This window comes from Erinaceus europaeus, chromosome 13, assembly GCF_950295315.1.
Source record: "Erinaceus europaeus chromosome 13, mEriEur2.1, whole genome shotgun sequence".
In the NCBI taxonomy this organism is placed as follows: domain Eukaryota; kingdom Metazoa; phylum Chordata; class Mammalia; order Eulipotyphla; family Erinaceidae; genus Erinaceus; species Erinaceus europaeus.
Window position 1 is genome coordinate 59,472,873 of NC_080174.1, and position 142,815 is coordinate 59,615,687.

At 42.7% G+C, this 142,815-nt stretch overlaps 4 protein-coding genes and 1 long non-coding RNA gene across 24 annotated transcripts in view; 3 read left to right on the forward strand and 2 right to left on the reverse strand.

Annotated features, from left to right (window-relative positions):
- Nucleotides 1-7,809: 7,809 nt before the first annotated feature.
- On the reverse strand, nt 7,810-18,209 carry TEX38 (testis expressed 38). 2 transcript variants are annotated; one of them, XM_060206003.1, is made up of 2 exons: nt 18,078-18,209; nt 7,810-8,554 (listed from the first exon to the last, which is right to left on the reverse strand). In XM_060206003.1, the coding sequence occupies exon 2, from the start codon at nt 8,427-8,429 to the stop codon at nt 7,953-7,955; it is 477 nt and encodes a 158-aa protein (XP_060061986.1). In that variant the 5' UTR covers nt 8,430-8,554; nt 18,078-18,209; the 3' UTR covers nt 7,810-7,952. The 2 variants fall into 2 exon arrangements, with proteins under 2 accessions (XP_060061986.1, XP_007521454.1); XM_007521392.3 differs by lacking the exon at nt 18,078-18,209 and adding an exon at nt 11,069-11,295.
- Nucleotides 18,210-18,222: 13 nt separating this feature from the next.
- Nucleotides 18,223-70,113, forward strand: ATPAF1 (ATP synthase mitochondrial F1 complex assembly factor 1). Of its 6 annotated transcripts, none has more exons than XR_009553825.1 (10): nt 18,223-18,684; nt 24,296-24,404; nt 30,388-30,438; nt 31,781-31,843; nt 34,853-34,903; nt 37,120-37,167; nt 39,450-39,545; nt 42,308-42,415; nt 69,428-69,533; nt 69,794-70,113. XR_009553825.1 is itself a non-coding variant. In XM_060205995.1 (10 exons), the coding sequence occupies exons 1-9, from the start codon at nt 18,386-18,388 to the stop codon at nt 69,449-69,451; spliced, it is 849 nt and encodes a 282-aa protein (XP_060061978.1). In that variant the 5' UTR covers nt 18,223-18,385; the 3' UTR covers nt 69,452-69,498; nt 69,794-70,112. The 6 variants fall into 6 exon arrangements, 5 of the variants coding, with proteins under 5 accessions (XP_060061978.1, XP_060061977.1, XP_060061976.1 ...); XM_060205995.1 differs by having other exon boundaries at nt 69,428-69,498; nt 69,794-70,112; XM_060205994.1 differs by lacking the exon at nt 69,794-70,113 and having other exon boundaries at nt 69,428-69,680.
- On the reverse strand, nt 64,980-76,496 carry LOC132542861 (uncharacterized). Of its 4 annotated transcripts, none has more exons than XR_009553831.1 (4): nt 76,380-76,496; nt 75,078-75,383; nt 74,697-74,797; nt 64,980-66,919 (listed from the first exon to the last, which is right to left on the reverse strand). It is a non-coding gene; the product is annotated as an uncharacterized LOC132542861 (long non-coding RNA). The 4 variants fall into 4 exon arrangements; XR_009553830.1 differs by lacking the exon at nt 76,380-76,496 and adding an exon at nt 75,723-76,131; XR_009553829.1 differs by lacking the exon at nt 76,380-76,496 and having other exon boundaries at nt 66,436-66,919; nt 75,078-75,689.
- On the forward strand, nt 76,183-88,113 carry MOB3C (MOB kinase activator 3C). Of its 3 annotated transcripts, none has more exons than XM_007521393.3 (4): nt 76,183-76,317; nt 79,853-80,321; nt 85,649-85,851; nt 86,148-88,109. In XM_007521393.3, exons 2-4 carry the CDS (start codon nt 79,904-79,906, stop codon nt 86,175-86,177), a joined length of 651 nt encoding a protein of 216 aa, XP_007521455.2. In that variant the 5' UTR covers nt 76,183-76,317; nt 79,853-79,903; the 3' UTR covers nt 86,178-88,109. The 3 variants fall into 3 exon arrangements, with proteins under 3 accessions (XP_007521455.2, XP_060061985.1, XP_016042858.1); XM_060206002.1 differs by having other exon boundaries at nt 76,190-76,317; nt 79,858-80,321; nt 86,148-88,113; XM_016187372.2 differs by lacking the exon at nt 76,183-76,317 and adding an exon at nt 76,644-76,782 and having other exon boundaries at nt 86,148-88,112.
- A 7,530-nt stretch (nt 88,114-95,643) lies between these two features.
- The window catches only part of MKNK1 (MAPK interacting serine/threonine kinase 1), a 56,088-nt gene continuing 8,916 nt past the window's right edge, over nt 95,644-142,815 (forward strand). For 3 of the 9 annotated variants that reach the window (XM_060205984.1, XM_060205992.1, XM_060205991.1), the window contains exons 1-11: nt 95,644-95,664; nt 97,965-98,039; nt 102,978-103,032; nt 109,583-109,762; nt 116,825-116,928; nt 119,096-119,197; nt 122,752-122,849; nt 128,000-128,079; nt 130,755-130,828; nt 132,913-133,017; nt 139,049-139,104. In XM_060205984.1, coding sequence (XP_060061967.1) covers nt 116,913-116,928; nt 119,096-119,197; nt 122,752-122,849; nt 128,000-128,079; nt 130,755-130,828; nt 132,913-133,017; nt 139,049-139,104 — 531 coding nt within the window. In that variant the 5' untranslated portion in view covers nt 95,644-95,664; nt 97,965-98,039; nt 102,978-103,032; nt 109,583-109,762; nt 116,825-116,912. Of the gene's footprint in view, nt 95,665-97,964; nt 98,040-99,154; nt 99,329-99,727; nt 99,792-102,977; nt 103,033-108,542; nt 108,659-109,582; nt 109,763-116,824; nt 116,929-119,095; nt 119,198-122,751; nt 122,850-127,999; nt 128,080-130,754; nt 130,829-132,912; nt 133,018-139,048; nt 139,105-142,815 lie in introns of those variants that run through there. The other 6 variants (XM_060205989.1, XM_060205988.1, XM_060205985.1 and 3 more) reach the window with 6 other exon arrangements.

Consider the following 142,815-nt stretch of genomic DNA (forward strand, 5'->3'; position numbering starts at 1 on the left):
TTTCAACCCAGGAGACATCTCAAGGTTTTACCTAGGAGATAACTAAGAACCTCATATGTTTTCTCTGTAGGCTGGCTAGGCCCAAAAGGTGAAATGAACCACATGAAACTTTCTAGGTTTCAGCACACAAATAAGTAGAGGCTTTCTGTCAGAGAATGCCAAAGAATAAGTAGCAGGTAAATCTGGAGCACTGGGCTTCATATGATGATGGCACTTTTTTTCAACTCTCCTACAGCAAGTGCAATACATCTCCCTTTAAGTGTTTCTATAGGCCTGACAGCTGAAGCTTCCTCGACTGGAAGGAATTATACCTCCAGGTTATCTGTGTGTGCGCTATGTTGTTCTTAGAAGCAGTCTTTGGACAACACAAAAGGAGAAAACTTTGTAAGCATTAACTGTGCTATAGGCCAAGTCAGGAAAAAATTCAAAAAGCCTTGTGACACATGAGTTCATTTCCATCTTAACTTTGCCCAAGTTGCTCTGTTAGCTGTGAATACAATTGAACACCCTTAAACACTTAAGGACTATTTTTTCCCCTTTATATGATTTTCAGCTTGGTGATGGAAAAACCTCAATTTTTGTTTGTTTGGTTTTTTTCCTAGAAGAATTAAATCCTTTTAAAGCAAAGTATCTTTCCCCATGAATGTGTCTGCTTTCTTTGTTATGGCTTATGCTTCTCTCTATTAAAAGATTCCCTTGCTCATCTGAGCTGTTTTACTTCCTTGGAAAGATTAAAATGCAGTGTAAAATTAGCCTGGCACTTTATAACTTGAAAATAACTCTTGATCTTCTGGCTGTCCTTCAGTGCCCCTCTTTTTTTAATATATATGCCATTATCGATTTTGTAACAAGGAAATAAAATTCTAGCAATAAATTGAATTATACTACTCTGTTCGAATATTTTGTACCATAAATAGCATGCCTGTACCTGGAAGGTTTTTTTTTTTTTTTTTAAACTGATTTATGTGAAATATACTTGAGGGTAATGTAGCTTGTCCTTTTTAGTTTCAAATTCTTATTCATAGGCAGATACTTTGAGGCTACCTTAACTCTTTATTGTATGTACTTTTATATCAGCTGTTCATGGGAAAGTCAGTTTTGCTTTTTGAACTTATTCTGTGTTCTTCTCATCTTAAGTTTTCCAGGTAGCAGCAGTCCCAGAACTGACTATATAGTAAAACCTTCTGCTTCTCCAAGCTTGGCAAAGATTTTCATGGAGAGCTAAGCACACATAGTACGAAGTGCAAGGACCTGCGTAAGGATCCCAGTTCAAGGTCCCGGCTCCCCACATGCAAGGGGGTTGCTTCACAAGTGGTGAAGCACGTCTGCAGGTGTCTTTCACTCTCCTTCTCTATCTTCTCCTCCGCTCTCAGTTTCTCTCTATCTCCAAAAAAAAAAAAAAAGATTGAAAAAATGGTCAGAAAAGCAGTAGATTTATAGTGCCGGCACCGAGCCCCAGTGATAACCCTAGAGGCAAAAAAAAAAAAATTTTTTCATGGTATCCTCTTTGATCTGTGAGTGTCCTTGTCATACTGAGACAGTACCCTGTCTCCAGACAGATTCCTTGAATGTCATTGTCTTAGACTAAACAGACTCATTGGCTGACTAGCCCCATAAGCCTATTATTCACTGCAGATTGGGAGTTTATTGTGTAACTTGTCTTTTTCAACCTGTGACTTGAGCTGAACTCCACCTTCATCTGGCACCTCTCAGTTCTGAGAGGAAAGTTCAGTAGTGGAGAATTTGATTTGGGTTTCAAGTACTTAGGCCTTTCACTCTGGTGGCAGCTCCTGCTTCTTTCTAAAACTACCTAAAGCACTGTTTCTTTACCAAGGTCTCTTTTTTTTCTTTTCCCTTATACTATGTGGTATAATGTGTAAGAGCCTCCCCAAATGGCCTAGGACATGGCTCGATCGCTAGGAAGCTGGACTTAAAGGCATGAGGCCTAGTTCTGGGTGGTGGCATTTGAGCATACATTACAATACGTAAAGACCCAAGTTCAAGCCTCTGGTACCCCTCTGTTGGGAGAAAGCTTCACAAGCAGTGAAGCAGTGCTGTAGGTGTTTCTCTTCCCCTTCTCTCTCAATTTCCCTCCCCTCTACCCAATAATAAAAATATTTTGAAAAACTGAAAACAGTAAATGAAGGCTAGTTTACTAAAAAAAAAAAAAAAAAGTATGAGACCCTGAGTTCAATATCTGGCATCACATGTGCTAGAGTAATGGTCTGGTTCTCTTTCCTCTTGTTTAAGGAAATAAAAAATAAAGTCTTCTCTTGTAGTTTCCACTGGAGGGGGATGATGGCATGGAACTCTGTTGGTGGGAATAGTGTGGAATTACATCCCTATTATCTTATAATTTTGCAAATCACTAATACAAAAATGAAAGGAAACAAATTTTGAAATAATAAAATAAACCTCCCCATATATCAGAGACAATGAGTTATTATAAGGAGAACCAGGACTGGACAGTAGCACACCTGGCTAAGCACACACATTGCCATGCATAAGGGCCTGGGTTCGAGTGCCCACTCCCCACCTGCAGGGAGAAAACTTCAAGAGCAGTGAAACAAGTCTAGAGGTGTCTATCTCCCCTCCCCCTCTCTCAATTTCAATCTGTTCTTTAATTTAATGGAAAAAAAATAAGGAAAAATGCCTGCCTGGAGCAGTGGATTCCTAGTGCAGGCACCAAGCCCCATCCATAACCCTGGTGCCAATAAAAAAATTAAAAAGCTTAAGGTAGTGTCACCCTACAGGCAAAAAGAGGTCTGGCTCTTAAAAATGTCTCATGGCAAAACTAAAGAGTAGATACCCTTCACTTGCTGCTGGCTTCTGTTGACAACTCCCTTATGTTGACATCTCCCTCCTTGACAGTTCCTAGACAGCCCATCAGCCTCCCGCCCCCACCCCTTGTCTCTTGTCACAGTTGGAGATTTTGACCGTGATGAGTTCATACTTATAATGGCCTGCTATTGAGTTGTTTTTAGTGACAGCTTTTGTTTGCTGCACACCTCATTGGCTTGCTTGCCAACACAAGCTAGATATGGTCCCTCCTTTCATAAAACACATTTGGGTATTCCTGAGACTTTATTATAGAGAGTGTACTGTTTGTTAGATGAAGTTAGCCTCCCTTGCTGTATCCTCATATCAAATGTAAAATTGCTTTAGTGGAGCTGCTTTGGTAATGGATAAGCAATTTTGGTTCTGTTTGTTCAGGAGTAAAGCCAAGGCTTCCATGACTTGATCTGAGATTTGCTTATTTCCTATCAGTAGTACGGCCATTTTAATTTATCTAAATGAAACATGGTGTCTATGACTAAAGGCTCTCCCCTTGACCCTGATTACAGAGAAATTGAAATGTTTTAGTCCCTATTTTTTGAACTCCTTCCTCATTTTGAAAGCAAGGACTAACAGATGGTTGACTGAAAATAATGTTGAAAAATCTAAAGAGCTACCGAATTAGGCCTGAAGAAGTGAAAACTGCTTCTTCAGCATCGTGAGGAAAGAGTGAGTCTCGGCCCCTTCCTCAGCTAGAGAAATTCCTCGAGACCTATTGCACAATATTTTGAGATTCAGTAAGAGCATAGTTGCCGAGAATGTACCACTTTCATTAAAAACAGAAGCTTGGGGAGTCAGGTGGTAGCGCAGCGGGTTAAGCGCAGGTGACGCAAAGCACAAGGACCGGCATAAGGATCCCGGTTCGAGCCCCCGGCTCCCCACCTGCAGGGGAGTCGCTTCACAGGTGGTGAAGCAGGTCTGCAGGTGTCTGTCTTTCTCTCCCCGTCTCTGTCTTCCCCTCCTCTCTCCATTTCTCTCTGTCCTATCCAACAGTGACATCAATAACAGCAATAATAATAACTACAACAATAAACAACAAGGGCAACAAAAGGGAATAAATATTAAAAAAAAAAGATATATTCCTTCCACAAGTACATAGGGAAAATCACCAAGAAAATCTCAAAAAACTGAACCAAATTCCTCCCCAAAAAAAAAAAAAAAAAACAGAAGCTTGTTTTTTTGTTTTGTTTTGTTTTTTGCCTGGGCCTGAAATCTGATATGCAGGTGGATCCTAATTATTGTCTGGGGAGGTGATGTCATGGCTGGGAAAAGGACCAGAAAGCTGGATCAAGGAAGAGAGTAGTTCCCAAATGAGAAAGGTGTATAAATATTGTTGACTGTAAACCCCATCGATTTGTTATGATCTGGGGCCCATATTCAGCTTAGGAATTGTGTGAAGTTGTACCCCACTTATCCTATCGTTTAGTCAATGTTTCCTTTTTATAAATAAAAAAAAAAGCTCGACACCAACTCAAGAGAGAAGTCAGACAGTTACTCATGATTTTTCACACAAAAGAAAAATTAGCTATGGGGGTACACCTAGTTGAGGGCACATGTTACCGTGTGCAAGGATCCAGGTTCAAGCTCCCAGTCCCCACCTGCAAGAGGGAAGCTTCATGAGCAGTGAAATAGTGCTGCAGGTCTGTATGTCTTATCTTTCCTTTCCTCCCACCTTATCTCCCCTTTCCCTCTCAATTTCTCTCTGTCCTACCAAATTAAAAAATAACACTTAAGGGGGTAGGGCAGTAGTGCAGCGGGTTAAGCACACTTGGCACAAAGCGCAAGGACCAGCGTAAGGATCCCAGTTATAGCCCCCAGCTCCCCACCTGCAAGGAAATTGCTTCACAGGCAGTTAATCAGGTCTGCAGGTATCTTTCTCTCCCTACTCTGCCTTCCCCTCCTCTCTCCATTTCTCTCTGTCCTATCAAACAATGATGACATCAATAACAATGATAATAATAACCACAACAAGGGAAAAAAGGGAAAAAACAAAAGAAAAAAAAATAGATCTGTATGCTAAAGTCTAGGATTACATACAATAATCTGGGAAGACCTTCCCCCCAAGGAACACGACATAGAAACCTTAGGTCATTTGCAAATACTGTGAGATGATTTACAAAATGAAAGGGGAAAAACATCAGCTAGAGCTGTTGCTCATACTAAGACCAAATGGGAATGCATTGGTAGCTCAGCAGGTAGAGCTCAAGCATTCCATTTGTGAAGCTCTAGGTTTGATCCACATCACTGCACGAGGATACCTGGACAGTGACATGGATGGCAGAGCAGTGTTTTGGTTTCTCTATCATAAAAATATAAACAATTGGGGGCAGGCGGTGGCACATCTGGTTAAGCACACATAGTACTAAGTGCAAGGATCCAGGTTGGAACCCCACTCCTATCTGCAGGGGGGAAGGCTTCAAAAACAGTGTAGCAGATCTGCAGTTATCTGTCTTTCTCCTCTACCTTCCCCTCCCCCTCTCAATTCCTCTCTGTTCCATGGGATAAAAAGAATGACCACCAGGAGAAGTGGATTTGTAGTGCTGGCACTGAGCCCCAGTGGTAAGCCTATAGGCAAAAATAAGAAAAAGAGAAAAGAAAATTGGGCCAGAAGATCTTTACATGCCATACATCAGATAAGAGTTTAATAACCAATATATATATAAAGAGCTTGCTAGACTCAACAACAAGACAACAAATAACCCCATCCAAAAATGGGGGGAGGACTTCGACAGAATATTCAACACAGAAGAGATCCAAAAGGCCGAGAAACACATGAAAAAATGCTCCAAGTCTCTGATTGTCAGAGAAATGCAAATAAAGACAACAACGAGATATCACTTCACTTCTGTGAGAATGTCATACATCAGAAAAGATAACAGCAGCAAATGCTGGAGAGGGTGTGGGGTCAAAGGAACCCTCCTAACTGCTGGTGGGAATGTCAATTGGTCCAACCTCTATGGAGAACAGTCTGGAGAACTCTCAGAAGGCTAGAAATGGACCTACCCTATGACCCTGCAATTCCTCTCCTGGGGATATATCCTAAGGAACACAACACATCCATCCAAAAAGATCTGTGTACACATATGTTCTTGGCAGCACAATTTGTAATAGCCAAAACCTGGAAGCAACCCAGGTGTCCAACAACAGATGAGTGGCTGAGCAAGTTGTGGTATATATATACACAATGGAATACTACTCAGCTGTAAAAAATGGTGACCACCGTTTTCAGCCGATCTTGCATGAACCTTGAAAAAGTCTTGTTGAGTGAAATAAGTCAGAAACAGAAGGATGAATATGGGATGATCTCACTCTCAGGCAGAAGTTGAAAAACAAGATCAGAAAAGAAAACACAAGTAGAACCTGAAATGGAATTGGCGTATTTCACCAAAGTAAAAGACTCTGGGATACAGGTCCATGAAGGATGATAAATGACATAGTGGGGGTTGTATTGTTAAATGGGAAACTGGGGAATGTTATGCATGTACAAACTATTGTATTTACTGTTGAATGTAAAACATTAATTCCCCAATAAAGAAATAAATTTTTAAAAAAACTATGGAACACAATATCAAAAAAAAAAAGAAAAGAAAGAAAGAAAGTTGGGCCAGAAAGGTGGCTTGATGATAGAGGCATATGGAAAGACCTGGATTTGATCAATGGCAACATAATTAAAATAAAAAACTGGAAGCAAATAACTCATGTTCTTTTGCTTCTTTGCATTACTTTTAGAAGTACAAAAATTATATTCCTGTACAATCTTAACTTTTGGAGGGGTCATGAGTCCCTTTCAGATAAAATGTGTGTATAATCCTAGGTTCACTAACCAATCTTCCTCCCACAGCCAAAGTATGGATCAAATTAAACCCTGTACATACACAACTATTTGCCAACTGTTTTCTGGTAAGATGTGTATCATTAGGGAAGGCATACCATGTGTACAATAGGAAAATCAGAAACCTCAATACCAGGCAGTCAATTTGAGAGCAGGACCTCCCACATTAAAAAAATATGGAAAAGCCCTTGGAAGCTGTCTTTATCTTAGAAAAGGAATTCATTTGGCAGTGTTCTTATAATAAAAATGATGTAATTACATAATGCATCATAATACATCACAGATATGAACAAAGAGATGCAATTCCTCCAGTAGTGAAGTATGCCCTGTGGGTCTCTTTTATATGGTAATTAAAATCACCCTAGCAGGACCAGGGTTTGGTGCACCTGGTTAAGCGCACACATTACAGTGTGTAAGGACCCAGGTTTGACCCTCTGGCCCCTACCTACAGGGGGAAAGCTTCACAAGTGGTGAAGCAGGGCTGCAGGTATGTCTGTCTGGCTCTCTCTCTCTTTTCCTTCCCAGGGTTATTGCTGGGGCTTGGTATAAGCACTATAAATCCACTGCTCCTGGCAGACAATTTTTTTTTCATTTTATTGGCTAGGACAGAGATAAATTGAGAGAGGAGGGTGAGAAAGCGAGGGAGATAGACATCTGCAGACCTGCTTTGCTGTTTTTGAAGCATCGCCCTTCCAGGTGGGGAGCTGGGGGCTCGAACCCAGACCCTTGCATGGGTCCTTGTGTTTAGTACTATGTATGGTTAGCCAGGTGTGCCACCGCCTGGCCCCTCTGTCTCTTTCTATCTTCTCCTCTCCTCTTAATGTCTCTGTCTCTATCCAATAATAAATAAATTCAAAAAACAACAACAACAACAAAAAAGAATCCCCCTAGCTTGTTTTGTGGTATCTTTACTGAGTGTCCCATAGAATAGCAGTGCTTTAAGGTATCTAGGTTAGGATCTGGCACCCATTTTTAGTTTTAAGTCCTAGACACTGAGTCTGTCACAAATGCTGATTTGGTGTTATCTCCCCACAGCAACCACGCAGTCCCTGTTTATCTTAGTGCCACTGGTTACTTTCAATTTATTTAGCAAAGCAAACATTGGAAAGGAAGGGCACTGCCCTCCTAACACCAAAGGAGATACAAGAGAGCCTTGGATTTTTTTTTATTTTTCATAATGTAACATCCAGATGGGCCCTGGCCTCTTGTCAGTACCACCTCCCTAAAATAATTCCGTTTCCTTCTCTGCCTGATAGCTCCAGTTCCCACCCTCAGTGAGAAGAGGTTACAATTCTGAAGCATAGGTTTTCATATTGTGGTTGTTCCCATGAACCAGAGTAGGGAGGGAATGGAATTGGACGTTCCTTTCAGCACGTGTGGCCAAAGGGTATGAGACTGAGTGGTTCAGCATTGGGGGTAGGTTGCAAAGGGAGAGGGCAACAGGCACCTCCTGGAAGATGGGAATCTGGAGTGGGAAGCTGGCCTGGGGCAGAGGCACCGGGGAAGGTTGGGACCGCTGTGGGGCCAGCTGCAGGGCAGCTTGCAGAGGAACAGATACCTCCTGGGGGTTTCGGCCTTGGGCAGCATGGGCCCTGCTCTCAGGTATGTCCAGCTCCCACACAGGATCTGAATTCTGTGTCTCAGTCTCAGTCTTGGTGACAGTTGAAGGTGGGCCCATGTTGATGGCTGCATTTATGCCATAGTGTCGTCGCTTGTTAATCCAGTATAGCAGTGGGCTGTAGGTGAACGTGGCAGCTCTCATTGCCTGGACCCACTCCTGGGCACGCTCCTCTCGCCGCAGGTTCTTCCTCCAGTGCAGGAAGACAATGCAGCCACCAGTTATCACAGAACATAGCCCCAGAAATCCAAAGTACAGCGAGATCCACACTGAGACAATAATAAAGAGGCAGGCTGGTTGACAGATAGCTTTAGCAAGGGAACTGAATGTTTCTCACTCTCTAGCCCATTCACCCATCATTCCATTCTAGTCTCCTATTCATTGACTTGCTTCCTTATTCTTTTATTCAGTTAGAGCAGGATTTCCAGGAGGCTTAAGAAGCCACCTTTTCTACTTTGCAGATAAAATAAAAACTAGGTCTTGAGAGTATGATCTGCCCAGGCTTAGTCAAGCCAGTGCTTCCCAACTCTGAGTCCATCCAATCCATCAGATTTGAAGTCTCCTTAAGGCAAGGTCCATCAAGGAAGTAAATGTTTTGGTAAATACTTGACAAGGACTCCCAATTCCCTGCTCCACAAGCCTCAACCATTCATCTGTGATGATACTGGGTACCCTGTCTAGTTGGGAAAAGAGACATGGTCTCAGATAGGGGAGACATCATCAAGGTTATACCAACAGATTTTCATGCCTAAGGTTCTAAGCTCCCAGGTTGAATCTCCCACACCACAAGCCAGAGCTGAACAGTGCTCTGGTTAAAAGGAAAGAAAGAAAGAGAAAGAGAGAAAGAAAGAAAGAAAGAAAGAAAGAAAGAAAGAAAGAAAGAAAGAAAGAGGAAGGAAGGAAGGAAGGAAGGAAGGAAGGAAGGAAGGAAGGAAGGAAGGGGAAAGAAAGAACAAGCAAGAGACTTGGACTCTTCCCTCAATGTTTAGCTTTCTATTAAAAAAAACAACAACAGTAGGGCACCAAAGTAAAAACCCAGTGGTGAGAGGTAGACATGCAGCTTCCTGGGCCAGTGGGGGGTGGGAGTGGGTGGGAGGGATGGGTCACAGTCTTTTGGTGGTGGGAATGGTGTTTATGTACACTCCTAGCAAAATGTAGACATATAAATCAGTAGTTAATTAATATGAGAGGGGGAAAATCAATTGTATGTCTCAAAGTTTCTCAAAACACAAACTGAATCTTTTTAATATATAGGCTGTGTATTTGATATGCAGACTCTCTCAAAAGCCTAGACCAAGTAGATTAGAAGCATCCAATAGCACAGCTATATACAAGATACTGGATACTGTACAGCAAACCATAACAAAAGGACTTTTCAAAGTTAACCCAATTACCAAATAATGTGATGATAACATTAACTATCGATTGTCTTTTTGAACCCTAAGACAGCAGGAACCTCACATCTCCACTATAGAGCCCCTACTTCCCCCAGTCCTGGAACCCTTGGATAGGGCCCACTTTCCCATATGCATCTCCCAATCCAAACCAAATAATATTGCATCCGCCGATCACAACCTAACCAACGCGATGATTGCTACCTCAACATGCTTCACCTCAGACTGTGTCCAGAGACTTCAGGTGTGGAATGACAACCCTTCAGCTTCATTACTCGGGTGAGACCTTTCCTTTTATAGTACACTCTAATTTCATCTCAGGTAGTTCACTTTCTAACAAAGTCCCATAACCTAGATATACACCAGTTTCTGTGAGAGAGAGCTTATGTGCACACGTATCCATAAACTACTGCAAAATATATACCTGAAAGCAGAAGTACACTAGAGTTTGCAGTGAGTACCTCCCTAACACTTCCTCTCCACTATTCCAAGTTTGGGATCCATGATTGCTCAACAAATTGTTTGGCTTCGTATGTTAACTCTCTTTTCAATCACCAGGTTCCAGATGCCACCAAGATGCTAGCCAGGCTTCCCTGGATTGAAGACCCCACCAATGTGTCCTGGAGCTCAGCTTCCCCAGAGACACACCTTACTAGGGAAAGAGAGAGGCAGACTGGAAGTATGGACCGACCAGTCAACGCCCATGTTCAGCGGGGAAGCAATTACAGAAACCAGACCTTCTACCTTCTGCAACCCACAATGACCCTGGGTCCATGCTCCCAGAGGGATGGAAAATGGGAAAGCTATCAGGGGAGGGGGTGGGTTATGGAGATTGGGTGGTGGGAATTGTGTGGAGTTGTACCCCTCCTACCCTATGTTTTTGTTCATTAATCCTTTCTTAAATATAAATAAATAAATAAATAAATAAATAAATAAATAAATAAATAAAACAACTGGGGAGTCGGGCTGTAGCGCAGCGGGTTAAGCGCAGGTGGCGCAAAGCACAAGGACCGGCATAAGGATCCCAGTTCAAACCCCGGCTCCCCACCTGCAGGGGAGTCGTTTCACAGGCGGTGAAGCAGGTCTGCAGGTGTCTATCTTTCTCTCCTCCTCTCTGTCTTCCCCTCCTCTCTCCATTTCTCTCTGCTGCAGGGGAGTCGCTTCACAGGCGGTGAAGCAGGTCTGCAGGTGTTTATCTTTCTCTCCTCCTCTCTGTCTTCCCCTCCTCTCTCCAACAAGGGCAACAAAAGGGAATAAATAAAATAAATATTTAAAAAAAACCAACTATATCCTAACTGTGTAGCATTCCACAGGCAGCCAGCACCCCTGAGTAGCTGTCCACAGGCCCAGGGGTACAAAGCAAGTGAAAGAGAGTGGAGAGACATTTACCACCAGGGATGCTCATGTCCTCTCGCTGGGAATCCATAAGGTCAAACCTTGATTCCTGGTGATGGCTCTGAGGAGAGGGAGGTCACCTACCCATTTGTCCAGCCAATAGGAGTGTCTGGAATGCCCAAGCCTCACTGTTGCTTAAAAGGCCAGGTCGCTGGGTTCTAAGCATTGAACATTCCAGAGGCAGTGCTTGTGAAGTGCCTGAACTACTGGGGAGGACCTCCAATTAGTATCTCTCATGAGCATACTGTGTCTTTACTGCTTCCATTGACTTGTCTACTTCCCACTATCTTATGGCAAACCCACAGAACATGCCTCAGGAAAGGGCTCCAGGTCCCTCATAAGCTTATCCACATTGCTGGTCTTTTAAGGGGCAGTTGATAGGTAACTGTTCCCTGTGAAGAGTGAGGCAAGGAGTAGCCCAAGCTTTGGGAAGCCCTGCTCTCAAGAAGATTGACCAAATGGTCAGGTGAAAACCTGCTTGAGGGAACCAAAACAATCGTGGCCTCCTTCCTTGGCTCTTACAATCTCGTCTGTTTTGCCACTTGTCCTCAGTAAGTGTTGGTGTGTTTTCTTGCCATCAGGTCCTGTGGAAGTGCCCCATCTTCTAGTCCACATCTCTTTTCAGCTTTCCTGTCGTCCCCACCTATCACATACCTTCCCCTTCTGATCAAACTCCTTAACAGTGGCTGCTTATTCAAATCTCTAGAATTTTTTTTATTTTTTGTATTTTTATTATTTAGGTTTTTTAATTTTTTCCTTTATTGGGGGGTTTATGTTTTATATTTGGCAGTGAATACAACAGTTTGTACATGCGTAACATTTCTCAGTTTTCCACATAACAGTACAACCCCCACTAGGTCCTCTGTCATCCTTTTTCCAGGACCTGTACTTTCCCCTACCCACCCACCCCCAAATCTCTAGAATTTTGTTCATACTACTCTTCTTTCTAGAAGTGCCTTTCCCCATTTTTCCACCCACTGAAAGCCTGCTTAGCCTTCAAGACTTGGCTGTACTCTGACAAACAGTTGTTTTAGTTGGCTTCATAGAATCACATTATCATTCCAGTTTGAAGCAACTTTCAAGGGTTGTCCCATACAACTCCCATCAGAAGTTGAGTACTGGAGGTAGATCTTCTCTACCCAGCACCTATTCCCTAGGGACCCCTTTACCTTTAATTCAGGGGCTTGCTCATGTCTATAAAGGTACCTTGATCACCAGTTCAACTAGAAAGTCCATGGCCAATGAAGTCTAAGTCACTCTCCATTTCTAGACCTAGCTTGGCTTCTTGGCACCATTTAATCATTCCACTCTTTATAATTCCCTGCATATGACTTGCAGTATTATTTAGCACACATTTCTCTCTGGGTTCTGCTTACCCTTGCCTCTCCTACCTCACTGGTTCCTGCTTTTTCAGTCTTTGCTTGTTCTCTTCTTCTTTAAAATATTTATTCTCTTTTGTTGTCCTTGTTGTTTTATTGTTGTAGTTACTATTGTTGTTGTTAGATAGGACAGAAAGAAATGGAGAGGAGGGGAAGACAGAAGGGGAGAGAAAGACAGACACCTGCAGACCTGCTTCACTGCTTGTGAAGTGACTCTGCTGCAGGTGGGGAGCCAGGGCTCAAACCAGGATTCTTATGCTGGTCCTTGCACTTTGCACCACCTGTGCTTAACCCGCTGCACTACCGCCTGACTCCCTTCTTCACGATTTTCACAGTTCTTTATTTTTCGACCACTCCCATCACCAAAGGTCTGTGTCCCTACCTTCATAGATAACCACTGTAGAGCTTCCACATTCTTGAAAATAGGTTGACTTTTTTTTTTTTTTTTTTGCTTCCAGCGTTATCACTGGAATTCTGCTCCTGGAATCCATTTTTTCCTTTTTTTTTTTTTTTATAGGCCAGAGAAATTGACACCTGCAGGTGGGGAGCCTGAATGCAGATCCTTGTGCAAGTCCTTGCACTTAGTCCTATGTGCATGTAACCCAGTGCGCCACCACCCAGTCCCCACATTTTTTTTTCACATTTGTATACTCAGTTGTATATATTCTGCATGTGAGTGAAACCTCTCTATAGTTTCACCTCCTTACTTGCTTCACTGAGCATAATTTTCTCCAATTCTATCCACTTTATCCCAAAGGACACAATACCATACCTTTTGATTGCTGCATAATACTCTGTTGAGTATATGTCCCATAACTTTTATATCCAGTCATCTGTCTAAGGGCATTTTGGTTGTTTCCAGGTTTTTGCTATTGTGAATAAAGCCTATATAAATATAGGGATGCATATATTCCTTCAAATAAGTGTTATTTTATCTTTTGGGTAAATGCCTATAAGTGTAATTGCTGGATCATAAAGTATTTCCATTTGTATTTGTTTAAGGATTCTCCATACTGTTCTCCACAGTGGTTGTATAAGTTTACATTCCCATCAGCAATGTAGTAGAGTTCCTCTCTCTCTCCACATCCTTTCCAACACTCATCTTCCCTGATGGAGCCCATTCTCACAGGTGTGGTTTGGAATCTCAATGTGTGGTTTTGATTTGCATTTTTCTGAGGATAGGTGAATTAGAATAGCTTGTTTTTCCAGAGTAGGGTGGTAGCGCAGCAGGTTAAGCACATGTGGCGTAAAGCACAAGGACTGGTTAGGATCCCGGTTCAAGCGCCCGCCTCCCCACCTGTAGGGGAGTTGCTTCACAGGCGGTGAAGCAGGTCTGCAGGTGTCTCTCTGTCTCTCTTCCTCTCTGTCTCCCCCTTCTCTCTCAATTTCTCTGTCTGTATCCAATAACAACAACAACAAAAAAAAAAAACAAAAAGAAAAGCTTGTTTCTCTTCTTTTTTCTGCTCTAAATCAGTCCTAGTTCTTTAGGGCTCAGTCCATAATTCTTTGTCTACATTCATGGCTTCAGTTTGCCGTACTCACATGTGTATGTGTACGCATATATCCTGTATCACATACACATATATCTGATATCTCATATACAGATACACAGATATCAAGTATACATTGACAATTCACAACTTTCTTTTTTTAAAAGAATTTATTTATTTATTTATGTGAAAGCTAGGCAGAGAGAAAGAACCAGACATCACTCTGGTACATGTGCTGCCAGAGATTGAACTCAGGAACTCATGGTTGAGAATCCAATGCTTTATCCACTGCGCCACCTCCTGGACCACTCAACTCACAATTTTCTATTCCCAGCCAAGACCACTCCTCAGAACTTACACATTCTTAGACTTATACATTCATCAGCCTGCTTTATACCCCTACTTGCCAATCAATTAATTTATCTCAAATTAACATGTCCAAAACCAAACTCCTGCTCATCTTTAGTTAGGGGGTGTAGCTCAGTGGTTAAAGCACACACTTTGCATGTATGAGGTCCTAGGGTCATTCCCTCTCTGACACTGAAATCAAAAACAAGGCCTACTCTGCTTCCTATTCTTCATAACCAGCAACTCAGTCAGTTCAAGTCAAAACCCATACATCATCTTTGGCTCCTTTCATTCTCTCACACTAACATTCACTCCATTAATAAATATTTAGACATTGTGGGACTAGGTGGTGGCATACCTGGTAGAGTGCACATATTACCATGTGCAAAGACCTGAGTTCAAGGCCTCTAGCCCCCCATTTGTGGGGGGGAGCAAGGGCTGAAGCAGTACTGCAGGTGTCTCCTTTTCTCTGTGTATCTCTCTCTCCCCTATCTTTCCTATTTGTTTATTTATTTACTTATATTTTACCAGAGCACTGCTCAGCTCTGGTTTATGGTGGCTGTGGGGATTGAATTTGGGACTTTAGAGCCTCAGGAATGAGTCTCTTTGCATAACCATTATGTTATCTACCCCCCCCCCCCCGTCTTTCCTGCTCTATCTCATTTATTTATTTATTTTGCCACCAGGGTTATCACTTGGTGCCAGTTCTACAAATTCACTGTTCCAATTTCTTTTTTTTCTTTCTTCCTATGTTTTAATCAGTAGGACAGAGAGAAATTGAGAAGATAGAAAGAGAGGGAGTCAGGCAGTAGTGCATCCAGCTAAGCACACATAGTACTAAGCACAAGGACCCATGCAAGGATCCAAGTTTGAGCCCCTGGCTCCCCACTTGCAGGGGGGAAGCTTCAAAAGCAGCAAAGCAGGTCTGCAGGTTTCTATCTTTCTCTCTTCCTCTCCTCTCTCAATTTCTCTCTGTCCTATCCAATAAAATGGAAAAAAAAATGTCTACCAGGAGAAGTTGATTTGTAGTTCTGGCACTGAGCCCCAGCGATAACCCTGGAGGCAACAGAAAAAGAAAACAAAGAGAAAGGGAAAAGAGAGAGAAGGAGAGAGATAGACACCGATAGACCTGCTTCCTCCCTGCAGAGTGGAGAAAAGGGAGTCAAACCCAGGTCATTGTGCATGGTAGCATGTGCTGCGCTCAACTGGGTGCTCCACTATCTCTCCCTTCACTATCTCTGTCATCTTCTATCAAAGTAAAATGAAAACAGTGGTCAGCAGGAGAGGCAGAGCTGTGACGAAAGCACTGAGTCCCAGATACAACCCTAGTGACAATAAATATTAAAAATAAAATTAGACTATTTCCCTCAAAACAAACCCAGAATCTAACCATTTATTGGTTCTAACTTTATTTTCAATCTAACTTTACTGGTCTCCCTGTAGAGTAACTAACTGTCCTGGTTTGTCTGGGATTGGGGATGTTTCCAGGACATAGGACATTCAATACTAAAATTAAGGAATTCCTAAGTAAGCCAGAACAAATTGATCAGCCTTGATAGAGCTTCCATCATTGTTCCCACACTCGACATTCCACTTGCAATCAGAAAATGATCCTTTTTTCAAAAGCATATTGTGTTATCTCTCTGTTTAATGTCTATAGTGTTTTCCCATCTCACTCAAATTTAAAACCAAAGTCTCAAGGGACAAAGCCCTTCAAGACTCACTTGCCCCTCCCCACACAGCCCCTCACAGTATCTTCACACAATAACCTCCTCGCAGTTCCAGAAGGGCAAGCCTGCTCCCACCTCAGGATCTTTGTTTGCCCTTGCTGTTCTGTCTGGATGGCTCTTTCCCCAAACATCCAAACAGATTATTCCCTCATTCCCTCCAGGTATCTGCTCCACTGTCCCCTTTTCTCTGTCTCTCTTAGTCTGCTTTGTTTCTTCATAGCAAACATTCACTGTTATTTACTGTCTATATTACCCCTACTAAGTTGTGACCACCATGAATTAGTGTAAACAAGAAAATAAACACCTAAGAGTTTCAAATATTCATATAACTACCATGACAAGAATAAAATAAATTCATAGGATATAGACTATAAGGCAATGGAATGCATCAAGAGAAATCAGTGTGTGAACTGAACCCTAAAAATGGTGAGAATGCAACTACACGCAGAACAAAGCAGAGGCATCAGTCAGTGCAAAGATGCAGGCTGGAACCCCTGAAGGGACTTAGACTCCACCACACTGCTCTTGGCACATGCCACAGCCCAGGGCTGGAATGGACTGAGCAGAGCTGGACTGGAGGTTCTGCTCCTGCCCATGAGATCCATTATTCATAGGACCCAGGTAAGTGAGACCCAGTCAAGGAGCCTGTCCACAAAAGCAGTCTAATCAGTGTCATCACAGAGGCCCAACTTCAGGCCTGGCCCCTGTCCTAGGAGCAGCAGAGACACTCTTGTTAGAGGAGTTGTGATGTTGACATTACCATCCCTGACTACTGGAGCTCACAGTTGGTTCAGGGGGTGAAGACAATGGGTGGAGAAAGAAGAAAGAACTTTTCAATAAATAAATAATTCCTCAATATAAAGTTGTCAAGAAGGGAAGGGAGGTAGCATAATAGTTATGCAAAAATACTTCAGATGCCTGTGGCCCTGAGTCCCAGATTCAGTCCTTGACATCACCATAAGTCAGAGCCAAGCTGTGCTTTGGGGAGAGGGGGAGAAGGTAAGAATAGAAAAAAGAAGAGTAGGAGGGAGGAAGGCAGGCAGGTATAGGGAAGGAAGGAAGGAAGGAAGGAAGGGAGGGAGGGAGGGAGGAAGGAAGGAAGGAAGGAAGGAAGGAAGGAAGGAAGGAAGGAGAAAAGAGGGAATGGGGAAAGGAGAAGAGAAAAAGGGTGACTGGGTGGGGGCACACCAGGTTAAGCACACATAGTATGAAGTGCAAGGACCGGAGCAAGAATCCCGGTTCAAGCTCCTGGTTCCCCACCTGCAGGGAGGTCGCTTCACTATCAGTGAAGCAGGTCTGCAGGTGTCTACCTTTCTCTCCCCCGTCTTCATCTCCTCTCTCCATTTCTCTGTCCTATCCTATAAAAGATGGGGGGGGGGGGGAAATGGCCGCTAGAAGCAATGAATTCTTAGTGCTGGTACCGAGCCCCAGCGATAACTCTGGATGCAAAGAAAATTAGGAAGAAAGGAAGGAAGGAATAAAGAAAGAAAGACAGGAAGGAAGGAAGGAAGGAAGGAAGGAAAGAAAGAAGGAAGGAAGGAAGGAAGGAAGGCAGGCTGGGGGGTGGCGCACCTGGTTGAGCGCACATGTTACAGTGTTCAAGAACCTGGGTTCAAGCCCCAAGTCCCCACCTGCAGGGGGAAAGCTTTGCAAGTGGTGGAGCAGTGCTGCTTATGTCTCTCTCTCCCACCCTATCTCCCACCTTCCCTCTAGATCTCTGGTTGTCTCTATCCAATACAGAAAGATAATGAAATAAATAAAAAATAAGAACAGGAAAGGAAGAACGACTTGTCAAGGAAACTACATGTGTCTTCGGGAAGGACAGTAGTCGTGTGACAGGTGTTCACGGAGGACGTAGGGAAGCAGAGGGAGACAAATTTTTGGAGGAACTGGCTAAGTCTTAACGACTTAGCCTCAGTTTTTTCATCTATAAAATGAGGATAAAACCTGTCTCTCGGGGTAGGAAGCAGATAGTCTCCAGCACATGAGAGCGAGATGGTGCTCCTAGTAAAGAGAAGCGGCGGCTGTGACTGAGGTTGAGGATTTGGGCGCCTACCGCAGCGAGGGCCAAGCGAATTGAAAGGCTGCAAGCTTTGCAGAGACCTAGTGCCGGCGCGGTTTCCAAGCGCTGACTTGGCGCGCAGAGGCTGCCGGTCCCTAGCGAGAGGGAGGACGTGAATCCGGGCAGGCTGGGAGGAGGAGGCGGGTCGTGGTCCTCAGAGCCGCGGAGCGCGCGGAGCCCCACCGGAGCGGCGAGCCCGCTCCTCCTCCTGCCCAGCCCCGCCTCGCCCTTCCCAGGCGCCCGGAACTTTGGGCGCGCGGAACGTCGGTGCCGGAGCGCAGGCGCTGCGGACCGGGAAGGCGATGGAGCGGACGTGCGGGCCGCGGGCCGAGGTCGACGCGCCTGAAGAGGAGGCGGGGGCGGCCATGGTTGCGGCGGGCCCGGCCGTGCTGCAGGTGGCGGGCCTCTACCGGGGTCTGTGCGCCGTGCGCAGCCGGGCTCTGGGCCTAGGGCTCGTGTCAGCGGCGCAGCTGCGCGTGTTCCCGGTGCGCCCGAGCTCGGCTGGGCCCGTTGGGGGCGCCGGCGGCGGCGGGGCCGGCGCGGAGCTGGAGGCCAACCCCTTCTACGACCGCTACCGCGAGAAGATCCAGCAGCTGCGCAGGTGCGGGCGGCGGGGGTGGGGGGCGCGATGTCTGAGCTTCCGCGGTGGAGCTCTGAACTTTGAGCCCAGTCCTGCGGGCGGGCTCGTCCTCGTCCCCACTGTGGGTGCTGGGAGGAAGGCACAGGAACCCCGCGCTCCCGGTCTCACAGCCCAGTGTCTGTGCATTGCCCGGGCTCTTTCCCAGCTGCCTGTGTGCGCTGCCTCTCAGAAGGGAGCTCTGAATAGCCCTGGTGAGGCAGGCAGACCCGGAGACCCCTGTCCTCATTGTAGAAATAGGAAAATGCAACCTTTGCGAGACTTGGCTTGCCTTAGCTTGAGTTTACGCCATCAGCAAAGGTTGTTCTTACTGGGGTTCCCTGCTGCCTGGCTTAGGACCCTAGTCACAAGGAAAGGAGATGGATGGGCAGGTGGTGGCACACATGGTTGAGTGCACATGTTGCAATGCGCAAGGGCCTGGGTTCAAGCCCCTGATCCCCTCCTACTGGGAGTGGGGAGCTTTGCAAGTAGTGAAACAGTGCTGTAGGTGTCTCTCTGTCTCTATCACCCCTTCCCTCTCGGTTTCTGGCTGTCTCTATCTAGTAAATAAATGAAGAGAATTTTAAAAAAGAGAGATGGGGGGTCAGGAGCAGGGCTTCAAAGACTTACAGTGCCACTGCTGGATTGTCAGTCGCATTAAGAGAAGGAGATTGGTAAAAGTCACACAGCTGGGATTCACCTGACATCAGATCCCGGGTTCCTAACACTAGTCCTCAGCTTCCAAAAGAGGGTGTTTAGAGGTCCAGGGGGTGGTGGCACACTGGTTAGAGCACACATGTTACAATGTACAAGGACTGAAGTTCGAATCCCTGATCCCCACCTCGAGGAGGGGAAGCTTCACAAGAGGTGAAGTAGTGCTGCAGATATCTTTGTTTCTTCCTCGCTATCTCCCCTTGCCCTCCTCTGGACATAGGCATTGATATGATCCCCCCATACCCCCAGCCTGTTTCTATCTCTCCCTAGTGGGGTGGGGCTCTGGAGAGGTGAGGTGCTGGGATACATTGGTGAGGTCATCTGCCCAGGGAGTTCAGGATGGAATGTTAGTAGCATAGGCAACTTGGTGGCATAAAGGTAGTAAGATAGAAAGTGGGACAAGGGAGTCAGGTGGTAGCGCAGCAGGTTAAGCACTCGTGACACGAAGTGCAAGGACCGGCTTAAGGATCCCTGTTCAAGCCCCCAGCTCCCCACCTGCAGGGGAGTCGCTTCACAGGCGGTGAGGCAGGTCTGTAGGTGTCTTATCTTTCGCTCCCACTTTCTGTCTTCCCCTCCTCTCTCCATTTCTCTGTCTTATCTGACAACGACGGCATCAATTACTACAACAATAATAAAAACAAGGGCAACAAAAGGGAAAATAAATAATAAATATAAAAAAGTTTTTTAAAAAGTGGGACAAAATGTGAATAGGACAGATAAGAATAGGAACTTTAAGGAGAAGCTAAGAAGTCTGTTTTAGCTATGCTCCTAGGGGCCATGACTTTATTAAGTTTTGTTTGAACTTGATAGCTAACATGCAGATGGACTAAAAATATTGTCTGGGAAGATATAGTCTGAGTTGAGAATAGGGCTAGGAAGCTGGATTAAGGCAAAGAGTAGCTCCCAAACTTGAAGAAAGTATATAAATATCATTAACTTTACCCCATCGATCTGACCTAAAACCCATATATAATTCACATTTAGCACAGGAGTCTGTGTAATCTCAATTTGAATTCACAGTTCATGGTCACAGCCAAGAACATTATAGACTGCGTTCATTTCAGGACTAGATTTCCTCGAGTGGCAGAGTAGGTTGACCCAGCTCCCCTTTGCAGGGTGGGGTAGTCCCTGCCATTGCTGTTTTTCACTGAGGGAAAGGTCCTATAGAGGCCCACCAGAGGGCTTATGCTGACATTCCTGATGGAAGTGACCAGCGATGGTGTAGAGAGGGATCTATTAGAGGTCTAGGCCCATCATATCTATGTGAGAATCCAAGGATCCCCAGGCAGGAGAGAAAGACAGACACCTGCAAACCTGCTTCACTGGGACCCAGATGATAGGGTGGCCTGGTAGTGACTAAAAAGGCCATCTTTGAGTCAGTCTCTTACCCTTATCCAGCTTTTGTAGGCCTTTATCTAATGAGCTTAGACTTTCCTCCAGTTGTTAAAGCAATGAGTGTCATTTGTTGTATCCAAACCAGTATTAGGTTTGTGGGGTCTGGCCTCAAGTTCGGAAGGAAATACACCTAGGATTTTAGTGGAGTTTAAATTAACCTTAAGGTGTTTTGTTTTGTTTTGTTTTGTTTTGTTTTGTTTTGTTTTGTTTTAATAATGATCAACAAGACCGTAGGATAAGAGGGTTACAATTCCACACAGTCCCTACCACCAGAATCCTGTATCCCATCCCCTCCATTGGAAGCTTTTCTGTTCTTTATCCCTCTAGGAGCATGGGCCCAAGATCATTATGAAGTGCAGAAGGTGGAAGGTCTGGCTTCTGTAATTGTTTTTCCACTGGACATGATCATTGGCAGGTCGATCCATACCCCCAGCCTATTTCTGTCTTTCCCTGTTGGGGCAGGGCTCTGGAGAGGTGGGGTTCCAGGACACAGTGGTAAAGTTGTCTGCCCAGGGAAGTCAGGTTGGTAGCATCTGCAGCTTGGTGGGGCCAGCTCCATATCTCCTTTGTTCTTTTTAGCAATCCTTTGCTAGCTTGTAGATGGGTTATAGTGTTTCTCCACAGTTCCTCTTTGTCCCTTCCTGTGTAATTTCTCTCCTGCTGGCCTGGAAATCCTGCTCTCACTAGGAATTCCCAGATTTAAAGCAGCTCTTTTGCAGAGAGTATGCCGGGCCTTGTCTTCAAATCACCATCCTGACTCCATCAAACCTTAAGTTTTACTACATTTATTTGTTTGATGATTCTGATAAAGGTTGTCACAGGGACAGTAATTGTCCTTTAGTTGATATATATGTATATGTTTTATTTTTTTATTATCTTTATTTACTAGATAGAGACAGCCAGAAATCAAGAGGGTGATAGGGAGAGAGAGACAGAGAGACACCTGCAGCACTGCTTCACCACTCACAAAGCTTTCCCCCTACAGGTGGGGACCAGGGGCTTGAACCCAGGTCCTTGTGCACTGTTATAAGTGCGCTTAACCAGTTGCGCCACCACCTGGCCCTGATATATATATAGTCAGTGTATATCTCTTGGCCAATTGTATACAGTATTTCTTCTAAACATTATCTAGGGAATGATAACACTGGTGCTGTCAGAAGAAATTAGGAGATATCTCTTACTGACTTTCTTTTGTGTAGCCATTTGAGTAGTTAGAGTGATTAAGGGAAGTAAAGTAAGGGTTGTGAGAAGAGAATGTCTAGGCTTAAATAGTAAATACTGGATTAGACTACTTATGATACCTTCTTTAGGCCTTTCTACTTGCTTGCCAAGGTTTTTAGGTCTAAGCGTAATTACTGCAGACTAATGATCACTTTACTTTTCGGTATCTCGTTGCCCCTAACTTATGGATACAGTACCCTAGGCCCTAGCCTGTATCTAGGGTCTGTAACTTTGTTAGAGAGTGTGCCATTTGGAATAGAATTTGGTAGTCCCACCTATTAGGCAAGGTCTCACCAGATTATTGGAGTTGGAAGATTGACATCTCAGGCTTGGCGTCTCTGTATACAGTCTGAAGCAAGAAGGCAGTGGCAGTATAATGTGGTATGGTGGCACTGGTTACACTATTTTAGTTGAGATCAGCAGAGACAATAAAGCAGGGTAAGGGATCAAGAGAAGAGGATCAAGAAATACAAGCAAAGACCCAGAGGTTCCAGGACTGGGAGAAATAAGGATTTTAAGGAGAATGGGGAAGGTTTCTTGCAGTCTTAAGAGTTTAAGAAGGCAATAGTTAGGGCTTGGGCAGTGGCACACCTGGTTAAGGGTGCATATCACCATGCGCAGGGACCTTGGTTCAAGCCCATGTTCCCCACCTGCAGGGGGTATACTTCACAAGCAGTAAAGGAGGTCTTTGTGTGTCTGCCTTTTTCTCTCCCTCTCTATCTCCCCCAACCCTCTCAATTTCTCTCTGTCCTGTCAAATTAAAAAAAAAAATTGAAGGAAAAAAATGGCTGTCCAAGTTATGGATTTGTCATGTAGGCACTGAACCCCAGCATTAATGGTGGCAAAAAAGAAAAAATAAGATAAATAAATAAAAGAAGACAATAAATAATAATTATTATTATAACCAAGTTTCTTGGGAGTTTGGTTTATGTTGAAAATCCCATGGTTAGAATTTACTGTACTATACTTGATTGACTTAAGTCACTTAATGTTACCTAGAGGATACTGACAGGACCAGATTATGCTGTTCTATCTGGTCTAAGGTTGTAGGTAACTCAATATTTGGAAAAAAATAAATAAATAAAACCTTTTAGCAATTTAAAACCTTAAATTGCTTTAACAATTTAAGTCCAGTGGCAGAATTCAATCATTTTATAAATTTGAAACATCAAGTGCTTAGACTAAAGAAATATATACTTATAACTGAAATCTAGGCAGTTAACGAACTTGAGACATATCTAATCTATTTTTCCCCTGACATATTGAATAAGTAGTAATTTATAATGTTATAAGTTAACAGGGGTATAGTTTAACACCATTCCCACTACCCCCAGCCTTCTGAGAATCCACCCTCCCCCAGAGTCTTTTACTTTGGTGCAATACTCCAAACCCAGTCCAAGTTCTGCTTTGTGTTTCTTTCAGTTCTGATTTCTCAGCTTCTGTCTGTGAGTGGGATCATCCCATATTCTTCCTTCTCTTTCTGGCTTATTTCATTTAACTTGATTCCTTCAAACTCCATCTAAGATGAGGTGAAGAAGGTGAATGAAAGCATTATTCTTAATAGCTGAGAAAATTTTTTTTATTTATTTATGAGAATGAGTCATAGCATCACTCTGGCTCATGCAGTGTCATAACTTGAACAACACAGAACCTCAGGCTGAGAGTGTGAACAAGCCGGAGAGTATCCAGAGATCAGCAAAAAAAAAAAAAAAAAAAAGGTTACAGAAAGAAAGAAAAGATAAGGTTTCACAAATCACAAACAGAAAGAGAATTTAAAGGCTGAGGAAGAGATAGAGAGGTCCCACCAAAGGTCCCAGCTTCAGTCCCTAGCATCATCATAAACCAGAACTGAGCAGTGCTCTGATATTAAGAAAAAAAAAAAAAAAAAGCTGAGGAAATTTAACAAAGAAATTACATCTTGGGGGGGATGTTTGATAAAGTGTGATTTTTTTTTCAGCTACTCATATACAAAGAATTAGACAGTTTGTCTTGTTCTTGGGGGTGAAAATTAAAGAGCTAGATTAGACTTAGAGCAGTTTAATAGTAATAGATGCCAAAAGTATGAGTACATAGACTGCTGCCTAGACACTTAACCAGATATGCCACCACCAGGCCCCTTCTTTCTACTTTCTGAATTTGCATATATGCTCAGGCCTAACTGTAGTCTCTAAATTCTTGTCTTCTCTGTGGAATAGAACATGATGCACTGTTATTTCAAAACCCAAAAAGGCTCCATTGACTTAAACTTTGATTTACCTTTGATCAGGTCTGACCCAGCTGCTTTTGAATCCCGGTTGGAGAAGCGCAGCGAGTTTCGGAAGCAGCCATTGGGGCACTCCAAGCAAGGTGACTTTGTCAAATGTGTGGAACAGAACGTAAGACCTGCCTTTTTGTGTTGTTGGCTCACTGGTGCTCTACATCCCCACCCCCTGACTCTTATCTTGGGAGTTGGCTTATTGCTGGGTCTAGTAGGTGAACTGGACATAGCCCCTCTCTACTCAAGTCAGTCTCCTCCCATAAATGGTATTCCCTTCTTTCTGGCAAGATGTAGTGGTCATGGTGGAATATAGAGGGATGAAATGGACAGTTCCTCCTCCCAGCAGGTATAATCAAGTGGTCATGGCAAAGTACACAAGCACTGGACAGCGGGAGTGGAGGGAAATAAGTACTTATGTTTTAAATAGAACTGTGTAATGTCACCTGCTGTTTTCCTTAAATAAAACTAAAAGCTGAGGAAAAGTAGGCTGAAAGCCATGTATAGGGAGATTAATCAAGTGCAGTGTTTTTCAAACTTTTTTTGGTTCAGTCTTGTTAGGAAATACACACACACACATATTTAAAGACTGAGAGGCAGAGAGTTAAGGAGACCACAGCACTAAAGCTTTCTTCTGTGTGATGGGGGTTGGGCTCAAACCTAGGTCACACACTTAGCAAAGCATTATGCTATCCAAGTGAACTATTTTGCCAGCCCATAGGAAATAAATATTTTATACTGAAACTCAGTATATACATATGTATATATATTCAGCATTATAACTGAAATAGAAAATTAAAACTGCTTTTACTGTATACACTTTTTTCTTTATATTTTAGGAAAGTTTGACTGCCATCCACTAAACTGATTTTATAATTTATGATTTGAAAAGCACTAGTTTAGGATGGTACATAAAATAAATTGGAGTGTTAGAGATCAAAACTAGGGATAATATGCAGTTGTTTAGGAGTGGATTATATCTATCTGAAATAAAGTTATAGTGAATAATTGGAGTTATGTATTGCCCCAAAAAAGAGTTTTCACATACAAGGATTTCTGAATAGTCACTGAAAAGCTGTACAGGATGAGGGAAACTTCTTTATTATGTAGAACTCATCTGCAAACTTACATCTTATTTAACCTTCCTCTTCTTTTTTTTTTTAAATTTTTTATTATCTTTATTTGTTGGATAGAGAGCCAGAAATCAAGAGGGCTGGGGAGATAGAGGAGAGAGACAGAGAGACACCTGCAGCACTGCTTCACTGCTTGTGAAGTTTTTCCCCATGCAGGTGGGGACCTTGTGTACTATAACATGGGCACTTAATCAGGTGCATCACCACCTGGCCCCTTAACACTCCTCTTCTACCTGTAAACGCAAGTATCACCATCTGCTCCATTATTATGACTAAAAAAAGAAAAAAAAGAAATCACTCCATATAGGAGCCTGGGAGGTGGTTGAACAGGTAGAATGCATGATATATATATCATCATCAGGGAACCAATAAGGGAAGAACTATGGATGATACAGCAATTCCTCTCTCTTTCTCCCCTCTAAAATATGGACCAGGGGCAGTGGGGCAGTAGCGCAGAGGGTTAAGCACACGGGGCACAAAGCGCAAGGACCGGCTTAAAGATCCCGGTTCAAGCACAAGCGGTGAAGCAGGTCTGCAGGTGTCTATCTTTCTCTTCCCCTCTCTGTCTTCCCCTCCTCTCTCCATTTTTCTCTGTCCTGTCCAACAATGACAACATCAATAACAACAATAAAAAAAGACAACAAGGGCAACAAAAGGAAAATAAATAAATGAAATAAAAAAAAAAAAGGACCAGGGAGGCAGCTTAATTGTATAGTGTATGTACATAACCCTGGGTTAATTTCCAGCACTGGAAAAAATATATATCCCCATAGTAAAAACATAGTACTTACCCTTAAATCTTGTGTTGAGTGATCTGCTGATGAGACTTTTTGACAGATACAGCTATTATTTTAATTATTTATTTTTTCCAGAGCATTTCTACACCCACACACACACACACTTAATTACCTTATTTGTTTGATTCTGAAGTTCACACTTTTTTCTTTACATTATAATATCTCCAAATTGATCTTATTACTTTTTTTTTTTTTTTGCCTCCAGGGTTATCATTGGGGCTCAGTGCCTGCACTACAAATCCACTGCTCCTGGTGGCCATTTTTCCCCCATTTTTGTTGCCCTTGTTATTGTTATTGATGTTGTTGTTGTTGAGTAGGACAGAGAGAAATCGAAAGAGGAGGGGAAGACAGGGGGAGAGAAAGATAGACACTTGGACCACTTGTGAAGCGACCCCTCTGCAGGTGGGAAGCCTGGGCCTTGAACTGGGATCCTTACATAGGTCCTTAAGCTTGGCACCATGTGCGCTTAACCCTCTGCGCTACCGCCCGACTCCCACTTTTTTTTAACCAGTATACTGCTCAGCTCTGGTTTATGGTGGTGTGTGGGATTGAACCTGGGATTTTGGAACCTCATGCATGAGTCTTTTTGCATAACTATTATGCCATCTACCCCTGCCCTCTACATTTATCTTAAAGTTTATGTGATATGAAAATACTGTGCTAACATTTAGTTGTCATGATTTTCTCATATATAAAGTACTAATACCTTAGAATCAGTTGTATCTTAGATTAGATCAAATACAAAGAACTTATGCATGAGCATAGTTTTTTGTTTCTCTAATTGAAGATTTAAGTGAAGTATGCATTACAGGGACAATATGGGAAGGAATATAGTCTTGGTGACTGAAATTTGGAAAGAACTGTGCAAATGGAGCATTTGTGTTTTGTTTTGTCTAGATAGAGACAGGGAGTTGGAAAAGTAGAGAGAGAAAGGCAGATGGATAGACACCACAGCACCAAAGCTTTCTTCAGTGTGGTGGGGGCCTGGTTTGAACCTGGGTCATGCACTTGGCAAACTGGCATGCTATCCAAGTGAGCTATTTCACCAGCCTATGGAGAGGTTTGATTTATTTTTCTTTTTCAGAAAGAATATATGTAGACAATATAAACAAAAAGATAATTGGGAACCAGGCGGTGGTGCACCCAGTTGAGCACACACATTAACATGGACAAGGACTGGAGTTCAAGCCCTGCAGTGCTGCAGTGCTTCTTGCTATATAGCGAGGATAAATAAATATAATAAATAATATAAAGATATAATAAATATATAAATATACATTATTTATCCTCTTCTCTCAAATTCTCTGGCTCTATCCAATAAAATAAACGTATCTTTTTTTGTAAGAAGGTATTGCACAAGATACCACAACATAAAGTTTATAGGAGTAAACGAATATATGAGTAAACTCTTACATCTGAAACCAATATAAGGGCAGGGAGCTGTCATGCACTTGGCAGAGCAGCACATGTTAACATACACAGGGGCTCTGGTTCAAGCCCCTGATCTCCACCTGCAAGGGGGAAGCTATAGGAGAAGTGAAACAGTGCTGTAGGTGTCTCTCTTTCTCTATCTTAAATCTTCCCCTTCCCTCTCAATTTTCTTTGTCTCTGACAAGAAAATAAAGGGAAAAAAAGGTTGCCAGGAGTAGTGGATTGGTTGTACAGGCACTGAGCCCCAGCAGTAACCCCTGGGTGGAATGGAAAAATAACATTGGTACTACAGATACACCTGACTAGTATGAATTAGGTAATGCTCTAATATAGAACATCAAAAACATGGAGAATAATTTTCCAAGATACAGAAGCCAGTTAAGGTAGGCACAGTTCCTATATGAAAACATGCTGGTGGAAGATGCAGTTCATCTGAGTACTCATTTCTCATATGATCAAAAGCTGTGGAAATGTTCATCATTGTTTATTGCCTCTCAATTTTGGAATTATTTGAGCTTCAACACTGAGTGATATGAATTATGAATTACACAGTTAGCTACTGTTAGCTTTCAGTCTTTCTGCCATGAATGATTCTATACAGAATGCATCTGTAAAGGGGCTGGGTGGTGGTGCACCCAGTTGAGTGCACACATGACTGTGGGTAAGGACATGAGTTCAGTTTCCTGGTCTCCACCTGTAGGGGTCATGGGGGAGTTTCACAAATCATGAAGTAGGTCTTCAGGTCTCCCTTACTCTCTCTACCTCCCCTTCTCAATTTCACTCTGTCCTATCAAAGTAAATAAAATAGAAAGAATGCATCTGTAAAATGACTTGAAATCAACAACATAGCAGTCTGGGAGGTAACATAGTGTTTAAGCTTTGAACTTGCATGCTTGAAGTCCCAAATTAGATCCCTGGCACTCCATGTGTCAGTCTTGCTTTGGCCTCTCTGTGTTCTAAAATAAATAAGATGAGTTATTAAAAAAATAAAACAAGGGGCTGGGTGGCGGCACACCTGACTGAGTACACATGTTATAGTGCGAAAGGACACAGGTTCAAGCTTATGGTCCCCACCTGCAGGGGAAAGCTTTGCAAGGGATGAAGCAATGCTGCAGGTGTCTTTGTCTCCTGCTGCCAGCAGGGAGGGGACCCCAAAATGCGGCAGACTCTCTGTCTCCTCCTTCCGTCTCAGTTTTTGGCTGTCTCTATCCAATAATCTCTCCCTCCCTTTTTCCCTCCCTCCCTCCCTCCCTCCCTCCCGTGTGTGTGTGTGTGTGTGTGTGTGTGTGTGTGTGTGTGTGTGTGTCCAAAAAGACCAAATACATTTACTGCATTTTTTTATACCAGGCTTTTCTTGCCTAATCTGTGGATATGGATTCTTTGGGCACCAATGGTGTAAGGTTTGGATTCATTAAAGAACAGAGTAACACAGAGTAGGCTTTTATGCAAAAGTATTTTTCAACCTAAGAATTTCTATGTAGATTATGCTCCTTCTCTTTGAAAGGCATGACATTGAACTGAAAAATTGAGTGGAAGACTCAGAATAGCCCAGCCCCACTATCAGAACAGTTCAAAATGGGATTTACTGACTGTGACCTTAATCAGAGATCATGGGCTTGGAGAAAAAAATAACACTTGCCATTATTCTTGCCCCTTTTTTGAAGAGGTTTCTGATATGATTAGAGGAAGTATTAAGACTGAGTACTGGAAAAGATTCTAGTCTGCTGAGTATGCTTTTCATCAACAGCACCAGCAGAGATAAGCAGCAGCCTTGGAGAGACTGGAGCAATAATGTAGTGGTTGTACACAGGACTTGCATAGGATAGGCCCGGGTTTGACTCTTGATAGTAATAGCAGGAGCTGAGTGGTACTGTGGTCAAAAAAAAAAAACAAACAGCTGGGTAGTGGCACACAAAATACAGAGTACACACATAACTGTGTACAAGGACTTCAGTTCAAGCTCCTTGCGGGGAAGGGGGGAGATTCGTGAGCAGTGCTACAGTTATCTCTACCTCTTTCTCCATCTCCATTTCTTTCTGTCTCTATCAGTGAAAAGAAAAAGTTTAAATAAGTTGGAGTTATGCAGGCAATGAGCCTCAATGATAACCCTGATAACAGAACAGGACAAAAAAAAAGAAAAAAGGATGAGAAGGAAAGATGGTAGGAAGGGTAGAGTCTTGGAAAAGACATGTATTTTTCACATCTGTCGCTCACTGTGTAGAGCAAAGCAAAGGAAACCCATGCAGAGCTTGCTCTGGAAAGGAGCTGCTCACGTGCATAGTAGGGAATATAGAATGGATTCTCAGAACCAGTAGATGGTGGTTACTAATGGCATTCTCTTTCAACTCTGAATCTCAGAATCCTAGTCAAAGAAAAGTCGTCTCACCAAAACAAACAAACAAAAAAACCCTCTTAGGACAGTGCATGTAGTAACTGTATAGAGTGGAGGAAAGTGAGTTCTCAGGTGCAGACTTACTGAGGACCAGCAAGATGATTCACCTGGGAATGTGCCATCTTTGCCAAGCAGATGACCCAGTTTGAGGCCAACCCCCACCTCACTGAAGGAAGCGTCACTGCTGTGGTGACTTGCTCCACCTACCTATCTCAGCCTAGAACAGTGAAGCCCCAGTGACAATAAAAAATATATATTAGCCAATGAGGTATTGGACACCTCTCCTAAATTGGTAGTCTTTTGCATATGAATAGAGCATAGATTAATATTCTGTCTTGTCATATATTTCAGGCAGATACTTTGGGGAAACAAACTATGAGCAGAGGATTCACTAAGGACAAGGTAAGTGTCTAATTAAATATTCAAGCATGAAGCCATAGGAACTGCAGATTTGAACATACTGTGGTTTGGTGTTAATATGCTGGGTGATTTCCCAACTGTACTGATGAAAGTATTTCTATGTGAATTTTTGTGTCTTGGCTATGACCCTAGCATGGTATGGGCTTTGGAGGTGCTGAGTTAAGTGTGAAGGAAATATGATGCCCTTCCTTTACATAGAAGTTAGTTTTTTAAAAATAAAATTAATAAAACATCTTTGTCACTTAATTTGCAAGTAAGGAGTTACTCCAACTAGGAAAGTATTTAAATTAAACATAATAATCAGCAGCTGGGGTGGGGATGGGCGTACTAGGATGCAGTTTGTCTGCTAGAGCACACATGCTACCATGTGTAAAGACACGAGTTTAGATCTTCCATTTCCACTTGCAGTAGGGAAGCTTCCTGAGCAGTGAAACAGTACTGCCTATGTCTCTCTTCCTCTCTTCCTCTCTATCCCTCCTTTCCCTCTCAATTTCTCTTTTTTTTTCATCAATTTTTATTATCTTTATTTATTTATTGGCTAGAGACAGCCAAAAGTTGAAAGGAAGGGAAAAATAGAGAGGGAGAGAGACACCTGTAGCACTGCTTCACCACTTGTGAAGCTTTCCCTCTGCAGATGGAGACTGGGGGGCTTGATCCTGGGTCCTTGTACATTGTAGCATGTGTACTCAACCAGGTGCACCACCACCTAGCCCCCTATTTCTCTCAGTCTTTATCCATAAATAAATATTAAAAGTAAATAACTTAAAGCCCAAGAAGTGGTGCAGTAGCTAAAGCACTGGACTCTTAAATCTAGGGCTCCAAATTCAATATCTGGCATTGCATGTGCCATAGTGATGCTCTGCACTCTCTACCCAATTCTTCTCTCATTCATAAATAATTGTTTTTCTTTTGATAGAAGTTGAGACAGAGAAAGGCAGAGAGAGAGACACCTACCTTACTGCTCCAGCACTTGTAAAGCTCCCTACCTACAAGTGGTAATAAATAAATAGATCCCTGAAAAGTAATAACCATACTTTCTCTTTTTATCAGCTCCAAAGTGTTACAGTGCTTGTTGGTGAGGATAAAGCATTTGGGAAGTATCTGGTGACATATTGATCCTCCTCAGGGACTAGAACTATGACAGCCTGCCTGGGCTTGGGGACTCACTTCTTTGAGCACAGGCTTTCCTATTTTTATTCTCTAGTTAGTGAAGATTTGCTTCACTGTCCCAACATGTCGCTTCTCAAAAGATGTACATGTAGAATTGAGCTATTTTGCTACTTTGATTGTGGCTTTTAATTGCCTTTTATTTTTTTTCTTTCAGACTCTCAGTTCAATCTTTAACATTGAAATGGTAAAAGACAAAACTGCAGAAGAAATAAAACAGGTAATGAGTGAAAATGGGTTGGCATGCTTTATGAAAATGTGTGTTCTGTGAACCAAATCTGAAAATGGAAAAGGAGCATACATTTCCTGTCACTTCTTTCTCGCCAAAATGAAAGATTGTTATTGAAAGCAAAAATGATGAATTATATGAAAAATAGTGGCATAATAAATTTTTTCTCTCTTGGTTTTTTATTTCTTTATGTCTAACTCACTCACATTTCTTCTTTGTTTTTCATTCCTAATGCCAAGATTACTGTACTGCCTTTTTAAAAAAAAAATTTGTGTTTCATTTATTTTTTAAATATTTTTTATTAATTTATTCTTGGATAGAGACAGGCAGAAATTGAGAGGGGAGGGGGATAGAGAGAGGGAGAGAGACATTTGCAGCCCTGCTTCACCATTGAACCTGGGTCCTTGTGCACTGCAGTGTGTGCGCTTAACCAGGTGCGCCACCGCCTAGCCCCTAACTGTACTGCCTTTCTAAATAGGTTTCCCTGTTCTTATTTCTTCCCCTCCCCTTATACTAGCCAGCTGAGTCCTCTTAAAGCTCTGCTTTTATTTTAGAGAAGCATAGAATGTTGGCTAAGAACACAGACTCTAGAACCAAACTACGAGTTTTAAATCTTAGCTTTGTCATTAGTTTCCCTCTCTATAGAGTGGAAATAATACTTACTGGCACCGAGCCCAGCAATAACCCTGGAGGAGGAAAAAGAAAAAAAATAATAAAAAAATTTTAAAAATACTTACCTTATAATAAAATGACAATATTTGTGAAACCCTTAAAATGCTGCATGATACAGAGCAAGCTTTCATGCTTTTAAATAAAAGTAAGTGTTGTGTTAGTAATGTGTTTACAAATGTTCAGTTACCTGTTCATGGTTTTTATCATGCAGAATCCTTCGTTATTAGGGGACCTCCTGAAGGAAGCATCTTAGACATGCTCCTTCAGTGAACTCATGACCTATATGTCCTGCATGTTTGGGCATTCCCATGTACCTTAATTTACATCGATTGCACTTACATTTTCATGCCTGTGATTCTTTTTCCTCTAATTATCATAAGCTACTAATTAGTATTCATCATAGTCCTGTGAATCATATTTTAGTTATATTGAGAGCATCAAAGTAATAATAAAAATAATGTAATATACAGGCTTCACATTCATTATTTCATTAAATTCTCATAACCACTCCAAAAAATTGGTGCTATTGTTCTCAGTTTCCAACTAAAGACACTATGACTTTGAACAATTAAAATTACTCGCTCAGTGTTAAGACTCAAACCCATGTCTGTTTGAGTCTACCTCATAATCCCTTACAGAAAAATTGTGCCAGTTGCCATGGGCACTGAACATTTATTTCAGCAAGTATTTAATGAATACCTATTAAACCTCAGATTCTACTAGACACAGAAATAAATGAGAGACTCTTGCCCTCTTAAGGAATTTTAGCCTGTTGTAGGAAAAGACAAAGATAAGAACAGCACAGGATTCTAAATTCTGTTAATAGAGGCTTATATGAAGTCTCAAGGAGATTTAAAACATACCTTTGGGAAGAAGTGCTAATAGGAAGTGGACACCAAACATGACGTTAAGTGAGAGAAAAGCCAGGTCAGGGTATTCTATTCATGTGACAGATAGCACTTAGATATCATTTGAGATACAAATTTGTGCTCATCAATTTAACTTCAGGTAGCCAGGGTCAACTATGTTGGGAAATGTCTATCAGTCTCATAAATTTCAGTGCTTTTTTTTTTATAAACTGTACTAATAGTAAATTTTTTAAAAAGCAGTATGCGCTATCTTTAAAATGAGAAGTTAGTACTTTGATTTGAATAATAATAGTGATACTAATAATAGTAATAATAATAGTGATAGCCAACGCAGCCCTTGGCTTCAGTGATAGAGTGGTTTGCCCACATCCTGAGAGGTAATAGTCCTTCTTGCTCTGTGTTTGGTTAGATCACACTTTGATTAGTATGTTCATTTGAGATCCCACATTTTAATGGAAAAGTTAGCAAAGCAGAACAACTCTAAAGGAGGATGACCCATTCTTCAGCACCTGCTCACTCAGTTGTCACCTTGATTATGATGCCTTTTCAGTTTTTGTGCCTTTGCTAATGCTTTCATTCTCTGCTTAGAATGTGCCTCTTATCTTCTGTTCACCTGTTTACCTTCCAACTTTCCTGTCCAGCTACCCAATTCCTAGTCAGGGTATATAGCTCGAATGTACCTTCACTTGATAATTGTTCCCTAATTTGGGTTAAGTGTCCCTTTGTTGTTCTGAAAATACTGTGGGCTTCAATTTGTATTATTATTTTGATGTGCCTAGTAAAAAGAACCTAATCATTACAGCAGTCATGTAAAGTTGATGTTCTTGCTATTTTGTTGGTGATTGATGTTCGTTACTTTCAGTAATTAAAAAAAAAAATGTCTAATTTATTTCAGTGATAGGCTAGCTAGAGCACTGCTTAACTCTGGCTTATGATGCTGGAGATTGAACTTGAGGCTTCTGGGACTTTAGGCATGAAAGCTTGGTGTACCAACCACTGAGCTATCTCCCTAGCACTAGTCAGTTTCAGAAATTCCCCCCAAAGTAGCATAGCCAGCATATAATTTGAAACTGGGATTTGAATGACTGATGTCTTGGCTCTCTGAGAAGGCCCCTAGTTGGGTGGGGTGTCTGGGCTTGGGGAGGAGGAGAGAGGACATTAAGAAAAAAATCTTACTTACACACAAGAAACATCTTAAGATGCATGATTAACAAGAATCCATTTCTTTAACAAGATTTTGTTATTAAGAGTGACAGTTTAGTCATCTAGCAGAGTAGGTCTAATTAAAGCTTTGGGTTTTTGTTTAAGCCATGTACTAGTAATAAAAACATGATTTTGGCTTTTCTACCCTCCTGTCTAACAGCACATTATTCTGAGCAATAAAAGATGTCACCATTTTTTGGTGCAGGTTGCAAAGATTATCCAAAGACACTTTACTTTCTTCTCTTTGTGTGTGCAGATTTGGCAGCAGTATTTTGCAGCAAAAGATACAGTCTTCGCAGTTATTCCTGTAAGTAGTTTGGAGGGGAAAATGAAAGTGTTTCAGCATGAAGGTCAAGACTTTAACCCTGGCAGGCAGTTGCCTTTGCTTTTCCTATGTTTATTGCCTCCTGAGAACTTGCATTTATGGCTCTGAGGGTTTTTTATTATGCCCTGAACACCAAAGATTGGAAGCTCTATATGGTATATTTACAGTTCTTGTTTTCCTCTTTCTGGTTTAGAAATGTCTCTTTGAGTCAAGTCTCTGACAGGGAGTATGGTGTAAGTTCATGTTGCTGAGCAATTTCTAAATGTCTTTTATTTCTTTCTGGTCTTTTCCAGCCAAGCTGTTAGGATTTAAGACAGGGCACTAGACAGCTTTGTTCCTTTCTTGTCTGTTAGTGTTTTATATCTGAAATGACTTAGATCCTTCCCTTTAGTCTTTTTCTGGCATTTCCCCTTAGTAAATGATATTTTCTTCTCTTGCATTTTCCTCCTTTCTTAAAATTGCTGTCTTGGAGGTATTTTAGGTAGCCAATAGCTTCTGCTTGACTATTTTGTCTGTCAGTGGAAAAAGGTGCTGCTGGCTTATTCTAGTTTAGTGGTCTCTTGCTGACTTCTACTAGAAGAATACTTGATGTTCCTTAATTGTTCCTCTTCCATGAAAAAGTATTATTTGGGGGAGTCGGGCTGTAGCACAGCGGGTTAAGCGCAGGTGGCGCAAAGCACAAGGACCGGCATAAGGATCCTGGTTCGAACCCCGGCTCCCCACCTGCAGGGGAGTCGCTTCACAGGCGGTGAAGCAGATCTGCAGGTGTCTATCTTTCTCTCCTCCTCTCTGTCTTCCCCTCCTCTCTCCATTTCTCTCTGTCCTATCCAACAACAACAACAACAATAATAACTACAACAATAAAACAACAAGGGCAACAAAAGCGAATAAATAAAATAAATATTTAAAAAAAGAAAGAAAAAGTATTATTTGTCATCTTTTGATTTGTTGATGTTAGCCATTCTCACTATAGGTGTGAGATGGCATTGTGATTTTAATATGCATTTCTCTAGTTATAAGTGAAATAGAACACTTTTCTTTATATGTCTGTGGGATATATACATATCCTTTTTTAAAATTGTTCAGATCTTTTGTCCACTTTTTAATTGGGCTACTTGGTCATTTTTGTTGGTTTGTTGAGATATGTGAGCTCTTTATAGGTGTTTGGTATCAGTGTTTTGTCTGATATGTTATGTGAAAATATTTTCTCCCAGTTGTGGGATTGTCTGTTTATCTTTGTAGGATTTTCTTTCATTGTGCAAAAGTTCTCTGCCACCCAGTAAGACCTTGTGAGCAGTTCTGTCTCTCCTGGATTATTCCTTACAGGCAAGGATTAAAACCCCAGAGTCCATTTTTACTCTCCTGCATGCCCAGGCTGACACACACAGCTGGCAGCAGTGTCTTTCATACTGAGAATTTTTCCCTATTTTGTCTGCACCCCACTTGCCACTCTCCCACTCACCCACCTATCTCTGCTCACAGGTATTTCTTTCCAGAGTCCCAGTTGCAGTTTGTTTATATTTCCTGTGCCCTTTTATTAACTTTTTTTTCCATTTTTCTTTATATGTGATAAAGTAGGTTACAAGACTGTAAGACTACACTGTATAGTTCAGCACCACACCCACCACCAGTATTCTGTGTCCCCACCATCCCACCTCTCAAAAATAACCACCATACTTCTCGCAAGTCTTAGAAATAGTTTGCTTGCTTCTGTTCTTTTGTTTTTTCTTTTCAAGTTCATGTGTATCTGATATGTAGATTCCACATGAGTGAAACCATCTGATAGTTGTTACTGACTTTTTAGTTTTTGCCAGTAGTAATCCTTATGCTGCTGCTTCAACTCCATGCCTCCCTGCTGTGTTTCTCTGCCCCTTTCTTTAGTGTTTTTGTTGTTTTGCTGTTGTGTGTTTGTTTTGCCAGTACCTAGGCTTCACCACTCTAGGCCAACTTAGTTCAGATGGGGTGGGGGGTTGGGTGGCAATCCCACAGCATTGAAGCTCCCTCCAAAGTGATGGGGGCCAGGCTCAGACCTGAGTTGTATATAAGACATAGTGGGCACCTTCCCAAGTAAACTATTTTGGAAGCTGAGATTATTTTAGTTATAGAACTCAGTCTTGGAGAAAATAAATGGGAAAATAAATTGTGGCTATTTGTGCTGTCTTATTTGTGAATTAATCTCATTCCTCTTTAACCTACAGAAGGAGAAGTTTGATTTGATCTGGAACCGAGCTCAATCCTGTCCAACAGTAAGTTTCTAGTGCTAATACAAGGCCGCTCATCTGTACTGAAAAACTTTGTTTCCTAAGCAGTCTCTTCATACACTGTACTGTCTTACATCCTATAAAATTATTCTATAGAATATAGTATAATTCTCTGTTTATTTAACAAAGATGTTCACATGTTGATCATAAGAGATTTTTCAGTTTATGAAACTGTGGGTTTGGCCTAGTAAGTCTGGATTTTTAACTGTGACACATCTCAACCCTTTCTAATCTAGATCTTAATCTGTTAATGTAAGTGAATGTTGCAGCTAACCTGAGAACATAACAGTTTCAGTCTCCTTTAAGTTTTTGTGTCTTCCCAAAAGGCTAATTTCTTTAGATCAAAAGATAGGAAAAAGTCCCATAGGATATTTGTCATACATGTGACCCAGGTTTGAGTCTGGCTCTTGCATGACAAAGCAGATTTTGCTTATAGATTAGCTATATTGCTTTCCCCTGGCTTGAAAATTTTATTTGAATATCCTAACAACTTGGAATAATAAAATAATATTGAAAAATAGCAAAACTAGAAAATATATAAAGCTGTCGTCATGAAGATAATATGGTATTGGCATAAAGATAAACATATAAATCAGTGGGACGGATTAGTGTCCCGAAATAACATACATGTGGTTAGTTGTTTTTCTTCTCTTTCTTCCTCTTTCTTTTTTTTTTTTTTTTTTTTTTTTTCCCCTCCTCCAGGGTTATTGCTGGGCTCGGTGCCTGCACCATGAATCCACCGCTCCTGGAGGCCATTTTTTTCCCCCTTTTGTTGCCCTTGTTGACGCAATTCGTTGTTGGATAGGACAGAGAGAAATGGAGAGAGGAGGGGAAGACAGTGAAGGGGAGAGAAAGATAGACACCTGCAGACCTGCTTCACCGCCTGTGAAGCGACTCCCCTGCAGGTGGGGAGCCGGGGGCTCGAACCGGGATCCTTACGCCGGTCCCTGCGCTTTGCGCCACATGCGCTTAACCCACTGCGCCACCGCCCGACCCCCCCTCTTTCTTTTTTATATTTATTTATTTTCCCTTTTGGTGCCCTTGTTTTTTATTATTGTTGTAGTTATTGTTGTTATTGATGTCGTCGTCCTTGGATAGGACAGAGAGAAATGGAGAGAGGAGGGGAAGACAGAGGTGGGAGAGAAAGATAAGACACTTGCAGACCGGCTTCATCGCCTGTGAAGTGACTCCCCTGCAGGTGGGGAACCGGGGGCTCGAACTGGGATCCTTAAGCCAGTCCTTGAGCTTTGCGCCACGTGCACTTAACCCACTGTGCTACCACCCAACCCTCTCTCTTCCTTCCTTCCTTCCTTTCTATTTTTCTTTAATTAATCTTTTTTTTTTTTTTTTTTTTTTTTTAACCAGAGCACTGCTCAGCTCTGGCTGATGGTGGTGTAGGGGGATTGAGCCTGAGATCTTCGAGCCTCAGGTATTAGAGTCTGTTAGCTAATTTGTGCTTTTTGTAATATACTTAAGAAATTATTACTGGAGCTGGGTGGTGGCATACCCAGTTGAGCTCACACATTACCTTGTACAAGGACTCAGGTTCAAGCTTCTGGTTCCCATCTGCAAGAGGGAAGCTTCATGAGCACTGAAGCCACACTACAAGTACCTCCCTTTCTCTCTTCCTCTCTCTCTCCCCTCTCAATTTCTGTCTGTCCTATCTAAATAAATAATAAATAAATAAGGCTATCCAAAGCGGTGAATTTGTCATGCAAGCGTTAAGCCCTAGTGATAACCCTGATAGAAGGAAGGGCAAAAAAGGAAGGGGGAGAGAAAGAAAGCAGTCATTGCTAAACCTAAGATTATTAAGGTCACTAAGACTCAATGTAAGATTTTTGTTTTCTAGAGACTGCACGTCTATCTGTTTTCAGTTAACTTTGAATACAATAGAAGGTATGAGTATAGGTGGAGTTTTTTGTTTGTAAAATGCATACTTTACTACATGTGTGACCTTGACTCTGATCCCTAGCACCACATACAAGCACCATACATAGCACCATGGAGTTCTCCATGGATGGCAAAGTGGTGCTTCGCTATTTCTCTGTTTCTTCCTTTCTGTCCTCCCCTCCATTTTTCTCTCTCAAAATCCATACAGAATGGAAATTGGGGCAGGAAGGCAGCTCAGCAGCATCGTACACGCACAGTACCCTAGGCTCCCTAGCACCACATTTAAAAAATGAAATTGAAGAAATGAGTGTATAATACAATACATAGAGCAAATAATTGTGTTTATTCATTTCTCCTTGTATATTTGTGTTCCACAGTTTCTGTGTGCACTACCAAGAAGAGAAGGTTATGAGTTCTTTGTGGGACAATGGACAGGTACTGAGCTCCACTTCACTGCACTTATAAATATTCAGGTAGGTTGCTTTTACTCATCCCCTGGAGGAAGGAGGTCTACTTGTTGGTGGAACTAAGAGCCCTTGCTAAGGCTTGAGGGAACAGAATGCCTGCTAACTTCCAGCACTATTTCCTGTGATCTTGATGAGTTCTTTTTAAAAATTATTTATTTTCCCTTTTGTTGTCCTTGTTGCTTTTTGTTGTTGTTGTTGTTGTTGTTGTTTTTGTTGTTGTTGCTGGATAGGACAGAGAGAAATAGAGAGAGGAGGGGAAGACAGACACCTGCAGACCTGCTTCACTGCTAGTAAAGCAACTCTCCTACAGTTTGGGAGCTGGGGGCTCAAATCGGGATCTTTGCGCTGGTCTTTGCGCTTCATGCCACGTGCACTTAACTGCTGTGCTACCGCCCGACTCCCCCTTGATGATACACTTTGTTGGGATAGTTTTCTAGGCCCTGCTCAATACTCAGAAATTAGAAAAGATTCCAAAACATGTTCTCTGAGTACTTCAGGATTCATTTGGAGACCTCTGTAAGCACAGGTGAATTATGATGATGGTTATCTTTCTAGCTTTATAAAAGGAACCATGCTTGACATGTGTTTTAGTAAGGAAGTCAACACTTTCCATGATTCTGAACACACAGTTCCCATTCCATAGATGATGTTATATTTGTTTTTCTCCACTCTTTCTTTGTTTTATTCCCAGATGTTTTATTAAGAAGTTATTTCCAGTTGCACCAAAGCAAAGGACTCAGGGAGAAGGGGACTGGAGGGAGTGGAGAGGGTCTTAGGGATCCGGTACACATAGAGGAGAAGAGTCTTAGTTGGAGGTGGGAGTGGTGTGCAGACACCTGTCACAGGGAAATGAGAAATTGGGCCCATCTGTCGACAGCTCTACTCGAAACCATTATCCATGGGGAGAAACAATACAAGTCTTATTCAAAAAAAAAAAAAAAAATATATATATATATATATATATAGTGTTTTCAAAAAATAAAAGTATCTTAAATCAGATCATAACAGGGAATTGACATTCAGTAATCTATGCCAAATCTGGCCCCCTCACCCTAAAGTATGTAATGAACTTGGGGTAAAGGGAGTACAAATGGAATGACAAGAAAGTTTTGTTTTTTTTTCCTCCAGGGTTATTGCTGGGCTCGGTGCCTGCACCATGAATCCATTGCTCCTGGAGGCCATTTTTCCCCCTTTTGTTGCCCTTGTTGTAGCCTCGTTATGGTTATTATTATTGCCATTGTTGATGTTGTTCGTTGTTGGATAGGACAGAGAGAAATGGAGAGAGGAGGGGGAGAGAAAGATAGACACCTGCAGACCTGCTTCACTGCCTGTGAAGCCACTCTCCTGCAGGTGGGGAGCCGGGGGCTCGAACTGGGATCCTTACGCCATTCCTTGTGCTTTGCGCCACATGCGCTTAACCCACTGTGCCACCGCCCGACCCCCGACAAGACAGTATTTTTAATATATAATTTTATAATGCATCTGCAGTCATGTATTGGGCACATATCGTAATATTTGATGTACTTATGTGCCAGATTTTTAATGTACACTAACTGATTTAATCCTTACAAACATTCTGTAAAATAGTTGCTACTATTATTTCTACACAAAGGAAAGTAGGCATGCGGATTTAATTTACACTGATAATAAGTTGGGTTTGATACTAGGTTATAATTACAAAGTCTATGACATTAATTACTATGCTGATATGCTGGGAATTTCGCCAGATCCTGTGAAATCACCTTGCACTTGTGAAGCTCAGGTTAAGTATAAAAAAAGTTCCAGAAATGTAATTGCATTCAAAATGATCTAATGTTCGAAGTGGTTTGGGAGAACTAAGAGACTAAACCATGAGGAGTACTCTAGTAACTCCTAAATTCTAATATGGGGTATATATCATAGCAGAGTTAGGTTTTGATAATTAAAATGACTTTTTTTTTTTTAACCAGAACACTTCTCAGCTCTGGCTTATGGTGGTGCAGGGGATTGAACCTGGGACTTCAGACTCATGCCTCAGGCACGAGTCTCTTGCATAATCATTATGCTATCTCCCCCATCCTAATTAAAATGACTTTTGCTGAAATTTTACAAGGAAAGCCCAGAGATCATTTTTAAAGATACATACATATATTTATTTGTTTCCTCCTGCTGTTTGAAAACTTTAACATTAAACTCAGCTTTCTTCCTAGTCTAGACTTGGACTCTAGTAACCACTACCCTGTCTATTCTTCATGAAATTATGATGTTCCCATTCTTTTCCTCCTACCCCCCACCCAGATTATATTTTAAAACTGTATTATAAATCTGACCCATGTGCAAACTTTCCAGCTGTTTGCTACAGCTTAAAAGAGCTCAGTCTTCAGAGCCAGCCAAGGGGAGTAGATTTCAACTGTGAAATGCACTAGTCCATAAAAGTGGCAATTACACAGGCATATTGCTTTCTTTAGTAGTTGATTTGGTAGCTGCTTGTGCCATTTTGTTTTCAAATATATGGCCATGATGAAGGATTCACTGCCCACTGTAAACATTTTCTGGGAAAAAAGCCAAACCTTTCTCAATTGAAGGCACAAATAACACTGTGCAAACTGTCAGTTTCATGGTTCTTTGGCAGGCCTGACCATACCCCCACATACCAGTCCTCTAACTCACTAGCTACCCAAGGGGCTGTTAAGAGCCAGAATTTCCTCCAGACTCTCTATTACTGTGAAATTGCAGGGTTTTTTTGTGGTGGTACCTTACTGAGCCTTGATAAGTGTTCCTCTTTACAGACCCGAGGGGAAGCTGCAGCCAGCCAGCTGATTTTATATCACTACCCTGAACTTAAGGAAGAAAAGGGCATAGTGCTGATGACAGCAGAGATGGATTCTACATTCCTGGTAAGAATTAATGTTTATTTCTTTGGGTTTACTTGATACCTAAAGATACTCTCCTGTTAAAACTCTTAAGGTAAAATTTCAGAGACCTGTATATACTTATTCCTTGTTTAGAGTTAATATTAATTCTGTCATGCTTGAGCTTTTCCAAGTGAATTTCATGCAGGTCCTCAAACACTTATTCACAGTTTAGAAATTTAAAATCTCTGAAAACAAAGCACTTCTTATGACTTATTTGGTCATAAATAGTTACCTAGCTTGAGTTCATTTGGTAGCTAACTCTTGACTTAAACTGATGTGAGTCCACTCACAGTCCTTATTATCAGCTGAGCTATCGAAGGGGGTTCACAGTCCTTATTATCCCACGTGGTGTGGAATATTGATGCACACACTAGAGGAATGGATTTGAATATGGGGTGCTACACAGTTACATAGTATTTTTAAAATGTGGTGACTTTTTGTTGTTGTTGTTTTTGCCTTGGCTTTTTGTCTGTTTATTTTGTACTCCTGGGGCCTGTCAGATGTGATTCCACTACTTCAGACCATTTTTCCTTTGAGAAAGAGAGGCCACAGCATAGAAGCTTGCTCATTTGATACCTCCTGTGTGGTTCTGGCTTTGAAAACGACAAGATAAAAGCCCTGCCCAGTGAGTTTTCTCTCTACAACAAAACCCATTAATTTATACTCCAAAATTCATTGGCCTGTAGGAGTTCCAACTTAGAGACTATAGATAAGTAAATAAATAAATAAAACAAAGAGTTCAAAGTCTAGAATAGTTTCCAGTCTATTATCTTCCTCCACATTGTTCACATATGTAACATTCACCACACAGTGATTTTTGTATCTCCTTTTCCTATTCCCAAGGATAGAGCATTGACCATATGCCAGTAGGAAGAGATCCTTATTCTTTGTTCTCTGCATATCCAGGATCAAGAGTTTCATTATTATTATATAACCTGTTTATGTAGTTCTTGCTCATTTCAGTCTTTTATCTCATAGGATTTAAAGTCAGGATGTCATAATGAAGTGATCTTATAAAACTCAATAGTGGGGAGTCGGGCGGTAGCGCAGCAGGTTAAGCGCACATGGCGCTAAGTGCAAGGACTGGCATAAGGATCCCCGGTTCAAGCCCCCAGCTCCCCACCTGCAGGGGAGTCACTTCACAAGTGGTGAAGCAGGTCTGCAGGTGTCTATCTTTCTCTCCCCCTCTCTGTCTTCCCTTCCTCTCTCCATTTCTCTGTCCTATCCAACAACAACATCATCAATAATAACTACAACAATAAAACAAGAGCAACAAAAGGAAATAAATAAAGAAAAAAAAAACAGTAATGGGAATTGGGCAGTAGCGCAGCGGATTAAGCGCAGGTGACCTGCACAAAGTGCAAGGACCGGCTCAAGGATCCCGGATCAAGCCCCCAGATTGAGCCCCTGACTCCCCACCTGGAGGGGAGTCGCTTCACAAGCAGTGAAGCAGGTCTGCAGGTGTCTATCTTTCTCTCCCCCTCTCTGTTTTCTTCTCCTCTCTCCATTTCTCTCTGTCCTATCCAACAACGATGACATCTATAACAAAAACAATAATAACTACAACAACAATAAAAAGCAACAAAAGGGGAAATAAATAAATTTAAAAAAAAATAAAAAGAAACTTCCTATTTAAAAAAAATCAGTTATTCCTCTATTCTATGAGCTGTGTGAAAGAGTGGGAACTATGGTGATATTCAATGATATTCAATGTCTAGGACACAATTGGGAATCTATTTTTCTGTCACATTTTCTTTTTCATTTATTTATTTATTTATTTATTTATTTGTGTTTATTGGATAGAGACAACCAGAAATTGAGAGGGAAGGGAGATCGAGAGTAAGAGAGACAGAGACACGTGCAGCCCTGCTTCACCACTTGTGAAGCTTTCCTCCTGCAGGTGGGGACCAGGGGCTTGAACCAGTGTCATTGTGCATTGTAACATGGACTCAAACAAGTGTGCCACCTCCCACCCCACCCACCCCCTTTTTTTTTTTTTTTAACCAGAGCACTGCTCAGCTCTGGCTTATGGTGGTGTGGGGAATTGAACCTGGGATCTTAGAGCCTCAGGCAGGAGAGTCTGTTTGCATAACCATTGTGCTGTCACCCCCACCCTCTGTCACATTTCTAACATTCTTTCACCCAATATATTCCTCTGGACATTACCCAGAAGGAATGGAGCTGCCATTAACAGACATAGACAAGCTTATAAGAGGAAAGAGTTGAGAGGAAGATCAGCAGCTGAGTTTTGGACATGTTAAATCTGATACGCATATTAGATATCCAAGTAGGAGTTCATTAGCTACATGAACTAGAAATTCAGGGGAGATCTCAAGGTTGGAAATAGAAATATTGAAATTGTAAACATAGATTATGTTTATTTTTAAGATTATTATTTAAAGAATTGAGACTTTAGTGAAATCATCAAGGAAATAAATGAAGATAAAAAGGAGAAGAGGCCTAAAAGCCCTGTGGAGATGAAGAAACATCAGTAAAGAAGAGTGGGTTAGGAGGAAAATTAACTTGGTGGAATGCACTGGAAACTAAGAGAAAATTTTTGTTTAATTTTTTTTTTTAAAGGGGAGTACGTAACTTTTGAGTCTTACTGGTGGAACAAATGACAGGAGGGCTGAAAATTTACTAGGTTTCATGATATGGAATTCTCTGGAGAATTGTATAAGGTCAATGACTGTAGTTTAAAGGCACAATTAGAGGAGTCGGATGGTAGCACTGCGGGTTAAGCACATGTGGCGCAAAGCTCAAGGACCATCGTAAGGATCCTAGTTCAAGCCCCCAGCTCCCCACCTGCAGGGGAGTCAATTCACAAGCGGTGAGGCAGGTCTGCAGGTGTCTATCTTTCTCTCACCCTCTCTGTCTTCCCCTCCTCCATTTCTCTCTGTCCTATCTAACAATAACAACAATAATAAAAAGCAACAAGGGCAACAAAAGGGAAAATAAATAATAAAAGACAATTAGAGTACATTTAAAGTAGGATGGGAAAGAAATTAGAGAGGGGCTGAGTCATAACTCCCCCAGTAGAGCACACATGTTGCCATCATAAGGGGCCAGGGTTTGAGCCTTTAACCCCACAGGGGAAGCAAGAATAAATATAAGCAAGTCTTCTAAGAGATGTTTCTGTGAAGAGAATAAGAGAAAGGAGCATAGCTGGAAAAGGAAAAGGAAAGATAAAAGGTTTATTTATTTGCTTCTTTGCTTTTTGTTTTACTGGAGCACTTCTAAGCTCTGAGTTTTGATGGTGCTAGGGATTGAATCTGGAACTTTTGGTGCCTGAAATATGAAAGTCTTTTGGCATAACTACTACACTGCCTCCCAGCCCAAGAGTTCATCTTGTTTTAAATAAGAGAGAAAGAGGGAAAATAAATAATAAATAATTTTTAAAAAGAACTCATCAAGATCACAGGAAATAGTGCTGGAAGTTAGCAGGCATTCTGTTCCCTCAAGCCTTAGCAAGGGCTCTTAGTTCCACCAACAAGTAGACCTCCTTCCTCCAGGGGATGAGTAAAAGCAACCTACCTGAATATTTATAAGTGCAGTGAAGTGGAGCTCAGTACCTGTCCATTGTCCCACAAAGAACTCATAACCTTCTCTTCTTGGTAGTGCACACAGAAACTGTGGAACACAAATATACAAGGAGAAATGAATAAACACAATTATTTGCTCTATGTATTGTATTATACACTCATTTCTTCAATTTCATTTTTTAAATGTGGTGCTAGGGAGCCTAGGGTACTGTGCGTGTACGATGCTGCTGAGCTGCCTTCCTGCCCCAATTTCCATTCTGTATGGATTTTGAGAGAGAAAAATGGAGGGGAGGACAGAAAGGAAGAAACAGAGAAATAGCGAAGCACCACTTTGCCATCCATGGAGAACTCCATGGTGCTATGTATGGTGCTTGTATGTGGTGCTAGGGATCAGAGTCAAGGTCACACATGTAGTAAAGTATGCATTTTACAAACAAAAAACTCCACCTATACTCATACCTTCTATTGTATTCAAAGTTAACTGAAAACAGATAGACGTGCAGTCTCTAGAAAACAAAAATCTTACATTGAGTCTTAGTGATCTTAATAATCTTAGGTTTAGCAATGACTGCTTTCTTTCTCTCCCCCTTCCTTTTTTGCCCTTCCTTCTATCAGGGTTATCACTAGGGCTTAACGCTTGCATGACAAATTCACCGCTTTGGATAGCCTTATTTATTTATTTATTTATTTATTTATTTATTTATTATTTTGATAGGACAGACAGAAATTGAGAGGGGAGGGGGTTGCTTTGCAAGCTGTGAAGCAGGTCTGCAGCTATCTTTCTCTCCCCTTCTCTGTCTTCCCCACCTCTCTCAATTTCTCTGTCCTGTCCAACAACAACATCAGTAGCAATAATAAGCACAACAACGATAAAACAACCAGGGCAATAAAAGGGAATAATAGCCTCCAGGAGCAGTGGATTCGTGGTGTAGGCACCGAGCCCCAGCAATAACCCTAGAAACAAAAATAATAATAATTAAAATAGAAAATAGAGAATATGTGGATGTTTCAAACTGAGATTTGGAGGATATGTTAAGTACCAACAATAATATGGTTTAAGATATGAATTATAGAAGTGAGAGACTTGTAAAGTTCTTTAACACACACAGCATCTAATCATATTAAAAGTGGACTCTAGAGGTCACTAGAGTGGCCTCTGTTTTGGCATTTTTGCCATCTAACTCTACGGGTCTCTAACTGCTGCCTAGTCCCCATCATCATTAAAATGTGTTTCCTGCCTGTTATAACATTCAGCAGCATACCAGAAAATATCCATTTGCCTTGTATAGATCAACTTAAAAGAGTTGTTTTTTTAAAAAAAAAAATCTACGTTATTACTGAGAAAAGAAAGTGAATCAGAATATTACTGTGACACATAATTTTTTTTAAGTCCAGCACCACCTCCCAGACTACCTAAGAGTTTCTAAATATTACAGAACTAGACATTTAGAATTTATTTAGAGATACATGATTCAGAGATGGGAAACCTAGAAATGTAATAAGAATATACGATCCCTTGTGGTCCGGGAGGTGGCTCAGTGGTAAAGCTTTGGACTCTCAAGCATGAGGTCCCGAGTTTGATCCCCGGCAGCACATGTGCCAGAGTGATGTCTGGTTCTTTCTCTCTCATCCTATCTTTCTCAAATAAATAAAATCTTTAAAAAAAAAAAAAAAAAGAATATATGATCCCCTTATATATTCATGTTTGCTTTGCACTTGAAACATCATATTTCCAAATACTGTAAAGAAATGACTAGAAATAAATGGACACTATAAATTCCTTCTGAATAGCATTAATGCCAGAAAATTTCCACACACCTGTCCTCATTTGGGTCCACATTTGATTATTTCATTGAAATGCATTAAGTGCTAAAGTGAACACACCCAGCTTTCTTGTGTGGGAATAGTAGGGGTGTGTGTAGTCATTGGCCCCAAAGTAGGAAGACATGATTCCTAAAAATAACATCTGGGCTGACTTCAAAAACCAACAAGAGGATGTAGGGTAGATAGCATAATGGTTATGCAAATAGACTCTAATGCCTGTGGCTCCAAAGTCCCTGGTTCAGTCCTCCACATCACCATAAGCCAGAGCTGAACAGTGATCTGGTAAAAAAAAGAAGAAAAAAAAAAAACTAACAGGAATTTAATCAGATAAAGAACAGGTGTGTGTGTGTAAAATTATTTATAAATAAAGAGACTGAAGGAAGAGAAATCAGGTCATTAATACTCCTCCTTAGCGAACAGCACAAGTAGTTAATATGTTTATCTTCTTGGGTTGTAGAAAAGGAGACTACAGTTTTACATTGAGTTAATAAAGCAAAAAGAGATAATTTGGAAAAGGTATTGTCTCTAACCCATATGAGGCAGATAGCTGTATATATCACCCTGTGTCTTACCCTTTCCACCATACTACTGATCCTCAAAGTAGTGGTTGGGACCCTTTATCTGAACAGAATTTTGTCAAGTAAAAATCCCAGAATGTAACAGCTGAAACAATTTCTAGAAACAGATCTAAGGTACCCTAGCACCCTGCAGTTTAAATGTTCTTGTTTTGGAGTGAACACAACTGAAATTACTGCTCCCCCCACCATCCTAATCTTCAAATAAAAGTTCAATGTCAGAAGCTGAGAAAAATGGTGTTATTTGCCTGAGATCAAAACAGTATACTTGCTTTAAAAATCATTTGCTCTTGAGACTCATTTGAATGTTAGGAAGGTAAAACATGAAGTAAAGTTACTGACCTTGACAGTCTTAATTATTTTACCCCACTAGAAACAGAGTCAGGGTTGAAGTGGAGGGAATACCAGCCTTGGAGTCCAGAGGTCTCATCTTGACTCTGCCATCTGCTAGCACATGACCTTGGGCCTATCCCTGAACCTCATCTACTTTGGTTTCCAGGCTTATTAAATGAGGACTGTGTGATCTCTGAGGCCCCTTCTAGCTCTCAAATTCTATTAATTTGAAATAGCCAGCCTTTTAAAAAAAGGTCTTTGATTGAAGATCCAGTCTTAGAGATTAGTGCCTGCTTGTGAGAAATGACTTGAAAGCCCCACAGGAGGGAGTCAAAGAAAAGCAGCCTAGGATATTTATAAACCCATCTCTATCATTCTACAGCTAGTCCTAGCACACTTTTGACAGTCAGTTTCAGTAGGAATTTTCCACCGTCCTTTTGGGGTTTAATTTTGGCCCTATGAACAGGATGATAATGAGAAAGTGCCTCTGACCACCTAGAAATGGAGAACATAAAAAAAGCAAAAAGCAAAGAGCTGTTTGAAGTAATTCTCTGATAAAGTTTGAGAGTGTAGCTTGTGTCCAGACCCTGACTCTTTGACGAGAGTGGCCTGGTCACTGTATCCTTGCATTGAGCTTTAGAGAAGACAACCCCTTCTCTTCCCTGGACTTTGCTGGTAAAATAGTTATAATTTATAAATGACTACAGATCAAGTTATTACAAACTTAGCAACTTAAAACACCAAATGTTTATTACTTCTGTGTGCCAGGGATCCAAGAGCAATGTAGCTGATGTTTCTGGCATAGTCTGTCATAAAGTTGTGTTGCGATCTTGGCCAGGAGTACAGTCCTTTGAAGGCTGATTGGACTTGAGGGTCCACTTCCTGTTCCACTTGCATGTCAGTTGTCAAGAAACCTCATTTCCTTTCCATGTTGACTTCTCTTAAAGGCTACTTGAATATCCTCAGACATGGCAGCTAACTTTCCCCAGAGCAAGTGATTCAAGATGTCTAGCATGCAGAGGCTACAATGCCTCTTATAACTTAATAGCAGCAATCACCCTCCATCATCCCACCATAGTTCATTCGTTAGAAGCAAGTCACTAAGCACAACCTACCCCCAAGGAATAGAAATGAGACTCTATCACAGGGAAGAGTTTGTCAAGGGGTTATAAAACTATCACAGCTGGATTTGACACTAGTTTTTTAAAATTATCTTTATTAGAGACAGCCAGAAATTGAGAGAGACACCTGCAGACCTGCTCTATCACTCATGAAGCTTTCCCCCTGCAGGTGGAGATCAGGGGCTCGAACCCGGGTCCTTGCACACTATAACTTGCACTCTAACAGGCACGACACCACCCATCCCTGGCACTAGTTTTCTGATTGAATAAATAAATAAAATAAACCATGTTGGGTTCAAGAGTTTGGTAAATCAAGCAGGTAATACTCTCACAGACTAGTTTTGGGAGCTGGGTAGCTGTTGCTCTTTATTTTTACCCTGAAAAATACACATAATAGTTATTAGGGAACCAAATGAGGGAATTTTTGAACATATGATTTATTTAGCAAGCATTCACCAGATGTCTCTACATGCAGAAATGTGAAACAAGCACATACTTTGAGGAATTCCTACTAGACAGAGGAAAGAAAGAAAAAAAGTGCAACCCAGAAGGTTGTGCAGTGGGTAATGTCTAGTCCCCAGTACTGCATATGCTAGGGTGGTGCTCCAGTTCCCCCCCCTCAATAAATGAATAAATTGCATATATTGTAAAATAAATTCTAAAAGGAAAAAGACAAGGGGCATAGAAAACGAATATATTCTGTGAATTAAATACTGTGACTGGCAGCATGGGAAGCTTTCTGGGAAAGGGCACCCCACCCACCAAAGGAGTCAGACACAGTACTTTGGGACCATGTGCAGGGAAGGACCTCACTACTCTTTTTTTCTCACTGTTCTGTTTACCTTACAGAATGTTGCTGAGGCTCAGTGCATTGCCAACCAAGTTCAGCTCTTCTATGCCACTAGTCGGAAAGAGACATATGGGTTGGTGGAAACTTTTAACTTCAGACCAAATGAGTTCAAATACATGTCTGTCATCGCAGAATTGGAACAAAGTGGACTTGGAGCAGAACTGAAATGTATCCAGAACCAGAATAAGACTTAAAACTGAAAGGGTCAACTTACAGAGTTTGCTCATCCTTGGCTAGTCTAGAACCCACCCAGCCCCTTGACCTCTCAGGAGGAAGCTCCACATCTATAATGAACAGTCTCTGATAAGTAGTCATGAAGGTGAGCCCTATTATTTGATGTCAGGAACAAAATACCCAAATATTCTCATGATTATCTCCCAGGTGTTTAAGGTCATAACCAGGGATAGCTAAGGATGCACAGGATAGTTAACTTGATTTTACACAATGTAATAATGGCACTTGCATTCTGGCCATTGTGACAGCACAGCTTTCAAGTCACCAGTTCATCTTTACAAACTTGTGAGAAAATAAGCTTGAGCTGCTGTAGATAGATGTGGGCTTTCCATACTCTTCCTATGCAAGACTTGGCTTGCCAAAGGCATAACCCAAATATCCTATTTAGAACAAATAGATGTTACCTTTAGCACTGAGAACTCATCCATATGTCCCCCAGAGTTGCCTTTAGTGTAACTGATTCGGAGTACCGGTAGACTTCAGGGATAGTTAAACACACAGGTACAGTGCCTGGTTATTGTTAGGCCACAGTTTGTGGCACCTGCTCGTCTAACTCTGCCTATTAGAAGTTAAGTACATGGAGGGGGTGAATCATTGCAGTGTAAATAAATCAAGTTTGGTAAGGAAAGGTCTGTCCAGATGTACATGTTTTGCTTTGTTTTTTAAACTCAAAATCATGCCAGTATTTAAACAAAGGGGGGAGGGTGGTAGTTGCCAGAAACAGATGTCCCCCAGGTTGAGTGTGGGGAAAATATAGCAATAAAACAAAGTCTGTCTTAAAATATTCCTGTTATACTACATAATGAAATCTAAGGTGTGTGCTGTCAGTGCCAGTGTCAGTGTCAGTGCTCTGGCTGATTTGATCTTAAACTCATCTTTGAAATCAGCAACTTCATGAAACATCAAAAAAAAAAAGAAAGTCACTCTCCAGTGCTGCAAACTCATGACTGGTTTGTCATGTCACTGTTGGGTTCTTAGTTTATGGATAGACGAAGGTGGTGGTTACACACCAGTTTTTATTTTTTCATTTTTTTTTTTAATCTTTATTGGAGGATTAATGTTTTACAGTTGACAGTAAATATAATAATTTGTACATGCATAACATTTCTCAGTTTTCCACACAACAGTACAACCCCACTAGGTCCTCTGCCATCCTGTTCCACCCACCCTAGAATCTTCTACTTTGGTGCAATATACCAGCACACCAGTTTTTTAATCCCAAGACCTCAGGGGCCTCTTAGTATTGTCAACTGGTGATCCACTTGCTCTTCCTCTTTGTCTGCTGCTCCCACTAAAGACTGGTTATACAACACTGAATGTGCTGAATGAGAATTTAACCAGTATTTGCACTTTGTGGGTGTCGGTATTTTTCCCTTATTACAAAAGACTTTTTATAGTAGGACCTATTCCCAAACTTTTTAAATGGGATTAGACTTCCCATTATTTTTATGAACTGTGTTCATTTTGTTGTACTTGAATGTCTATGTACAGGAAAAGACAAATAGTGTTTATTTAATAACATGGAAAAGCTGCTAGTCTTTCATAACTTACCTAATTGTTAAACTGCTTAATGCAGATCCTGGGCCTTTTTTTTTTTTTAGTCCTGACAGCTCTTTTTTTTAAGAAATTTGATGTAGATGTTTTGGCATTAGATAGAATTGCTTCTGTGGGGAGTTGGGCGATAGCACAGTAGGTTAAGCACACATGCGCAAAGCACAAGGACCGGCATAAGGATCCCAGTTCAAGACCCCGGCTCCCCACCTGCAGGGGAGTCACTTCATAGGCGGTGAAGCAGGTCTGCAGGTGTCTATCTTTCTCTCTCCCTCTCTGTCTTCCCCTCCTCTTTCCATTTCTCTCTGTCCTATCCAACAATGATGGCATCAATAACAACAACTACAACAACAATGAAAAACAAGGGTAACAAAAGGGGAAAATATATATATGAATTGCTTCTGTGGTTTGCTGTGTGTTTACTTCTCCTTCCAGTTCTTAGCCATAGTATATTTTCATAATATCACTACAAGGTGAGAAAATGACAGGAAAAGAAGTAAGAACTAGCTGCTTACTTTCTTTTTCCTAACAACTTTGCCATACATCCCCACTTGTCAATAGAAACATCCCTGGACAATTATATCAAGCATGACATGGCTCAGTGGGTAAAATGTATGTTTTGCATGCATGAGACTTTGGGCTCAATCCTTGGCACCATGTATAACCAAGTGTTGCTCTGGTCTCATTCTATTTCTATCCCATAAAATAAATATTTATGTTAAATATGAATAAAGTACTGTCTTTTTGTTTGTTTTATGTTCACCTAATGAGATTGGGGACAGAGGGAGAAAATAATTGTGTGACTGGCAAAGTAGCTCACCTGGATAGTGTGCCTGCCTGGTATGTGCACAGAGCCAGTTAGGCCTGGCCCCTACCCCACTGAAAGAAGCTCTGGTGCTGTGGTAGGTATTTTTCTTTCCCTGCCTCCTCCTCTGTCTTCTCTCTGGAAAAAGCCAGCAGGGAGCAGTAAAGTCCTGGTGATGACAACACAAAAATTTTAACTTTGAACTAGTAAATTTGTCTCTTGGTTAATTAACTATGTTAAGAGTAAGTGAATTGCAATGGAAATAGCATAGTGGTTATGCAAAAAGACTTATGTCTAAGGCTCCAAAGCCCTATGTTCAATCCCTCACACCACAACAAGCCAGAGCTCAGCAGTGCTCTGGTGAGAATAGGTAGACAGGCTTCTGAGTTAAGTGACTCAGTTCAACGCTGAGGCTTATTTGCTTTATAATATTAAACAAAGTAAACTTTAACTCTGTATTCCTCATCTGAAAAAAAAACCTTAATTACCTCATGTACTTATTGTGAGAATTAATTTTACATGTAGTATAGTAGAGTTTAATATCAGCCTGCTTCCTCTAATCAAACTGCCTCTCATTAAAGACCAACACAAATTAGCATTTTAGATGTACAGATCATTCTCATTCCAGTTTAAAGAGCAACCCTTATCTAGCTTCTCATTTTAGTTACCTAAAGAACTTTAAAATACTTATGTCCAGGTCCCAAACCCCAACTTGTTGAATCAGTCTCTGAAACAGCACTGGTGATTTGCATTTTAATGTGTGCTGTAGGTGATTCCAAACACTGGAATCACCTACATACATTTGCCTTCCATACTGAGAACCAATGTGTTATCTATTCACAGAAAAGTGCACACCAGCCAGCTTTTGCTTTCCTGTAGATATTAACCATCCAACTAGCTTCCTCTACTTTTCGTCTTCCCTTTGCACACTTCTCATTATGTTTATGTGTTTTACTCCCCCACTAGATTGTGAACTCCTTGAGGGCCAGGGTTTATTTCCATTCCCAGCAGCAAAAATATGACCTGGAAAAAAGAAGATACTCGGTTGTTTGTTAAATAAATAAGTGATACGAATTTTAGCCAAGACATTATTTTTGTTGTATGTGTGCCTATATTTAAATACTCTGAGTTAAAGTGAATCTATAACATACAAAAACCAAGAATTTACTGAGTAGGAATATTTGCAAACCCAGATACCAATATATACTTGCCTTAGTCTTATTTGTGATTGGATTCGTTTCATTGAAGATGTCTTTAAAATTTATGTGGAAAACAGTTCTGCCAATATTTTCCTCTATGTATCTGATAGTATCTGGTCTAACATCCAAGTCCTTGATCCACTTGAAATTTACTTTTGTGTTTGGTGAAATATAGTAGTTCAGTTTCATTCTTCTGCATGTTTTAACTCATTTTTTCCAACACCATTTGTTGAAGAGATTCTGCTTTCCACATTTAGTAGTCTGAGCACCTTTGTCAAAGATTAGATGTCCATAGGTGTGGGGACTTACTTCCAGGCTCTTGATTCTATTCCACTGGTCAGTGTGTCTATTCATGTTCTAGTACCAAGCAGTTTTGATGACAATGGCCCTATAATACAATTTAAGATCTGGGATGTGATGCCTCCAGTTCTGTTCTTTTTTCTCAAGATTGTTTTGTCAATTCTAGGTCTTTTCTGGTTCCAGATAAACATTTGTAGCATTTGTTCTATTCTCCTAAAAAAATGTGGTTGGGATCTTGATGGGATTGCATTAAATTTGTATATGACTCTCAGGCTTAGAATCCAGTCCGCCTGTATTGGTTTTTGCCTCTGATTCTATGTCTCACACTAGTACCTGGTCATATTTCGCCTTGTCTTGTTCTCAGGATGTCTGTGCTGCTACTTTTTCCTCCAACCAGCTTATGAGCAGAAGCTACATATACAGAATGTTGCACTCCACAGTACTGATAATCTGTTTAGTCTTGGAGTAGGGGTACAAATGCCCATTCTATTAGTTATTTTATTTAGCACCAGTTCAGTACTTGATAGTATTTATTAAGCATCTGTTATATGTTAAACACAGGAAATGGATAGTACTGCAATGAACAGTTCATATAAATGGCCCCTGTTCTTTTTGAGTTTGTATTCTTATGAAGACAAATTAATAGACCAGTAAGATTATTTCAAGTACTGGTAGTGCTTTGAGGGGGGAGGGGAAACTGTCTTGGAATGCAGAATGGAAGCAGTAGCTTATTGATTGGGGGCCATTTGCAGAAGTGACAGCTGACACTTGAGTTGGGGGCAGGGAGGGAATACCAGTTATTCTGAGAACTTGAAACTGGGGCTGAGCTAAGCAAGCTTCTTTCTGGGCAGATTTTAAAGGTTCTGTCCTTGCCCTTGAACTCACAATTGCAATACAAGGCAAACCTACCAGACCATGAAGTACAATAAAAGTAGACCATTAAAAGTCTCAGAGCTGACCTTACAGTATAAATGTGCTAACTTCTGTTACTAGGAGCTCCCTATGTGCTGGGCACTGCGCTAACTCTGAGTTGCTAGGAACCTGCTAGTTGATGAGATGAGCTGCTGCTCTCTCCTTATGATCCCAACTCTTGCCCAACCCAGCTCAGAAAGAGAACAACTTGCCAACCACCCAACAGACAACTAAGGCCTCAACAAGTCATGAGTAGCACTTGAACCAGGCCTTGCTCCAGGAAACAAGTGTGCCAATTTTCCTACTGGCAACTAAATAATAAAAACATTTCTGATTTCTCCAAACTAGTCCAAAGACATCATGTTCTAAGTAAGAGCTTTTCTGTGTGGGAGCCAGGTGGTGGTGCACCTGGTTGAGCCCACATAGTACTAAGCACAAGAGCCTATGCAAGGGTCCAGGTTCGAACCTCCGGCTCCCCACCTGCATGGGGGATGCTTCACAAACAGCAAAGCAGATCTACAGGTAACTGTCTCTCTATCTCCTCCTCCTCTGTCAATTTCTCTCTGTCCTATTCAATAAAGTGGAGAAAATGGCCACCAGGAACAGGATTCGTAGTGCTGCACTGATCCCCATCAATAACTCTGGAAGGAAAAAAAAAAAAAGCTTTTCTGTACTTTGTTTCATGCCACTTGAAGCACTGGTCTTGACAGTTTTCCTAATGTGGCAAGTTGGTAGATTTTTGTTTTTCAATCCTTCATTCTTCTAAGAGAAACTTGGTACATGGTACCAAATGGTTTGAAGGTTGCTCCTTGCATTAGGAGGCAAGTCAGAAATAGAAGATGACTGCATGCACCAGATTTAAAAAGTGTCATTTGTGAAGTCCACTGGATAGATTCACCCCTCACATCCACAAGACTACATCTGAGTTTTCTGGGCTTTGGAAACTCGAAGAGACACATTCAGATCACATATTCTTATCCTGCAGCCCCTCAAGATTTTTAGGACAACACCCCTTTGGGTCACCTAAGGAAAGCTTCAGGGTCTGGCTTTGTTTTTTCCTTTATTGGGGGATTAATGTTTTTTACACTTGACAGTAAATACAATAGTTTGTACATGCATAACAGTTCTCAGTTTTCCACATCACAATACAACCCCGACTAGGTCTTCTCTCATCTTTTTCCCAGGGTCAGAGTGAGAGACTGAGAAACAGAGCGCTGGAGGCTAGGCAGTGTCTCACCCAGCTAAGCGCACCTATCATCTGCACAAGTGTCCAGGTTCAAGCCCCCGTTCCCCGTTTGCAGGGGTCACTTCATGAGTGGTAAAGAAGCAGGTCTACAGGTGTCTACCTTTCTATTTTTTTAATTTTTATTATTGGATAGAGACAGAAATTGAGAAGGGATGGGGAGATAGAGAGGGAGAGACAGAGACGGGCTTGAACCCAGGTCCTTGCACACTGTAATGTGAAATGTGAACACTTAACCAGGTGTACTGTGCCTAGCCCTGGTGTCTACCTCTCTCTGTTCATCTCTGTCTCCTCCTCTCTTAATTTCTCTCTGTCCTGTCAAACTGGGGGGGGAGGGGGAGGTGGTGCCACTAGGAGTTGTGGATTTGTATTGATGGCACTGATCCCCAGTGATAACCCTGGTGGCAAAAGAGAAACAGCACTGCTTCAACATAAGTGGTGATAGGGGTTGAATTTGTGACTTCATACATGCAAGGCCTGTGCTCTACTGCTGAGCTGATTCCTCAACCAAAAACCAAATACATTCATCTTTATCTTTCTGAGTATGATCACTGAAGCAATTCTTTTTTTTTTTTTTTCCTCCTCCAGGGTTATTGCTGGGCTCGGTGCCTGCACCATGAATCCACCGCTCCTGGAGGCCATTTTTCCCCCCTTTTGTTGCCCTTGTTGTAGCTTCGTTGTGGTTATTATTATTGCCCTTGTTGACGCAATTCGTTGTTGGATAGGACAGAGAGAAATGGAGAGAGGAGGGGAAGACAGAGAAGGGGAGAGAAAGATAGACACCTGCAGGTGGGGAGCCGGGGGCTCGAACCGGGATCCTTACGCCGGTCCCTGCGCTTTGCGCCACATGCGCTTAACCCACTGCGCCACCGCCCGACCCCCTACTGAAGCAATTCTTACAGTCTTTCCTGACACCTACCTGCCTCCATGCCCTTCCCCCATCAGGTATTCCTGTGTTTCTGTCTTCCCCAGTGTTTTATATTCTGCCTTTACAAATGTCTTTTATAAGTGACTGTACATCCCTCGAAGTCAGGGGTCATATTTTACTAGACACTATATTCTCAACGTCTAGCACAAAGACTGGCACAGAGATAAGACAACCAGTAAATTTCCCTATTTTATTTTATTTTATTTTATTGCCCTATAATACAGTTTGAGATCTGGGAGTGTGATACCTCCAGTTCTATTCTTTCTTCTCAAGATTGTTTTGCTAATTCTAGGCATTTTCAGGTTCTAGAAGAAACATTCATAGCTTTTGTTCTGTTCTCCTAAAAACTTGTGTGAGATCTTGATGGGGATTGCATTAAATTTGCAGATGGCTCTGGGTAATATATTCATTTTGATGATGTTAATTCTTCCAACCCATGACCATGGAATATCTTTCCACTTCTTTGTGGTTTTTTCTATTTCCTTTTTTTTATTGGAGAATTAATGGTTTACAGTCAACAGTAAAATACGAGTTTGTGTATGTATAACATTTCCACATAACAATACAACCCCCACTAGGTCCTCCTCTGCCATCATGTACCAGGACCTGAACACTCCCCACCACCCCAGAGTCTTTTACTTTGGTGCAATACACCAACTCCAGTCCAAGTTCTGCTTTGTGTTTTCCCTTCCGATCTTGTTTTTCAACTTCCATTTATGAGTGAGATCATCCCATATTCATCCTTTTATTTCTGACTTATCTCACTTAATATGATTTCTTCAAGCTCCATCCAAGATGGGGTGAAGAAGGTGCATTCACCTTTTTCAGTAGCTGAATAGTATTCTACTGTGTATACATACCACAACTTACTCAGCCATTCATCTGTTGTTGGACACCTGGGTTGCTTCCAGGTTTTGTCTATTACAAATTGTGCTACTGTGAACGTAGGTATACACAAATCTTTTTGGATGGGTATGTTTGGTTCCTTAGGATATATCCCCAGGAGAGGAATTGCAGGATCACAGGGTAGGTGCACTTCTAGCCTTCTGAGAGTTCTCCAGGCTGCACTACACAGAGGTTGGAAAAATTGACATTCCCACCAGAAGTGCAGGAAGGTTCCTTTAACCCCCTAACCTCTCTAACATTTGTTGCTACCTTTTCTGATGTATGACATTCTCATAGGATTGAAGCTGTATCTCATTCTTGTCTTTATTTGCATTTCTCTGACAGTCAGTGACTTGGAGCATTTTTTCATATGTTTACTGGCTTTTTGGACTCCTCTATGGAGTTAAATAAATTTCTGCTTGGATGACTGCTCAACTAAGACGACTTGAGATCCACCCCTAAGCAGCATTTTATGATTTGTCCCAGCTCAGGTAGTGACTTTTTTTTTCCCTTTTCTTACTCATTGTTGTTGCTATTATTGTTGTTGTTGTTGGTTAGGGGCAGAAAGAAATCAAGAGAGGATGGGAAAACAGAGAGGGGAGATAAAAAGATAGACACCTACAGATCTGCTTCACCACTTGTGAAGCAACCCCCTGCAGGTGAGGAGCCAGGGTCTCAAACCAGGATCCTTACGCCAGTCCTTGTGCTTTGTGCCATGTGTGCTTAACCTGCTGCACTACCACCTGGTCCCTGGCAGTGTTCATTTTGCTTGATTGTATTGCAGAGAAGCTGTGGGAAACAAATTCAGAACACCCTCAGAAGAGACAGCCAGGGACAAGGTTTATAAGCTAAAAGAACTGAAAGACAATAAACAAACTTTGGAAGCAAGACAATTTTCAAGTACCAGCCTGGCACACTCAAGCTCCAATCTTAGCTTGATATTAAAAGACTGTTGAACCACTCGTTTTCAATGGTGCTTCAAGAAATCCCAATCTGTCTTAGAGGTGAAAACCCTGGTTCTAACCTCCAACTCAATTAGAGAAGCAATATTTTATTTACTAGGCTTCACATAAGCTGTCATTTGAAGAAACAGTTTCTAAGTAAGATTGAAACAAACAAACTCTTACTCTAGTTTAACCTCTCATGCATCCAAGCAGCCCTCTCTTTAGCATCCCCAAGCTATTGGGCAGCTGTTTGAAAACTTCAAGGAACTGAAAGCTCACAATCTAGCCAGTTAACTTGCACCGTGCTGAGACAGCTCTGAGGATATTGTGTTCTCCTTACAGTGACATCAAGCCACCTCTTCCTCCCTTAACCGGGCTTTGTCCTGCCCTCCATAGTTTGAAGCCCTCTAGAAAATAAGTTCACCTTTTTTTGGACTTTTATTTATAAAATGGAAATATTGACAAGACCATAGGATAAGAGGGGAACAATTCCACACAATTCCCACCACCAGAACTCCAGTCAGTTCATTTTCTACCTACAGGCTCTTCATCAGTTTGCAAAGACAGCTCCCAAATTACTCAAATCTTTTTAACAGGCTAAACAACCTTCTGTCCTTCTTTATATGCCCCAAAACCCCAGCCCCCGATTCTCTGGCTCACCTGTTTCTGGACAGACTAGATCCCCAGTGTCTGCCTCACAGCTGAGGCATAGAGTTGAGCCCATGGCAGTCTTGTGAGGCACTAGACTTAACTTAGCATGACAGTCGTCTGGTAGTCAGAGGACCTGGCATCCAGCAGACCTCCCCCCCTCCCCCCCACCAATCACTCACTAGTAACCTTACTGACTCTACCATCCTACCCTTCCCTTCCCTTCCCTTCCCTTCCCTTCCCTTCCCTTCCCTTCCCTTCCCTTCCCTTCCCTTCCCTTCCCTTCTTCCACCCTTAGCATGTTTCCCATGTCTGTCAAACATGACTTTTCCTACCAAGAACTCTTGCTTTGAGGATATCTGCATATATCCCTATTTCATCTGGTTAGTTTCAGTCTACTGCTTTACTGCTTGTGACATTTCCCTGTGCAGGTGGGGATCAGGGCTTTGAATCTGGGTCCTTGGACATGCTAATGTGTGTGCTTAACTGAGGACACCACCACCTGGCCCCCTGACTTGAATCTTGCCTCTTATGCAGAACCTGTGCCCCTCTCAACAAATATACTTTTCCTAGTTCCTCTTACACATCTGTCTGCCATATAGCACTGCCAAAGGCAGTTGCTAGCACTTCATTTAAACACACTCATCAGTGCTGAGTTAAGACTGACATGCAGCTCACTGTCATTTCCAGATCACTTTTGTTGTTCCTACATTTGTGATTTTCTTTTTTTATTTAATATTTATTTATTTATTCCCTTTTGTTGCCTTTGTTGTGTTATTGTTGTAGTTATTTTTTAAAATATTTCTTTATTTATTTTCCCTTTTGTTGCCCTTGTTGTAGTTATCATTGTTGTTATTGATGTCATTGTTGTTGGATAGGACAGAGAGAAATGAAGAGAGGAGGGGAAGACAGACAGGGGGAGAGAAAGATAGATACCTATAGACCTGCTTCACCACTTGTGAAGCGACTTCCCTGCAGGTGGGGAGCCAGAGGCTCGAACCAGGATCCTCACCAGTCCTTGTGCTTTGTGCCACATGTGCTTAACCTGCTGCGCTACCGCCCGACTCCCTATTGTTGTAGTTATTGTTGTTGTTGGATAGGACAGAGAGAAATGGAGAGAGGAGGGGAAGACAGAGGGGGAGAGAAAGAGAGACGCCTGCAGACCTGCTTCACCACTTGTGAAGTGACTCCCCTGCAGGTGGGGAGCCGGGGGCATTTGTGATTTTCATGGATCCCCACCCTGCAGTCGTCAGCCCCATTATTCTCCCATTTGACCTTCTCTCTGGTCAGGCGGAAAATATAGCTGACAGGTCTTATATTTTAACACAGATTTTACAGGAAAAGGGAAGTAGAAAGAAGTGTTCTGCAGAGTCTCGCATGAATCCCAGCCGACTCAGATGTTTGCTTCCACTACTACATTTGTTTCATTTTATCCTCACAACAATCTGAGGATAATTTAACTCCTATTTTATAGATGAGGGCCCTGGGGAGACAGCCTCATAGGTATCAATCATAGGTCTTCCTCTTTATTACCAATATGAATTTAGACAAGTTACTGAAGCAGGGGATCCTTGGTGTTCTCGTCTATAAATTAAAATTAATAATAATAGTCCTAGCTAAAAGTTAAGAAAAGGATTAAGGGATCCAGATGTTGGTACACCTGGTTGAACACACATGATACAATGTGCAAGGATTTGGGTTCGAGCCCCCATTCCTTACTTGCAGGGAAAGCTTTGTGAGTGATGAAGCAGTGTTGCAGGTCTCTCTTTCTCTCCATCTCTCTCTCTCTCTCTCTTAGGTTTTATTTACTTATTAATGAGGAAGATATGAGGAGAGAGAGAAGAAAGAACCAGACATCACCACTCTGGTATATGTGCTGCCAGGGATTGAACTCAGGACTTCATGCTTGAAAGAAAGTTTAATGCTGGGGTCTGGGTGGTAGCGCAGCGGGTTATGCGCACATGGTGCAAAGCGCATGGACCCGGTAAGGATCACGGTTGGAGCCCAGGGCTCCCCACCTGCAGGAGGTTTGCTTCACAAGTGTTGAAGTAGGTCTGTAGGTGTCTTTCTCTCCCCCTCTCTGTCTTCCTGTGCTCTATCGATTTCTCTCTGTCCTATCCAACACCAATGACAACAATAACAACCAGGACAACAAAATGGGAAAAAATAGCCTCCAAGAGCAGTGGTTTAATAGTGCAGTCACTGAGTCCCAGCGATAACCCTGGAGGTGTATACACACACACACACACACACACACAAAGTTCAATGCTTTATCCATTGTACCACCTCCCAGGCCACCAGGTGTCTGTCTCTATCCAATAAATTTTTAAAAATTAAAAAGAAAAAATTAAGTGATGTGATATCAGGGGAAGGACCAGGGCCCAGAGGCCAGTTCAGTCAGTAAAGCATTGGACTTCTAAGCATGAGGTCCCAAATCTGACCCTTAGCATCTCATGTGCCATGGTAGTACTCTTGTTCTCTTTCTGTATCTCTCTCATTAGTAAATTAATCTTTTTTTAAATATTTATTTATTCCCTTTTGTAGCCCTTGTTTTATTGTTGTAGTTATTATTGATGTCATTGTTCTTGGATAGGACAGAGAGAAATGGAGAGAGGAGGGGAAGACAGAAAGGGGGAGAGAAAGAGAGACACCTGAAGACCTGCTTCACCGCCTGTGAAGTGACTCCCCTGCAGGTGGGGAGCCGGGGGCTGGAACCAGGATCCTTACGCCAGTCCTTGCACTTTGCACCACGTGCACTTAACCTACTGTGCTACCGCCCAACTCCCAGTAAATTAATCTTAACAAAAAATAAAAGGACTAGGGAGTCGGGCTGTAGCGCAGCAGGTTAAGCGCAGGTGGCGCAAAGCACAAGGAGCGGCATAAGGATCCCGGTTCGAACCCCGGCTCCCCACTACAGGGGAGTCGTTTCACAGGTGGTGAAGCAGGTCTGCAGGTGTCTATCTTTCTCTCCTCCTCTCTGTATTCCCCTCCTCTCTCCATTTCTCTCTGTCCTATCCAACAACGACAACAACAATAATAACTACAACAATAAAACAACAAGGGCAACAAAAGGGAATAAATAAATAAAATATTTTTCAAAAAATAAAAATAAAAAAATAAAAGGATTAAATGATATAGACTATGAAGAATGCTTAGCACTAAGTACATGTACAAAATTGTAGCTGTTTGATTAAATATATTGTATAATCAAAGCACACATCTGTCAGGCTGAGCTTCACTGACGGGAGACAGACGACCCGGGATTCATGGTTGAGCTGTACAAAGTATCTCTTTATTCATGCAGGACACAGCGCAATCTAAGCCGAGCTAAACTAAAACTAAACTAAAAAACGAACAATGCTGTCCTTATATATATTTTCCAAGTAGGGTGTGAACAGGATATGACGTAGAGAGGGTGGAGAGAAAAGTGACTGGTGAAAATCAGGGTGTGACAAGGAGAGGGGGCGGAGCAGGCGAGAATTCTACCACTGAACCACCAATGCCCTGGAGGGAGGGTGGTGCTTTATGTAAATGTAAAAGTGATTTATGTAAATAGACAGCAGCTTTGAGTGGGATCAAACCAATCCCTATACAGGCATACCTGTGCTTGGTTAACCAGAAGCCAGGGGGAGCTGGCATACTACCCAACACACATCCATATAGAAAAATGGGACCTTCTGCTCCTGAAACATACATCTACTTCTAGTATCCAAGTTTCTGTTGTGCTAATTTTTCCTAAACTATATTGCAATTTTCAGAAACTATTTCCCATCAACAAGATGGTATTGCTATAGTAATCATGCCAGGGAGTATCCATTAAGAATTTGGAAGTGAGGGGGCCGGGCGGTGGCGCAGTGGGTTAAGCGCATGTGGCGCAAAGCGCAGGGACCAGCATAAAGATCGCGGTTCGAGCCCCCGGCTCCCCACCTGCAGGGGAGTCGCTTCACAGGCGGTGAAGCAGGTCTGCAGGTGTCTATCTTTCTCTCCCCTTCTCTGTCTTCCCCTCCTCTCTCCATTTCTCTCTGTCCTATCCAACAACAAATTGCGTCAACAAGGGCAATAATAATAACCACAACGAAGCTACAACAAGGGCAACAAAAGGGGGGAAAAATAGCCTCCAGGAGCGGTGGATTCATGGTGCAGGCACCGAGCCCAGCAATAACCCTGGAGGAGGAAAAAAAAAAAAAAAAAGAATTTGGAAGTGGAAGTCGGGCAGTAGCGCAGCGGGTTAAGCGCAAGTGGTGCAAAGCACAAGTACCAGCGTAAGGATCCCAGTTCGAGCCCCTGGCTCCCCACCTACAGGGGAATCACTTCACAAGCGGTGAAGCAGGTCTGCAGGTCTCTTATCTTTTTTAAATTATTATTTATTTTCCCTTTTGTTGCCCTTGTTTATTTTTGTTGTTGTTGTAGTTATTGTTGTTGTTGATGTCGTCGTTGTTGGATAGGTCAGAGAGAAATGGAGAGAGGAGGGAAAATCAGAGAGGGGGAGAGAAAGACAGACACCTGCAGACCTGCTTCACCACCTGTGAAGCCACTCCCCTGCAGGTGGGGAACAGGGGGCTTGAACTGGGATCCTTACACAGGTCCTTGCGCTTTGTGCCACGTGCGCTTAACCAGCTGCACAACCGCGGACTCCCTGCAGGTGTCTCTCTCTCCTTCTCTGTCTTCCCCTCCCCTCTCCATTTCTAGAGAAATGTCCTATCCAACAATGACAACAACAATAACTACAACAATAAAAAGGGCAACAAAAGGGAATAAATAAATATATATTTTTTAAAAAAAGAATTTGGAGGTGAGGGGTCAAACAGTGGCACATTCTGTAGGGCACACATGTTATGCACAGGGACCTGAGTTCAAGCCCTATCCCCACCTACAAGGTGGGAAGTTACGTGAATTATGCAACAAGGCTACAGGTATCTCTCTCCCTTTCTGTCTTTCTCCTCTCAATTTCTCTTCAAAAAAAAAAAAAAAAATACACACATCTTCATCATCCTTGAGCACCAGATTAATCATGCAGACCCTAAGCCCCAGTGAAAACTCAGATGGCAAAAAAGAAGAAAGAGGAGGGTGGAAGTCAGGCAGGTTAAGCGCAGGTGGCACAAAGTGCAAGAACAGGAGTAAGGATCCCAGTTCAAGCCTCCGGCTTCCCACCTGCAGGGGAGTGGCTTCACTGATGGTGAACCAGGTCTGCAGGTGTCTCTCTTTCTCTCCCCTTCTCTGTCTTCCCCTCCTCTCTCCATTTCTCTCTGTCCTATCCAACAACAACGACATCAATAACAACAACAATAACTACAACAATAAAAAACAAGGGCAACAACAAAAAAAGGGAATAAATGAATAAATTTTAAAAAAAGAAGAGGAAGGGGAGGAGGAGAAAAGAATTTGGAGTGGAATGGGAGACAGTTTAGCAGGTACAGTGAACTCTTAACATGGTGAGATCCTGGGTTCAATTTCTGGCACTACATGGGAGCACCATGAACAGCAATGAAAGGAACTCCATGAATGACAGAGTAGCATTCTGTTCCTCTCTCTGTGCTCTCTCCATCTTTCCTTACTCTCTCTAAATATCAGTATATAGAATTTAAAAATCGAGGAGGGGAAGGATTAATAAATGGGGCCAGGGAGTTCACTTGGTATTGTCATGCATGTCTGAGATCCTTGGCTCATTCTTTTGTGCTGCACAGGAGAAATAAAAGTAATTTGGAAACTTCAAAAGCTGTTTTTGCAAGATGATAGAAAGAAGTAGGCTGGGAAGGTAGCGTTAAATCTGGACAAGGTTACACAGGTGGCAGTGACTGCTGTTTTTCTCGTCTTAATCACCAGCTGACGGGATTCAGTGCCCACACCTGGACAAATGGAGGCAAAGTGGGATGCCCAGAGCACAGGGGCTAATCTCTGGGCTCAGTGACAGTTGGAGTAAATGGCTTATCTGAGACCAAAGTTATTCCTGGTTATAGACCTCTGTATTTAATGCCTTGTCAACTCATTAGACATAACAGTTTACAGTTTCAAGAGAAAAGTCTATAATCTTCCCCACCTGACTAGACATCAGACAGACACACCAGAAGAGCTCGTCAAAGATGTTTACGCTTAGACTCCACACGGAAATAAAATAAGTAGGGTTTGTTTTTGTTTTTTTTGTCTCCAGGTTTATTGCTGGGACTTGGTGCCTGCACTACGAATCTACTGCTCCTGGAGGTTATTATCGTTGTTGTTGTTTTGTTCAGTTTTTAAAGATCCCATCTTCTCTTCCTTTCCACATCACACATATATCTATTACTACATCCAAATGTCCCTCCTTTTTTCCTCTTCTCTCTCCTGGTCCTGATGGAGTTGGAGTTTAGAGAGATCTGTTCTTCTTCCCTCTGTCATTTCTCCCCCACTGGAGTATGGAACAAAATTATTTTGGGGGTGTGTAAGGTGGGAGTTCTGGCTTCTGTAATTGCTTCTCCACTGAACATGGGTGTTGGCAGTTCAATCCATACCTCCAGTGGGGTAGGGCTCTGGAGAAGTGAGGTTCCAGGACACATTGGTGAGGTTATCTGTCCAAGGAAGTCAGGATGGAATCAGGATAGCATCTGCAATTTGGTGGCTGAAAGGTGACAAGATATAAAGTCAGACAAAATTATTAGTGAACAGGAACCAAAAAGTAGGAACAGAGCAGATGAGAATAGGAATCTTAGGGTGGAAGGAAGCTAGGAAGTACATTTTAGGCATGTTCCTAGGGGCCCACAATTATCACAGTTTTTGCTTGAATTTGATAGCCAACATAAAGTTGGACAAAAATACTGTTTGAGGAGATAGCGTTAGAGTAGAGAAAAGGGCTAGAAAGTTGGATTAGTTTTCCTATATTTGGGAGCTACTTTCTTCCCCGATCCAGCTTTCTAGTACTATTTCCAACTCTGACACCATCACCCCAGACAATACATTTAGCCCAGCTGCATGTTAGCTGTCAGGCTCAGGCAAAATTAGTACTGATTCATGGTCCCCAATGGCTGTACCATCCTGAGCACGCCTGACCTCATCTAAGTCATGGGCCCCTAAAATAGACTTCCTAGCTTTTTTCAAAATGGAGACCCCTAATCTCATCTGCTGTATTCCAACCTTTAGGTTCCTGATTATTAAACAGTTTGTTCTGCTTTATTTCTCAGTGCTTTTCAGCCACCAACTTGTAGATGCTACCATGATGTCAACCTGACTTCCCTGGGGAGATGACCTCACCAGTGTCCTGGAACCCCACCTCTCCAGAGTTCTACCCCAATAGATAAAGATAGAAACAGGCTGGGAGTATGGATCAATCTGTCAACACCCATGTCCAGTGGAGAAGCAATTACAGAAGCCAGACCTCCCACCTTCTGCACCTCTTAATGACTCTGGGTCCATAGTCTCAGAGGGATAAAGAATAAGAACACTTCCAATGGAGGGGATGGGATAAGAAACTCTGGTGGAAGGAATTGTGTGGAATAGTACCACTCATCCTGTGGTCTTGTCGATCATTATTAAGTCAATAGAAAAAAATTACAAAAAAAAAAAAGTTGCGTTAGGACTGAGAGTAGCTCCCATTCTTGAAAAAAAAAAAATCTATGAATAAAATTAACTGTTTACTCCATCCACCTGACCCAGGGCCCATTTATATATTTATATTTAGCACAGGAGCCTGTGTAATCTCTGAGTCCTTGTTGATCTGAGCTCACAGTTCATGGCCACAACTGGAAACATTATAGGCTGCATCCATTTCAGGAACAGTTTTCCTCGAGTGGCAGGGCAGGATGACCCAGCCTCCCTTTGGATACAGTCCCTACCATTGCTGCTTTATGGTGAGGGCAAGGTCCTGGGAAGGCCCACAAGAAGGCTTATGATGATGGAATTGACCAGTGATGGTGTAAAGAGGGATCTGTTAGAGGTCCAGGCCTATCATAAAATAGTTATCTCATACGAGAGGATTTTATATGACAGAGAGAAACCAGAGCACCACTCTGACATGTCTGATACTGGAGGTGGAGCCAGGAATCTCAGGCATGAAAATCCTGTAATCTACATGGGCCAGAAGAGAATTTGTCATGGTAGGGTGTGTCCCTCACCATGCCTAACCTAAGTTTGAGCTCTAGAACCATAGGGGAGTGTTACAACATTGAGTATGTCTCTATCTCCTTATCTTAAACAAAAACAATAGAAAAAAAATTGGCTCAGAAGCAGTGACATCATGCATACAGGAGGCCCCAGTACTGCCTAAATAAATAAATAAATAAATAAATAATTCTTTGAGTAATTCTGAAGCTTAGTCTGGATTCTAAATGCCCTACAATTAGTCGTTTTATTTTTACTTTACAACTGAGGAAAAAGACCCCAGACCAGTGTAATATATGATGTTGGTAACAATGGTACAATTGGTAACAATTTGCTACAAATCTAACTGTAGGAAATATCTGAAAAATAAGAACTTTTATTATTGACTGCTTCTAGGGCTAGGGAAGGCTTCTGGGTACAGTCTAGATGTTCCCAATATGTCCTGGGTGAGCATCTTGAGGAGCAAGACAGGAAAGCAAAGATCTTCCTGGTATTTTTTGTGTACAGCTGGTTTCTTTGTGTGACTGTGAGAGCTAAGAATTCCCCAGGCTCATGATCCTGGAGTCAAATGCTGGATTATCTGTTGCAGTGGATTATCTATGCTTGGCCCCTGTAGCTCCATGGAGAATTGTATGTTGCCTGTATAGACTGAAGGTCCCTATCTATCCCGTGTGCATTTGCTTTTGCCTGTGGTGAGGGATTAGAGGGGGATGATGTATGGAGAGCCAGGCAGGCAGCAATGATGGGGGGTAGATGGCAACTCAGCTACAAAGCTCAGCTGGGAAACTCACATTGGAGCTGGGAATGATTGGCTGGAACTTGCTCATCCTTCTCAGGTTGTCTCAGAGGTAGCAGCCTGCACTCTGTTCTCTGGGTGTTCCTGTGGAGAGGGAATCGCCATCAAGTTCAGGAGGAGCCCTCAGTATTTCAGTGATAGCTGCCATCTGCATTCTTCCCAGAGGCCGGTCCCTTCTGTCTAGAAACTTTCCTGCATGCTTCTCGCAATTCAAATAAAATAATATTGCATCCGCAGATCGCAACCCAATCAACGCAATGAGTGCCACCCCAGCATGCTTCACTTCAGACTGTGTCCAGAGACTTCAGGTGTGGAATGACAACCCTTCAGCTTCATCACTTGGGTGAGACCTTTCCTTTCATAGTATTCTCTAATTCCATTCCAGGTAGTCCACTCCCCAATACCTAGATATAGTGCAGGTCCCTTGAGACAGAGCATAGGTTCACCCGTGCCCATAAACTAGGGAAAAATATATACCTGAAAGCAGAAGTACATAAGAGCCTGCAGGGAATACCCCCCAACACTTCATCTGCACTATTCCAGTCTTTAGGTCCACGGTTGTTCAACAATTTGTTTGGCTTTGTATGTTAACTCTCTTTTCAGCCACCAGGTTCCAGATGCCAACGAGATGCTGACCAGACTTCCCTGGACAGACGACCCCACCAATGTGTCCTGGAGCTCCACTTCCCCAGAGACCCACCCTACTAGGGAAAGAGAAAGACAGGCTGGGAGTATGGACTGACCAGTCAATGCCCATGTTCAGCGGGGAAGCAATTACAGAAGCCAGACCTTCTACCTTCTGCAACCCACAACGACCCTGGGTCCATACTCCCAGAGGGATAGAGAATGGGAAAGCTATCAGGGGAGGGGATGGGATATGGAGATCAGGTGGTGGGAATTGTGTGGAACTGTATCCCTCTTATCCTATGGTTTTGTTAATGTCTCCTTTCTTAAATAAAAAAAATTAAATTAAAAAAACAAAGTTAAAAAAAGCAGAATTTTAAAATAATAATTATTATTCATTTCACAAGAGAAGAGGGGCACATGGTGGCACACCTGACTGAGTGCACATATTAGAATATGTAAAGACCCAGGTTCAAGCCCTAGACCCAACCTGCGCTGGGGAAGGGGGGAGCTTTGCAAATGGTAAAGCAGTGCTGCAAGTGTCTCTCCCTCTCTGTCTTTCCCTTCCCTCTCTATCCAATAAATAAATAATTAAATATATAAAAAAATGTGCACAGGGGCTGGGTGGTGGGACAACTGGCTGAGCGCATATGTTACAATGTGCTAGGACCCTGTTTTGAACCTCCAGTCCCCACCTGCAGGGGAAAAACTTTTCAAGTGGTGAAGCAGTGTTGCAGGTGTTTCTCTGTCTCTCTCCCTCTCTATCTCCCAACTTCCCTCTTGATTTCTGGCTGTCTTTATACAATAAATTAATAAAGATAATAAATTTATTTATTTACTTATTTATTTTGCCTCTGGAGTTATCACTGGGGCTTGGTGCCTGCACTACAATTCCACTGCTCCTGAGGCCATTTTTTTGTTTGTTTGTTTGGGAAGGACAGAGAGAAATAGAGGAGGGGAAGATAGAGAGGGAGAGAAAGACACCTGCAAACCTAGTTCACCACTTGTGAAGTGACCCCTCCCCCTGTAGGTGGGGAGCCGGGGGCTCAAACTGGGATACTTGTGAAGGTCCTTGAGCTTCGTACTATGTGCACTTAACCTAGTGCGCTACTGCCTGGCCCCCAAGATAATAAATTTAAAAAAAAAACACATGTTACAAAAGAAGAGAGACAGAGCCCAGAGCATCACTCTGGCATATGCAATGCTAGGGAATGCACTTGGCCTACAAATCCTGTACTCAATCCAATGGGCCACCTCTTCAGCCAGACACTAGATAGGACTTACTTAGAATCAGTCAAAGCAAGGACAGGAGAACCAAGTCTTTCAATTCCTGCCTGGGAATCTAGAAGTAAGATGTTTAGAGGGCCAGGGGATGAGGAGAGAGAATTTTAGGGAGTGAATGGGGTGGAGGGGAATCTGCCTTTCTTCACATTCTGATGAGACCACAAAGTCTTATTAGCTTCAGATGAGTCTTATTGGCTTCTGATGAGACCATCAGACTTGTTGGCTTCAGCTGTAGCCAGGACTAAGTTATCAGATAGTCCTGATTTCTTTAAGGATACTTGTTTCCCCTACAAAGATAACTCATAACTTTTCCAGTGACCCTGGAATTTATTACATGAAAGCAGTGCATTAACAAGGTGTGGAAATTGTGCTGTAAGCAAGAGACGAACAAAGACCTAATTACTTACAGGTAGCTACAGAGAAAGGGTATATTAAAATTGCATGAGTACAGCTCAATGGTAGAGTACAGGACTGGCATATGACAGATGGATGGTCTCTTTTTTTCAAGCAAATACGATTACTATTCTTATTAATTTATTGGGTAGAGACAGAAATTAAGAGGAAAGGGGGAGATAGGGAGAGAGACAGAGACTCCTGCAGCACGGCTTCATCCCTCCTGAAGTGCCCTCCCACCCCCATAGGTAGGAACTGGAGGCTTGAACCATGGTCTTTGTACATTGCAACACTGTGCACTCAACCAGACACATAACTACCCTGCCCCAGTCTCTTTTGTTTCTGTCATCACATAATTACTATGTGATGTTTCACCACTCCAAAAACAACCTTTTCAGTTAGAAAAAGAGAAGGATCAACAGAGGGAGAGAAACCACAACACTGAAGTTTCCCCCAGTGTTGTGGGGACCACAGTTTAAGCCTGGCACTCACACAAGACAAAGTAGGTAGGTTCCCAGGTGAACTATCTCATTGACCCAATAAATATCTTTTTTTGGGGGGAGGGAAGAGTAGAAGAGGGGTGCTACCACGCATAGTGGATTCTTCCTTCCTTTCTTTCTCCCTTTCTTTGTTTCTTTCTTTCTTTTTAAGCTAGAGAAGAGGAGGGGGAGAGGAAGAACATAGAGGCAGGGGGAGAGAGGGGAAGGGGAGGGAAGGAGAGGAAAAAGAAGGGAAGTAAAGTACTTGCCATGCATGAAGTTCCCGCTGGTTCCAGGGACTCAAACTCAGATCCTCTTTATGGTGAAATGGTCAAGTCTGTGCCCTACCTAAATCCTCCCCTAAATATTTTTCCACTTTTTTTTTATTGCAGGAGCTTATTTATAAGATTTGTCATCAAGAGAAAGTTCCTTTTGTTCTATCTTTATAGTAATACCCTCCTCCCTGAACACTTCAGTCTCTGATCTGTTCTCTAGCATTGTAATTCACCATTTTGAAAATTTATATAGGGAGAGGGGGATAGCATAATGGTTATGTAAAAAAAATACTTTTATGTCTAAGGCTCCAGAGTCCTAGATTCAAGCCCCCCACACCATCAGAAGTCAGATCTGAGCTGTGCTCTAATTGAGAAAAAGGAAGGAGAGGGCTGGGGAGAGAAGGAAGGAAATACATAAATGATATAGTATGTAAATTTTAAAATTAATTTCTTTCAGTCAATATAATGTCCTTGAGGGCTAGGGAGATAGCAAAATAGTTATGCAAAAAGACTCATGCCTGAGGCCTTAGCTGTCCCAGGTTCAGTCCCTGGCACCACCATAAGGCAGAGTTGAAGACTCAGTCCTCTGGATAAAACAAACAGTCAAAAAAAAAAAAAAGAAAGAAACCATGCCACTAAACCAACCTTGAAATCCATACAAGTTGTTAACATGTATTAATAGTTGGTTCATTTTTCTTACTGATTAGTATTCCATAATTCACTTTTAACTTGTAGGCCACCTTCATTTCCTTAATTTCCTGTCATTTATTCGTGGCCCTGGAGGACAGAGAACCAGGACCATAGGAAACACTCAGCACATTAGAGCTGTCCAACTACGCAGCGTCAACAGCTGTACCCACTTCTTGGGAGGGGGAGAGAACAAGCAGAAGTGGCACAGTCCCTGTGAGGTGCACTTCAGAGTGACGCAATCCCTCTGAAGAGCAGGAGTGTCATCCTGACCCCAAGAGTCTCAGAGTCCACTCATTGTGTGTGCTCCACACACACAATACCTGTGGAGGCATCATCCTCACCTCTCCAGCTCTCTGGCCTTCTATCTTGGGAAGAAAACCATGGAGGCGGCAGGGTAAGCTGGTATGCTTGAGTTCTTTAACCTGACTTTCAGATAGGCATTTTTTCTGATCCCAGGTACATACCCTCTAACCTTTTGAGTCAGTTCCCTGCTCAGGGTTGTTCCAGATGTGGAGGTGATTTGGGGGTGAGAGGACAAATTCACCAATGTCCCAGGCTTGGCCTTCCATGTTCCCCTCTATGAGGTGAACTGTAGGTTTCATATCTCATTCTGGGAAGGATCAAGAAGGAAGGAGGGGCTTTCCTGGCAGAGGAGGGGTTGGGGAGCCCCCAGAGAAGGCCACTGTGTATCAGTAGAGTCATGGTGTACTGGCTCAGAGAGGCAAGGTCAGGAAGCTGGCCTGATAAGGCACTGGATGGTGTGACTAGTAGATGCTTTTCTTGTGTAGACAGGGAAGCTGAGACCCAGAAAGGAACAGACCCTTTCTCAGAGACATATAGCAGGACAGGGTTAGGTTGGAACTACTGTTTAGATGCCTGAGCTTTGCAGTGGAAGAAAATGGTCCTCTCCTGTGTAGTCAGTGGCTCTCAGCAAGCTTCAGACACAGGGCCTTATTTGAGTCATTCATCATACCAAAACATGGGGATTGGGACCAAAGCCTGTCCTTTATAGGTGTGCAGTGCTATAGGGTTACGGTGTGCCATCCAAGAGGGGAGGAGTAATCTAAGGTAACACAGCCTATATGTGGTAAAGCCAAGACCTTATTCTCTAAGATCTGGGTTTTCTTAACCCCTGCAGAACATTCTGGAAGAACATGATCTCTCTAGTGCTGATTGAGAATTGCAGGAAGGCAGTATTGGTGTTTGAAAGAACTGGGCTAACACAGGCTTCTCTCAACCCTTCCACCTGCCTTCCCAGCTCTCCCACTACCCACCACACCAGTCAGTCAGCTTATACAGAGGCAGATTCCCCCAGGGCTTTGCAAATGAATTGGGAACTTCTGAAGTTCTTTAAAAATAAATCATCTGTATTTCCCACAGCAGAAGATTCTGTGCTTTTTATTCTTCACAAGGCCAACTCCTGCCTAGTATATAAAGTCCAGCTCAGGGGTATAGCAAACAACCATGGATAAAACCACAGAGGGAGTCATAGCACATTCCAAAGGATCTTACAGACCATAATCTCTGACCACAATGTAACATAATTAGAAGTCAACAAGAAACACATAAACCTCTCATAGGCAAAGAAACTAAAAAAACTTCTAAATCATTCATGGGTTAAAAGAGGAAATGACAAAAGAATGATGAGGTGTTTAGAACTGATAAAGAAATCACAAGCAGTCTCTGTTTCCGTTGTGACGTCAGCCCTCAGGCCATGTGTGGAGTTATTTTACACAGCCCCTCAAAGACACACTCACTGACCTTTCTCCACCCAGCTGTTGGCCCCAGGAGGGCCACTTCTATGTCAGCATCAACAGGTTCCCTCCCGCTTGACTTTGGGGAGGAGCTGGCAGTAGGGAGACCTGGATAGAGATCAAAGGAGGGAAGGAAATGAGGTCCCTTTATATATTCAGTCTTCCAGAATATGGTTGCCCTGAGCTAGCTAGGCCATCCCCACCACCCCCACTTCCACATAGGTCGCCACTCCTGTCAGTAGCCACCTTCTTACAACTCCCACTTTTACTGTTCTCCACTCAAGCAGCCTTTCAGTTGGGGAGTGACAGCTTCAGCCAAGGGCTGACGGGGAAGGGCTGCCCTAATACATTATCCTGTGGTTTCCCTCACCTTGAGAATACTATTTACTTCTTTAAACGCTCCATGAAGTGCCCAATCCAGGTGTTTCAAGTGTTTCCTACAGATAATCCTGCTCTTAACAAGGTGCTCACCATCCGAATCATATCCTCACTTCCAGATGACTGAACTCTGACCTGCTTTATCTCTGTGTGTTGCCTCCCCCACACCCCGCGCTCCACCAGCCCCCCTTCTGATCCGTTGTCCTCTAGGGTCAGCGACTGAACTGCATCTCTCTCTCAAGTGATACCTCACTGTTGTCTTTATCATCACCTGCTCTCAGTGCGCGGTCATGTTGGCTCTCAATAAGAATATCGACTAGGATAAAAGCAAATGAAGGGCCGTATTTGAATTCCACATACAAGAAAACATGCAAATGTTTGTTTACAGGAGATTTGGGATAGCGTCAGGACTCAGACAGCAAAACAAACAGAACTTTAGACTGCGGCAATGGGGCCCTCAGTTCTATAGCTAGTGTTTTTTTTGTTTGTTTGTTTTTTGTTTAGTAGCTGGGATTCTTAAGGGCCTGGCCCGCGTGCTCTCTTGCCAAAGAGCAAAGCAGACGATCCAGACACAAAGCGGCCTTTGCGTCACGGTAAACGCCCACCTCCCTCCTCCAGAGCTCCCCGCACCCCCCACCCCCCCGCCCCGGCTTACCCCCCACACCTCTGCAAGAACTGCACTAACAGTTTGTTTTCTTGATCCTCCTACCCCAAGACGCCTCCAACCTCCCCTCACTGTGAGCCAGGCACTAAGCCAGGAGCTGGGGGATGAGAGGCCGACCTGCTCCCCTGTGAGCTCTGGGTCAGGGACGTGACAGTGCTTCTAGGGTAGCAAGGCAAAGCGCCAGAAGCTGCTAGCTCTTTCTGGGCTTGCCCCCATTCTACTGCGCTGGAAACTGAGGGTGCCTTGTTGGCAGCAGCCCAGGGGGTACACTGGGAATCCCAGCAACTTGGTGCTGGTTCCAAAAGCTCGCGGGGAGTGCGAAAAAGACTTTCCGGAAATGCGCGCGAGTGTCTGTGCTTTGGGTTGGGGTGGTGGGTGGGAGGGTGGCAGGGTCCCCTTTCCCCGCCCCTTCCCCGCCCCGGGCGGCGGCGTGGCTGGGCCGGGAGGCGGGGGCGGAGCAGGCGTCGGCTCAGGGGCAGCTGGCGGCTGACCAGGCAACACCGGCTGGCGGAGCGCGGGAGGAGTCGCCGCTCGGGAGGAGCAGCCGCGCAGGGATGTGACCCGGCGCCCGCGGCCGCGGGACCTGGTGAGCAAGCGCGCCCCACCCGCCCCGGACCCCAGGGCCCGGACCCCAGCGCAGGGCCGCACCGACACTTCCCTCCGCGGGCCGGCCGCGCGGTCCCGGGCGACTTCTGCGCAGAGGCCGGCGGGCGGAGATACTGGGTCCAGGGTCGGGGCGCAGAGCCGTGAAAGTCGGGACTCCGGGAGGCGGTGGTTGGGAAAAAGGGTGTGTTTTCAGGAGCGGAAATGTCAGGCCTGCGCCTCTGGGTCCTGCAGCCGGCCTGTCCTGACAGCTGGGCCCGGGGAAGCCGAGGGCGGGCGCGCGGGGGGTGGGGGGGGAGGGGCGGGGGGACGGGGACCGCGCTTCTCCGCCTGGACCCTGGATCTGCCCCTCTGCGCGCCGCGCCCGCAGAGTCCTGGACTCAGACCCCGGCGGCCTCCGCCGAGATTGCGGCCCCTGCGGCTATGGCCGGAGCGTGCCGAGCAGCAGGTGTGGTGGTGGAGGGGACCGAACAAAATGGCAAGGCCACCCTGTGTCATGTGGGAAGTTTAGATGTCCACCCAGGAAGTGACTGACCACTTGAGTTAAAGGACACCCCGAGTTAGGGAAACAGCCCCTAAGAGAGGACTGAGTTTCTGTGACAGGGATTGTTGGGCTTGAGAGTGGGGAGTGAAGCTCTAGAGACAAGCAAGTCCTAGAGATAGACAAACCTCCCCCCACCCCTGACATTTTCCTGGAACGTAGGACTCTTGGTCAGGACACCCAAGCTGTCTTTGTGGAGAAGAGGATGTTAGGGGGTGTGTTGGGGGAGCTGAAATTGAGTTGGTGGAAGTGGTAGGGAAAGTGCATCTCCTCTTTCCCTATTACTCTCCTTTCCACTGATCTCTACCAGACTAGCCAGGGCCAGAGAATGGGTCCTTTACTTGTTGTCAAGGGCTGAAGCCCACTTTATCCTACTTCCCAATTCTGCCATTGGAGATCCCTTGCCTGACATTTATTTATTTATTTATTTCCTTTTTGTTACCCTTGTTTTTATTGTTGTTGTAGTTATTGTTGTTGATGTCGTCATTGTTGGGTAGGACAGAGAGAAATGGAGAGAGGAGGGGAAGACAGAGAGGGGGAGAGAAAGATAGACACCAGCAGACCTGCTTCACCACCTGTGAAGCGACTCCCCTGCAGGTGGGGAACCAGGGGCTTGAACCGGGATCTTTGCACCAGTCCTTGCACTTTGCACCATATGCACTTAAGCTGTTGTGCTACCGCCGGACTCCCAGCCTGACACTTTTTATATGAACACAGGCTCCTGATGTCTTTTTCCTGGGTCTCAGTTTTCCCATCTATACAAGAAATGGGTTGGGCTAGTTGATTTCTTAGGACTGTTTCGACTCTGAAAATTGTTGCTGCTGAGATTTTCTTATGGCCTGGGCATTGACTATATGCCAGACCCTGACTTAGACTGGGGAGTGGGGTCAGGAAAGGGCAGTAATAACCAAAGAAGGGCTTCCTCCAAGAAGAGAGATCTGGAAGGAAACAGCCATATTATGTATAGTCAGGCAGAGGGACCTGCATAAGAAAACACAGAGAGGGAGAAGAGTGAGGGTCATGCTCAAGGATGAGAAAGGAACCAGGGGTGATTGATGCAGAGAGGTGGGGCAGGAATGGCTGAATGAGGTCTTGAATGACAAGATGAAGGTCTGTGGATGACTGTCAGTCTGTGGATGACTGTGCAAAGATGGAGTGCCACAAACCTCACCTAACTGCAGTGTGATTCTCGATACACCTACCCCAAGCAAAGTTTGGAATGGAGACATCAAGTGAAATGTGGGAATCTCCTCTTGGGTCAGGAAGTTCAAGTCCCAAACTGAGGACAGGAGATGGATGAGAAAGCTTTCCACAGTATTGAGGTGATTGCTATTGTTGTTGTTAATAGTGAGAGAGAGGGGGAGAGGACCAGAGCATTGCTGTGGCATATACAGTGTGCAATGCAAAGGATCAAACTCAAGACCTCATGCTTACGCCAACATCTTATTCACTGTATCACCTCCCAAAACACAAAGTTTTATTTTCAAGAGGACATAGGTTTGCTGGGAGGACTACTCCTAGTCTAACAACTTCTTTCGTTTTATTTGACTGTTGCTATCCTGGCCTGACTGATGTGACAACTCTTCCCCACCTCCCACCCCATATATACTGTGCTATTGGTTATGTCTCATTTCCCAGTCCTGTCCTAGCATTACTTGAGATGTGAGAAAGGAAAAATACTCCAATGTCAGCTCTGAGGTCAAGTTCAGGATTTGTGATTATATTTATGCCTCAGTCTAGAGCTATAGTCCAGCACTTCAACTGATGAGGGTGGTGAAATCAGGTTAGAGTTTGCCCTGGAACCAGAGTACAGCCTTAGTACTCAGTCTGGAGTCAGTTTGTAGCTAAATTCCAGATTCACACCTACCAGAGTCTAAATTTCCCCACTGGGGAAATTAGCTGACTTCTCTGAAAGTCCCAGAAACCTGACCTGATAAGAGTGACCCAGGGAGGTTCATGGGCCTAATCCATGTCTGAATTAAAGGTTACTAAGCCATTTTGGAGCTGGAGGTAGGACCTAGGACTCCTGCTTTCAAGCCTGGCTTGCTCATTGCCCCCAAAGTCTGAGATCCTTCCATTCTTGGAATCAAAGCAGATGCATCTGAATTCTAGATGCCCCAATTAAGTGGATCTGACTTCATCCTCCTGCCTCCCAGTGCCAGGCACGTAGTAGGTGCTTTAGGACTATCTGCAGATTATCAGGTGCAGGGGGAGGGGCCAGAGGCTTGTTTGCTTTGGGGCTGGAGGAGGCTGGTTTCAGGGGAAGGATCTCTAGCCACTGTTGGAGGAAGTGGTGCCTTCTAGACATGCTACCCTCCCCCTTTCCTCCAGTGCCTGCAGCCACACTCAGAGGCCACCCCATTGACCATTTGTGGGCCCTTTCCTCTTTAAGGGCACTAAAAGGAAAGGACATTTTTGGTAGAAAAGTCCCTTCTGCTCTCTGGGAATCCCCAGTAGCCAGATGAACTACAGGATATCCCAGAGGAAGCTGCAGGCAGGAGTGGAGGGGGGATTCCCCCTGCCCCCAAACAATGCAGCTAGATTCTCCCACGCTGCACCAGCTGCCTCTGGGTCACCCACACCCAGGTCATTTCTTGCAGGACTTTGCCTTCTGGTGGGCCTGCAGGAAGCCTCTGCTACCACTTTGACAGTCAATTGCAAGTCTGTTGAGCACCTGCTTAGAGCCCAGACCCAACCACCTAGCACTCTCTGAGAAGCAACGAAAGCAGAGAGGAGAAGAAACAGCAAGGTTGGGGGTGAGGGAGGGGAGCTATCTGCACCTGGTAGGAGAAGCTAGAGGAGCTCAGAAATGGGGTCAGGGAGCTGGACCCAAGAGATGAGGAGGACTTGAATTCTAAGCAGAAGTTGTCCAAAAGCTGTGAGGTAAGAGGGTACATAGGTGTTGGGAAGTCAAAGCCTCTTGGCAAATGTTTTTCCCCTTACTCAACCTGTCCCCCTGTGCCCTTGTCCCTGGAAGGGCAGCTACAGGTCTTGATCCTGGACACCTGGCCCTTGGCATAGCCTGGCCATGGCGCTGTGCCTGAAGCAGGTGTTTGCCAAGGACAAGACGTTCAGGCCACGGAAGCGCTTCGAGCCGGGCACACAACGCTTTGAGCTGTACAAGAAGGCTCAGGCATCTCTCAAGTCGGGCCTGGACCTGCGCAGCGTGGTGAGGCTGCCGCCTGGTGAGAACATTGACGACTGGATCGCTGTGCATGTGGTGGACTTCTTCAACCGCATCAACCTCATCTATGGCACCATGGCTGAGCGATGCAGTGAGACCAGCTGCCCGGTCATGGCCGGAGGACCCCGTTATGAATATCGCTGGCAGGACGAGCGCCAGTACCGGCGGCCAGCCAAACTCTCAGCACCACGCTATATGGCACTGCTCATGGACTGGATTGAGGGTCTCATCAACGATGAGGATGTCTTTCCCACCCGTGTGGGTGAGTGCTACCTGGTAGGCTGGTCAGGCCCAGCACCAGCCACAGGATTCCATTCCGAAGATGGGGCATTTAGTTTGATGGAGCAGTTCTATAAAAGGTAGTGGTAGTATGTGTAATTTTTTCTTACTTTGCCAGCACGTTATTGTTGGGGCCTCCACTATTTCTGGCAGTCACTTTTTTTTTTTATATAGAGGGTGAAAGACAGAGAGAAATAGAAAGGGAAGGAGAATGGGCCCTGGCGTGGTGCATCCAGTAGAGTGCATATGTTACAGTGCCCAAGGATATGGATTCAATCCCCCAGTTCCCACCTGCAGCGTGGGAAGCCTCACAAGTTGTGAATCAATGTTGCAGGTCTGTTCGTCTCCCTCTCTGTCTCTCCCTCTCACTTCCCTCTCAATTGCTTTCCTATAATAAATAAATAAAATGTTTTAAAAAGAAAAGAAAGGAAGAAACAGAGAAAAGGAGAGATACCGGCAGCACTGCTCCACTGCTAGTGAAACTTCCTCCATGCAGATAGGAACAGGGGTTGCGTTAGGGTCCTTGAGCAGGGTAGCATATGTGCTCTACTGGGTCAGCCAGTACTCGGCCCTGTGTATGTGATTTTTCATCCCCATTTTGTAGAAGATGAAGCTGAGACTCAGGCATGTTGAATGTCTGCTCAAGGTCAGACACTATGAGCTAGAGGACTGCCTGACTCCCAGTTTGGGGCTTTTGTCTGAAACATGAGTGTTCCTCCAGGGACTGTCTAGCCGAGATCACAGACACTTTGATTCTCAGCACCCTCCAGCACAGGTGCCTCCAGATGTACTTAGCCTGCTTGGGATCATCTGGCTTGCAGCTGCCTGGGAGTTTCCTCTGATCCTTGGCCCCAGGAAAGGGAAGAGGTGGGAGTTGTGTGGACTGGATGGTATCTCTACCCTTAAGGGCAGAGGTTTCCCTTATGAGGCCCATATCACCGGGCTCTGTCTTATCTCGGCTGGGCAGCCTGGACTGGTGAGGGCGGGGAGGAGAGATGAGTGATGTCACCCTGGCCCTGTGTCCCCACCCAAGGGCAGCAGAAGGGAGTGTTGGCCCAGCGGCTGAACAGGCATGACGCTTTGTTCATCACTGCAGCCCCAGCTCCACCTGGCCTCTTTCATCCCAGTGAAGGCTCTGGGAATCAGAGATGGGTGGGGCACGGTGGTCAAGCCCCAAGGGAAGAAGTCTGAATGCTAAAGGAAGTTGGGCACTGAGTCACAGTGTAATGCCTATGGCTCCTCCTCATTTCCTGCACTATCATGCCCAATAGTGGGTATCTTCTTTTCACATGAGAGGAAACTAGAACTGAAAAAGGGACAGTGCACTGGATAGGGAGGGGTTCAGAACCAAAGCTCAAGCCCCAACTCTGAATGGAAAGTTCAGTGGAATCTGGCCTGGGCTTGGAAGGACTCAATGGGAGGTAAGACTCAACCCACTCAAGAATAGCTAAAGAAAGAAAGAGAGAGAGAAAGGAGAGAGAGAAAGATATATAGAGAGAGACAGAGAGAGAAAGGGAGGGAGGGAGGGAAGGAGGGAGGGAAAGAAGGAAGGGGGGAGGGAGAAAGGAAGAAAAGAAGGAAACAAAAACAAAAAACTCTGTGGACCAGTATGAACCCATATTATTTTTATTTAAAAAAAAAAAAAGAGGCAAAGAGGGAGTTAGGCGGTAGTGCAGTGGGTTAAGTGCAGGTGGAGCAAAGTGCAAGGACCAGCATAAGGATCCTGGTTAGAGCCCCCAGCTCCCCACCTGCAGGGGAGTCGCTTCACAGGCGGTGAAGCAGATCTGCAGGTGTCTGTCTTTCTCTCCCCCTCTCTCTCTGTCTTCCCCTCCTCTCTCCATTTCTCTCTGTCCTCTCCAACAACAACAGCAATAACAACAACAGTAACTACAACAACAATAAAAAACTAAGGTAACAAAAGGGAAAATAAATAAATATAAAAAATTTAAAAAACAATTTAAAATAAATAAAAGTAGAACAAAAAATACTAAAAGAAGCAAAGAGAAAGAGACCATAGCACCAAACCTTTCTTTAATGCAATGGGGATCAGGCTCAAACCTGGGTCATTCACATGGATGGCAAAGTAGCGCACTATCCAAGTGAATTATTTTGGCAGCCTCTTTATTCCCTCTACTCCATAGCCCCCAAAGTTAGGGAGACTCCAGATAGCTGTGCCTTAACCCTCAGGTGACTCAGACACAGCTGGGGAAAGGACATAGTCAGTTAGGTCTCTAAACTTCAGGAGTGAAAGGCTGTGCAGAAATCATTTCTTTTTTTTTTTTGGAGGGGGAGCATCTCTCAAGTTTTTATTTATTTTTTATTTTTTATTTTATTATTTTTATATTTATTCTCTTTTTGTTGCCTTTATTGTTGTAGCTATTATTGTTGTCGTTGTTGGATAGGACAGAGAGAAATGGAGAGAGGAGGGGAAGAGAAAGATAGACACCTGCAGACCTGCTTCCCTGCCTGTGAAGCAACCCCCCTGCAGGTGGGGAGCCAGGCCTCAAACCCAGATCCCTATGCTGGTCCTTGTGCTTGGCGCCACCTGCGCTTAACCCGCTGTGCTACCACCTGACTCCCTCAAGTTCTTATACAGATTATAAGATCACAGGTATATAGTTCCATACCACATACACCACCAAAGTTCTGTGCCATACCCCCAACTGCCATAGTTCTCACAAGTCTTAGCGATAGTTCGACTGCTTCTGTTCTCTCTCTTTCTGGAAGTTTATATGATTCAGTTATCTGTATTCTGCATATGAGCAAAGCCATCCAGTGTCAAGCAGGTTTTGAGAATTGCTGCAGTATGGTATAAAGTAAGATTGGCTCCAGCCTTCACTTTATATCAATTAATAGTCATGTGGCCTGGGGCAGTGACTTTACCTTTTCGCACTTCTCTTTTGTCATATTCCAAATGGCTGTCATGTCTGTCAGCAGGGTTGTTATGAGGATTAAAAGCAACAGGTGTAAATGGCCTGGTTCATAAATAGATTTTTTCCTTTGTATGTATAACTGAATATTTGAAAGAATGAGGGGTATTTGAACTAGCTCTTAAAGGTATAACCTTTTTTATTGATTTAATAATGGTTAACAAGATCATAGGATAAGAGGGGTACAACTCCATACGGTTCCTACCACCAGAGTTCCTTATCCCATCCCCTCCATCGGAAGCTTTCTTCTTCTTTATCCCTCTGGGATAATGGACCCAGGATCATTATGGGATGCAGAAGGTGGAAGGTCTGCCTTCTGTAATTGCTTCTCCATTGAACATGGGCATTGGCAGGCCGATCCATACTCCCAGCCTGCCTCTCTCTTTCCCTAGTGGTAAGGTCATCTGCCCAGGGAAGTCAGGTTGGCATCATGGTAGTATCTGGAACTTGGTGGCTGAAAAGCAATAGGATATAAAGAAGAACAAATTGTTTAATAATTAGGAACCTAAAGGTAGGAATATAGCAGATGAGATTTGGAGTTCTATTTTGGAAAAAGCTAATAGGTCTGTTTTAGGTATATATTTTGCCTGAGCGCAACAGCTAACATGCAGGTGGACTAAAGGTATTGTCTAGGGAGATGGTGTCAGATGGAAATAGGACTAGAAAGCTGGATCAGAGAATAGAGTAGCTCCCAAATATGGGAAAAATATAAAATACCATTAACTGTAAACCCCATCAATCTGATCTGGGTCCCATATTCAGCACAGGAGCCTGTGTAGCCTCTGCATCCCTATAGGTCTGAACTCACATTTCATGGTCACAGCTAGGAACATTCTAGGCTGCACTCATTTCAGGATCAGTGTTCCTGGAGTGGCAGCGTATGTTAACCAGTCTCCCTTCAGAGAGTGGGGCAGTCCTTACCATTGTTGTTCCACATTGAGGGCAAGGTCCTGTAGAGGCCCACAAGAGGGTCCATGATGCTGTTTGTGATGGAGATGACCAGAGATGGTGGAGAGAGGGATCTGTTAGAGATATATAGGCTCATCATATCTATGTGGGAATCCCAGGATGATGGGGTGGTCAGTAGTGACCAAAAGAGTCATCATTAAAGTATGCCAGTCTCTTGCCCTTATCCAGCTTTTATAATCCTTACTTTATCTGACAAGGTTAGCCTGAAAGTGACTGAGGGAGGTGAAAAGGAAGCAGGTGAGTAGGGTATCAAGGTCTAAGTAAAAACTATTTGATTAAGTAAACGGCATAGTTTTTATAGGGCTGGAATATAGTGTACTGGTTGTGACAAGTGTCTTGTCATGCGTTCAGTCCAGGTTCAAATCCCAGCACCACATGGAAGTGCCACAGCTCCAAGGAAGCTCCATTATGGTGGAGAGTCTTCTCCTTTCTACATATCTTGAATCAAAAGACCTGTAGCAAAGGTGGAGCAAAATCACTTATGCTTGAATCCTTGATCAGAGAAAGTGTGTGTAATTTTAGGATTAGTGGTCTGGGCCTTCTACGTGAATGTTGAGAAAGAGAAGGACTCAGGGTGGAGCCCTTGGAGACCAGGACCAGAACATGAAACACCTTAAGCAGGTATCACTCTGGGAAGTTAGAACTTAATCCTAAAAAACCAAGTTTTAAAAAACAGACCCCAGGTATTAATGAGCTTTATCTTGAAATGGCATTCAAGCATGTTAGGTGTGCATTTACAGATGCACAAGATTCTGGGAAGAGCTTGGGCATGAATTACTTCTTTATTTATTTATTTATTCCCTTTTGTTGCACTTGTTTTTAAATTGTTGTAGTTATTGTTGTTGTTATTGATGTCGACATTGTTAGATAGGACAGAGAGAAATGGAGAGAGTAGGGGAAGACAGAGAGGGGGAGAGAAAGACAGACACCCGCAGACCTGCTTCACTGCCTGTGAAGCAACTCCCCTGCAGGTGGGGAGCCAGGGACTCGAACCGGAATCCTTATGCCAGTCCATGCGCTTTGTGCCACCTATGCTTAACCCAATGCGCTACCGCCCGACTCCCATGAATTACTTCTTAATCTAAGAAGGGTTGACCAGTGATCCCAACAAGGTTGCCAAGTCCTGCTCAGGGTGATATGAAATGTGGGAGATGCTGTGTATTTCAGCAGGAGAGCAGCACAGTTAGATCTGTGCTCTGTTGAAGGGGGGAGTGTGGGAGAATGCAAACAATGATCTCTATGTCTCCCACAGGAAGTGTGCTAGGAAAGGGGCCATCTTGGGGGAAGGTGGTGTTTGTGCAGGCACGTGCACACACATATGGTGAGAAGACAAGATTGGGCAGAATTTTATCAGCAGGATGCTAAGCCTCCCTCTCCCCCCCCCCTTTTCTCCCCATCCCTGTCCACCCAGGAGTTCCCTTCCCCAAGAACTTCCAGCAGGTCTGCACCAAGATCCTGACTCGGCTCTTCCGTGTCTTTGTCCATGTCTACATCCACCACTTTGACAGCATCCTCAGCATGGGTGCTGAGGCACATGTCAACACCTGCTACAAGCATTTCTACTACTTCATCCGAGAGTTCAGCCTGGTGGACCAACGGGAGCTGGAGCCACTGGTGAGGCCCTGGCTCCCAACCTTTCCCCACCAGTTTCGAAGGCTCCATGTTTTATGAAAGTCCAGTAGCCAAATGAATAACTGAGAGAGAGGGGCAATTCATTTAATACTGGGCTCTCTGCATCAGTAAGAAGCATTCAAGTATTTCATAAACTGAGATCTGCACTCTGGCCTTCGGGTGGGTGGAGGCTCACGGGGGCCAGGTTCAGGCAGAAGAGCAGCCAGGCCCTATGGTTTGGGAAGGGATTTCCTGACGGTTGAACTCTGACTCACCCTCCTCACCTTGTATTTCTGCAGAGGGAGATGACAGAGAAGATCTGTCACTGAGCCCAGTCACAGATGTTGTTGCCCATCAGATGAACCGTCTGCACACAGAGCGGCAAAGAGAGGGAACCTTCAGGCATCTGGTGGAAGAGGAACCGGAAGTCCTGGCACTCCACCATACACCCAAAGCTCCCAGACTTCTAGTTGTCAGGAGTCAACTCATATGTCCCCCTGCCTGCTTATGAAGGGAAGAGCTTAGAGGTGGGGAAAAAGAAGGAAAGAGGATGTTTAACCTCTGACATGAAGTCTGGGGGCAGGAAGGTTGGCTAGAAGATGTCTCTTCTGATACTTGACTTTTATGGTGGTGCCCAAACCTGTAGAGGAATGTGAATGTGGCTGAGGTGATAGCATAAACAGTACAAGAGAGAACAACCTATGTATGAGTGAGCAGAGTGGTGTGTGTGTTGAGAGAGATTAGGTGAGGTGTGTCTATGAGCATGTAAGCAGCTGTCTTGAGCCCTCCCTGGTATACATTAGACTTCCCAGAAATATTGGGTAAATAAATGTATGAATGTTAAGGAGAAGAGGGGGAGAGGGAGGGAGGGATTGAGACCATCAGACCATGATGACTATAGGTGTGGTGACACAGAACAGTGTTCCTACTTAGTGTATCTGACTGTGTGTGAGTGGACAAGCTGTGGTTGTAGTTGTCACTCTGAATCAGTCTTCCAGGTTGCCATTGTTTGTTGTCATGTATTCTGGGGAACAGGGGTGAGGTAGGAAGAAGAGCCTTTCCCAAAGTACTTAAACTCTTGACCCACCATAGGTGAACACAGCTTCCACTCTGCTCAGCCAGAGATGCCTATGAGCTGCCATTCCACTTATCCTTCTGCCTCAAGGAAGGCTTGGTGATAATTAACCTCAGAGGTTTTTGAGTGGTCCCTCATGTCCACAAAGATCCCCTGGTTCTTTGATTGGGAATCATGCTCCAATCTAGCTCCCAAAATCTATAGACTTGGCTCCAAGGATCTGAAGCCCTGTACTAGATAATCTTTCAACCCAAGGGACTAGTGGAAGTTGAATTGGAAAGCTCCAGAGACATGTCTTTCAGCCCAGGACATTGAACTAGTGGATGGGCTCTCTCTGGCCTGGAGAACCCTCTTCTGCAAATCTCTCCCTCTTGACCTTCCCTGAGCCATTCCAGCTGGGTGGATATCAGAGCCTAATCTGTAGAGAAAATTAGATATTCACTCAGCACTCCATGTTCAGCCTTATGTCCTGACCCAAAGGTGGGGAACTTGAGGCAAGGATAGAACCCTCCTTTTCCAGAACCTCCATACTAGGAGGCCAGGATGAAGAGCTGGCAAGAACCCAAGATTCATCCGGTCTCACTCACAAGAGGAAGGAAACTGGAATCAGGAGGAGAAAGAAACTTACCAAGACCTCAAAACAAGACTTTTGTGGATCTGTAGTAGAAACAAGGGTCTGGACTCTTACCCCACAACCTATGGATTGTTACCTGGGGAGATGAGATACACATGAAAAGCGAGCTTGACAGCATCTCTCCAGAAATAGTTGTTGCTACTCAGAGCAAAGAAACCTAGTCTTGACATAAGAGTCTCCACTACCCCTCAGCTTGACCTCTGCTTGACTTGTCAAGATTGCCACACCACTGACGCCATTCCCTTCTTCATGGCCCAGCAGCTGCCTCATCCTTTGGGAAGGAGACAGGGTCCCTAGTACCAGCCAGCTGAACCTCAACCTGCTGCCTCCAGACAAGTTCCTGAGGGAAACACAACAGCCCAGCAGCTTTGCCAGAAACATTCAAGTGTGGAGACTCAGAAGCCCCCTAGAGTAGACTCCTGATTGGAGGATAGATAGACTTTAGACTGTGGCCAGTGCTAATTGCAGAGGGAGAAGGGGTGGGTAGGTGGGTGGGAGATCTATTTTTGTGAATCTGAAAACTGTTGTTTTTGTTTGTTTTGTTTTTATAAAATAAAATATGCAAATTAAAGCCATTCTATTGGGAAGCATTGGTCTGGATGCCCCATGACTCTAGAACAAATCATGGAAAGAACTGGGCCAGAATGGATCTGAGGGGAAAGATACTGAGGTTTTCACAGGGTTTTCTGGGAATTCTGAACCAGACTTGGCTAGGACCCTCTAAGTGGAGAGGGCTGATCTTTACTTTTATGCAACTTAAAGTTCTTTCTTTCCTTTCTTCCTTTCAAGTCTTTTAAAGGACTCTTCGCTTTTTTCAGCTCAGGCCACCTGACACTCAAACTAGTTTAGACTTAAGAGAGCAGAAATGTAGTCCAAATCCCAATCAAAGCAGAAGCCTCTCTGTTGGGTGTTGGCTCATGCTCACTATGGAGGGTGGGGTTGAGTAGCAGAACATGGAACTAACTTTTAAACTTATTCCTCAGGAGACACCAGAGTCTCTTAGCACAGATCTTGTTGCTTCCACTTCCCTTAAACCAAAAGCTGCCTGGGCAGAAAGTGAAAAATGATTTGTTTCTCAGCCATCAGCAAAGGCCCAACTAGAGATCTTCCCTCTATCTAAGGAGACAATCTGGCTTTATGTAGTGACTCTCCTGGGAGGCAGTGACATGGGTTTGAGTCCCAGCCCAGCATCCAAAGTACGATGGAAGCTCTTTTCCTCTATAGACCTCAATTTCCTCTTCCTTTTCTTTTTTTCTTTTTCTTTTTTTTTGCCTCCAGGGTTATTGCTGGGCTCAGTGCCTGCAATATGAATCTACTGCTCCTGGAGGCCATTTTCCCCCTCCTTTTGTTGCCCTTGTTGTAGTTTTGTTGTGGTTATTATTGTTGTTGTTGATGTCATTAGTTGTTGGATAGGACAGAAAGAAATGGAGAGAAGAGAGGAAGACAGAGGGGGAGAGAAAGATAGACACCTGCAGACCTGCTTCACCACCTGTGAAGCGTCTCCCCTACAGTTGGGGAGCCAGGGGCTGGAACTGGGATCCTTACGCTGGTCCTTGCGCTTTGCTCCATGTGCGCTTACCCTGCTGCACTACCGCCCAGCCCCCTTCCCTTCCATTTCTAACTAATGTGGGAATAAGGGATTGATCTCTGTGAGCTCTCATTACTCAGTCTAGATCACTGATGATGATGACGATGATGGTGTTGGTAATGGCAACAGCTATTCTCAATTTGTGTCAGGCACAATTTTTTTCACCAGAGATATTGGTTTATTGTATCCTTTTTTCCCTATTTCCTTAGTTTCAGAATAAGGATAATGTTGGCTTTATAGAATGTGCTTGGAAATTTTCTCACATTTTCAATTTTGCAAAAGAGTTTTAGGATAGGCAGTAATTCTCCTTTTAAAATATGATAAGCACATATGGAGATGTAAAACTAAGCTTCTGAAAGTGTATAATTCTGTAAACTACTATTAAATCACTAATAATAAAACATAAGTTAAAAAAAAAGGTGGCATAATTCACTATTAAATCCATCTGCTCCTAGGTTTTTTCTTTGTTGGTTTGTTTGTTAGTGATTTAATATGATTTACAAAATTATAAGATAAGAGGGATATAATTCCACATCTTTTCCACCACCAGAGTTCTGTGTTCCCATTCCCTTCATTGGAAACTGTGTTAGTTCTCCCTTTCTAAGTCACACTTACTACTTCTGAGCATCCTTTTTTTTCCCCCCCTCTTCTCTCCTGGTCATGATAGAATAGGAGTTCCAAGCCCTCTGGTCATCTTCCCCTAACATTCACCCCTCTGAAAGTATGGGTCAAAATTCTTTATGGGGTATAGAAGGTGGAAGGTCTAACTTCTATAATTGCTTCTCTGCTGGACATGGGTGTTGGCAGGTTAATCCATACCCCTCCCCCCAGCCTGTTTTTATCTTTTCCTAGTGCAGGTACAGTTTTAAATTCTGAGCATACTGCAACTTTTTGAATCGAGTTTGTCTTTGACAAGCTGTCTCTCTTCTTTAACTGATCTGGGATTTACCAGACCCTCTATTTTGCTGATGCTTCTGCCACATCAGAGGAGGCCCAATACAGTGTTCTAAAAACTGACTTTGCATATGTCCTATGACAGGCCACTCACTACCCCATCAATTACTGGGGAGCTTATGCTCTTAGAGAGTTCATACTCTGGGCTCATAGTTGTTTTGAAACATGCCATGACAATGAGGGTAGTTTTTTCTAAAACTATGTGGCCAACAACTGCGTCTTACATTGGAATGTCTGATTATATCAGGAAACTGTAGCAAAACTGCTTTGGGAAATTCAGAAAGAGATGTTTAGAAAATAGACAGAGAAAGAGATAAAGGGAATAGGAGAAAGAACTGGAGTATCAGCCACACAGAAAAGAGAACTTCCAGCCCTCCACCATAGAGCAAAACTTGGCACAAAAAAAAAGTGGGGGGTGTTCTGGGAGAGGCAAGGTAGGTGGTGGCAGAGGGAAAGGTCTGTCAGGAAACTTGGCTGCAGAGCCCAATAGCCATAAAAATATTTGGAGCAGGGAATGAGGAAGCAAACCTCATGTCTGAGCATTCTTGGCCCTCATGAACACTGTAGCCTCTTCTTTGAGATTTCCTGCTACCACCCCTCTCAGCCCTCCCCCCCAGCCTCCACCTAGGAGATGTATGGAATGTGTGTAGAAAGGGAAGTCATAAGTCTGTCTGAAGTTCCACCTGATTTGGGGGCATCTTCACTGAGTCCTTCCTCCTGTGAGTCCCCTTTTTTAACATCTCTGGTGTTAATTGAAATCAGTTGCCATATGGGGAGACATAGAAACTTTGAGAATCTGGATTAGAACAGGCCCAAGGAACTCAGAACCAGCTGGCAATTATGATATTCAGGAGGGGACAGGTCAGTATAACCTTTGAAATGGTGGAGCTTGGTGGGCATGAAAAGTGAGTTTGGTAGTGACTGAGTACAGAGGCTTCCCTCTGCTACTTTAGCCTGGACTGGGAAATCAGTTTATATTCTTTTTCTTTTTTTTTAATATTTATTTATTCCCTTTTGTTGCCCTTGTTGCTTTATTGTTGTAGTTATTGTTGTTGTTGTTATTAATGTCATTGTTTTGATGTCCTTGTTGAATTGGACAGAGAGAAATGGAGAGAGGAGGGGAAGACGGGGAGAAAAAATAGACACCTGCAGACTTGCTTCACCACCTGTGAAGGGAACCTCCTACAGATGGGGAGTGGGGTCTTGAACTGGGATCCTCATGCCTGTCCTTATGCTTTGCGCCACCTGCACTTAACCCACTGCGCTACTGCCCGTCTCCCATCATTTTATATGCTGAATGTTGTCTAATGTTCCAGATCTCCTTTCACAGCACAGAGAAGAGGATTGAACCCAGAGGAGGATGGTGGATGGTGGCAAGACCAAGTGATTTTTCTTTGCCATAAGGAAGTTTGTGCCAGCATGATTTCCAATGGACCTTTTTCTAAGATATAGAGTGAGAGGCAGAGAGAAGGAAAGATACTGCTGTCTTCCTACCTTTGCGTTCCTGTTTATTAAACAATTTGTCCTGCTTTATATCTTACCTCCTTTTAGCCACCAAGTTGCAGATGCTCCCATGACACCAGCCTGACTTCCCTGGGAAGTGTGTTCAGCCAGGTGCACCACTGCCCGGCCCCTGGAACCTCACCTCTCCACCATGTCTCATACCACTACACCACCACCCATGAAGCTTCTCATTTTATTATTTATTTTTGAGAGAGGTGCACAGAGAGACAGAGAGACAGAGAAACACCAGAGCACTACTTGGCTCTGGCTTATGTGGTGTGGGGGATTGAACCTGGGATTTTGGAGCCTCAGGCATGAGTCTGTTTGCATAACCATTATGCTGTCTCCCCAGGCCAGAAGTTTCTCATTTTTATGGTGCTCCCATTTGGTGGCCAGGAGCTCAAACATGTGTCCTTGCACATGATAAAGTGTGTGATCTGCCCAGTGAGCCATCTCCAAGCCCCCTTCCTAGCCACCAAACATTGCTCACCAGACTCACAACAATCCTGGCATATGTAGGGGAGACATGTTTACTTCCATTTCATCAAGGAGGAAAAACCTTACTGAGAAACCAAAATAAATCTTGGTCAGTATCTTCATTCTCTCATCATACATACAGCCTAGGGGCAGAATGGGGGACAGGAGTATTTGTTTGCCATTGTTTTTCTCCAAGAGGCAAACTTTATAAAAATATTTTTTTTATTTGTTATAGTTTGTTACAAGATTATAAAATTACAACCTATAGTTCCACATGACGCTCACCACCGAAGTTCCGCAGCCCAACCTCCAACCTCCCAAAGATATCCACCAAAACTGAGAAATGTTACTCATATACAGATGACTGTGCTTTACTGTTGACTGTAAACCACTAATCCTCCAATAAAGAAAAAGCAAAATAACCACTATAATTCTCACAAGAAGCTATGTATTTATTTACCTACTTACTTATTACTGGGGGTAATGTTTGAAGAAGAAATAAGTACCCAAATTTTATATAGATCTCTTTTGCAGAATTAGCTCTCATTTTAGAAAAGCCTGGCAGCATCTCCTCATAGAAAATAAGAGTAAAAAAAAAAAAGAGAGAGAAAGTCTTTCCTGGCAGGCAGGAGCTCTCTGTAAATCTTAATCACCCTTTAGCATGACCCCTTCCCTGGTTTCCCCCACATTCCTGCTGATAAGATAGCTTGCTGGAGGACCAGTTTATAGCTCATTTGGAAAGCGTGCTGCTTTGCCATATGTGGGACCTAGCTGGAGGGCAGCCCCCACTACACTGAAAGAGACTTCAGTGCTGTGGTCTCTTCCCCTTTCTCACTTTGCCTTTCAGTCTCTTTTTATCTGGAAATGGTAGCCCAGAGAGTTGAAGCCCCAGAGAAGACCAGCTAAGATAGATAAACCTGTTAGAGCATGCCTGAGGCCCCAGTGGCCACAGGTTCAATCTACTTTATACCAGAGCTGAGCAGTTCTCTGGTCTTCTCCCTCCCTGCTTCCTCTTGTTCTCTCTAAACAAATAATTACATTTATTTTTTTTTAATTTTATTTATTTATTTTCCCTTTTGTTGCCCTTGTTGTCTTTTTATTGTTGTAGTTATTATTGTTGTTATTGATGTCGTTGTTGTTAGATAGGACAGAGAGAAATGAAGAGAGGAGGGGAAGACAGAGAGGGGGAGAGAAAGAGAGACACCTGCAGACCTTCTTCGCTGCTTGTGAAGCGACTTCCCTGTAGGTGGGGAGCTGGGGGCTCTAACCGGGATCTTTACTCTGGTCCTTGTACTTTGTGCACTTAACCCGCTGCTCTACCACCAGACTCCCCAATTAAATTTCTTTTTTAAAAAAAAAATGCTGAGCAGGAAGATAGTTTAGTGGTTATCCAAACACCTTTTATGCCTAAGGCTGTTATGTTCCAGGTACAGTCCTCATCACCACTATAAACTAGAGCTGAACTCTGGTTAGTTTTGTTTGTTTGTTTTTGCCTGAGCTCAATAGCTAACATTCAGGTGGACTAAAAGTACTGTCTGGGAAGATGGTGTCAGAGTTGAGAACTGGCCTAGAAAGCTGAATTAGGGCAGACAGTAGCTCCTAAATCTGAGGAGAGTATATAAATACCGTTAACTATAAGCTCCACTGATCTGAGCTAGGACCCATATTCACATTTAGCACAGAAGCCTCTGAAACTTCTGAGTCCCTGTCAGTCTGAGCTTACAGTCCATGGTCACAGCCAGGGGCATTCTAGGCTGCACTCATTTCAGGATCAGTCTTCCTGGAGTGGCAGAGTAAACTGACCCAGCCTTCCTTCGGAGAGTGGGGCGATTCCTACCATTGTTGTTCCACATTGAGGGCAACGTCCTATAGAGGCCCACAAGAGAGGGCTTATGATAATATTACTGATGGAGATGAGCAGAGATGGTGGAGAGAGGGATCCATTAGAGGTCTAGGCTCATCATATCTATGTGGTAATCCAAGGAATCTCTGACTAAAGCCCCAGATGATGGGATGGCCTGGTTAACCCCCCCTTGAAACATATCTTTTTAAAAAAATTATTTGTTATTAATAGTTTGTTACAAGATTGTAAGATTACAGTGTATAGGTCCATATCACACCCACCACCAAAGTTCTGTGTCCCACCCTCTCATCTCCCAAAGATAACCACCATAGTTCTTATAAATCTTACAGTTTGCTTGCATCTGTTTTGTTTGTTTTTGGCAAGTTCAGGTAAATCAGTTCTCTAGATTCCACATATGAGTGAAGCCATCTGATAGTTTTCTTTCTTCTCTTTATTTCACTAAGCATAATCACCTCTAGTTCCATCCATTTTGTCCACAATCTCTTTTTTATTGTGGAGTAGTATCCCATGGAATATATATCCCATAACTTCTTTAGCCATTCATCTGATGATGGGCATCTAGGCTGCTTCCACTCTTTGGCTAGTGTGAAAAATGCAGCTATGAACACAGGGGTGCATATGTCCCTTTGAATTAGTGCTTGAGTGTCCACTGGACAAATGTCCAAGAATGGTATTGCTTGAGTATAAGGTACCTCTGATTTTTACTTATTTAAGGACTCTCTACATAGTCTTCCAAAGAGGCTGTACCAGTTTGCATCCTACCAGCAGTAAAGCAGAATCCTTGGAACATAACTAAAGTAAATAAAATAGACTTGCTACCTTCTTCCTACATGAATGCCCCTGGTTTCATCTGCTCTGTTCCTACCTTTGGGCTCCTGTTTATTAAACAGTTTGTCCAGCTTTATATCTTACCACCTTTCAGCAACCAAGTTGCAGATGCTCCTATGATGCCTACCTGACTTCCCTGGGCAGATGACCTCACCCATGTGTCCCACCCAGAACCTCACCTCCTCAGCACCCTGTCCCATTAGGGAAAAATAGAAACAGGCTGAGGGTATGGACCAACTTGCTCTTGTCCATGCCCAGCAGAGAAGCAATTACAGAAGCCAGACCTCCCACCTTCTACACTCCATAGTGAATATTCGTTCATACTCCCAGAGGGATGGAGAATAGGGAAGCTCCCAATGGAGGGAGATGGAATACAGAGCTCTGGAGCTGGGAAGAATTATATCCCTGTTATCTTACAATTTTGGTGATCATTATCAAATCACTAATACAAAATTTAAAAAGGAAAGAAAGTGTAAATACATACAACTATAGATAGATTGTTGTAGAAAAGTTAACCCCTATTTGTAAACTTAGAACTGCTTGTTGCTTACAATGGAGGGAATGGAGATATAGAATTCTGGTGGTGGGAATGGGGTGAAGTTGTATCCATCTTGTAATTTTTTAAATAATATTAAAAATCAGTAATATAGTTTCAAAAAGTTAAGGGATAAAAAAAAAAAATTGCCCTCTTAGAGAATTAAACCCCATCTCCGGTAGCAGCGAGCTTTTCTCTCGCGCATGCGCAGTTTGCTTAGCCGGCCAGTCTTCCAGCGTAGCCATAGCGCGCCGGCGCAGCTCCACCCCCCACACCCCTCTGCATTCGGCCCCGCCCCTCAGGTCTAGTCCCGCCTTTTCCGCGTTCTCGGCAGAGGGATCCGCGGGCGTCAACTGAGGTAAAGGCGAGACGGGGAGGTAGCCCTTGGAGCGGCTGGGGGCTGGAGGTTAGGGGCTGTGTGCCCGGGACCGGGCGGTCAGCGCCCTCACAGCCTCCCGAAGTCACGACTCCGTTGTGTTACAGCCGAAAGGGACGCCTGTTTAGGGCTGTTCTGGGCACTCCGCCGGGAGAGCTCCGGGCACCGCCCGTCTCCGCTGGGCGCCGGGTCGAGACCGGTGCCTGTGTGTGTGTGTGTGGGGGGGGGTCAGAGGTCATAGGTCAGAGCACACGCTGGGACGTCCCGGGGGCTCAGTCCCTGCCAGGCGCTCCAGCCCCTGGCGGTCGGTCGAGCGTCTGGGACTGTTTTTCAAGTGAGCTTTCTCTGCCATGTGAAAGTTTAGCTCTTTCTTTTGAAAAGCTGCGGACGCGGACGCGGGAGTCGCGGTGCTTGTAAATGAGGGAGGGAAGGTGGTGTGAGGTGCAGGCTCTCCGCGTAGGGAGGGTGGTTGGCGGGCATGGGGTATTTATTGGGAGTGCTGGACTCCGGGGTCGGACAGCTCTGCCACTTTCTAACGCAGTGCCCCTGGGCAAGTTATTTTCCTTCCTCGAAAGTTTTTGTTGTGTGCCAGAACTCAGCAGTATTCTGGATTCCCTCTCTGTCTCTCCTTCCTCCCTTCACCCATTCTTCCCTCCCCGCATCTGAAGGGCAAAGGTATAGGAGGTCATCCTGGGAGTTGAAGGTGAGAGCCGAGTACATACACGGTAGCTGTGATTTCTAGGAACCAGGTGATTTTGAAGTGGGGCCCCAGAAAAAGGGTCATGGTAACTTAGGGCTTGAAGCCTCAATGAGGTTTATCGGTGGAATTGACTTTGCAGGATGGAAAGGGATTAATGCTTACTGACCAATGCCCAAGTGTCAAGTGCCATGCTGGGCAACTGGTGTAGACTGTTTTTATTGAATCCTCAGTCAGTGAGCAAGTGTGTTCAGCCTCTATTACCTCTGGCTTCAACCCTCTAAAGAGAACTAAACTGATGTAAACCAGCCGTTGGTTTTCTTTCCTTTTTATTATCTTTATTGGATAGAGACAGTCAGAAATCAAGAGAGGAGAGCTAGAGAAGAAGAGAGACAGAGAGACACCTGCAGCCCTGCTTCACCACTCACAAAGTCTTATCCTTGCAGGTGGCAACCAGGGGCTTAAACCTGGGTCTTGAACCTGGGTCCTTGACATTATAGTGTGTATTCTCAGCCAGGTGCACCACCCGGCCCCCTGCAGTTGGTTTTCATATAGAGCTGAACCAGTTGGAAACTTTGGCATCCCCCTCCCCAATGTCTTCTACCTCAACTCTTTCCTTCCTGCCATCCAGAGAGTTCACTGGGCTCTTGTCTTTCTCCAAGGCCTAGTGCTCTAGAGTTCTAGCAAATGTTGATGGCAAGTGAGTACCTTTTAAAGTCAGACTGAAGGAAACTGAACCACAGGAGAAAGAAGCTCTGTGAACAAGAGCTGTTGGATTCCAACACATGTTTAGGAAGTGTGTGTGTGTGATCTCTTACACCCACCATAACAATCTATGGATTTATTATGTGGAAGTAATAGTAGCTCAGTTTCTTTGGCATTCTTTTCATGGAAACCCATGTGAGCTCCCCGAGACAATGGTCACATCATTTTCTGTCTCCACTGAGATACCTTTGGCTGGTGTCATTGACTTACTACTATTTAGAGTTTGGACTCTTCAGCTTTATAGACAAGTCCCGCCTTTGCTGTTCTCAGACCACTGTGCTGTTTCTCTTTACACTCCCAAACCTTCACCCTGTGCCCCAGTTTTTGTTTTTCAGACACTCCCTCCTTTTATTTTTCCAGAGCACTGCTCAGTTCTAGTTTATGGTGGTGCTGGGGTTTGAACTCTCCTCAGTCCTCCTACATTCTCCTTATATTCTTTCTTCCTGAAGTTACTCCTGCTTCTCATCTTTCAAGACCTTTCTTTCTCATCTTTCTCTTGTGACCTTGTCATCTCTGAGGCTTCTCTACGTCTGATTCCTCTACTGGGTTAGTTTTTACCGTTTCCCATCTTCTGTAGCAGAGGCTGAATCTCAGGTATAACTCTGAGTATGGTCTACCTTGTGCTGTGTAACCCCATAGGCTCTGAGCACAGTGGTGGCAAGAAACCATGTCTGTCTCTTCCTCCACTACACATAGTAGTCCTTTGCAGTGTTTGTGGTTGAATGAGTCAATGTGATTTTTTATTTACTTGCTTTGGTCATTGTTTTATGAGCTTCAAGGTTCAGAGTGTGCCTTTGTGTTTTTCCTTTTCTTGTCAAAGGAGAGTCTCAGTTTGGCTCAATAACGCCCTGTTTATAAGCATCAAAGGCAGAAAAGTGAAGGAATTCTGCACAAGGTAGGATTCTTTATTGATGCTGTTTTCAGGCCTTTGTCTTATCTTTGCTGAATTTTATTAAAAAGAGAGAGAGAGAGAATTCTATTCTGGAAGCTATGCTGAGTGTAATATAGTTAACATATGGGAAAGATCACAGGTGGTTTACCAATGTGCTATTCTGCCCCTGGCCTTGTCCCCTCCTATCTGATTCTAGCAGTTAAACATTCACAACAGCTTCAACACATGGGACTAAAGGTTCTTTGTTGATATCTGTAGAAAAAGGTTGAGAATCACTTCTCTCATTCTACCTCTTTTACAGATGGGGAAAGGACTTGGTCAAGATTACACAAGTATCAGTCAGGGGAAAAAAAGTTCTGCTTTTTCTTTTTTTTTCATTCCTCTCCCTAGTCCCTAGTCTCCTACATTATTAGAATAATCTAACATTTATTGAGTACTTACTATGTGGCAGATATTATTTTAAGTCTTTTATATGCATCACTTCAAAATTATTTTATAGCCTTTGAAACTAAGCAGATAGAAATCATTCAGATAATGCTTCTACAACTTTGTAATTCTACAACTTTGACTGTCTCCATGTTACTGTTTGCCATCAGGATTCCACTACCCCTGGTGGGTTTCTTTCTTTCTTTTTAATTTTTATTTATTTATTGGACAGAGACAAAGAGAAATAAAGAGGGAAGAGGAAGATAGGTAGATAGATGGACAGACAGACAGATAGACACTTGCAACACTATTTCACCACTCGTGTAGCTTTCTCTATGCAGGTGGGGACTGAGAACTTAAACCCAGGTCTTCACACATTGTAAAGTGTGCACTTTACTGGGTGCACTATCTCAAAGCCCCCTACTTTTTTGTTTTCATCTAGTACTGGGAATGAACCCAGGGCCTTATGCATATATGATACTATTGAATGACCTCTCTAGCACTTACTTTCCCTTCCCTTTTTTTTCCTTCTCCTCTCTCTCTGTCTTTTTTTTTTGCTTATCTACAAAAATTCAATTTTTATTTGGCATTAATAATCAGCCAATCACACAGAATAATGATTTATTCATTTTTATTATAATCCATACATTAAAATGGACAGCTAAATTTTTTTTTTTTTTTTATAAGAGCATTGCTCAGCTTTGGCTTAGAGTGGTACAGGGGATTGAACATAGGACTTTGGAACCTCAAGCATCAGAATCTCTTTGCATAATCATTATGCTATCTCCCCCACTTACAACTAAAGATTTGATAAAAATTTATAAGGGAAACATACCTTCAGCACTCATGAAACTTCCTCTCTGAAGGTGAGTACATGTGCACTCAGCTGAATGAACCACTACCCAGCCCCCTGAAATGGACACATAAGACACACACCTAGGTTTGCAGGGTTAGCTTTCTATGTAAATGTGTGTGATCCCACTGATCTCTCCAGCCCAATTTTCTATTCTTTTTTTGAGAGAGGAGACACCACAGCTCCACTCTATCATCCGTGAACACCCACATCCTAGCCCCCAGTGCTGTTCATGGTGCTCCCATATGGTGCTTGGCCTTGATCCCAGGAGTGAACTATCTCCCAGACTCTGCTGATAGGTTTTTTTTTTTTTTTTCCTAATTGATTGAGGGAAGTGAAATAGGAAGTGTGTGAGGAAGGTATCTACATCTAAGAAATTCTTTGATTAATTACTTTATGGTGTCTTTTTTAGGTCGTTCCACTTGCATGCTGCACTTATTGAGTCACTGCAAACTGTTGTGCACTTTTACTTTAAGGTATATATTTTCCCCTAACTTACAGATACACATGTACATATGCCCTATTTCATGAACCTTGGTCTATATCTAGGTTCTATGGCTTTGTTAGGAAGCATACCACCCGAAATGAAATTAAGGAGTCTTATGAGCTAGGTAAGGTCTCACCAGAGTAATGGAATTGAAGAGTTGATATCCCAGGCCTAGTATCTCTGGACACAATCCAAAGTGAAAGTCAAGGTGGTACTGGTTGCATTGATTTGGTTGATATCAGCAGATGCAGTATCAAATGGTACGGATTGAGGAAGCATGCAGGAAAACGAGCCATATCCCAGATGTTTCAGGACTGGAAGAAGTATGGGTTTTATAGAGAATGGAGAAGGTTCCTGCCGTCTTAGAGTTTAAGAAGGCAATAGATAGTTATTATTATAACCAAGTTATTTGGGAATTTGGTTGACTTTGAAAATCCCATGGTTAGGATTTGCTGTATCATACAAGACCTCACCATGATTTATGTCATTTAATGTTATTTACATGTAGCTGTATCTTTTTAAAAAGTATTTATTATTTATTCCCTTTTGTTGCCCTTGTTGTTTTTTATTGTTGTAGTTATTGTTGTTGTTATTGATGTCATTGTTGTTGGATAGGACAGAGAGAAGTGGAGAGAGGAGGATAAGACAGAGAGGGGGAGAGAAAGATAGACACCTGCTGAACCGCTTCACCGTCTGTGAAGTGACTCCCTTACAGGTGGGGAGCCGGGGGCTCAAACTGGGATCCTTAAGCCGGTCCTTGTGCTTCACACCATGTGTGCTTAACCTGCTGCGCTACTGCCTGACTCCCCATAGCTGTATCTTATATAGTGACATGACCAGGTGCTTCTGGTCTAAGATTATAAGTGATTTAATATTTTAGAGAAAAAGTCATTATTAGAAATGTATTAATGATTTAAACCCACTGTTAAAATTCCATCAGGAGTTGGTGATAGGGTTTTAATGGCAATCATCTCCTAACAAGGTCTCCAAAGAACCTGTTCCCAATTCACCCTACCTCTGTAAGCAAGCTGTTCTGGGCAGTGTCTTCCTCTATCGTGAAGAAATGTCTTGAGCATAGTCTCAAGTGTGTTGAAAGAATGAACAAATGAAGGAGTGAAGCAAGCTAACATGAATATTAGTAAATCTTAGTGTCAAAACATCTATATACTTTGAGAATTGCATTTGAGAATTCTCAAATTAGGCAGGGAATGCAAAGTTCTTAGCAAAATTAAGTGCAAAAGCTTTCTGTAAAGATTCCTAGTCAAGGGTGGAAAAATCCAATCCAATAAACACATTGAACTCTATAAACAGAACTCTGGTATTGAGAAATGTTCACTGAAGAAAGCAACACACTTCCTGCCTACCTATAAATAATTGTCTTCTCAGAGCCTTCACCCTCCAGTGTAGTTGGGAAGATAGATAAGTACATAAATAACCAAAATCAGGATGTCTATGGTTAAATGTAGGAAAGAATATAAACAGAGTAGGTGTTTGGAAAAAGAAGAAATCAATCCCAACATGACCAAAGGAAGCCTGGAGGGTTTCCCAAAGGTGGAAAATTTATGCTGAGCTTCAGAGGTAGTTCATTCTTGTGAGAAAGAACAACTTGAGCAGTGGTGAAGAGGTGGAAATGAACAAGTGTGTGTGTGTGTGTGTGTGTGTGTGTGTGTGTGTGTGTGTGTGTGTGTGTGTGTGTGTGTGTTGGGGAGAGGAATGGAGTTGGTGAGGAGGAGGAGGAGGAATATACATTCTGGAGGCTGGATTGAAATAAAGTCCCAGAATGGGGACATCAGTGAGGAGGCTGTTGGGATAGTCCAGTTCAGGTGTGAACTGTGAACCACTGACCTAGTATGAAAGTTTCCTGGTCTAGGCCTGATAGGTCATTTGAATATGTGAGCATTTTAGCAGCCCTATAGCACTATAAGTCAATACCTTCTTGTTTTTAGCTGTTAGAATCTCAGAGTTGGGTTACTTACAGAGGCTACTGGCACCCTTGTGTTTCAGGCCTACTGTGAAATTAACAGGATAATTATAGAAGTGTCTGTCTGCGGAGGCAACTCATTTGGCACACACTGTTCTGTCATTTACTTGCCTTCAAATTCATAAAGAATATGTAGTGGAAGAAAGAGGACTATATTTGGAATTAAGATGCTGATTCCTCTCTCTCCCTCAAAGATAGAGCAAATACTAAGCCAGGAAAGCTAGTGGTGTGAAGCTCTGAGCTCTTTCCATATTGCCTCAGAAGGAAAAAGGAAAGGCTGATATTCAGGTCATGGTTCTGTTATTACCATCTGTGAGTCCTCAACCTTAACTTCTTTCTCAGTAACGGGCAGTATTTTTGTTTACTTCCAAGGTAATGCAATCTATGTCTTTCCTGACTTGTAGCAGTATAAGGAAGTGGCTGGAAATATGAACCTGGATATAGAGTTTAAACTCCAGCTTCTCAACAGGTGTGGGGGACATCCAGCCCACCAAGACAACTGCAGATGGGATTTGAAATTTAATAAATTTAGGGCTTTTTTCAGAGCAACCTTAAGTGCTAATTTTTACATTGATAATTTTGTATGGCCAGTTAATGATGTTATATATATCTAACTGGCCTTTGGCAGAAAAACAGTTTCCCACCTTGTTCTATAGGAAGATACTGTCTATAGTAGAGTTGGATTGCTTGAATTGAGTCCTGGCTCTTTCACTTGAAACCTGCACTACTTGGCAAGTTATTTAACTTTCATGTCTCAGTTTCTTCATCTGTAGAACAGGGATACAATTATTATCTACCTCATGGACTTGTGATGAGTATTGACATAGTTTATGCTAAATACTTAGAACAGTGCCTGATACATAGTAAGTGTTCAGTGAGTATTAGATTTAATATTGATAATAATATTTGCAATGAGTACTAATGTCTAGTTAGGTGTTACTTTGATAGAAAGCATGTTAATCACTAATTTAAAAAAACAGAAATTTAAAAAAGCATATTTATTAGAGCTGTTTTCCTTCCTGTCCTATTCTGGCATTATCATCTCTTTCCACTTTGCTATAAGAAAAATTTGAAAACTATAGATGCAGGGTTGCAAGGCAGGCATCATAGAATGTGCCTGGAAGGGAATGGGGCAGTAAAAAGTCAGTGGCTTATTAAAAATTCTCACCTGAATTTTGTTTTCACTCTCCACAGGACATCAGAATAGAGCAGCAAAGTCATTCACTTTCGCACAGCCTTCGAAACAAGGGTAAGATTCACTTGCCACAAAGTCCAGTAGCTGCATCTCTGGGACAGTGGTACTTAACTTGGTTCTCTCCCACTTAAGCTTTTCTGACCTTCACTTAAGTCATTGCTTGTCCTACTTTTCATGAATATGGAAATGTTCCCACCTCATTGTAACAGGAAAACAAAATCAAGATTTTTTTCATGAGAACCTTTTATGTACTTAAAGCCAGAATTGAGGTAGGCTTCATCTTCTCTTCTCCAGGCTAAACAGCCTTGTTTTCTTTTACCTCACTCTTAAAAATGAAATGGTGGGAGTCGGGCAGTAGCACAGCGGGTTAATCGCACGTGGTGCAAAGCATAAGGACCAGCCTCAGGATCCTGGTTCGAGCCCCTGATTCCCCACCTGCAGGGGAGTTGCTTCACAAGCGATGAAGCAGGTCTGCAGGTGTCTTTCTCTCCCCCTGTCTGTCTTCCCCTCCTCTCTCCATTTCTCTCTGTCCTATCCAACTACAACGACATCAGCAACAATAAAACAACAAGGGCAACAAAAGGGAAAATAAATAAATATTTTTTTTAAATTTTTTAAAAATGTAATGGTGTTTATCAGAAGATACTATGAAAAATGTATGAAAATTCAGATATTTGAATTAAAAGAATGCCAATAAACTGATGGAAAAGAGTTCAGAGAAATCTCCTATCTTTGGTCAGGACTTTGAAAAGCATAAAATACATACATATTTTCAAACTAGCAATTGTTACTATTTTAACTTTCTGAATATCTAGACACTTTAATTTTAGAGAATGGATTTTGTTAAGTTTTACAACAAAAATACTATTACAGATTATTTGTTTCAGTAACAGATCATTGTGGGATGCAGAAAGTTGAAGGTCTGGCTTCTGTAATTGCTTCCCCACTGAACATGGACATTGACAGGTCGATCCATACCCCCAGCCTGTCTCTCTCTTTCTCTAGTGGGGAAGGCCTGTGGGGAAGCGGAGCTCCAAGGCGCATTGGTGGGTTGTCTGTCCAGTGAAGTCTGGTCGTATCCTGCTAGCATCTGGAACCTGGTGGCTGAAAAGAGAGTTAATATACAAAGCCAAACAAATTGTTGAACAATCATGGACCTAAAGGCTGGAATAGTGCAAATGAAGTGTTGGGGGTGGGGGTGGGGGAAGTCCTCCATTTTGTAGACAGCTTGTAGGCATATTTTAGTTATATTTCAAAGAGCCTGTAGCTATACTAGATTTGTTGTTTTTTTTTTTTTTTACCAGAGCCTGAAATCTGATATGCAGGTGGATCCTAATTATTGTCTGGGGAGATGATGTCATGGCTGGGAAAAGGACCAGAAAGCTGGATCAGGGAAGAGAGTAGCTCCCTGTTATGGGAAAGGGATATAAATATTACTGTAAACCCCATCAAATTGATGTGATCTGGGGCCCATAATTATCTTAGGAGCCTGTGTGAACTGTGCATCCCTCTACATCTGAGCTCACATTCTGTGGTCCTGAATAGGAACATTCCATGTTGCCCCAGTATCGACCCATCTTCCTCAGGTATAGCATAGAGTGTATTGTCTATCCTCCCTTAGGAGGATGGAACATTCTCTACCATTGTTGATCCAAGTTGAGGGCAAGGTCCTATGCTCTCGATTTAATCAGATCCTGCTTTTGGTTTCCCTTTTTGTTCTTCTTTCTCAACTTCTGTTGATGAGTGGACTCAACTGTATCTTTCTGACTTAGCTGACTTAACATAATTCCTTCTAGCTCTGTCCAAGATGGGTCAGATAAGGTGGGCTCATTGTTCTTAATAGCTGCATAGTATTCCATTGTGTATATGTACCACAGCTTTCTCAGCCACCCATCTGCTGTTGGGCACCTGAGTTCCAGGTTTTAGCCATTATGAATTGTGCTGCTATGAACATAGATGTACAATGTATATGCTTTTTACCTCCTCAACCCTAGAGTGGCTCCAAATGTCATCATAACATAAATTCCACAAAGCAATTATCAAGTTATTTTTACTGTAAGTCACCCACTGGAGTTGGAATTAAGCAGATGGGGATGGGAGAAGAGGGACAGAGTCGATGAGGAAGGAAAATGACCTGGGTTGGCAAATTCTGACTTCCAGGCCAGATCTAGCTCACTACCTGCTTTTGTGTGAGTTCAAGCTAAGAATACTCTTACCTTTTAAAAAATGGCTGCGGGGGTGGGGGTGGGGGGAATGTGGGACTCAAAAGAAGATCAACATTTTGCACTGTGAAATTATAACTTGAAAATTATATGGATATTTCAATACTTGTAATGTTAAATAGAAATATAGCCACATCTGTTGGTTTATTCACTGTCTATAGTTGCTTGCTCTCCACAGAGGTATAATTGAGTAGTTTTGATAGAGACAATGTAACACACAAAGCCTAAATTACTTCCTCTTTCACTCTGCACAGAACAAATGTGCCAACTCCTACTAGAGATAAGAAGTGACCTAGGGAGTCGGGCTGTAGAGCATCGGGTTAAGCGCAGGTGGCGCAAAGCACAAGGACCAGCATAAGGATCCCGGTTCAAGCCCTGGCTCCCCACCTGCAGGGGAGTCGCTTCACAAGTGGTAAAGCAGGTCTGCAGGTGTCTATCTTTCTCTCCCCCTCTCTGTCTTCCCCCTCCTCTCTCCATTTCTCTCTGTCCTATCCAACAGCAACAACAACAATAATAACTACAACAATAAAACAACAAGGGCAACAAAATGGAATAAATAAATAAAATTAAATTAAAATTAAAAAAAAGAACCTAAAAATTTAAACCTGTCACAAGACTAAAAGCAAAGAGTCAAAGTTTAGAGGTGTAAAAGCTTGTCTCTAGAGTTGTGGTCATAAAGAAAGGGAGTATAATGTAGCTGCTTTAAACTTTAGAAATAGTTTCACTGGGCTGCAGAGGTCTAATCAAAACAATAGGAAGGACTACTCTTAAGTTTTAGTATTTCTAGTGAGCAATAAAGAAATATTTTGAGGGGTCAGGTGGTGGTACTCTGGTTGAGCCCACATGATACAATGCACAAGGGTCCCAGTTTGAGCTTCCAGTCTCCACCTGCAGGGAGAGAGCTTTGGGAGTAATGAAGCAGGACTGCAGATGTCTCTGTCTCTCTCCCTCTCCCTTCTCCATTTCTGGCTGACTGTATCCAATAAATGAATATAGTTTAAAATGTATTTTGAGGATAAAATGACTAATTTAGATACTGGAACACTTTTCTGTGTCAGTACTATGCTAGATGCTGAAAATACAAAAAAATGAAACAGCTAAGTCCTTGCCTTTGAGGAGCTTCTGGCCTAACAAAAGAGTTGCATGTACATGTACATAGCCATCTCCAGATATTATAATTTACTTTGGGTACAGTTAGATGCTGGAGGAAGTAGAACAAACAGTCATGGACTACTGTAATTTGTCAGATTATTTTCAGTAGTGGATGATGGATCTTGAAGTGTCTACCCAGCAAAATGAAAGTCTTTTTGGTGTGGCTAAGGTTGGAGGAAAAAGAGACAAAATAAGTGACTTAAAGGTTCTATGGCTGGGAAACTGGCAGGATGAAATAATCTGATAGAGATGAAGGGAATGGAGAAAGGAGAATATGGACGAGAGTTGGAAAAAAAGTCCAGTTTGAGACATATGATTTGAGGTAATAAAACACGTCATGCTTCCAGTTAGAGAACCTTTTTAGAAGTTTTGGAACGGGTACACAATTCAGATTTTAACAGTGTTTTCAGAATTTTCCCTTTGGAGGAAAAAAGAACATATTATATTCATTTCATAAAGAAATTGACAAATCAGCTTTGACATGTGGTATCTAGGGTATAACATTAAAAAAAAAAAGAAACAGCACACATACAGAAAATTAAGTTACCAGATGGAAACTAACCAGTGTGTGTGTGTGTTTTGCCACCAGGGCTGTCACTGGGGTCCAGTGCCAGTGTAACAGTGACAAATCCACTGCTCTCAGTAGGCTCTTTTCTCCCTCTCTCCCTTTCTTCCTTCTTTATTCTCGTCTTTCATCTTTCTTCTCTCTCTTTTTCCTTTCTCTCTCTCTCTTCTTGACAGACAGCAAAAAATTGGGGAGGAGGAAGGATAGAAAGGGAAAGAGGAAGACATCTGCTGCAGCACTGCTCCACTACTCATGAAACTTCCCACCTGCAGGTGAGGACCTGGGGCTTGAACCTGGGTCCTTGCTCACTATAATGTGTGCACTGTAGTGGATGAGCCACCAAGAGGCCCCTCCAGTTCTGCATTTTTTGTGGTTGATATAACCAGAGCTTCACTGTTTGAGGCCAACTTTTTCAGATAGAAGGAAAGAAGGGGGTCGGGCAGTAGTGCAGTGGGTTAAGCGCAGGTGGCGCAAAAACACAAGGACCGGCGTAAGGATCCCGGTTTGAGCCCCTGGCTCCCCACCTGCAGGGGAGTCACTTCACAGGTGGTGAAGCAGGTCTGCAGGTGTCTATCTTTCTCTCCCCCTCTCTGTCTTCCCCTCCTCTCTCCATTTCTCTCTGTCCTATCCAACAGCGAACGACCTCAACAATAACAATAATAACCACAACAAGACAATAACAACAAGGGCAACAAAGGGGGGAAAATGTCCTCCAGGAGCAGTGGATTCATGGTGCAGGCACTGAGCCCAGCAATAACCCTGGAGGCAAAAAAAAAAAAAAAGAAAGAAAGAAAGAAAGAAAAGAGACAGAGAGGGAGAAAAGAGGAGATACCATGGCACTGAAGTTTCCTCCAGTGCTTTGGAGCCAGGCTCATACTTGTTCCCTTTTTTTTTTTTTTTTTAATATTTATTATTATTCCCTCTTGTGGCCCTTGCTGTTTTATTCATTGTTGTAGTCATTATTAATATGTCGTTGTTGTTGGATAGGACAGAGAGAAATGGAGAGAGGAGGGGAAGACAGAGAGGAGGAGAGAAAGATAGACACCTGCAGACCAGCTTCACCACTTGTGAAGCAAATCCCTTGCAGGTGGGGAGCTGGGGGCTTGAACCGGGATCCTTACACTGGTCCTTGCGCTTTGCACCACCTGCATTTAATCCGCTGTGCTACAGCCCTACTCCCACTTGTTTCCTTTTATACCCCTTTCTCTTCTCAGTATCTATTTTATCTTTCTGATTCTGTGAACTTCTGTCTGTGAGACTTGGATCTGGCCACTAGGAGATGCAGCCAGAGCTCATTCATCTCTGAAAAAGTAGACAACCAAAAGTGTCAACTTACTCTACATGAGACTCCACAGTGAACAGGAGAATCCTTATCTCATCCAGGCCATAACTACTGGGTTCTGGAATCCCATAATAGAAACAGTACCTGACAACTTGTACCAGACCCTTGTTGAATCTTCAGATACTTAATGTCATCATCATTATTAATTATTATTATTATTATTATTATTTGCCTCCAGGGTTATGGTTGGGGCTTGATGCCAACACTATGACTGCTCCTGGAGGCTATTTTTCCCATTTTGTTGCCCTTGTTGCCCTTATTGTGGTTGTTATTGTTGTTATAGCTATTGTTGTTGTTGGATAAGACAAAGAGAAATCGAGAGAGGAATGGAAGACAGAGAGGAGGAGAAAAAGACACCTAATGACCTGCTTCACCACTTGAGAAGCAACCCCTCTGCAGGTGGAGAGCTGGGGGCTTGAGCTGGGATCCTTATGCCATTCCTTGCGCTTTGTGCCATGTGCGCTTAACCCACTGTGCTACTGCCAGCCCCCTATGTCATCATTTTTAAATGCTCTTTTCTTTAATTGTGGGGGGGGTGGATTAATGATTTAAAGTAGATGCAGTTGTTGGTACATGTGTAAATTTTCTCAGTTTTCTGCAAGACACTCTCACCTGCAGCCTAGGTCCTCCTCCATCATCATACACCAGGACGTGAAAGCACCCCCTCCCTTCCAAAGTCCTCTACTTTGGTGCATTACACCAAACTCAGTTTAAGTTCTTCTTTGTGTTTCCCCTTTCTGTTCTTATTTCTGTTCTTATTTCTTGACTTCTGTCCATGAGTGAGATCATTTGGCTTATCTCACTTAACATGATTCCACTTAACATGATAACCTGCTCTGCTACTGCCTGACTCCCTAACATGATTCCTTTAAGCTCCATTCAAGCTGAGGTAAAGATGGTGAATTCATTCTTAATAGCTGAGTAATTTTCAAATGCTCTTATGTCTTTTTTTAAAATGGTGCTAGGGCCTCATGCATGTGCAGTACAACTATTCCTGGGCTAACCTTTTCATTGTTTTATTTCTACCTTCTGTGGAGCTTCCCACAACACCAACTATGGAGCGTGGTTTGTTGTTTTCTCACATGGTGCCAGAGCTTGAGTCAAAGGCTCTGGACTCAGGAAGGCATGTGCTCTACATGGTAAACTTTCCTGGCCTCTGATAAATTATTTTAAAGATGGGAAATCTGTGGTTTCCTTGTGTGTATCTATTTACTGGTATAACATGTAGACTTGGGGAACACTTTGGGTGATCTTTACCTTCTCTGGTCCTTTTAAAGAAGTTCGTACTTTGATTTTTTTTTTTTCCGGCTATGCTTTTTGAAGGTTTCCATTGCTAGCTGTGATGAAGGAGAAGCCAGTAGAGAAGTGGAGAATGTCAATTATGTACACCGACCATTGAAGTACTCCTATAGCTGGAAGGCAGTTCTCTCATTGGAGCATTATTTCATTTGGAACTTCAAGTTTACTGAGGAGTCACACCTCAAAAGCTAGGCAGGTCTACAGGTAAGACTGGATGCTTATTTAACTTGTTTTTTTTTTGTTTTTTGTTTTTTTTTTAGCTTGCTTCAGGTTGAAACTGTCTGATATTTCCAGAAGAATTGAATGGGCCAAAGATTTCAGTATTTAATTAACAGGAGCCATGAGGCTGCCTGGTACACCTGAGATAGTAAGAAGAAGCACATTTCTATCAGAATAAAATGGTAGAGGAAGTCATAAGGAGAGCCATACGGTATAATTTGCATCTTTACTTTTATTTGTTAAAATTGTACCCATGTGTAACAACTGTACTGTAATCTATTAGTCTTCCGAATAAAGTGAAAAAAAACCTGCAACCACTAACCTAAAAAAAAAAAAAAAAAAAAAAAGTAAAACAACTATATTATAATGAAGCACAGTCAAGTGAAACAAGAAGTATAAAAAGTAAAATAATCTACCCACCTCTGGGACCTTGGAATCTCAGGTGGCAAAGCCTTTTTTTGTTTTGTTTTGTTTTTATCAGAGTACTGCTCAGCTCTGGTTTATGGTGGGGGTGGGGATGGGGGGGCATTGGACCTGGGATTTTGAAGCCTCAGGCCTGAGAGTCTCTTTGCATAACCATTATCTACACCCCCCCATGCTATCTGCACCCCCCCCCCCATTGCTGTCTCCCTAGCCCTCTCTACCTTACTCTCTAACCTTAGGTTCCATCATGTCTGACACGCTATAAATAATGTCTTATCTGTAAACTGGGTCAAGGGAGATGCTTTTAGCCAGCGCTGTGAGTTGTCATACTCCTTTGCTGCTATGTGCTTCCCTTTATCTGAAGCCTCCCAGTGTCTCACTGTCTTCTTCTGCTCCCTATTCCACCCAGCCAGCTCCCCTTCCTGAATTCATCCCTTCTTTGATTGTTCTAGTACTCTTTTTTATTAGTTACATTTTATTTATTTTTTAATTATTTTTATTTATTGGATAGAGAGAGTCACAAATTGAGAGGGGAGAGGGTGATAGAGAGGGAGAGAGACAGATAGCCATCAAAAAGCTTTCCCCCTGCAGGTAGGGACCTGGGGCTCAAACCTAGGTTCCTGTGCACTGTAACATGTGCATTCAACCAGGTGCGCCACCACCCAGGCCCCTGGTAGTGACATTTTGATGACTTTTCTTGGTAGCCACAGAGCAACGACTGTTGGAATGGGAGGGCCTGCCTTGCTCCTGTATGAGGGGGCTCAGTCTTGAGTGGGGGCAGCTTGTCCACCCCCCAGGCTCCCCAATTGGTCTAGCTGCCGTCTTTCCACTGAACCTTGGCCAGGAAGATATGGAATTCCATGGGCTGCAATCTGACAGCATCCGGGTTTAGCCAGTGGGGAGAGTGGTGGGGTACAGAGACTGGACCTGTGCTGGGATCCGCTGGAGCCTGGAGGCACTAGTCTGCAGCTGGGTGGCTGCCAACATGGTTTCATCTAGCTGCCTGATGGTGAAGAGAGCAGGTTCTGCAAGTTCAAGGTCACTGGGAAGTTTGGGTTGGGGCCTGAGTCCTCCCCTGTGCTGAACTGGTACTCTGAGCACAGCAATAGCATCTCAGAGCCCCAGCAAGCAGGGGTGAGCAGGTGCATTGGGTGGGGGGGGGGGGGCAGCTCCAAGAACTGTGTGAAAGGTCTGGGCTGAGTCCAGAAGGCAGGGTTAGCACGGGGAGGGTGGGATACTACTGTCCTATGGTTACCTAACTGGCTAATAAAAGCCTATTCAGAAACATATTTTGAGATCCTCCTCTATAGTTCCATATTAAGCAGCAAAGATAGAGAGGAGCTAGACACCCCCCCTGACACTCCCATTCCTTTCTTCAAGAAGGCAGCAGTCTTTGATTCCTCTACCATCTCTTTGTTTGGTGAGACAGGATAAGTTCTGTCTCTGTGGTTCCCTTTTTCATTCCATACCACTGCTCCCCTCTTTTATTCTCTCCTAGCTCTGTTCAGCTATAGGCTTTCTTTGCCTTCCTCTAGGTTGCTACAGCAACCTTAGTCAGCCCTCTGGTTCCTCTCCAGCCTCCAGTTTGTTCTGTAGGTCACAACCAGTCGGATGGCCCTAGAGCACAATTCCTGTCTTAGCCAGTTCCTTTCATTGCCTATCGAACGATGGTTCACAGTCTGCTCTGGACCTCGAGGGTCCTTGAAATCCTTTCATGGTATCTGCAAGGTCAAAAACATTTCTTAATGTACCACTAACATGTTATTTGTTGTTTCAAAGAAGCAGTGGGTAAAACTGCTGGTGCCTTAGCTCACATCAAGGCCATGGTACTGAGCTTGTATAGCAGTCCTTATGCTCTTCACTACTTCTCACACAGGTAGCGTGTTTGCTTTTGGTGTTTTGTTTTTGTTTTTAATGCAGTTTTCACTTAAGAATGTCCTTGATGAAGTGGTGAAAAATTAATTTTATTTAATCTCAACCCTTGAGCACACATCTTTTTATGTGTGTTTTATGACAAAATGGAAGTGCTCATAAAGCCTTTCTGCTCCCTACCTGAGTACAGTGGTTATCTCATGAAAGCACTTGTGAGTTTGAATTGCAAACTGGACTACCCACAGTTTTCATTTTTACTCAAATGAGTGTCTTAACTCTTGATTAGTGAAGCCAGAAAATAGATGGGAACCAGATACTGGAGGCCATAATAATAAATATGAGTGATTTGACTGCAGACTGCCCACTTTTTATATACTGATATGTACACAAATCTATTCCACTACTGCTGCTTGCTGTTTTAAATACACAATTCCTTTACCCCCTCCATGTCCTTCCTCTTGTCATTCCTTCCACCCAGAGATGCAGTGACAGCTCTGAAGGCTGCTTGTGACTGCAGAACCAAGGGAGAAGATGGGCCTGAACTGAGACCTTTGACCTCTGGGAATGTTACTCTCCCAGCCCTATTTGAGGCTTGTTGTGAATCACCACCCTGTTGGCACCTCAGTGGGCCTCAGATTGCCTACTTTTGATGCAGTGGCATGAACTACTGCAGTCTTCAGATTGCTGCCCGGTTTTGCTACACTCAGGACCTCGAGGGTGGGGGGGCTATGAAATACCTTAGTCCCTTGAAACCATGGACAGATTGTTCTTTGATTGAGCTGATTTCACAGGTGGCTTCTTTCATCCTTCATATATTCAATTTGACTACTTTCTGTTTGATTATGCCCTTTCCATGACATTGTCCCATACAGAATAATAGTACCATCACAATCAAATCAACCAACTAATAATGTCAAGCAAAAGGATAATGTAACCTTGTACTTGGTATCAGAGCTGCCATGAACTGATGTGGTTGGACTAGTTTGTAGTTTACCCTATGTAATATGGTAAATCCCAAAATACAAAGTTTTCTCAGAATAAGAAGAGGCTTGAAGAAGATGAGTTCAATCTTAGTTTAATATGATAATGGCAATGTGGTAATAATGCCCATGAATCTCTGTAAGCTCGAGTAATGCTGCCCAGCCTTTGGATGTCTTAGCATACACAGAAAACAATATTGTTTAGCCTGATAAGAGGATCAATATCTCATTCATACCAAATCAGTAGGGAAGCTCTGTGCTAAGGTTTCTGCATAAAAGTATTTTTGTTGATGCCTGGTTATCCCTTCTACCTTTAATATTAATAAAAAAAAACAAAACAGTGTGATGGTTAGAAGCTCAAATTCTCAGCCAGACTGTGTATGTTTAAATCCAAACTCTACCTTTTACTGGCTGTGTGACCTTGGGCAACCTACTATATCTCAGTCCCTTCATCTGTAAAGTATGAGTCATAGTTACACTTATAGTGAAGAGTAAAACAAATGGTATATAAGCCCGGAAGGTGGGGTAGTGGATGAATTATTGGATTCTCAAGCAAGGGGTCTGGAGTTTGGTCCCTGGCATCACATGTGCCAGATTGATGCTCTGGTGTATCCTCCCTCCCTCTCTCTTTCTCTCTTTCTCTCTCTCTCTCTCTCAAAAGGTGGTATATATAAAATGTAGTGTTTGTGGAGTTCTTAGAACATTACCCAGCTTATGTGTATGTGTACTGGTAGTATTATATATTTTTTGTGGATGTTGATTTGATTTGATTATTTTTAAAATTTATTTATAAAGTGGAAATATTGATAAGACCATAAGATAAGAGGGGTACAATTCCACACAGTTCCCACCACCAAAACTCTGTGTCCCATCCCTCCCTTGAAAGCTTTCCTATTCCTTATCCTTCTGGGATCATGGACCCAGGAGCATTATGGGGTGCAGAAGGTAGAAGGTCTGGCTTCTGTAATTGCTTTTCCACTGAACATGGGAGTTGGCAGGTTGATCCATACCCCCAGCCTGTTTCTCTCTTTCCCTAGTGGGGCAGGACTTAGAGAGGCGGGGCTCCAGGACACATTGGTGAGGTCATCTGCCCAGGGAAGTCAGAATGGCATCACGGTAGCATCTAGAACTTGGTGGCTGAAAAGCATTAAGATATAAAGCAGAAAAAAATTGTTTAATAATCAGGAACATTCTTGCCTAAAGGCAAGAATATAGCAGATGAGATTTGGGGGTTTCCATTTTGGAAAAAGCTAGTAGGTCTATTGTAGGTATATTCCAAGGGGCCCATGACTTTACTAGTTTTTGCCTGAGCCTGACAGCTAACATGCAAGTAGACCAAAGGTACTGTCTGGGGAGATGGTGTCAGAGTTGGAAAAAGGACTAGAAAGCTGGATCAGAAAAGAAGAGAGAAAAGCATCCTTGCTGAAGGTGGGGAGTGGAGGATTGAATTTGGGTCCTTGTGCATTGTACTATGTGCATTTAACTAGGTTTGCCACCACCCAGCCCCCGTTTAAAATATTATTTATTCATTTATTGAATAGAGACAGAGAAGAAATAGGGAGATAAAGAGAGACACCTGCATGGTAACGTGCACTCAGTCAGGTGCAACACCTCCCAGCCCCTATGTCTAGTTGCTTATTTGATCCTTATAACAATCTTGTATAGGCAACACAAGACTTACACTGACCTCATTTTCTTTATGAAGAAACTTATATTCAAAGAAGCTAAGCAATTTGTGAAGCCTACAGTGATGGAGAGCCAGGATTTAAGTTGGTGTCTCCTAGGCTTGAATGTTGACTTTTATTTATTTATTTATTTATTTATTTATTTTATTATGCCACTAGGGTTATTGTTGGGGCTTGGTGCTGGCACTATGAATCCATCACTTCCAGAGGCCATTTTTTCCTTTTAAATTTTTCTAATTGAAATTTTTTTCTATTTTTATTTGATGGGGGGGAGATAGAGAGGGAGAGAAGAAAGATACCTGCATCCCCCCTGCAGGTGGGGAGTGGGGCTGAGGTGGGGGACTCTAACCTGAGTCCTTGTGCATGGTAACAGGTACACTCAAGCAAATGCGCCACTGCCCTGTGCCCTGGGTGACTTTTTCCAGATAGAAAGAGGGAGGGAGGAAGAGATTCCACAGCACAGGAGCTCCTCCCAGTGCCAGAGTACTGTCATGAACCTCTGTTTCCTCGCCTGAAATATGGTAAAATAGTCACCTTTTGTGGATATTGTAAGAATTAGAGATAAGGTATATAAAATACTTAGCATGGTGCCTGGTACACAGTACATTCTTGAAAATTCTGTTGGTATTAGCATTTTTGTATATCTCTGCAGTCTTCCTATTTTGCTTGTGTTCATATGGGTATATGCATACCTTTCATGTACATATGTTTCTTGGAGTCAAATATAGAATTTCTGGAAAGGGTTGGTATTATATTTAAACCTATTCTACAGATGATGAAATAGATTCTTTTTTTAGGTATTTATTTATTTATTCCCTTTTTGTTGCCCTTTTTTATTGTTGTAGTTATTATTAATGTCAGCTAGGACAGAGAAAAATGGAGAGAGGAAGGGAAGACAGAGAGGGGGAGAGAAAGATAGATACCTGCAGACCTACTTCACCGCCTGTGGGGAGCCAAGGCTCGAACCGGGATCCTTACGCTGGTCCTTGTGCTTTGCACCACCTGCGTTTAACCCACTGTGCTAGCTCCTGACTCCTGAGGAAACAGATTTTAAGAAGCCAAGTAACTTGACCTTTGCATTTCATGTTAGTCTCTTGATGCCAAACCCATCTGCCTTCCCTGTCAGCTGTGGGCTCCACTCACTCCAGCTCCACCTCCACCAAATAATATCCACAAATAGAAAACCGCCAAACCTGGTCAAAGAACATGACAAGGACTGGAGGGAGTGGAAGTACTGGTAGTCTTCACCCCAGCTAGATCTGTCTGCAAACTCTAAAGGAGTGCTCACTTCCTCTTCTGAAATAACAGACACATTGCCCAATCCTATAATAAGAATCCAGAATGTTAAGAACCTTTTAGTTTCTAGGACTTTATTTGAGAGAAACATTGTCAAGGAATTCATAGGACTGAATAGCTTTACTCTTGTCTACAGGGCAAGTAAATACCCGTATTTCCTTCAGTATGTGCACTTAGTACTTAAAAGACCTGGCTGGCTTGCACTGCCTCTAACACTGAGTATGTGCACCATTTCATATCATTTTCACTTCCGTGCACATTTTCTGGTGGTTGCTGGCACGTGCCTAACACTGTGTTATGACTTAAGTGATGCAGAGATGACCAGATGACATTCTGCTCAATAGAGCCTCTAGCAGGTGTTTGGGACAGACAGTGGAGTACAAACTTACAGGTTCTGTGCAGTATTACCATCTTTTGCATAGTGCCTAACTCACTTCTGAAATATATACAAACCTTCTCATCTGGGGTTGCCAGGGAGCTTCAGAAAGGAGGGGACTTATGAGCTGGGTTTTGATGTCTCCAAAGAATTCTTAGCCAAGGGGAGCAGTTGAGCCAATAACCAACTTAACTGTGGAGTCTTCCCCCCAGAGGAAGCATTTACCAAATGGTTGCATGCATAATGAATTAAGGTCCCATAGATTCTGCTCATGGACTGCCTGTGATAAAATAGAGCATATGGATAGGCTTCAGATGGGGGAACTATCAACCCCCACCATCATCCCCATATAAACAGGGAAGTTAAACATGTTTATTTCACTTCATTGTCTTCCTACATTTTTTTTTCTTCCTAGTTTCAAAAACAACTCTCCTTCAACAAGTGTTTCCAAGGAAAATCTTAACCATTTGTCCCTTCTGGCATACCCTCTTCCATTGAAATCCATGCAGAATAGACCAGGTACTCTGTCTTTTTGTGTGTGAAATTATCAAATCTAATGTTGAGTTTGTGGCAGTGCTCATATGTATGCTGCTTCCACAAGAGGCTCCCTCAGCCCTGCTGTGATATAAACCAAGTATAAATTGCCGCTAACAGGGTTTTCTAGCTAGAGTCGTAAGTATGTCTGAGTATCTCCTGTGAAATATGATGCTGTCAGTTCTCTTGCTGCTTCTCTACATTGCCTGCCTTTTGGCTGTTTTGCTTGTCCTTAAGTTCTCAATCAGAGTGTGGACTGAGAAAGGAGAAGTGGACTCAAAATCTGTCCACTCTGCACTTAACTCACAGTGCTGATAAAAAAAAAAATAGAGGACAGAGGTTGATACTGGACAGTGGGTAGATAGGGCAAGAAGACAGTGGTGCCCCTCTTCTCAGCAAGTACCCCCTCTCTGGGCTCCTAAAGATGAGTGACTTTGTGCTTTATTTCTGTAGGATTCCTTACTATGTCAGGCAGCTTTTTTCCCTTTCACATTGGCAAGGTTTGGGTTTTTGGTGCTGATATTTAAGTTTAATTCTTTGAATTCATAGCATTTTGCAGTCCCCAAATATATCTTGTGCTTGAAGCTATTGGCTTCAGTTATATTTTGAGATCCTCTATGAATTTATTTTATCTGTGTGTTTATCTGTTCTCTCAAGTATAATTGAAAATCTGCTGTCATCATATCCCCAAAATGGAAAGAAGACTGTACCTAAATTGAGCTGTCAGACACTTGGCTGCCTAACCGTGCTTTCTGGATTGTGCTGTTGAAAAGTGTCATTCTGTGTGCTTTTTCCTAATAGCTGTTGTGTTCCTTGCTTCTGAGAACAGTGTGTAGACCTGCACCAACTCTAATCAATCTTCCTGAGCAGACTTGCCATTTCTCTGATCGTGTTCAGCTGGGGTCCTCTGAGAAGAAAGTGGGCCTTTCCCCTCAATGGGCAAAGAGCCAGCTTCCATTTCAAAATCTCCTAGAAAAAAAAAAATCAACAATCCAGAGCCCGTGTTTATTGAAGGTTGGTCTAAAAGTCTCTCACGTCATATGCCCCATCAGCACTCGAGTGCCTCTATTTTAGAAGGATGTAAAGGTTTAATCACCCTGGTGGGGATTTAGGCCCAGAGACTTCAGAGAAATCTTATTATTTCTAACTGCAGGCAAAGAGTATTAAGGCTCCACTCTGGATCAGGGGCATGACATGTTCTATAAGTAATTTATCTTTAACAGGGGAAAGCCCTTACTAGTGTCTTAGAAACACTACATAACTGGGCACTGGCTCCTTCTTCCACCTTTTCTCTTTTCCTTTCTAGTCTCCTGCATATTCCTTCTATCCTTACCCTTTTATGCCCAGTCTGTCAGTAGTGTCTGAATGTCTGCCTTACCACTCCTTCCTTCATGGGGAGCCAGGCGCTTGCCAGTGAGAGAAAATAATGTTTTTGTTTGTTTGCTTGCTTTGGCAATAGATGACCTCAGTCAGCTGCTTGGTATGGATCTAGTAACTTCAGGCTTCTGAATGGGTCCTACCTGCATCCTCTCAAACAAGTTGCTGGGGAGGAAAGAATATGCTTTGGACTCCACAGGCACTGAACTGAGATCTGTGCTCTTGGCAGGAAGTAATCTAGGGCCATTCCCAAATCCATTTCCTGCCCTGTTGTTGCCTCCACAGAGGCAATCTCTACTGAAAGACTTTTGCATGCCTGTGCACACCCATAGGACTGGTACTGAGCATACGATTTTATTTGCTTGGACCTTCTCCCCAGACCTCCCCACCTCTTGCATAGCTCATGGGTCCTGTCTATTACTATAGCTGAAGGATGTCACAGGTGGGATTCTGCTTATGGATTCATTGTTCTGCTTGGAGACTGTAGTTTGGGGGCATATCTAAATCCATGTGCTAATCAGCTCTGTTAAAGCAGGCTCCTGATATCTTCTTTTAATCTAACCTGTCTGTCTGAGTTCCTTTCCACAGTTAATGACCTTCTATAATGGTTTTGTCTTTAGTTTTACCTGCTGGGTTAAAACAAATCAATGCTACTCATAGATATTTCAAAAACCATCCTTGTAATGCTCCTGGGTACTCCCCCTTCCATTCAGTCTGGGTGGACTTGCAACTTGGTAGGTACAGTGATACTTCCTTTATGTCTCCTTTCTCCCAGAAATGGGCAGCAGTGAACCCCTTCCCATTGCAGAAAATGACAAGAAGAAAAAGAAGAAGCGGAAGGCCCGGGCAACTGATTCCATTCCAGGAAAGTTTGAAGGTTAGTCCCATTGCTCTCTTAGATCTGGACTTGTGGCTCCCTAAGTAGGAGGACAGGATGCATGATCTTAGAGCCAGCTTATTATGTGTGATTAGGGGGTGAGAGCTTCTGTAAGGTGTGGGGGAAATAGCATCATGATATGCAAAAAGACTTTCATGTCTAAGGCTCTGAGGTTCAATTCCCTGTACCATCATAGGCCAGAGCTGAGCAGTTCTCTTGTGAAGGGAAAAAAATAAAGAAAGAAAAAGAATTTATATAAGAGAGCTATAGAGCAGAGATGGACAAAGCCTTCGGATGAAATACAGACCTCCTTGGAACAGTTCGAGTAACTCATTAAGGGATAGAAAGACCTGTCTGTCAGTGAGGACTAGACCTATGTGGAGTGAGATTGCCTGGTATGTTTCAGCCCATTTTCAGATATGATATATGATCCCCCAGCTGTTCCTGGAGGGGCTGCTGAGAGCCAGAATAATTGTATAAATGGAACAATACCAAGTGCCATGGTGCAAATGAAACTTCAGCCTTTATTTTTTTAAAGAAAAGCAAAAAGAAATTTTAATCTTTTTTTTTTTTTTTATTGATTTAATAATGATCGGCAAGACTGTGAGATAAGGGGATAATTCCATATAGTTCCCACCACCGGAGTTCCATATCCCATCCCCTCTATTGGAAGCCTCCCAATTCTTTATCCCTCTGGGAGTATTTGACTCATACTACAGAAATTTGGCACTGTTTTAAAAATGCATGTTGTATTCAGGGTCAGAGGGCTGAATCACCAAACGTTTTGAACACTGTGTGAGATACTGGGTTTATGCAGGATTGTAATCACTGGGCACTCAATGGGGCAAAGATGAGTCACTGGACACCTCTGCAAAGGACTGAAAGGATCAGTAGCTACTTCTAGGAATGACATGGCCCCCTCAAATAACAAGCCCTTTAAAAGCCAGGAATAGTAGACTTCCAGACCACCAGCCTATCTTAAGATGTGTAAAAAGATAATACCAAAGTGTCCATTTGGAAGCGTGTCATGTAAAATGCTTAACATGGGCCAGGAGATAGCTCTTTGGATAGGGTTCCTGTTTTTTTTTAATTATCTTTATTTATTTACTGGATAGAGACAGCCAGAAATCAAGAGGGAAGGGGGGATAGAGAGGAAGAGAGACAGAGAGACACATGCAGCACTGCTTCACCACTCGTGAAGCTTTCCCCCTACAAGTGGGGACTGGGGACTCGAACCTGGATCCTTGTGCATTGTAACATGGGCACTCAACCAGGTGCGCCACCACCCAGCCCCAGGGTCCCTGTTTTGCCATGCTCTCACCCCAGGTTCAAACCCTGATACCACTTGGGAGCTGCCATAATACCAGGAGGAGCTCTTGTACTGTGGTATCTTTCCTGCTCTCTCTCTCTCTCTCTATATATATATATATATCTTAAACAAAAAGAAAGAGAGCTAGGGAAATAGCATAATAATTATGCAAAAGACTTTCATGCCTGAAATACCAAAACTCCCAGGTTCAATCCATAGCACGACCATAAGCCAGAGATGAGCAGTGCTCTAGAAAAAGTAATAAATAAAAATAAAAAGGAGAATGAGAAGAAGGAGGAGAAGTAGTAGTAGTCAGCCCAGGAGTGGTGAAATTATGCATGAGTGCAGCCCTGGCTTTGCAAAATAATCAATTAATTAATTAAAACATAATAAAACTTAAAGTTTATTAAATGTACTTAAAGTAGTACATTTCTGTATGCAAATTTTATATGTTGCAAGATTAAACTATGACACAGAACCAAGAAAATACTTATGCAGCATCTTATCTGTCTTTATCTCTTTTTTTTAAAACAATTTTATTATCTTTATTTACTTTTTATGGGATAGAGACTACCAGAAATCAAGAGAGAAGGAGGTATTTGACAGAGAGACACCTGCAGCACAACTTCACCACTCGCAAAGCTTTCCCCCTGCAAGTGGGGACCGGGGTGGGGGGTGGCTCAAACCCAGGTCCTTGTGCATTGGGACATGTGCACTCACTCAGTCAGGTGTGCTACTACCCGGCCCCTTATCTGTCCTTATCTCAAATTGTGTGTGTGAGTGTGTAGTGTGGAAAAAGATTTTCAGAATAGTTTCCAAATTGACAGATCTTGCTCTTTCAATGAACACGAGTGTTTCCTGTTATTCAAGGATAAGCTTGTGCAATAATAGGGCTTCCTGTGACTAATAGTGATAAAATCTAATCTGGTGGTTAAAAAAGTATTTGCTAAGTATGTGGATTAAATACTAGGCTACCTTTAGAGGAAAATTCTGAAGAATGGAGGTCACAAGAGCAGGTGGTCAGCTCAGCAGAGGCCCGATGAAGTTATGGCTTCCTTTGGAAGGGCTCCAGGAGCTTGTGCAATTTGTGAGCGTGGGCGGGTCACCTAAATGATACTGCAACCCAGGCCTGATACTCTGTTAAAACCACTCTAACTCATTCGCCTAAAAACCTCAAGGCATCCGTTTATATTCTACGTAAGTCTCCTGTTTTCTGTAGTTGACATCTGGAGTCTTCTCAAAAACCTCCAGTGCTTTCCACCATGTGCGGTATGAAACACAACACATGATTTCCCTTTTGTGTCACTGCTGCCTAGCACAGAGCTTGGCACATTGTAGAGCGCTCAGCAAATGAGTGAATCATATGCATTCCAATCACAGCCTTTCTCAGAGGATTCTTCAGATTCCCTGAGTAGTTCTGACATCTCCGATCACCTACTTTTTTTTTTTTTTTAACTGTCTGTCCCTCTATAGCAATGCTTACCACTGCCTGGTTTAGCCTGGGGTCACATATATATGTGTCTGTTTTCCCCCCTGGACTTAAGCCTCAATAGGGGCTTTATTTCATTCCTCACTTTGTCCCTGTCATGCTGTCTGGTACATGATAGGTTACTCACAAGGTATATGCTGAATTGAAAGCCTTTCACTATCTTCATCTCTAAAATGAGGAACAGAGTGCTTTCCATGTGGTCCAGTTGTTAAAAGGTTGAGTCCTAAAGGAGCTAAGAGAGCTAATGGTCTTATGAATGAGTGCAGTAGAGTCATGTGCCTATTTGCCAGATGCAGAAAGCTAGATGACAAATTCTTTTTTTCATTTTGCTACTAGGATTATATTGCTAGAGGCTGGTGCCTGCATAACAAATCCACCACTCCTATTGGCCACCCCCCCCCCCTTTTTTTGATTTGATACGACAGAGAGAAATTGAGAGGGGAGGGAAAGATAGAGATGGAGAAAGAAAGAGAGATGCCTGCAGACCTCATTCACCGCTTCTTCCATGTAGGTAGGTCTGTATGTACTATAATGTGTGCACTAAACTAGGTATGCCACCCCCCAGTCCCCAAACAACAGACATCATTATCATCTTCGTCATCACTATCATCCCATCATTTAACAAGAGTACTGCTCTGCTCTGGCTTATGTTAGGGGTTGAACTTGGAGTCTTGGAGCCTATTGCATAACCATTATGCCTCCTTCCTTAGTTTTTGAAGGGTGATTCATTTTACTCCCCATTCATTTCACTTCTAGATATGTACAAATTGACTTCTGAATTGCTTGGAGAAGGAGCCTATGCCAAAGTCCAAGGCGCCATAAGTCTGCAGAATGGCAAAGAATATGCTGTCAAAGTGAGTATCTCATTTGGATGCCAGGCCTTACTTTCCAACAGCCAGTCCCAGCTTGTTCCAAACTGCATAAACTCTACATTCTGTAATACACTGGTTTTATATGGTTAAAAGAAAACAGCTGTTTTTCTTCTCTTTTCTTCCCTTTTCTTTTTATTGCCGCTAGGACTATTGCTGGGGCTTGGTGCTGGCATGACAAATCCATTGCAGCCATTTTTCTCTTTTAAAAAACAAATTATTTGATAGGATAGAGGGGAATTGAGAGGAGAGGTGAATATACAGAGAGAACCAGAGAGACACCTATAGTAGTTGGTGCACCACTCATGAAGCTTCCCCTTACAGGTGGGGGAGGGGTGCTCTAGCTTGGATCCTTGTGCATTGTGATGTGCACTTAGCCAGGTGCACCACCTCCCAGCCCCCACTATTTTCTTTTCTTTTCATAAACAGATCAGTATTCATTATAAGTACTTTGTTTCAAATATTTTAAATATTTATTTATTTTATTTATTTTTTTAAATTTCTTTATTGGGGAATTAATGTTTTACATTCAACAGTAAGTACAATAGTTTGTACATGCATAGCATTTCTCAGTTTTCCCTATAACAATACAATCCCCACTAGGTCCTCTGTCATCCTTCTTGGACCTATATTCTCCCCCCACCCCTACTCCAGAGTCTTTTACTTCAATATGCCAAATATTTATTTATTTATTTCCTTTTGTTGCCCTTGTTGTTTTATTGTTGTATTTATTACTGTTGTCATCATTGTTGGATAGGGTGGAGAGAGGAGGGGAAGACAGTGGGGGAGAGAAAGATAGACATCTGCAGACCTGGTTCACCACTTGTGACTCCCCTGCAAGTGGGGAACCCCCATAATAAAGTAAAACTACAGATATAAACTGATTTTAAAGATTTGGGGGGCAGGGTGATAGCTCAACTGGTAGTACACACCTTTCTGTGTGTGATACCCTAAGTTTAAGCCTTGGTACCACTTAGAAGCACTATGGATGATGCCAGGAGAGCTTCATGGATGGTGGAATAACACTGTGTTATCTCTCCTGTTTCTCCCTCCCTCCTCCCCTTACCCCCCAAATAAGGGAAAAAATTGGGTAATGTACTGTACATTTGTGAGGTCACAGGTTTATTCACTAATGCTGTATAAAACAACAATTTTTATTATTGAATGCATTTATGGATGACAGACCTGCTTCCTCAAGGTCAGGTTACAAGTGGGCAAACCTGACCCTTTTGGAGCTGAGTAGTGGTCTACCTGGTAGAGTGTACACTTAACCATGCAAAAGGTCCCAGGTTCAAGCCTCCAGTCCCTACCTATAGGGGAGAAACTTCATCAGTAGTGAAGCAGTGCTACAGGTGTCTTTCTCTCTCACTCTCTAGCCTTCTTTCCTCTCAATTTCTTTGTATTTATCCAGGACAGAGAGAGACAGAGAGAGAGAGATACATTCACCAGGAATGCTAAGTTCATTATGCAGACCCTGAGTCTTGGGGATAACCCTGGTGGCAATGAAAAGAAAGTACCCCATCTCTTTCTTCTGTGTTCCCTGGCATCTTTGGGCAACATTGGCGTTTATTTTTTAATTTAATTAGTGATTTAATATTGATTTACAAAATTATAAAATAATAAGGGTATAATTCCACACGAGATTATTTTGGAAGCTACAGCAGTTACCCCAAGATTGGAGATATGGGTTAACTATTAGTCTTACAACTATCTGTCTGTATTTGTATATATTTGTCCATTTTTTGTGTGGTCCTGTCTTTCTTCCTTTCCAAGTCACACTTGCACCTGTTACTACTTCTGAATGTGGCAGTTCTTTTGTTTTGAAAGTTCTTCCCATGTTTCTCCCATGCTTTGAAAACTAGAGATGGAATACATCTCTCAGGCATGACTCCCCAGCACTTGGTTTTACTCATTTGTTTTTATTTGTTTGCTTGCTTTTTGTTTTTATTCATTTTTTAATTAGAGACAGAGAGATAAGACAGAAAGAGAATTAAAGAGATCACAGCACTAAAGCTTCCTTCAATGCAGTAGGGACCAGGCTTGAACCTGGGTCACACACAAGCCAAAGCAGTGCACTATTCAAGTGGACTATTTCACCAGCACCCCCCCCCAGCCCCACTCCCTCATACTTGATTTTACTAGGACTTTCACTACAGTCATCCAGCTGATGAATCCCAGTCTCAGAGCTAGTGTGGACTCTTACCCTGAATTTTCTCTTCCTCAAGTGGTTGTCCATGTTCCTCATCTCATTGCTGACTAGTTTGCCTGCTATGAAGCTCTTCCTTGTACCATGCATGGGTGAGGCCCTGCATTCAATCCCCATCACCACAAAGCAACAAAGACAAATCAGTGGAATTCTGTGGGCAGTAGAGCTTTCTCTTGATCATGAAAAATAAGTAAATAGAAATTGGGTTGGGGAGGGGACTCAGAGATCACTGTTGGAATGTGTGAGGCCCTGGACTTGATCCTTGATGCTGCATTTAAAAAAAAATGGGGAGGGAGCAATGGTTTTCCCCTGACTTTGATCTAAAATGTTTTGTAAATGAACAAGCTGAATAATTTCTGTACCCAGCAGTGCACCTCTGCTCTGAAAATGGTTCCATAATGATTCTCCAAGATGTAGACTTATTTAGAAAATGACACTTGTCCATGGACATTTGTGCTCCTCCACATTGGAGAGGAATAGTGTTCCTTACAGCAGTCTCAGAATGAAAGAACAGGTTGTTATCTGGGCTTCCCACTCTGCACGTGTAAGGAACTGTAAGGCACGGCCCAGGTCTGCAGACCACTTGCCCACAGACTCTGTTTGCAATGATGTGAGACTTTGGGTGGATCCACAGACATATTCAGTCAGTTAGTCCCTGCTGCACAAGCCACCTGATCATCTGTTAGATGACATTTTCCTACAGTTAGTACTTGCAAAGCATTTCCATGTGTAGGTGAGGAGGGGGCACGGCCCACAGCATCATAGAAGAGACAAAGTCTAGTTTCTCTGGGAGAAGCTATAGAAGACATAAGCAGGTATAGAATAATAAGCACTTTGGTTGATGTAGGCCATTCTCTCAGGAATGAGATGGTATCTCATTGTCATCTTAATTTGTATTTCTCTAATGATAAGTGAGTGGAGAAAAGATGATCAATTAAAAAATATATTTTTATTATGTATTTTAATGAATGAGAGAGGCAGAGACAGAGAGACACAGAGATAGACCAGAACACTATTCAGCTCTGGCTTATGGTGGTGCTGGGGATTGAACCTGGGGCCTTGGAGCCTTGGGCATGAGAGTCTTTTGCATAAACCATTATGCTATCTCCCTAGATCCAAGTTGCTCAAATTTTATAAAGGAAGGCAGAATACTAAAGATTGATATATGAGTATTTTCTTTCTTAAATTACCTGAATCAAAAACATTTTTTTTTCTTTGTGTGTGGGTCAGGAACTTTGGCACAGAGTTTTGCTGAAGGGTATTATTATGACAAATAATAATGTGCAGCTTGGCGATACGAGAATCCGGCATGAAGCCTAGCCAGTTTATCTTGGCGTTACTCTCGATCGCACTCTGTCATTTCACAAACATCTCATAAAAACTGCAGCAAAGGTGGGCGCAAGGAATAACATCATTGCTAGACTGGCCAGCTCCTCATGGGGCGCGAGCGCTTCCACACTACGATCATCATCTCTGGCATTATGCTATTCCACTGCAGAATACTGTGCCCCAGTATGGTTCCGTAGCCCCCATGTCCACTTGGTCGATTCCAAATTATATTCCTCCATGAGGATCATTTCTGGAACCATCCCTTCCACCCCGGTTCCATGGCTGCCAGTTCTTAGCAACATCGCCCCGCCAGATATTCGTCGATGCGGCATCATCTAAATTCATTTCCCACGTCTACGCTTGACCGAACCTGCCAATATACGCGAATATCTTCGCCCACCCTGTCCAACGCTTGACTTCTCGTCACCCAATCTGGTCCCCTACGCCCACACTGAACTTCTCTGTTCCAGACTCTTGGAAACAGAGTTAGCAGTCAGCTGAGGTAAAGAACAAACACCTCATCACAGACCCCTGTAAGCGTCAACCCGGCTTTGACCTAGCACGTTATGATTGGGCCCTCCTCAATCGCTATCGAACAGGCCATGGCCGGTGCGCTGCTATGTTCCATCGCTGGGGAGCCAGAGACGACCCGAACTGCCCCTGCGGCTACAGACAGACTATGACCCACATAGTCAACGACTGCCACCTCTCCAGATTCAAAGGAGGTCTGGAAACTTTACATCAGGCTCAACCTGACGCTGTTGACTGGCTACGGAAGAAGGGCAAACGCTAGGAGAAAGATTATGACACATCACGTGTGAATATGAAAATATTCCTACAATCTCATTATTTTGTAAAGACACTGCTAAATAACCAATAAAAATAAGTTTCTTTCTTTTTCTTTTCTTTTTTTAAAAAAGGAACTGGAGGTTGCTCTGGGTTTAAACTCTAGCCCTATTATTTATCAGAGCTGTGGATAAAATGTCTCTACTCTCTTTCTCTCCCTATATTTTTGGACTTTGCTTATTAGATATTATGTATGTAAAACAGTGACTGTCAAAGGGTAAATTCTCAGAACCAGAGTTGGCATGTAAGATTAGACTTTGGAGCTTTCGTTCCTTTCCTGTCCTTCATTCTCCTTGATCTTCCTTCAAAACTAGATCCTTCAGGGGAACGTGAAAATTCTTACCATGAAGGCCAAAAGAGATGTCTTCAAGATAGAAAGTGGGTACAACTCATCTTGCTGTTTCAGTCTCCCCTGGGTAACTGGGGCAGCAACCTCAGATGCTTCCTCTTTCTTCCACAGCATTGTGTTTGGAAATTGTCAAACAAGCCTAACTCAACTAGAAAGCCCTTGAGCCATATTGCTTTGCTGAATGGGCCACAGCACTTGTGCCACATAGCTCCTGCTTCAGATATGTGCTTGAAACTGATTGGGGCTGAATTTAGCCTGTGTTCTCCCAGAAGGTTCCCATGAAGGTGTTTTATTGTTGTGTTGTGTTGTGTTGTGTTTTTTATCTACTGCACCACCTCCCAGACCACTGTGTTGTGTTTTTTGAAGTCAGATGGTTGTAGCTGACAGATTCTATTCTTCCCACAGATCATCGAAAAACAAGCAGGACATAGTCGGAATAGGGTATTTCGGGAAGTAGAGACGCTCTATCAGTGTCAAGGAAACAAGTGAGTATAGTGTTAGTTCATTTGATGCTTCTCTGGATGGGTGTTTGGCTACAGAAAAGGAGTCATCTTGTTACTTGTTTGGTTTGGTGCCTTCACAACTCCAGCACTTCTGATGGTCATTTTCTCCCTTTTCTTTCTTTTTGATAGATGGTGAGAGACAGAGAGAGATAGAGAAGGAGAGAGAGGGGAGGAGGGAGGGAGGGAGGGAGGGAGGGAGGGAGAGAGAGAGACTTGCAGCATTGATCCACCATTCATGAATTTGAGCCTAGGTCCTCAAACATGGTAATGTATGCAATCAACTGTTTCACCCACCACTTAGCCCTGAAGTTACTTTAAAAAAGATTTCTTTATTTCATATAAGATACAGAGAATTTCACCAGAGAGAGAGAGGGAGAGAGAGAGAAAAGACAGAGCATCATTCTGATACATGCATTACAGTTATCAAATAGGGAGCCTCAGGCAAGCAAGCCTTGTGCTCTATCAGCTGAGCTAGTTCCCTGTCTGCAACTTCTAGCCATCTCTTGACCCCAACATCTAGCTCTCACTCCTTTCCCTAACACTGCATATAACTCCTTCCATCTTTCAGTGTTTTGAGAGAGAGAGAGAGGAAGAGAGAGAAAGGACTCAGTGAGCTAGCTTATCTGGGAGGGTGCCTGCTTTGCCACACACACCATTCAGGTTCAAGCCCCAGCCTCCATGACCCTGGGAGGAAGCCTCAAGTGCTGTAGTCTCTCTCTCTCTCTGTCTTTCTATTTGCTCAGAGTGGTAAAGCTCTGGCATTAACCAAAAAGAAACAGAAATTGAGAGGAGAAGTAAAAGCAGAAAATAAATTCCTTTTTAAGTTGGAATACCGTAACTATAATCAATTCAGACAAGTTAGAAGAGTGAGTAATCTGAATCATCGACTGTTTGGGTGGAAAATGGAGTTTTGTTTCTTCCCAAAGCTAGTGGAAGTGAAAGTGACTGAGTGTTGTTTGATAGAAATCTTTTGGACAGTACTTTAACTAATGGGATAGTACAATGAGAGCTATTAAAAACATTTGATGGGGGGCTGCGTGGTGGCACACCTGGTTGAGCGCACATGTTACAGTGCACAAGGACCCAGGTTCGATCCCCTGGTCCCCACCTGCGGGGGGAAAGCTTCACAAGTGGTGAAGCAGGGCTGCAGGTGTCTCTCTGTCTCTCTCCCTCTCTATCACCTCGTTCCTTCTTGATTTCTACCTGTCTCTATCCAATAAATAAATAAAGATAAAAAAACATTTGGTGCAAGGCTAGATGGTGGTGGTCAACCTGGTTGAGGGCACATATTACAATGCACAGTGACCCAGGTTCAAGTCCCCATCCCCACCTGCAAGAAGAAAACTTCATAAGTAGTGAAGCAGTGCTGAAGGTGTCTCTCTGTCTCTCTTCCTTTCTATTTACCCCTTCCTCTTGATTTCTGCTATCTTTATCCAATAAATAAATAAAGATAATAATTTATTTTTTAAAGTTAAAAAATTTTTTGATGCTTGTTTTCTGTTCCTAGCATATTCACATATGTAAAGTTACCACTAAGGGTCCAAAAACCTTGCTGACAACCATTTGCTTAATAACTGGGCCAAGGTAATCCTTTGTCCAATTATAGTTTGCTCACTACCAGCTCCAAATGAGTGACTCTCCCAGTGTGGCTTTAAATCAGGGTCACCTCTAGGACTGCTTCTCCCTCTCTCTCCATGCAGGGTCAGCAGGGAGCCTGCAGCCCTGCCCAGTATTGATGGCTTTGTCATTAAGCTTGGAGGATGGGGGCTGCTGTTGATTTAACTCCAGGCACTGCCTCTACAACCTTCCTTCAAATTAGGCCATTTTGGCCATCCTATTTGGACGCCTTCACACTAGTAAAAGCCTGGTGTCTCCCAAAGTGGTCAGCATATTTTTTATGAGGGACAGATTTTTATTTTCAGCCCTGCGGCTTCTGAGTTCAGCATTAGAGACTCTGCTTGGTTTATTTCATTCTTTAACAGAAAAAAAGCCCCCAACACCTCCAATATCCAGGCTGGTGGCTTCCCTGTTGAGTTACAAGACGACCTTGTTGGCAGAGCACAGTAATGCTCCGGCAGACAGAGAGTGCTCACCGGGGAAGGCCACAAGTGCTATGGTGGCCAGGAACATGGCCGTTTCATTAAGCAGCGCTTAGCAGTTAGGGTCTAGCAGTGCCCACGTTAGGCCCCAAGTCTATTTGACAGATGTTTCCATTTTCTCCAGGCAATGTAAATACTGCCCCATGATTTATGGGCAAGAGGGAGGGCAAGTAATTATTTGCTGCTTGCCTCCAGGACACACACCTACTATTCAGTGTTATTAGGCGCAATTGCTTCCAGTCGGCTGCAGATTTTATTCAGTTTAATGTGACCGGGACTTTTTTATAACTCTACCTAGTGGGTTTTAGGGTTGGGGGTTGACAGCACAGACTTGGTGAAAACACCAGAGACTAAACATTATGGAAAGATAAGGTGACCTGAATCTTGCTAACACCACTGGCTACTTCTAAAACATGGGTCTTTAATAAGCATTCTGATTTCAAAGTCGATTTCTGCTCTGTTACAGAGTGTTCTATATATTTTTTCATTGAATATTTGTAAGTGAACTTGATATATAATACCATTCTCTCTCTTATCCTCCTTTTTTTTTAATTTAAGGAACATTTTGGAGCTGATTGAATTCTTCGAAGATGACACAAGGTTTTACTTGGTCTTTGAGAAATTGCAAGGAGGTACTTACTGTTGAGTATGTGTTTGGACTTCTGATTAAGACCTAAGGTGGTGATCATCCATCATGAATCCCAGAGACTTCTATAAGGAGTCAAGCTAATAAAAAGGATGAAGGACTTAAAACTGCCCTTGATTTGGGAGAAGGGAGGCTGGAAGGAGGGATGATAATTAGTATTTTGCAGAGCTTAGAATGTCACCTGTGTAGGCATTCTGTAAATGCCTTCTCATTATAATAAGGCTCACATATAGATACACTTAGTCATTGCTTTATTAACCATTGTTTTTAAACATTCACTAGTTAACTAAAATAATTATGGAGTGGTAGCTCTTGCATACATTCTAAAAATCTAGAAAAGCTCACCAAAAGAGAGAAGGGTTCCATTGTTTAGAACACAGACCCAGGATAAAGACCCTGAGAATGGGCCATGCTTCAATGGGAAGATACCATTTTTCACCATCACCCCCCCACACACAATCATTGGAATGAATGCTGAAGCTTTGTTTCTGATGTAGAAGAAAAGAGGAACCCTTCCCTTCCCCATTGCTCATGAGGACATGCTTGCAAGGTGAAGGTTGAGGAAGCTGCCTGCTACTGGGTAAAGAACTACACAGGGGCTTGGTGGTTAAGGGAGCATACTTTAAAAAGTGACAGAACTAAGTTTAGTCTAATTCTGGCTCTGTAACATTAGGCAAGCTACATGACCTTTGCAAATAGTATTTTAAAATAGGAATAATGATAGTCCTACCTCCTTGGATCTATGAGAGGATTAAATAAGATAATTGATATTAAAAAAAAGTTACTTCATGTGAAATGCCTCACAAAATGCCCAGTAGGCACTAGAAGCACAGGGACACCAGCTTTCATATTATTTAAACACTTGGATATGCTATGAGACTATCTCAGAAATATGTATAATGTTATTCTCTGCCTTCCCTTTTAACAGATTTGGAAATGAGACTCACTAGAATAGAGCAAGCCTGAGAACTAGCCAGGAACTGGTTTTCACAGAATGTTTCCTAATGTGCTGGAATCCTTGGGTTGTTTAACCTGGTAGTAAAAGATCTTTCATCCCCTTCCCATGCCAAAACTCAAAGGTAATAAGCAAATATGTCCCATTTTTAAAACACAGAGATGGCATCTCCAGCCCAGAAACATTGGTTTCTAGTAGGGAGCACAGACCACATAGAGCCAAGCATTCAGTCCATGTCTGTGTTTTCCCTATCACTCCCAACAATACTAGGAGTGTGAGTTACATATCTGAAAACCTTGCTGCAACTGGGGTCATCTATAACAACATAGCTTAGAGTACAGACCTGTTGAACCCAGGCCCAGTGGGCAAAGGGAATGTCATTGACTCAGGGCAGTCCATCAACACAGTAGTCAGAGCACATGTCCTGCTGAAAGGATGTTTATACAGACTCTGAGGCCAAACTTAATTGGACTTAAGTCCTGATTCCACAACCTACTGGGGCGTAATCTTGAACAAATTGCCTAAATATTCTTGACTTCAGGTTCCCTATCGATAAAATGGGCACAACTATATTCTGTACTTTGTACAGTTGTAGTAATATTAATCTGTTTAAGTAGTAATACATATGCTTGCCACATAGTAACTAAATGTTAGCCATTGCTAACCAAATAATAACAATATCAACAATAAAGGAAAGTTATGGGGAGAAGCTGACTTTCCCCCCCCACCTTTTTTTTTTCTTTTAGCTTTTTACCTACACAGTGTGGGTGTAGCATTTCAGTTGTTATTGTTTGGACCTGAGATTACACACAAGGAAGAAAAATTCTACATATATGGATTCACTATTAGTTCTTTTTGATTTCAGAAGTTAAATCTGTCCCATTAACAGTTTTGATTATTTGAATAGTTCTCCTTGCTTGCCATAGATGAGTTTAAACCAGTTCTGTTTAGTTCAGTTTTGTTTTGGTAACTCCTCTGTGCAATAGTTTGTACATGCATAACATTTCCCAGTTTGGACATTTAATGATTAACAAGCTATATTCCCCAGTCCCAAACTTGTGAACATCTGTCTTCTGAGCAGTTATACTTACCAGCAGTGCTGTCCTGCTTTCCAGGCTCCATCCTGGCCCACATCCAGAAGCGGAAGCACTTCAATGAGCGAGAAGCCAGCCGAGTAGTGCGGGATGTTGCCACTGCCCTTGACTTCCTGCACACCAAAGGTGAGCCAAGCCTTTGCCTTGCTGGGTGAATTTGACTGGCCAGCCTCCGAGGACCATGGGAGCAGGCCAGGCCAGGCAGAGGACTAAGCCAAGGACTGGCATAGCAGGTGAGTTACCTGTGAGTGTGAGGAGACAGGTTTCTAGGTTTCTGGTATAGATGGTGGGTAGACGGAGAACTGCTAAGCAGGATAGGACTACAGGAGAAAGCAGGGGGGAAAGGAATACATTTCATGTTGAACGTGAGTGTGTGTATATGTCTGCCTTTTTTAAGATAGAAAGAGGTAGAGAGAGAGAGAGGATGAAAGAGACCACAGCATTGAAGCTTCCTTCAATACAGTAGAGGCCAGACGTGAACATAGGTAGCACACATGGCAAATATATTTTTCTATTAACATGGTAAATCTGAAATATCTGTTGAACATCATGATGGTAAATAGTAGTTACGATTATTTGAATTATATTTCAACTTAAAGTCACTTATCTAGGATACACTTTTAAAGAACTTTTGCAGCAAATATTTTTGTAAATTATCTTTGTGTTTCCATAAAAATGTTTGATTATTGGGGGTAGGGATAGTATAATGGTTATGCAAAGAGAGTTTCATGCCTTAGGCTGCAAAGTTCTAGGTTCAATCCCCTGCACTACCATAAGCCAAAGCTGAACAATGCTCTGGTTAAAAAAGAAAGAAAGAAAGAAAGAAAGAAAGAAAAGAAAGAAAGAAAGAAAGAAAGAAAGAAAGGGAGAAAGATTGATTATTAGGTTTTTTTTTAATTTGCCCAATAATAATTACATGGAAAAATGAATTTTGACTTTATCTTTTTTTTTTTTTTAGGTATATTGACCTACTTATGAGAGAGGAGTGAGAGAAACAGAAAGATAGACTATAGCATAGCTCTAGTGGTACCTGGAGTCAAACCCATGGAGCCTCTGGAACTTTAGACATGCAAATCCTGTGCTCTGGTACCAGGAGATACCCCACTTCCAAGCCCTGGCATCAGTGTTTTTTTGTTTCATTGTTTGTTTTGTTTTGTTTTTAACCAGAGCACTGTTCAACTGTAGCTTATAGTGGTGCCAAGGATCAAACTTCAGGCACAAAAGTCTTTTGCATAACCACTATGATATCTCTCCAGCCACCTGGCATCACCTATTACCAGCTATGTGCTCTCTCAGTAATAATACCTACCCCATAGAGTTATGGTCAAAATTAAGAGGTGATATTAGTATCATCAACAGTAATTAACAGTTATATAGCCCTTGTGAATGTGCTAGGCATTATTCTAAGCTGTTCACATACTGATTCATTGATCATCATTGTGTGGCTTTTGCATATTTTTATTGTGTAGTATAGTTGGGCACATAGTGCCTAGAATATTGTAGCTCTTCAGTAAAATTATTTCCACTACCCTCATCCCCATTCAGCAGAAAACATTTTTTAAAAAAGTATTTTTTATTGATTTACTTTGGATAGAGGTAGAAGTTGAGAGGGAAGATGGAGAGAGAGAGAGACACCTAAAGCCCTGTTTTATCACTTGTGAAGATTCCCCCCTACAGGTGGGGAGAAGACATTTTTAAAAAAATATTATTTATTAGTGATAGAGCAAGAAGAGAAAGAACCAGAAGATTACTCTGGCACATGCAGTGCTGGAAATGAATTCAGGATGTCATGCTTGTAAGTCCAGCACTATAACCACTATACTGCCTCCCAGACTACCAGAAAACGTTGTTTTTTTAATTTTTATTTATAAAATCGAAACACTGACAAGACCATAGGCTAAGAGGGTCCACACAGTTTCCACCACCAGAACTCCATATCCTAACCCCTCCCCTCATAACTTACCTATTCTTTAACCCTCTGGGAGTATGGACCCAGGGTCAGTATGGGGTACAGAAGGTGGAAGGTCTGGCTTCTGTAATTGCTTCCCTGCTGAACATGGGCATTGGCAGGTCAGTCCATACTCCCAGCCTGTCTCTCTCTTTCCCTAGTGGGGAAGAGCTCTGGGGAAGCAGGGTTCCAGGACACATTGGTGGGGTTGTCTGCCCAGGGAAGTCAGGTTGGCATCATGGTAGTGTCTGGGACCTGGTGGCTGAAGAAAGAGTTAACATGTAAAGCCAACCAAATTGTTGACTAATCATGAACATAAAGCCAAGAATATTGCAGATGAAGATTTGGGGTCTCCGTTTTGGAAATTGCTAGTAGGTCTATTTTAGGTATATCCCAAAGGGCCCATGACTTTGCTAGTTTTTGCCTGAACCTGAAATCTGATATGCAGGTGGACCCAAGTTATTGTCTGGGCAGATGATGTCATGACTGGAAAAAGGACTAGAAAGCTGGATCAGGGGAGAGAGTAGCTCCCAAATATGGGAAAAAATGTATAAATGTTGTTGACTGTAAACTCATCAATTTGATCTGGTGCCCATATTCAACATAGGAGCCTTTGTAACCTCTGCATCCCTGTAGGTCTGAGCTCACATTCTGTGGTCATGAGTAGGAATGATCCAAATTGCATCAATTTCAGGACCCTTCTTCCTCAAGTGGTAGGTAGAGTATGTTATCCAACCTCACTTTGGAGGATGGAACATTCTCTACCATTGTTGATCCACATTGAGGGCAGGGTCCTATGGGGGGGCCACAAAGGGGTCCATTATGTTGTTCCAGATGAAGATGACCAGTGACAGTGGTGAGAGGGATCTATTTGAGGTCTAGGCCCATCATGTCTGTGTGGGAATCCCAGGACTTCCAGACTAGGGCCCCAGCTGATGGGGTGGCCTGATAGTGACTAAAGAGTCATCATTAAAGTATGCCAGTCTCTTGCCCTTATTCAGCTTTTGTAGTCCTTACTTTGATAAGGTTAGCTTTGGAGTAACTGAGGGAAGTGTAATAGGAAGTAGGTGAGGAGGGTATCTAGGTCTAAGTAGAAACTATTTCATTAGGAACTTTATGGTGTCTTTTTAGGTCTTTCTCCTGCTTGCTTCATTTATTGACTCACTGCAAACTATTGTGCACTTTTGCTTTCAGGTATATATTTTGCCCTAATTTATAGATACATGTGCATATGTGCCCTATCTCATGGGACCTGGTCTATATCTAGGTTCTGGGGCTTTGTTAGGAAGTGGACCACCCGAAATGGAATTAGAGAATCCTATGAGAAAGGAAAGGTCTCACCCAAGTAATGAGGCTAAAGGGTTGGCATTCCACACCTTGACATCCAAAGTGAAGCAAGCCGAAGTGGTACTGGTTGCACTGATTAGGTTGGAATCAGCAGATGCAGTACCACTTGGTAGGAATTGAGAAAAGTGTGCAGGAAAGTGAGCCCCACCCTAGAGGTTCTAGGACTGGGAGAAATACAAGCATTATAGAGGAAGTGTGAGGTTTCTGCTTTATTAGGGTTAAAGAAGGAAATAGATAGTTATTACTATAATCAAATTATTTGGCAATAGGGTTAACTTTGAAAATCCCATTGTTAGGATTTGCTGTAATATCATACACGACCTCACCATAATTTGAAGTCTTTTTTTTTAATTTTTTTTAATATTTATTTTATTTATTTATTCCCTTTTGTTGCCCTTGTTGTTTTATTGTTGTAGTTATTATTGTTGTTGTCGTCGTTGTTGCATAGGACAGAGAGAAATGGAGAGAGGAGGGGAAGATAGAGAGGAGGAGAGAAAAACAGACACCTGCAGACCTGCTTCACTGCCTGTGAAGCGACTCCCCTGCAGGTGGGGAGCTGGGGTTCGAACCGGGATCCTTATGCCGGTCCTTGTGCTTTGCGCCACCTGCGCTTAACCCGCTGCGCTACAGCCCGACTCCCCATAATTTGAAGTCTTAAGTGCTTAAATTGAAGGAACTCAGCCTATGGTCTGAATGCATTAAAAAGTTTGAGACATTCTGTTGGTCATTATGCCAGGTCTGCTGCGTTGCTTGATGCTGCATTTTTATTCCTAATATAAATTTTCTTAAAATACAGTATTATACTTAGTGGTGGAAGGGAAGGGATAGAATGAATAATTTGTAAATTATCTCTGCTCCTTCAGCTGTTGTGGATACTGGCCATGCAGCTGGATTTTCAGGACCACTTGTAGACATGCTATTCATGTACCCCAGCCCATACCAGGCAGACAGGGCAGGCTGGTGTGGCATGTGAGCAGGAAGTTCAGGTTCACATGATTACACCATGTTTCCTCCAGTGACTGGAACGATCTGTCCAATACTGACAGTGTCCGTGGTAGGGGCCTAACCATGGTGGGGGCCTTGCTTGCACATGGGTGAAAATTCCTAGAAGGGGGTGCCTGTATTTTCCACAGCATGATAAATAGCTGTAGTTCTGTTTCTGAAAGCTGGGATGCATGTAGGTAACACCTGCCTGACAAAGATTTACAACTTCTCCCTGAGCTGCCTCTATAGATTGCAAAACTGGGTCATGCTTTGTACAAGATCCATACCTTGGAGGGGGCTAAAGGCGGTTTTATTTTTTATTTATTTATTTATTAATTTTTTACAAGAATGCACTAAAGGGAACAGGTTGGTGGTGTCTTAGGAGTTCTGAAGTGCTTGTTAACATCTAGCTGGCCAGCTGCCCATGTGACTAGAAGTTAGAGGGGATGAAAAACGATTTCTAGCTGAACTTGGCTGTTTTCTAAATAACTTCATGCTGGGAAGATGAATTGGGCAAGAATGGGTCAGCCCTGAAACAAGTTCCATACTTTTAAATACTGGACACACTACAGCTTAACCTCTGGGAAATGAACCAGAGCAGCTCGATAGCTGGTGTGCTCACAGAGGCAGGCCCATTATTACGGCATGGTTCTCAGTTCTCAGGCTGGGGGACGACTGGGCCATCGGCACCTATTTGGAGAGTAAGGCTCCATGTGTGGCTCGTGATCCTTCTGTGGGAGCACTTGCTGTAATGGAAAATATCTTTCACTTTTAGTGCGGCGAGCTGTAGCCCGACTCAATTTGTGCGGCCTGGGCTGAGTTGCTCTGGGTTCTCATTCAATTAGGTGACTGATGATGTTACTTAGCTGCTGGAGCTCAGGTTTTGCCTCTCTAGTGAAGTGCCTTTGGTAGACTGAGCCTGTGTCTCCTCTTCAGGAACCAGAGGCTGCCTGAGAAGTTGATCCTCGGGAGATTTCATAAAGCAGACACTACTTTTCTGGCTACTCAAATACCCTGTGTTGCTTTCTACTACTTCCAGGCAGTTGCTGTTTGGTTTTTGCTTGATCTCCCAGCCCTTCTGTCTCTGTGCTGTGCTTTCTGCAGGACAAACGGGAATGCAGCTAAGTTGGGTCTCTGTCCCTTTTTTCGTTTATAAGGTGGTTTCCTCTCAAGTTTCTTCTTGGTCAGGTCCTCAGCCATTAACACCTCGTAGGATAAGCTGCTGTCTGCAGTCTCCTTTGGGAGAGCTGATGAAAATGCAAGAGAGGAGTTTCATAAACAGCATTTTGGGCCAAAGCAGTACTTGCTGTGCTTCCATCAAGGCCGTCTTGGGCATACAGAGCAGATGAGAAGGGAATCAGACACACTTGGGGAGATTTGTTAGCTAACACTTGATCCTCTGCACATTCAGGGAGCCTCGCTGAAGGAATTTTTTTTTTTCCAGTTGGCCACACAAGAAGAAATGAGGTAGAGCAACCTCGGCCCCCTGAGATGTTCTTAAACAAGGCACTAATTATTTCTGCTTTGCTGTTCCAAGACTTGCCGTTTGCAGAGCTCTTTGCTCTGCATTAGCATACTAAGCTTTCCTTTTCTTGGTTGTCATTACAGTGCTGAAAGGTAGACTGGCTGGGATTCATTTAGTCCTTCTTATCCCTGCCAGACTTCCAAAGCTTCTGCCTCATAAGAACTTGCAGAATCAACTGTGCTTTTGGTTTGTGTCTCTGGTTACTTCTGCCTTCTGCAGCTCGTTGATTTTTTTAATGTACCATAATTGGGAATTAATCTGTGAACAACAGCATTTGGAAAAAATTAATTGTGTGTGGAATGTTTGATAATTATGTGCGTATGTTAACTATTTCTTTGCTCCTGTCATTTTAGGCATTGCTCACCGTGATCTGAAGCCAGAAAATATATTGTGTGAATCTCCAGAAAAGGTACTTAGAACCTGGTTTAAGTTCCAGTTTACACTGATTCTAGAAAGCCACCCTTGCTTTCAGTATCAATCCTTAGCAATTCTCTCAACATCAGTTATAACTTGAACTGATTATCATGGGCCTGTGAGATTGTTGTGGCTAATCTGTAATATTCCCACATTTGAAGTCGGACTAGTCCTTTCATTTCTTCTTTGTTCTTTAGTATCAGTGTAATTGACTTAAGCCTGCAAGCTTATTACATATATGAAATCTGCACAAAGTTTTCTAGTCCAGTGCACTACCTTTAGAGCAACTGATGTGAGTCATAAACAACTCAATCTTATATGAAATAAATATCTACCCAGAAGTGATGTTTACATTATAATACATATGCCAGACGGTGTCCACACTAGAAGTAATTAGGAAACAGGTTCTTGAAAAATGTTTCTCTTTTCAATTTCATTTCCAAAGGTACCCATTAAAAAGAAGCCATTTATACTTGATATTGGACAAATGCAACTTACATTAAACTTTACCTTACTCATTCTGCTAGTAAATGGAAATGTTTGAATTTCATCAGCATGCATGCATGAGTTTGACAGATTTTTTGCTTGTTAGCCTCTGGTGGTTTTAATGGTCCACATTTACAGCTCTCTCTCCCTCTCTCTCTCTGTCTATCTCTCTCTCTCTTTCTTTGTGTGTGTGTGTGTGTGTGTGTGTGTGCACATATGTCTTGGTCTGGATTAAGTAGTAAGTATAAATGAGGAATGGGTGTGAGTAAAACAGTGAGTCAACCTGCAATTTACAACTCTTGTGGGGATTAACACTCTATCCTTACTGTCCTGTGGCTTTCTATCAGTGATATTTATCAGTGATAGAATTTATCATTATTGTCATCACTGTGATTAGTAATGGTTACTGTAATTAGCATTGCTGAATACTTTTATTATACTAATGTGTGTATAGTTTCATGAAATGGATACTTTTATGATCTTCATTTTATAGGTGAGGAAGCTGAAGTTCAGATAGATTAAGCAACTTGCCCAAAATCACTTAGCTGAGAAGTAGTAAAGAATAGATTAAGGGAGCCAGGCTGTAGTGCAGCGGGTTAAGCGCACATGGTGCAAAGTGCAAGGACCAGAGTAAGGATCCTGGTTCAAGCCCCCAGCTCCCCACCTGCAGGGGAGTCACTTCACAGGCAGTGAAGCAGGTCTGCTGGTGTCTGTCTTTCTCTCTCCCTCTCTGTCTTCCCCTCCTCTCTCCATTTCTGTCTGTCCTGTCCAACAATGACATCAATAATAACTACAACAATAAAGCAACAAAGACAACAAAAGGAAATAAATAAATAAATAAATAAATAAATATAAAAAAAATTTTAAAAAAAGAATAGATTAAAACTGAGATAATTTAGTTTGATCCCAGCACATCACAGATGCTTTGAAATATTATATTGTATTGTTAACTAGTTTGCAACGTACTTTCTTTCTTTCTTTTTAACCAGGGCTTTGTGCCTGCATGATCCCACAGTTCCTAGTAGATTTCCTTTCTCTCCTTTAATTTTAGATAGAGAGGAAAAGAGAGAAGAGATTTAATATCCCTGCTTCCCAGTTCAAGAAGCTTCCTCTGGTGCCACGCTTGGTGCTTCTGTGTGGTACTAGGGTCTCAAACCCTGGTCCTTGCACAAGGTAAAGTGTGCACTCTGCTGGGTGAGCAGTCTTGCCACTCCTGCAATGTACTTTCTTGTCCTTTGTTTCATATGAGCTCCATGGCACAGGCTTGTTGCCACTTTTTACAATTGAAAAACTAAAATTAAAAAACTCAATACTAAATGATAGTATCAAAAAATAAAAATAAAAAAGATCGTCCAAAGAATGGAGAAATCACATATAAATCATGTATCTTGTATGACTATAGCATCGAAAATATATAAAGAACTTCTAAAACGACAATGGAAAGAAAAAAATAACAAAGGACTTAAACATTTCTCAAAGATGGTATAATCAGTAATCACATAAAAGGATACTTAATATTCTTAAACAGTAGGGAGATGCAATCAAAACCTCAGGGAAAGGAGCCGGGAGATAGCGCACCCAGTAGAGTGTGTCTTACCATATACAAGGCCCTGGATTCAAGCCACAGCACAGCATACAGCACCTGAACATTCTCATTCTCCCTTGCTTCTCCCTCCCTTGCACCTCTCTCTCTAAAACACCGCTTTGTGGTGGCTTTGCATATGCACAAGGCTCTAGTACTGTATAGACATGAACAAAAACCAATGAGGACCAGAAAAAAAACTCATTTAGATAATGTGCCCACTTTTTTTTTAAATTTATTTATTGAGGAATTAATGTTTTACATTCAGCAGTATTTACAATAGTTTGTACATGCATAACATCTCCCAGTTTTCCATAAAACAATACAACCCCAACTAAGTCTTCTGTCATCCTTTTTGGACTTGCATTCTCCCCCTCCCACCCACCCCAGAGTCTTTTACTTTGGGGCAACATGCCAATTCCAGTTCAGGTTCTACTTGTGTTTTCTCTTCTGATCTTGTTTTCAACTTCTGCCTGAGAGTGAGATCATCCCATATTCATCCTTCTGTTTCTGACTTATTTCACTTTACATGAATTTTTTTAAGGTCCATCCAAGATCAACTGAAAATGGTGAAGTCACCATTTTTTATAGCTGAGTAGTATATAATGTGCTCACTTTGTCATGTGTGCAACTTAGGGTCCTCCATCTCAGCCCCCACCACATTGGAGGAAGCTTTGGTATTATGGTGTTTCTCCTCCCACCCCCAAAAATGTCAGCCCAAAGCAGTGAAGCCTCACAACAGAAACGATCTTAAACTCCTATGTGCAGACACACATACACACAGATGCTACTTCATATCTACTGGGATAGCTATGATTTTAAAAAAATTTACAAGTGTTGATAAGGGTGTAGAACCCTTGTACATTGCTGGTGAGGGTATAAAATGGTGGAACCACCACGGTGGTTGTGGTTGGCAGTTTCTCAAAAAGTTAAACACAAAATTACCATACTGCTTAGCATACATACATATATACATATATATGGTCAGCTTGAGCATCTGTGTTTGCTGCAGTATTCACAAATAAACAAATCAAGTGTCCATCAGCAGATGAATGGATAAATAAAATGTAACATATGCACACAATGGAACACCACTTAGCCATGAAACAAAATGAAATTCTGATATATGCTATACATATATGAACCTAAGTGAAAAGACATACACAGAAGGACAGATATGTGATTTTACTTACATGAAATATTTGGAACAGAAAAAATTGTAAAAACAGAAAATAGATTGGATGTAAAGGGGACTAGGGAGGCGGGGAATGGGGACATTATTTAATGGATACTAAGTTTGAACAAAGGTGTGAATGTAATTAATATCAAATTGTATGCTTTAAAGTAGTTACAATGGTATGCTTTGTATCATATGTTTTGTAATAAAAGGAGAAAGTGAAGAAATAATATGAGTGAGAGAGGAGAGATGCAAAGAAAGAAAAAGAGCAGTTGAGAAATTTGTCCAGACTGAGCTGCAACTCAGAACCAACATTTTTCACTCACTCACTCTGCTGTATTTCACCTATCAGGTTGTTTTTAGATTTACATGCAAGTTGCCTTCCTGATTGTCTCCAGAAATGATTCATCCTATTTGTGGTCAGCACAGCATCCAGCTCTGGTGTGCTGGTGTGCTGTGTC

What these genes read in the sequence shown, in the direction of transcription:
- ATPAF1 (XM_007521358.3), top strand. Translation starts at nt 18,386, where the DNA reads ATGGAGCGGACGTGCGGGCCGCGGGCCGAGGTCGACGCGCCTGAAGAG. An exon ending in CTGCAGAAGAAATAAAACAG is followed by an intron (nt 31,844 to 34,852) that starts GTAATGAGTGAA and finishes TTGTGTGTGCAG; the next exon opens with ATTTGGCAGCAGTATTTTGC. An exon ending in AGATGGATTCTACATTCCTG is followed by an intron (nt 42,416 to 50,677) that starts GTAAGAATTAAT and finishes TTTACCTTACAG; the next exon opens with AATGTTGCTGAGGCTCAGTG.
- TEX38 (XM_007521392.3), bottom strand. Translation starts at nt 11,105, where the DNA reads ATGGATTCCCAGCGAGAGGACATGAGCATCCCTGGTG. An exon ending in GGACATGAGCATCCCTGGTG is followed by an intron (nt 8,555 to 11,068) that starts GTAAATGTCTCT and finishes TTATTGTCTCAG; the next exon opens with TGTGGATCTCGCTGTACTTT.
- MOB3C (XM_007521393.3), top strand. Translation starts at nt 79,904, where the DNA reads ATGGCGCTGTGCCTGAAGCAGGTGTTTGCCAAGGACAAGACGTTCAGG. An exon ending in TGTCTTTCCCACCCGTGTGG is followed by an intron (nt 80,322 to 85,648) that starts GTGAGTGCTACC and finishes CTGTCCACCCAG; the next exon opens with GAGTTCCCTTCCCCAAGAAC. An exon ending in AACGGGAGCTGGAGCCACTG is followed by an intron (nt 85,852 to 86,147) that starts GTGAGGCCCTGG and finishes GTATTTCTGCAG; the next exon opens with AGGGAGATGACAGAGAAGAT.